Source organism: Lepisma saccharinum, chromosome 1 (assembly GCF_977018435.1).
Source record: "Lepisma saccharinum chromosome 1, izLepSacc3.1, whole genome shotgun sequence".
Taxonomy (NCBI): Eukaryota; Metazoa; Arthropoda; class Insecta; order Zygentoma; family Lepismatidae; genus Lepisma; species Lepisma saccharinum.
The window spans coordinates 186,501,219-186,645,397 of NC_139229.1; the positions used below are offsets into that span (position 1 = coordinate 186,501,219).

The 144,179-nt window shown below is 36.9% G+C and overlaps 3 protein-coding genes across 12 annotated transcripts; 1 reads left to right on the forward strand and 2 right to left on the reverse strand.

Moving 5' to 3' along the window:
- Window positions 1-3,613: 3,613 nt before the first annotated feature.
- Window positions 3,614-6,584, reverse strand: lobo (coiled-coil domain-containing protein lost boys). The gene has a single exon (XM_083126325.1). The coding sequence runs from the start codon at window positions 6,453-6,455 to the stop codon at window positions 3,690-3,692; it is 2,766 nt and encodes a 921-aa protein (XP_082982451.1). The 5' UTR covers window positions 6,456-6,584; the 3' UTR covers window positions 3,614-3,689.
- A 2,736-nt stretch (window positions 6,585-9,320) lies between these two features.
- Window positions 9,321-47,902, forward strand: Xpc (DNA repair protein complementing XP-C cells homolog). 3 transcript variants are annotated; one of them, XM_083144398.1, is made up of 8 exons: window positions 9,321-9,541; window positions 21,201-23,633; window positions 27,283-27,524; window positions 29,297-29,522; window positions 32,494-32,662; window positions 34,712-34,866; window positions 36,717-36,922; window positions 47,841-47,902. In XM_083144398.1, exons 2-7 carry the CDS (start codon window positions 21,210-21,212, stop codon window positions 36,918-36,920), a joined length of 3,420 nt encoding a protein of 1,139 aa, XP_083000524.1. In that variant the 5' UTR covers window positions 9,321-9,541; window positions 21,201-21,209; the 3' UTR covers window positions 36,921-36,922; window positions 47,841-47,902. The 3 variants fall into 3 exon arrangements, with proteins under 3 accessions (XP_083000524.1, XP_083000516.1, XP_083000533.1); XM_083144390.1 differs by lacking the exon at window positions 47,841-47,902 and having other exon boundaries at window positions 36,717-38,529; XM_083144407.1 differs by lacking the exons at window positions 34,712-34,866; window positions 36,717-36,922; window positions 47,841-47,902 and having other exon boundaries at window positions 32,501-32,643.
- Window positions 47,903-51,031: 3,129 nt separating this feature from the next.
- Window positions 51,032-101,590, reverse strand: Mlp60A (Muscle LIM protein at 60A). 8 transcript variants are annotated; one of them, XM_083144425.1, is made up of 13 exons: window positions 101,457-101,590; window positions 94,541-94,668; window positions 78,938-79,109; window positions 67,082-67,193; window positions 65,728-65,824; window positions 64,769-64,891; window positions 60,848-60,932; window positions 58,447-58,570; window positions 56,853-57,028; window positions 55,821-55,953; window positions 54,194-54,381; window positions 53,109-53,214; window positions 51,032-52,200 (listed from the first exon to the last, which is right to left on the reverse strand). In XM_083144425.1, the coding sequence occupies exons 2-13, from the start codon at window positions 94,653-94,655 to the stop codon at window positions 52,030-52,032; spliced, it is 1,602 nt and encodes a 533-aa protein (XP_083000551.1). In that variant the 5' UTR covers window positions 94,656-94,668; window positions 101,457-101,590; the 3' UTR covers window positions 51,032-52,029. The 8 variants fall into 8 exon arrangements, with proteins under 8 accessions (XP_083000551.1, XP_083000544.1, XP_083000568.1 ...); XM_083144418.1 differs by lacking the exon at window positions 60,848-60,932 and adding an exon at window positions 61,019-61,103; XM_083144442.1 differs by lacking the exons at window positions 64,769-64,891; window positions 65,728-65,824 and adding an exon at window positions 64,571-64,670.
- Between the last annotated feature and the right edge of the window lie 42,589 nt (window positions 101,591-144,179).

Consider the following 144,179-nt stretch of genomic DNA (forward strand, 5'->3'; position numbering starts at 1 on the left):
ATGGGAGAGGAAAGAGGAGTTTACAGGATTCTTGTTGGGAAACCTGATGGTAAGAGACCTGTAGAAAGGCCAAGACGAAGATGGAGGGACAACGTTGAGATGGACCTAAAGGAAATCGGTAGAGATGGAAAAGAGTATATAGATCTTGCTGTGTTGTTGCAGCCATGAACCTTCGGGTTTAAGAAGGCTAGAGAGAGAAAAAAGGATATGCATTATTAAAATATGTGCGAAACGATGGAAATGTACTTGTCTACTCAGTTTCATTCATGAAATGCTTTCATATTTATATTTGCTCGCAAAAAAAAAAACAGATGATCTAGTATAGAAGCTATCAGAATTGCTCATTTGGTGACGTAAGTGTAATTCCATGCATAGGGGTAACTCGATATTCGCCCCCCTTCATCCCCATCCCCACCACAACCACACAACTTTCAGGTATATTAAAATTTATACAAGTTTAGGGTAATTTTGTTAACCTTCTGGTACCTGAAGTTCATGTTCTACATTCCTTCTCCGAATACAGACACCAGTTGTTAAAGTATCCACATGTTTCTGCAAGCATGGTTGTACGATATTCACGATGCTAATCTAATCAACAACTTCTATGTTTTTATTTTGCTTATTTAACATCACTTTCGTATCTCTTCGGGTTAACCGTGAAGATGAGGGGGAATGATGATGAGATGAAGGGGGCAAATACAGGCAGTGATTCGAACCCAGAATATTTGTTGTGTGAACCTGAATCGACCGTTCAATGTGCTCGACCACCCATGTGTATACAAGCAATAAAGTACGCAACCGTAGGTAGTTTTTTTTACCATAGTCGAACCTCCCAGATGGTGTAACAGTAACGTCACCGCCTTGTAACTAAAAGGTTCCTGGTTCGATATTCTGTGGACGCACATAATAGGTAGGATCCCACTTTAGACTGCAGGTCTAGTTCCAATTAGCCTATCTGTGCAAAAAGTTAATTTAAAAGCAAAATTCGAACTCAGTTACCTTAGTCGTTATTGTTGAGATGCACTGTGTTGCTACCTATTAGTACTTATAGTACTTGTCTAGTACTTATAGGCATGTATAACTGCATGTACAAGCATAGTTATAATACTTCATACGTATGGATTAAATAGACACATCCTGCCACAGTAACAATATAAGATAAGCAATGGAAAATTGAGAAGTTAAATGCACTTTACTTGCTGCATGCTGTGCAAATAAAATTAAAATTCAATTAGTTAGATTGAAACTCTAGACAATACTACAATAGATGTCAAGTTGCTACTTAATACATGCTAAAATGCGTACGTTACCAAAAATGCTTGTAGGAGTCTTAACCTAAACATTCCTCACCATTGGAATAGTGGGTTAAACCGCTGTTACGCTGAACCACTCAATTTGGATTCCTAACTTAAAATTTATCAACTTCTAATATTAGTTGTGACACATACACAATCATAGTCAACTCCAATTATGTCTCCAAGACATTCAAATCCTTTCTTTTCCTTCTATGGGAGATTCATTGTGTATCTCCATTGCATGTTCTCGAACTACATGTGCTTATGTAGCAACCACTTTTGGCTAATTTGCGAAGATAGGTATGAGTGATGACATGATGAAATTGATGAATGGACACCAAATACATCCATGCCCAGACCGGGATTCGAACACGGGACTCCTGACGTCGTAGAGCGATGTGCTAACCACTCCGCCACGGGGGCGGCAGGATGCTCAGAAGACATCTGATGGATATCCATTAATATAAGTGTCCGGGAGAGACAAGAGGATATCCAAAAAGACGTCCGATAGACGTCTGAAAATACAGAATTTCAAGAAAAAACGCTGCAATAGAAATATTGTTGCGAATGTTGAGATAGAATGTCTCTTCATTCTACGGAAGGTTCAGAGCACTGAAACTTCCTTTCCGATCATCCCTTGCACTTCATTGAGGGCAATAAACAAGGGAAAGAGCATTCGATGTGCAGTTTTTGTTTAACGGTTTTACTTCCATCCACCCCCCTTCATACTTCTGCTCAGCACGAAACACGACTCTGGAGAAAATTAAAGGAATAGATTTAGCCCATCCTTCAGCCAGTACAAGACACCAATCTGTGTTCCACTCTCGTATTTATGAACACAGTTCGTTATGCTGCAAGTTTACATTCGCATCCAAATTATATTCTCCAAAGTGGTTCAGAGCCCGCCTCACCCCCCCCCCACCTCTTCCCAGTTTCCGTTCGTGTATGCGGCGCTTCACTCTCTCCACCTCCTCCCCCGCATACACCCAGTCCGACCGAAGCCTCGGTTCCAGGAGAATCCGTTTCGAACCAGGACTAAACTTGAGCGAGGATATTTACGATGTATTGGCCTTGTAAAATACCTGCAATAAACTTTTTATTATTCCGCCCGACTAGCCTCGGCACTTTGAATCGTACTTCCGTCTATTGATCTTCAATGGATTAAACCGTGAGGCTACGTCGATTACTCTCCACCCCCTCCAACCCTAACATTCCCAAAGCCACGCTCTTCCCAATTTCTTTCTGGCCATATCCAACCCCCCAACCCCCGCTTCCTCGCCCCTCCGACCGCCATAGTATGAGAAAGGGGCATTTCGAAGCGAGTAATTCGATTGCCTATATTATAAATTTTCCATAAATTAATGAAAGTGCACTGGTAACCTCATTACATACATCTAATGGGAGATGTTTTGCAACGGAGGGAAAGAGGGGGTGGGTGGGTGGGTTGGAGAGTGCGTTCCCCGCTTCGAGACTTATCTGTGGAGCCATTAACGAAATTGTACGGCTCCCGCAGAATCAATTTGTAATGCAGGACCCAGATCCCGGCCAGCACAGCCTCTATTACACTGATTACATCTCCCTCCCTCAAGAAATGACATGGAAAACTTTTCACAGATAGTTCGGCGTCCATTTCGACCGCTCCTCCCTCTCTCTCCCTCCTCCCCCTCTCCCTTTGCCGTGGTTTTCTTCCACTTATAAGAACCCAACGCGGTATAGGAAGCAATATATACCCATATCTTCCCTCTGTCTGGCCACAAGAGAACAAGAACGGCAAGGGAAAAGAGTATGGGATAGAGGCAATAAGGATGGGCTTGTTGTTGCCCTACGATACCAGTCATTGACATTGATGCATTGTACGTTCATTGCTACGAAACGACGTAGGCCGTAGACACTATGGAGCTCAAGCCATCAGTCCTCTCAATAATTTGTGAAAGGGCATACCACTAGATCGTGTACGAGTGAAGCTCAGGCAGAGGCAGTGGGGTCCACATTTCCTCTAAATTTAAGAAAAACATTCTCAACATATTTATTTTCATTAATTGATCCCTTCTTTTGTTTCTTCCATTTAATAGTTGTTACATTTCTACAAATTAGCTTCAGAACTCCATATAAAGTTTTCTGGAGTGATATATTGACCGCAGTACTGTTTACATAAATTATCTTGCTTGCAAACTTTGTCTGCAAGGTAGAGGAATGGAAAATACATGACGTCTTACATTCTCATGCTGAAAATTATTAAGTACTACACATGCTTGATGTTGATGTCTCTCTTACTGTAAATATTTTCTGTGAAATAAATCATATCTTAAGTTGTAATGACTTTTTATTTTACGTTTCAAATAATTGTGCTATTTTTAAACTCGTAAAACAATCTATTTTTACATTGCAGACACGCTACCATGTGATTTTGGACAAGCGCTTGTCATTTCGAAGGTAACTCTCCAACGCTAGATAGCGCTGAGGTGCCAGATCGCGATGACGATTGATTCTGATTTCCAGGGTGTGCAAGAAGAACGTGGTTCTGTTGCAATAATTGAAGTATTCCTCTTCGTCTTCTCTTGTCAGATTGTCCTGCTGTTCCTCGTACCACCTATGCTTCGCCTCCAGCGCGTTAGTCGTCTCCTCGAAGAGCACCTGCATCTGGTTTACTCTCTCCACAAGCCGCTGCTTGAATTCGAGTAGGCACATGTGCCGGATACGATTGGCCGTTTCTTGAGACAATTCCTCCGGGTTGCCCAGTCTTTCCATGTAAGGAGCCAGGTAGTCGACTTCCTTCTCGATGACGCGTTCGCTTTCCTCGCGAAGCGTCTTCTCCTTCTCCACCATGTCCTCTTTCGCGGATTCGTTCCGTAAGGGATCGAACGCAGATATGCTCAACATCGGCTGGGCGAGTTCCAAGGAGCGCTGCTTCAGGAAGAAACCCAGATCGTCTTCAGCGTCGCGGACGCTCTTGTGCGACTTGTCCTCTGCTTGCAGCAAGCTCTCGAAGAGACGGTAAACCTTGATTTGCTTCGGGGGAGCTTCGAAGGGATCGACTTGGTAGTATGACGTTAGCTCAGGATGAAACAAAGCATCTTCTCCTTCTTCACCTGACGTCAGTGGCTTTATGAATTCCCTTGTCGCGGCAGTCACTCGATTATCCTCGTAGTGATATTTCAATTTGATTTTGTCCTCTGAACCAGCGAAGTCGCGCTCCATAATATCCTCCTTCGCCGGCTTTTCAGGATTTCGACCAAACTTCTCCAATATCCTCATTATGAATCTTCTGTCTATTCCTGCAAATCTAGCTCTTCTGTCAAAATAAATATTCCGCTTTTCCAGAAAGTCGGGACGATTTTTGTAACTTTCGATCATTTCAAAGACGTGCATTTCTAGCATCTCCAAACCATCTAGGCGAGATTTGTAGTAAAACTGAAGTCGATGGTCGCCTTCGACCGTTATTGCAGTAACCTTGTGCCAGTACTCTCTCAGTGCATCTTCACGGCCGGGCCCAAATGTCTCTGTTATTGACTCATTTTTCAAATCTTGCACATTCGATATCATACGATCACTACGTTCTTGAAAATACTGGTATATTCTTTCTGGAACGGTGTACTCGTAATCAGCGAATTTGGTAATTCTCATTATAAGCCCGTCCCAATGCACGTACGGTCCAAATCGTTCCACTTTTACTTTCTTGTAATAGTCAGTCTTTCCTTGCGGTGGGTAGCGACATTCAAAGTCACTGAATTTAATAAGCAAATTGTCAACCCACGATTGAGGCATATCGAGATGCTTTTCTTGTCCTATGAGATCAATGTCTTCCTCCTGCTCGTTACTCTGTTTTCGGGTATGCCAGGGTTCTCCAACCAGCAGATGTTCCCAGCAGTTCGTGTCGCATAAGTCGAACTGCAAAGATCCACAGCCGTGTATGCAGTCTTGCAAACTAACCCAGTAGTTTTCACAGTTCCAAATGCTCTCCAGTCCAAGGTAGTTCAAGCTGTCTATCTCGTAGCGTACCCCTGTGACACTTTCTATGAAAAACGGCTCGGATACTTCTCGACTTCCAGGTAGGATGAGAACCCAGCTGTGAACACGATATCCATACAGTTCGTCCGGAGGAATTCTTTCCAGTTCTTCTATTCTTCGTCGCTCTTCCTCGTCACGTTGTCTTTGTTCCGCTCCTGCTTCCCACCTCGCCTTCTCCTCCATCCTCATGATGAATTTGCTTCGCAAGTCTTTGGGAGGCTTAACTTCATATTTCTTAGGTTCTGCTGCTACTTGCTCCCCCTCTTCCTTTACTTCTTCAAACTTGTGAGGACAAATAACCTTCCTTTGGTCGTTCAAACAAAATTCTCGTGTTGCATAACCAGACACCACATAAGCGTCGTATCCCGTCCCGATTAAGTAAGAACATAACAATATGCTGTACTCGAAGGAACTACCGTATCGAGTATCCAGAACCGTTCTCGATGATCTTATAGCACTCGGCAGTGTTATAGGATTCATAAGTGGCACATAATTCAAGTGATCTGCAATGAACTTCGCACAACCTTCCCAATCGTACATTTCTGGATACGAAAGGGCAGTTGGTCTGATTGTAGTGCACACCATCTTCTGCAATCCACACTCATTCTCTACCGCTAATATAAGCGGTCGTCTCTCTGGATACGTGAAGTGGAACTGTTTTCTGAAGTTCTCAGCGTGCCAAAGTAAGAGCTTCTCTTTCTTCGAGTTGGATCTGTAGGACTCTGGAAAATATATACGATGCTCGATATTTGGAATTGCATCTTCGGGCCAAACTAACTTGATTAAACTCAATATCTGAGATATTTCCCTAAGAGTGTCCCCAGTGATTGGCCTGTATTTTCTGCCATAAGGATAACGAATTGGATCTTCTTCCTCCTCTTCTTCCACTTCTTCTTCTTCTACCTCCTCTGCTTCTTCGAATTCTCCTGTAATATATTCACCATCCTCTACCTCCTTGTCAAATGTTGCCGTCTTTCCTTCAGCAATATCAGTTTTCCCATACTCCTTACCTTCATCTTCTATCTTCACACCTTCAGCTGTATATTGTGAGATATCATCGTCGTCATAAACACTAGCTGCTTCGGATTCTTCTCCAGGAGATGCCTGCAAAATTTCGCGCGGTTCTGAGTTCCCTTCGTCCAAGTCTCCCATTTTCTGTCAAATTATCTTCCAATTCCCTTGTGTGCGTTAAATTTAGTAAATATATTATGACACATGCATACCCTAACTGAAACTTAACTATGGCTTGCTTACTTCTTGTCATCTTACTAAAACTTGAAGTTTGACAGTCTTTTCTCTTTACGCTGCATATAGATATATTTGACTGATTCTGCCCATTGCTATTACTTTTTTCTTTTCAGAATTCTTGTCTTTCTGTGAAATACTATCAGTAGCGTATTTAATGAACACTGTTGGACTTGAAACACCCGAAATGTTCTTGAAATTTTAAAAAATGTTTCTTTAGTTGTCATCACTTGCTGATTTAAAATTTTTTGGTCCATAAAGAACTATCCATCACCACGTTGAGGATGAATAATGCTTAGATCCGATGAAGGGACATCCACAGATGGGTATCAAAGACGGGCTTTGGACCTGGAACGTTCGGTAGCGGAGAGCGCTCCCGTCTGCCACATGAAGCACAGCTGTCATGTGTACGGAGTCGAGCTATAGTCGTGCGCAGGCTAATTTATTCGGGGTGCCTTAAAGGGGAGTCTCAATTGTCTATCTGGATAATGTTAGCCTAATTGTCGTAAGTGCATATTCCTTTTTCACAGAAAGTATTTGGTATATGAAGACGCAATCTTAACATTATAGTCTCTGAGTATTCGTTATCGCTATCGCACAGTTTTTTTCTATCATTGTTGCGTTATTTATATTATTTATATAGTGAAAGTGAAATCAATATTCGTACATAATAATTAACCTTAATATGAGTCGAATCATCAATCAAAATCTGAAAATTGATATTTTTTTGTATATATTATAGCCATTGGAACTCCATTAAGGAAGTTTATGCAGTGCTTTTTTGTGATTTCCACTATATATATATATATATATATATATATATATATATATATATATATATATATATATATATATGTCACAATAAAGCTCCAATGGTGTTTTAGTATTACAATTTTAGTATTTTATTTAAACATATATTTAAGACTGCCCTTCAGAGATTTACTTCACATAAAAAGTGACAAAATTATCAAACATAGAACTATTACTGATTATATTGTAACATAACCGACAGTGCCTAAAATATATAAAATGGAATATAAATTTTCAGATTGTATTAGTATTATCCACTTGGGACTTCAGTGTGGCACTGTAAAAGAAAAAAATCGTCAAAACAATTATTTTCCCACTTTACTCGAAAATAACAACTTCTCATAATTACTATTAGCCGTTGTAAAACCACAATTTTATCAGTTTATAAATCGGTTTGCATCTCTTTTCTTATGGGTGCGGTTTTGACTGCTACTGCACAGTAGCCGCGATTGGGTGCCGAAACTATGTGGGGGGGGGGGGGGGCAAGGACAATTTACTTTCTCTTGGTAGACAAGGAAGAGGCCATAGTGCAGGGGCAAAAAAAAATGCCTCCCTAATCTTCGCCAGTGCTACTGCAATTTTATTGATTACGAAGAAATTAACTAAACAAATACATCTTGTGAGTTGAAGAAGTTGCATTACCATCGAGGCTGGGTCGATTTGTTGTTCATTGCGAGCGAATCGAGCAAGAAAATTTTCACATCCATTTCTTTGCAGGCTTTCAAGAATATTAATTTAATGGGGTGTCAATACTTTCTTAGGATCCCGAGATATTTAGTCTTTTCCAGCTTCTCTTTTGGCACATTCGGGGTCGAAAACGTGTGGGTACCATATCGCTAAATACAGTCTCCAAAATTTAATGTTAGAACTCTCTCCACTACAGAAATCCCTTGACAATCTAAGATTTAACACTTTATCAAGAGCTTCCTATCCCGCCCTTTAAATTTAATACTCAATCCTACCACCAATATTTCCGTGCCAATGTTAGACTTACTGTTGATATTGAAGAGTGGATATTGCCTCCTCCAAAAAAATAATTCTGTCTCCACACCAGATTTTCAGCAACTCTTAAGACAATAGTAATACACAAGAATTGGGGATACCCCTCTTAATTTAATGCTCAATCCCCCCCCAACTAAAATACCCGCCATAATCTAAGACCTAGAGTTGGATACTGTGCCTCCCAACGTTGAATTCAGAAACAACCAACCAGAATCCACGTGTCAATTAAGGCCTAATATGTAAGAGTTGGATATTTCTCCCCCGCCCCCCTTTCGATAATACCCTCAAACACTTTCTCTTCTTCATCTAATGGATTAAATATGGTGCATTTAAGGTGTAAAATTTTTACATATTTTTGTTTGGAAAAATATATAAATGTTAAATTTTATATTATTTAAAGGGAAAAAATCCCCCCTCAAATCTCGATGGCGCAGCCTGTGCCCTGTCAGCAGCCACAAACTGCTACTAATTGAAGCGAGTGTACAGCAGATTGGAAACGAATGCACATAATTTTTTTTAATTTTCAATGTGTGGGTAATTTATTCTGCAGATACATAGAGGTAACACAACTAACGAATAAAGTATGTGGGAGTGTAAATAACAAGAAATGTGATACAGAACGAAGTGGGATAGTTCAGGTACATATGAAATAATAAACCCCCTTCCCCTCCCTAGTTGCTTCGAACCTTCTTCAGCTTGAAAATTCTTAATTTTTCTTTCAGGGCATAACATTGCTTAATAACGGTGATAAAGTTTCCTCCACTAAATTTCTAAGTGAGAGTATTAGAGAGGGCAAACGCCCCCCCCCCCCCGCCGAGTTGCTGAAGAGTAGCGCACCGTAGAAGTGAAGTCATGCGGAAAAGTTGAGACGATATCTGTGCTAGCTAGTAACAGATGAGTAATACTTCCAAAGCCAACGTACATACCAACAGTTGCTCAACTGTTCCTTGGACTAGACCACCCACAAAAGTTTTAATTATGGCGGCTGAGTGTTTTTGCACAGCGTTCCGAAACAATATTAATACCAAGCTCCGATTTTCTTAAAAGAGATAATAGGGAGCATTGCAATTTTCTATCAAGAGTAACAAGAGTATCAAGTCTGCCAACGGAAATGCAACTGACAACGCTGGAGTCTCTGAAATAATTGTTCTGGAAATTACAGTGACAGCGTGAAATCTTTGGTATGTATTTCAAGGTTATGTTTTATTCTATAATTAGTCCAGAAAAGACGTTCTGGAATCGAATAACAAGTGCAGAGATGTGTACACTGCCTCTCTCTCCCTCGATTCTAATGAAAACTTGGGGGTCAGTGATTAAGTGTACCCCCTATTGAATATTAGGTAAAACTATCAGTAACAATATCGTATGAGGGAAACGGATTTCTTCAAATTTACAGGAGTAAGTACTTACGGAATTGAGTTTCTGTGTAATTTCGGAAGGCCGTAGAAGTGTTTTCTGACATTTTTCAATGTATTTGACCGCTAATTCATCTATTTTTTCTATAATAATATCCGTCCGATGCACGAAAGCTGTTGCTTGCATTTCCATCTATGTACTTGAACCGGATGTTGCGAGCATCTGATGACGTAATCCCCGGTAAGTGTTTCCAAACAGTTTTTTCACTATATTGCCCAACCTAAATCAACCTAACCTAACCTTACCATGATGGTGCATGAGGTTATCGTAAATGGTTTTTGGGGCTATTCATGGATGGTTATACAATCCAGAATGGTTTTCGGGGCTATGCAGGAATTTGGTAAAGGTACTACTTTACTATACCGGAGACACCTATCAATGATTTATTTCGCAATTTTTTACATTGCTAACGTACTATTCTGCATTGCGGAACATTTCTTTAGGTGAAATAATGAATTTCTAACGAAAATAATGTCTATTTCTTACATTAACGAGTACTTACTGTTGTTCCTTATTTCCCACAAACCATCCACGGGCAGCCCCCAAAACCATTAACGTTAGCCCAAAAATTCACGATAGCCCCACGAACCATCACGGGGACGAGGTTTGGTTAGGCCTGTTAGGTTAGGTTCCATTAGCACTCCTTTCGTTCAATTTAGCATATACTGATAATACGAGAGCGTATTGTGCTCTCGTGCAGAAAGCAAATGGCGGCAGCAGCAATAGCACGTCGGAGAGAGATTTTCGTAGAAAAACACATGCATTCGCATTAAAATGGATCAAAACTACATTCCCGAACATCAACAACGCTACAGAAAATGATTTGCGTAAGTACTTTCTCCTGTAAATTTGAAGAAATCCGTCTCCGGTATAGTAAAGTGTTACCTTGGTAAATATGCGATATCGCCCGAACAGATTTCTTCAAATTTACAGGAGAAACTACTTACTGAAGTCAGTTTCTGTAGCATTGTCAAAGTTCTTAGAGATATTTTCTTTCGCGGAAACTGAAAACTTCACCATAGAATGCTGCAGAACAAGAAATAATCACTTTTAATGTAAGGAACTTGCATTTTCTGTGAAGCGACATTATGCCGTTGTTTCTATTATGTACCTGCAGATGGCGCGAGCATCGAAAGTCATGTGGTCTCGCCAGTGTTTCCAAACGTGCCTTTTTTTACGATTTTTTTTTTCTTTTTTTTAACTATGCTTACCTAACCTTGCCGGAAATGAGACCTATTGTGAATGGTTTTTGGGGCTATCCATCAATGGTTCTAGGGGCAATCTGTCAATGGTTTGTGGGGCTATCGTGAATGGTTTTTGGGGCTATCCGTCAATGGTTTGTGGGGCTATGTGTCAATGGTTTGTGATGACATAATGAACACGAAAGTAAGTATTTTTCGGTTAAGAAGGTTGAAACCCTGCATACCCACTCCAAATCGACAAAACACAAGCACGACGCGCAATGATCCATGACGAGTGCACACCATATTGTCTGTTATCCAATTTGAACAAGGAAGACAAATGATGACTCGTAATATGAAAAGTTGACACTATTTTATGGAAAAAGGCATAACTTCACCTTAAAGAATTTTCCACAGTGCAGAATAGGTACGTATCAATGCTAAAATTAACAAAATAAACAAGTGAGAGGTGTTCAGGCGATATTGCATAATTACTGGGAATTTTTCTGTCGAGAAGGTTGAAACACTACTTTGCCGTTTGAAACACAACGCTAATCAAGATTTGCCCACCATTTTGCGTGTTCAGGAAGCGAGAAAAGAACGAACAATAATTACTCGAATTGTCAACAATAGATACTAATTTCGTTAAAAATCTTTCGCATTGCAGAATAAGTAAGTAAGAGTGTCAACAATTACAGAATAAACGAGTTACAGACAATTCCCGTTTGATAATTTGGTAAAATTTAAGTATCTCCGAGGCGTATTTCTTCAATTTTACAGGGGAAAGTACTTACCAAACTGACTTTCCATACACTTGAAAGGTCGTGGAAGTGTTTTTTCCCATCGCTTAATTTATATCACTGGTAAATCATGTATTTTAGAAGATTAATGTCTCTGATGCACGAAAGCTGTTACCTCTATGTCCTTCTACTACGTGAACCAAATGCGTGCGCGGTCAGTGTTTCCAGCCACGCCGTTTTTTTTTTTGTTTTTTTTTTTGCAAGAACATGACAATTTTAACCATGAGTGACTAACCTAAGTGAACCTAACCTTGCCATGCATGGTTCGTGGGGCTATTTATGAATGGTTGTGGGGGGGGGGGCTATCCATGCATGGTTCGTGGGGTTTTCGAACCAAAAAAAAATACAAAATCAGTAACACGAAAGTAGGTATTTTCCGATGAAGAAGGTTGCAACACTGCCTAACCACTGATCATCGACAACGCTAGTCAAGATTTCTCCGCCATATTGTGTGTAACGCAAGCAAAAACGAACCAACAAGAATTACTCGATATGTCGAAAATTGAGATTATTTGCGTGAAAAAAATGAAATGGCACCTTCAAGAATCCTTAGGAATGCAGAATACGTAAGTACCAATGTGAAAAAGAAGAAAATAAAGGAATTTCAGACTTTTTGGGGATATTTAACATTTAATGATAGTTTTACCAAATATTATTCACAGCTCAAGTTCTGATTGTTTAATTTCGAAATAATCATGGTACACATGCATCAGTAACTGTTCTCATTCTTTTATGATTTTTTTTTCAAATTCTCCTAGCAGGAGGACAAATTATCGTAGAATTTTGGCAATCATTGTCACATGAAATTTGAACGTTCCGTAAAGTAATGAGTACTTTTTGGATTTCGAAGAAACTTTATTTATGTTGAAAAAACAACTTAAAAATTACCTTTGCAAGCATGCGCACTTCCCATTGTAAGTATCGTATACTAGTGGGAATTATTGTAGAAGTAAATCGGAACGTTGGTAGATTACATTTAGGGATTTTATTTTAATGCTACGAGAACCAAACCTGGCCTGACTAACCTAACTACGAAAGCATATATTGAACAAAATCTTAAGTAATCTCTAAAACCCCGCAGTATGTGTTAACAGAAGTAAATCGAAATAGAACCATGTTAAAATTGCATTCGTAGCATGATAAAATGGCAATAAAACAATGGGAACTTGGACCCAGGCATCTTTACATGGTTCGATTTGGTAACACATACTTCAGTGTCTTAGTAATTACTTCATGCATCTTGTCTGAAGAACATTTTTTTCCTCCATGTACTCCTATACGATTCTTTGTCTGAGGGTATCCATTTGTTTACAGTTGTCTTGGAGGTACCTTCAACCCTCTGTACCCCCTCGAGATAGTGAAATATTTTGCATGGTTTGTGAAGATTATGTTGTTATTAATGCTTTGTTATTTTCAGCCCGCAGAAATGTTCTACTGTGGAATAAGGTATGTCTGTTACCTTATCGTGTTACTTGCCGTGAAGCAGAACAACCCAAAAGCTTCACACAAGTGAATATAGATAGCACCCAACACAACATTCCACAACAGCAGCTCTAATTTTACGTCGTTAGGTTTGGAGTTGATACCATTTTCCAACGTGTTCTTTCGCTATTTTATTGTACATACAAACTGTATTTACTAATAAAAAATACTCCGAGAGAGCAGGTTTTTACTTACGCATGCCATACTTTGAGATCAAATATTTCCGTTATTTGTCTTTTCCGCATGCTCAAACCAATTTTATATTAAACATCGAAACCTGTAGATAAAAAAATGTCAACATAATTCTCGAAGGGGTATATTGCGTGGGGTGCAAATTCTTCCAACACCTGATCACATAAGATCTGGTCTCAACCACAAATCCCACGTAAGCTACTTTTCAAATCATAATTGCTCCAGTAAATAATACTTAGTGAAGCTTTTAACTGTGCTATTCAGTTTCTACAAACTTCTAACTTACTTCCACAAATATTCTCAGTATTCTAAAGCACTTTATAATGCTCCTATAAAACCTCAAGAACTCATTAAACATTGAGAACCATTACCGTTGAAGAATCGGAAACTGCAAATAACCAAGATATTTGGTCCAACAGCACCTAACCTAACAAAATGCAAACAACCCTTACAAAAATACCAATAATAACAAAACAAACTACAAATGGTGTCAAATATTACACTCGTAATGAAAATCAAATTACTAGTGGCATCAATCCAAACAGTCCTAACCTAACAACAGCAAGAAAAATGTGAAAATACTAATGACAAAAAACCTAACAGTCACATCAAACACATGGCTTAAATATGTCTTCTGTCACATGAATTGCATAATACAAACACTAAAAATGTACAGGGCCTCCCCGATGGCATAGTGGTATCTTCATAGCCTTTTAATGAAGGGGTCCTGGGTTCAATACCTGGTGGAAGCACATTGCACAGTGGTTCAGATCACACTTTAAACTGTAGGTCCAGTCCCAATTAGCTTATATGTACATAAAGTGGATTTAAAACAACAATTCAAACAAACTAAGTACGTACAGAGTATCCTTTCTCCTGCAATATACTCAGGGCTGTCATTTGAAAAACTAATACTCAACACCTCATATTTTCAAATATCAGATAATTACAATATCCACAAATTGAGAAGAATACAAAGCCACCCACAAGAGTCCCTATCGCAACAGAGCATGATTGCAGTACAACAGTGCAGTATGGGACATAAAAGCATAGCCAAGGATCACATGATTCACACTACAATACATTGTATGCAGTAAATCTCCTGCCCAAACTTCACTGATGCCAAAGAAGCAACATTTTCCACCAGTCAACGCAAGAAACTACTGATAGCGCTATTTAATGTAAACCATGGACATAATGTAACCACATGCAACCTACTTTGCAATGTATTCCTCATGCTTTACAAAACCCGTAGCAAATAGCAATGCGTAATGAATAAATTCCTAGGTATAACACATGTCATGAGGTTGGCAACAACGTAATGCCATGATAAATAGTATACCACAGAAAACATAATCTTCATAAATAATTTTCCAATTTCAGATCCCTTTTTAGTTTTTTCGTCAGTTTTAGGGCAACCTTGCACTAGGCCAGAGGTTCTAAACTGATGGGCATTGGCATCTCGTATCAAACCCCTTTACATTTGTATTGAGCAAAATATATTTGTATAGAAACATTCAAGTGTAGCATGTATAATTAGACATCATGTCCGCTAAACGTAATCACACAGCAAGTTGTGATGTATTTTGACTTCCTAGTGCAGTGTCTCAATCTTTGTGAGGCTGTAGCATGGTAAATTCTATTTTTTTAAATGTCTGTGCCCGATCCCAAACATTAATCTTGTAAATGCCTTTCTATTTTTTTTTTTTAGCTTTGTACATTAATATGCCATTGAAATTAAATATTAATACATAAATTATAGCATAATCAGTAATGGTTCAATTATGCCTGTACTGCATTTTTCTGTATGCAAAAACATTAATAATACAAACTTATGATAATGAGCTTGAAGTGATCTCTAGTTAAAGTTCCGAAATATCATATACTTTCAGTTAATCTGACAGCAGACTTCTTCTAAGAGTACTTGCATTTACACTGGTAGATATAGGACGATATAACGAGTAGTAGTTCTTTATCGTAAGAAATTTAGGATTTTTTCAAATTTATGTATATGATATGATTCGTTAATAAAATCCACACCTATAACAATTGCATTAGATATTCAAGTATTTTTGTTATTATGTAATTTAAAAAATATATATAGTTGTCAGTGTTCAAACACATATATTGGAACTTACGTTGTGGTCATTCCATGTCAGTTCAACCAGACACATGATCTCAGATTTTGATGAAACTTGGCACATTTTGTCCTTCCATGGCACCTGGTGAGAAACGGCATAATTTTTTTTGTCTCTAACTTGTCTGGTGCATTTTTATAGCCCCTTAAGCTTTCAGTGATTCAACCGTTCTTCCATTCCCAGAGCCTACAAGTGTGGGCACTGGCTTGGAAAAATAATTACGGTGAGTCACATAATTATTCGGACAGATAAGATTTCTGAATATTTACTGACGTAGTCGTGATATAATACGATGATAAATGTTTAATATTTATTTAACAAACAAAACACAATATGAGCACACTGTTAATTATCTTCAATTATGTTTAATATAATATATTAGCAAAATATTTTCATTAAACAAAACAAACATTTTTTGTGGGTTAAACAAAATTATTCAGACACATGGAAGGAGAAACAGGAAAACATGCTTGAAAAGCAACGAACAGAAATGTCAGTATCTGGTAGGCATCCCTTTCATTTTTAGCACCTCGGATAAACGATTTGGCATACTTTCTACCAATTTTCTGGTGTACACTGGCGATATGTTGGCCCATTCATGTTGAAGTCTCTCCTTGAGGTCTGCCTTCGAGGTTATAGGTGTTTTCCTCACTTCTTTTTCCAACTTACACCAGAGGTGCTCAATGACGTTCAAGTCTGGAGACTGCGGTGGAGGATGGAGCACTTTTGGGCAGTTGTACAATAACCATTCTTGTACTATGCGGGAAGTGTGCTTCGGGTCATTATCTTGATAAAACATAAAGTTACAAAGAATGCCCATCATTTCAGCACTAGTCTTTAGATTTGACTTCAGAATGTCAAGGTAACGGTACCTGTCCATTGCCTGTTCGATGAAAGCCAATTTTCCAACGCCTTGGGCCGACATGCAGCCCCAAACCATTACGTGACCACCCCCGTGCTTCACTGTTGCTTGCAAATTTTTCCCTCGGAGCTCCTCATTTGGTTTACGCCACACTGTTGCCCTCCCATCTGACTCACAAATATTGAATTTACTCTCGTCAGTGAAAATTACCCGATTCCACCATGTCTGATCCTTTCCTAAGTGTTCCTTTGCGAACACCAGTCTTTGTGTCCTATTTGGCTTACTTACAACTGGCTACACGGCCATGATAGTTTGCCCTTCTGAAAACTCTTCATATAGTTTCAGGATGACTATGCTTTCCACACTCCCCAGCTACCTCTGCACACACCATTGGAGTACTCATCCTTGGGTTTTTAAAAATTTTCCTCACGATTACTGTCTCTTCTCTGGGGGAAAAAATTCTTGGTCTCCCTGTATGACCGTGGAACTCGATCCTGTCTTCATCTTTAAATCGCTTAATAATATCTGCAACTGTACTTTTTTTCATTTTCAACATTGAGGCAATTGCACGGTAAGTTTTACCCTTAGCATGGTGCCATATCACTAACTGACTCTTCGCCCCATTTCTACATAGAAAATGTTCTTATATCACAACTTTGTTAAACAAAACGCGATCGTAATTGCTATAGAAACCTACAGGAAACCAGAGTTAATATATATGAACAGAGTATACATACATCAATCAATCCGTAAATCAAAATTGTCACTGTATCGCAAACTTACGTTAACATTTGCTATGTGTCCGAATAATTTTGTGGCACTATTTTTGCAATGGTAGGGATTCATCCTTCGTTATATTGTTGCTGATGTTCGTTTTTTAACTTTTTATCATCCAATTTTGTGCTAAACATGACATTTTTTAAACGAAAATCAACTTCAACGCTGTACACAGATTTCACTCCCTTCCCACTCTTAAACGTTAGAAATTTACTGTGTGTCTGAATAATTATGTGACTCACTGTATATCTCCCTTATAAATTATTCAATCTTTTTGAAACTTCACAATAATGTTAACCAAACAATAAGGATTCCAGGGGAAAAGTGTTAACATATCACATTTGTATTTCAGTACACTAATAAATTAACAAAATATTATTATTTGATGTTTTGGACCAAAAACATGGTTTTGTAAAATTTGAATTATCATTGAAAGGGAAAGGTGCAACCTCAACAGAAGTATTTTTAAAATGAACTTATATATGATCTAACTTACCCAGAAATAAAATTGATGGCTTTTTCAAATTAACTCAAAAATATACACATCTAGCTTCAAAATATCATAGAAGCAAATTTTTAGACCATAAATTTTTAAATTATGTTTTCATGGATGTATGGAAGATGGGGCAAAAGGGGCCATGTTCCCTTCCCTGGAAAATGAATGTCAACCTAAAAGTATGTATTTCACACATATAATTTTATTTCAGTCACAGTTGTTTGTGTTTATTATTAAAAGGATATTGCAGGAACATGATAACTTCATATCGATGGAGTGTTTCTTTCAGGGGAACACTATTATGGGGGGATATGTCTCGTTTAACCCCCTCCCCCACCAAAAAAAATCTGCGGTGTCCATGAATGTTTCGTTCTTAATGATTATTTGAAAGTATGACAACTTACTTCTGAAAGCATATCCTTACAATTTTTATATTTAGTTTATTTACATTTATTAGGAAAAGGTACCTTTTTAATACATGGAATGAAATTAATGAGAAATTTACTTTGAATTGTAGTTGTAGATTTAATTGCTTTGGTGACTTTGATGCCAACAATATTTAGTCCTCTCTTTGCCATACACATTAATTTCTTTGCATATGAATATTCCAAAAATCTATCACCTGACAGTTTGTGAATATTATTGGATACATATTGTTTGCCATCAATTTTATTTCTGGGTAAGTTAAATCTTATATCTGAGTTCATTTTACTACTTGTGTTGGTATTGCACCTTTCCCTTTCAATGATAAATCAAATTTTAGTAAACCATGTTTTTGGTCCCAAAAAATCAAATAATAATACTTTTATTAATTTATTAGTGTACTAAAATAGTATAAATGTAATATGTTGACATATTTTTTTGCTTGAACCCCTATAGTTTGGTTAACATTGTTGTGAAGTTTCAAAAGAATTTAATAATTTATAAGGGAGACATAATTATTTTTCCAAGACATTGCAGCTCACACTTGAAGGCTCTTGGAATCGAAGAACGGATGAATCACTGAAATGAAACCAGACAAGTTAGAGACAAAAAAAAAACCCCTTTTTTATGGTTGAATTGACATGAAATGACCCATTGGCAAGTGAAAAAAAAGAAAGACAATCATGCATCCTTCAGATTCTGACTTCCACTAACACTCACCTACAGTTTCCACTTTATGAGGCAGCATGTACAAATTGTGCATACTACAGTATGTTTCAAAAGTCATGCAATCCAAACTTTGAAACTGTATATCATGAAAATCATGAGATATTTACACCGGCAGGTTTTATGCACTAAACTAATCCTGTAGGCTATCACTGGGTTCATAAATTTATGTTAGCATCTATCTAAATAAGAGCAGTTACATTATTTTCAAATACATTGTTCATTTGCTGAAAACATCTGAGAACTGATTTTCAACAATAAATACAAAGTCTTAAACAATTTGTGGGATCATTTGTTTGTGTTTGACTGGTTGTAAAACCGTTGCTTTGTGAGGTACAGCAGAAGCAGGGCATTTTTATTGGAAAACCTCTTGCACATGAGTGTAAGAATGAGTGGTAAAATACTCTTCAGCAATGACACGCACTGCTCCAATGAATACGCCATGCTGAATGAATTAAAAAAAAAAACAGGTACAGTAGCGGCGAAAGTGAGAGAAGAGAACAATGTAACCAGGGGCAGCCTAGGATTATCTCAAGAGTCCAATTTCTGCACAAAAAATTGATTTTTCACGTAAATGTATAGCCAATACTTAGACACATGTTGCATGCGACTGTTGGCAATATTTCTTCCTGCTAGTGTTGCCACATACGGAGATATGTCCCAAAAATGGCACTTTTCACTCAACCCATAAAATCGCCAGTCAAAAATTCATCAAATGTTTGCAAATGACCAATATTTGTCGCAAATGATAGACTGACATGGCATCAGTCATCAAATGTCTAATTATGACCCTTCGATAATTTCTTACATATTTTTCTCACTTAGAAGTTCATTTCTGGAAAAGATTGAATGCTACTTTCCATCAGTTATTAATTTATATAATTTTCTGTACGGAGTGAACTGATAATTTTAAGCATTGAAAAATATCGCAATGAATGAGGCTTTATAATGCAGAAACCTGGTGTAAATATATCTTACAGTTTTCATGATATACATTTCCAAAGTTTGGGTTGTGCGATGTTTGTAACACTGTATAAGATGTTGAGCATCACGGTATTCAAAACATCGCAAAATTATTTGAGAAAGCAGGAAATGGGGTGTTGGGGGACAAAGGGTAAGAAATTGTTACTAACTCAATGGAATGTTCACAATGTTGATAAAAAAATATTTAAAAAATTGCTAACTTACGCTGTACTGCAATTTGAACTTATAATCATCAACATTTCGTACATATTACAGCAAAAGATCACAGTCGCCAGGCTAAAATTTTGGATTTTTCGAGCCCTTGACAAGGCATTATATAACTCTCAAAGAATTCTAAGTGGAAATGACATGTGTAGTGTGCATATGATTTGCTCTTAAAATTTTTAATATTTGAATTTTCACTTGCAATGTCATCATGAACTGATCATTTACTGTCGGCATATATAGTACATCTCTGATTAGCGGGTCCAGTATGTTTGCCTGATAGGTATGTCTGCCCAACAACAACAATAAAACAAATCACCTCTGTTTTTATCTTTGGTCATCAAATAGCCATCTACAATTAACTTAGTGTGACCCCCTTTGGAAGTTACGAGCTTGCACACTTGAGCCATTTTACACTCACCTTTCTCCACCTGACTCATCCACCTAACACAACTATGTGGAATACAAAGAATGGGTGAAAAGAACAGCAGGTACTGCCATCTAGTGGTGAATAAAAAGAACTACATGTCGGGAAACTGCGTGGGTGTACTGAATGATCGGCTAACTGAGTTGTCGGGCAAACGACCTGATACGCTGATTAGCATGCTTTGATCCTCAGAGGACTCTTCCACTTGAGTATATTTTCAACCTAGTACACTGGTTTGTGGGAATGGGGGATACATCATTTTTCTTTTTTGTGGGACATGTACTACATTTTGAGCATTAGTTAATTTGCATGAAGAGAATGTGTCTTCAGTTGTAGAAATAGAAAATCACAGGAAATATTGGTACTTTGGAGAATTAGGCTTGAAAACAGATGTATTGTTATTGAATATGCCTGAATTGTTTGCACTGCAAATGTGCCAGTTTCACATCATTTCCTAGTATTTTATATTATTTACTGTGAATGATTGTATTCTACATTTTGGGACAGTGTGTCCTACTTTTTGTTTTTAAGGATCTGATAAGAGTAATTCTATGGCTTCTCCATACAATGCTACATGGTCCTGTAATCCCTCCTCAATCACTCACAACTTTTCCTATGTGAATATGAAAAGAAGAGTACATTTTAAAAGCTTTTACCAGACTAAATTCTCATCCTTGCAACTGTGGAGACTGTTTTTATTTTGAAACTTACATACATATACTTTTTTTCCAGGTAGAAATTATGAAGATAAAAAGAAGAGGAAAGCAAACTAATAAAGAAGAGAGCAGCATCCAAACTGAAAGTGCAAGTGAGGCAAAGAAACGTCGAGTAGAAGACACCGATGAAAAATCTGGAGATGCAAATGTATCTAAGATTAAGGAAGAACTTGAATCCAGTGACTTAGTTGAATCATTACCGAAGGTGGATTTGTCTGATGAAAGTTCAGATGAAGAAGGGGTGAAACGTGAAACTTCATTGAAGTCTGTGAAAAGTGAAAATTCTGTCATTTTTTCTGAAGGTGCATCATCATCTGATGAGGATGAGTCAGATTTTGAATTACCCAAAAAGTGTAGAAAATCAAGTAATGCTGTGAAGAAGCTTGGTGAGGGTTCCAGCACAGCTTTTGAGTTTTCTAAGATCGAAAGCAGTATATTTGCTGGTGTGACACGATTAAGTGATTCAGATGATACCGATGATGAAGAGGTGGATTCCAAGTCCAACATTGGCACAAATTCAAAGGAAGACATTACATTACCAGTGCAGCAAGATATTCATGATGTTAATAGTGTCAGTGAAAATGGGTTAGTGAAAGATGACCATGAAGTTAAGCATGAAGACACATGTGGGACACAAGGAAAACAAAAGAAGACCCCTGCCACGAAAAGAAAACATCCTGCAAGAGGAAGAAAACCCACCAAATCTGCCAGTTTGCCAAGTGGGAAAAGTAGTGGCAAACGTAAAAAACAACAAGCCAATACGAAGCAGGAAAGTTTCGATGATACTAGCCAGATGAATATTTCACAGCTGTTAGCTTTGGGAGAGAGTGTAGATGAAGAAGATGGAGGTTTGGGTGTGAGCAGGTTCAAATTATCATCTGCATCAGATGAAGAGACAGATTGGGAAGAAGTGGAAAGTTCAGAAGTGAAGGGAAAAGTTGCCAGTCTTCCAAAAGAAGGGATTCAGATAACTGTAGATATGCCAGACATTTTCAGGAAAAGGAAGAAAAAGGGTTTCGACTGGGAGGCTCATTTGAAACGAAGATTAAATAGAGTCAAGCGTGAAATTCAGATCTTGATGCACAAAGTCCATTTGCTATGTTGGATCGCTTATGGAAGATATGTTAATACAATTCTAAACTCTCAGGCTTTAATGGGGATGGCTTTGTCACTGATACCTTCACAGCATTGTTACCCGCCAACAGTCTTGGACTCCCATTATTTAGAACAGTTAGTTAAGTGGTTCCAGAAAACCATTCCTGTAAACGAGCAAAGTGTAAATGATAAATCTGTACCTTTACTTCCATTGTGTGACATTTTGGAAAAAGATTTTGGTGTGAAGAAAGCAACGTCAAGTGATAATTTGGTTTTTATGTTTGTAATACTCTTAAGGTCATTAGGTGTAAAGTCAAGATTGGTTATTTCTTTCCAACCCATTCCACTAAAACCTTCCAGTAGTGAAATTTGTTCGCTAAAGCCAACTACTAGTGCTTCCACTGCCCCAAATAAAGATGGGAAAGGTAGAAGTAAAGTTAAGAAAGCAGATGAACAGGAAGTAAATTCTCAAATATCCAGTGTTAAAGTACCTGCTACCTCAGGATCAAGTAGTACCAATTCAAAATCCTCAACGGAAAAGGCTATAAAAACTGAAGCCAGCCCATCAAAATTGCCCAAAACCAAGGATTGTAAACAGGTCAGGAAAAGTGAGAGTAAAAGTGTTGCTACTAAAACAGCGAAGACGAAAGTTACTGAAAAGAAAGATCAAATTAAGAACTCAATATCACCAGAAAAGAGACTGAAGGAAAAAGAGATGAATGCTAATAAAAGGTTAAGCAAAAATAGTGTAAAAGACAGGTTGGCTTCTGAAATTAGTAAAGACAAGACCAACACAGGACAGAAGAAAAATGCAACAGATGAATTACGAAGTAAGCAGGCAGTGTGTAAAAGTCGAGGAGAGAAAAAGTCTGAACAGGAGCAACAGAGAAAGTCTTCCCGGAATGTTAAGAAACTAAGCGCAAACTACAAGGACCATAGTGATTCTTCTGATGTGGATGAAAAGTTGTTGACAGGAAAGAAGTTTCAAGAGAAAACAAAAACTAAGGGTGCAATTTGTGTTGAAGACAATGATTTTGAACCTGAACGATTGCCTAAGCGGAGAAACAATAGCACCGGACCCATTCCTAAATCTAAAATGAAGAGTACATCGAAACATGGTAGCGATAGTGATTTTGAACCTGAGGTTTTGTCAATAAGAAAGAGCAAAAGTACTGTGTCTCCTTCTGACAGAAAAGTGCTGTCATCATCATCAGATGAAAGTGCAAAAGGGACTCAAAATAAAAAATCAAGATCAATTCAGGATACATGGGTTGAAGTCTTTTTGGAGAAAGGAGAGAAGTGGATGTGCGTTGATGTCGCTCAAGGAAAAGTAAACTGTGCAGGAGAGCTGTATGTAAGTAATATTATGCATTCATTGTTACCACTCAATCAGTTGTAAAATTTTCTGACTTTTTTTTTAATGATATGAGACATTTTAAAGGCCTAGGTATACTATAACATTAACTTAGGCCCAAGTTCAGATTTTTTAATTTTGAATTTATCATGGAGCACAGGCATTTCTTACGTTCTTAACACATACTTCAATGTCTTAATGATTATAAAATGCATGTTTTCTGGAGAATGATTTTCCCCTTCCACAAGCTCCTATATGATTTTTTGTTGTCATCATCCAATCTTGGATACAGATTGCTGCTGCCATTTACTTAACGTGTGTGGTGTGTGAAGCATTTTGTTGCTAAATACCTTCATTGTTAGGTCAGGTGGGTTTAGGGCTCGTGCCATTAATAAAATATATCTAAATCCTTTCATTGTTAAGTTAGATGGGTCAGTTTTTGGGCTCTTATCATTAAGAAACATCCCTAAATTCTTTAAATACCTGATCACGTAAAATGTGGTAACCCACTTTGTGCCTCGAAAGATTTCATGTCTTTCCAGGAACTTATATTTTACCTTTGTTATTGTTGCTATTGGTATATAAAGCATAAAATTGAAATTGAATTGAAAATACTTTGGCGTTGGTGTTAAGTTCAACCTTGAGCCACCTGTTTAAATAGAAACTGGATTCGCCTCATATCCTTTCCATAGACATCTAACTTTTTGTTGATGAACAATTTTCTGTCTTTTTGTACTTTTTCACCTTGCACAGATATTAGAGACCACTGTTGAGTGTTCAATTTGTGTGTGTTGGGTAAAAGAAAATTGCTATGCAATCTGAAGTTCTACTTACTATTTGCAAATAAAATAAAACAACTATGAAATCATGTAGTCAGTTCCATGTAATTATCAGATTCCATCCCTAACACAGAAGTGTGCATAAACAACAACAACAACAACAATGCTAAAAAAAATATAAAAATCATGAAACAACTCACACTTAGCTGCAGGCAATTATCAAAAACCACGAATAGGCCACCGAAATAAACAAAAGTAGAAACAATTCTTAACAACAATGGTGACGAAAGAAAGACAACAACTGATCGCCACCACTACAGGAAAGTAAATGCGGTTCTCTTTCAGGTCCAATGGATTGCCTGTTGAATACAAGAATAGCGATTTCACTTCAATACCAAACATTCCCAAAGTGACAACATTGTTTTAATAACATAATGTAATATAACATTTCATTATGTTGAAAATCAGTTTTGAAACACCCCTTCATGCCCTCCTGGTGCCGCCCCTAACTATAGGATACTTCCCTAAGAACAACAATTACAGACGCCAAGTCAGAACACGAAATTAATGCTTTGCTTTGTTTCTAATTCCTCCACACCAACAAGGCACATCAATAACCACTGTTACGAACACCTTAAATATGATTAACGCTAAAACTAGAGTAGTGTCTGCTAAATCAAATGTGGATCTAAAAATTGCAAAATGTAATGCAACAAATTGAGTTCTATCTCCAAGTAAAATTCATAACATGTATAATTATAGATTTTCTGCCATATTTTTTAAAAAAAATATGAAAGTCAAAAATCCTATGGCGATGTGAGTTTTCTTTGACATTTCGACAATTTATTTTACAAAATAAATGTCTAGGATATTTTCGACATCCAGTTGGAATAGGTGTGCATGGGGGAGGAAAAGGTGATAGGAAGGGATATATCATTTCTTAAGGAACAAATCGATAACAAAAAGTCTTGGCCCTTGAGGTGCATCTATCTTATATCTAAATATTCACTTAACTTTGGAAAGATTGTACGTTTGTTTTTCCAAAAGTAGGCAGAAAAGTAGATAGTACCTTTCTCACAAATTACTTCCCATTCCCCAACAGTTCTTACAAATCAGTCATATTTAGCAACTTATCTCTAAAGGTAGCAACTATGTCACTCGTCCTGCCAAACGAAAATGGGCTCAGCTGGTGTCTTATGAACAACATGACTATCCCCCCCACCACCTTGTTCGCTGCTGAGACTTCTTCAACCCTGTGCACATGTGTTAACTTGGTTAGGCCAGCTGTTGGACGGCTCGGACCGTTGCCTCACAAGGGTACGAATCAGGTGGTGATGCTGCGAGGAGGTTGGGGCAGTTTTCATCTTGACAGATTGTGAGGTTTAAATCTCATTGTCTGTAAACTATAAATGTATTAATTTAACAATACTTTGGTGAGGTATATGTTCTTCTGAAGGTAGTGACATGGCACGGTGGCTCTCCCCTTTGAGCCGCCTCTGATTTCCAGTATTCTAAAGCACTTCGTAGTACTCCCATAAAACTTGCAAAAATCATTAAACATTTGGCACCCTTATTTTAACTTGTACTGCATATGTTTTGTAGAATTATTGAGATGTAATGAAAAAACTACATTGGACTGGAGTTGTTGAAGATATTGCTGATAAATGTCAACTGTAACTGAATATTTATGTAGTTTCATAAAAAAGTATCAAAATTGTTTTTTTACATTTCATGTTCTTTGAAGAAATTTGCTGTGATAATAAAAACTTGTGGAACAAGTCAACATCAATCTGTGCCGAAATTCAATGATATTACAGATATAATATTCTTCATGCGAAAAGTTCATTTTTTCATTGATTGTTCTCTGCAATCTCCAGGCTTTCCATTCTTGCACTTTACACTTCATGTCAGTGTGACACACTTAATTTAATATCTATTAGTTGATATTTTCTTCTTTCCTGTACCCTTTCGCCATTGCATCTTTTAGCAGGCAGTTCATCCTAACCAGCCATTTTTTTTTCTCCTTTGCTTGTTTACTTCCAGCTTTTCTCCTGTTTTCACCAATTCTTTCCAACACAGTTTTGTTTCTTACTATGTCTGGCCATTTGACATACTCCATTCTTCACCATAGCTACATGTCTAAAGCTTCTAGCTGTTTCTCCACACTTGTTTGTAGCTTCCAGATTTCTGCACCAAAGAATGCAGCAATACACACAAAACACTTTATTTCCAGAGAATGAGCAAGAAGTAGACTTGAACAGTGATAATTTGAAAGGGTGGGGAGAGGAGAACCTGGGAGATCTAACTAATTGAATGGTAGCTTGCCTCTGTATTATGATTGTTTGTGGAGCTATTGTACTCAATACTTTTGGACTCAATTTACAGAAAGTAGTGAGTAACAGGTCAGAGATTAACCTCAAAGTGTTTGAATTTCAGTTCCCCACTCTCCCCTTTTTGTATATATATATAATTTATAAAATCTAAAGCAAATTGATATCCAAACAATCATGTATACTCTTTAATTTCAGCTAACTATCGAGTGGGGAAAAAGCTGTATTGCCATGACTCAAAAGAAGTTTTATTGCATATCAAGATGTTTGTAATCTTGTAGTTATAATCAGTTTTACATCTTGAAAACAGTTCCAAATAATTCGCTGCACCAACTTTAAAATTAGGATAAACTATTGCTTATTTTTGACAATAGATTTGGAAGATTTTGTTTTAAATTACGTGCATGGTCAAATTTATTTTCCAGTGATTTTTTAAAACAAATAATACAGTATCCATACCATTTTAAACAATAAATATATATATATATCCGTGAGAAAAGTGTAATTAACCCTAATCTGAACTTTATTGTTACATTACAGTCGAGATCAACTCATCCAGTAACGTACATAGTAGCTTTCAATCAAGACCTGACTCTTAAGGATGTAACTCGACGCTATGCTCCTCAGTGGCTCACGGTGACCAGGAAGCTGCGTGTTGATGCACAATGGTGGCTTCAAGCAATAGAACCATTCCGCAGTCCTCGAACAGTACAGGATCGGAAGGAGGAAGATGAATTGAATGATCAGCTACTGGCGAGACCCATGCCTACTTCAATATCCGAGTGAGTAGATTTCCTGCCAGAACATAGCCATTCCTTTGCACTTGATCTCGTAAAATTGTTTTAGTCATTCTTTAATATCCGAGTGAGTAGATTTCCTGCCAGATCATAGCCATTCCTTTGTGCTTGATCTCATAAAATTGTTTTAGTCATTCTTCAATATCCGAGTGAGTAGATTTCCTGCCAGAACATAGCCATTCCTTTGCACTTGATCTCGTAAAATTGTTTTAGTCATTCTTTAATATCCGAGTGAGTAGATTTCCTGCCAGAACATAGCCATTCCTTTGTGCTTGATCTCATAAAATTGTTTTAGTCATTCTTCAATATCCGAGTGAGTAGATTTCCTGCCAGAACATAGCCATTCCTTTGCACTTGATCTCGTAAAATTGTTTTAGTCATTCTTTAATATCCGAGTGAGTAGATTTCCTGCCAGATCATAGCCATTCCTTTGCACTTGATCTCGTAAAATTGTTTTAGTCATTCTTTAATATCCGAGTGAGTAGATTTCCTGCCAGAACATAGCCATTCCTTTGTGCTTGATCTCATAAAATTGTTTTAGTCATTCTTCAATATCCAAGTGAGTAAGTACATTTCCTGCCAGAACATAGCCATTCCTTTGTGCTTGATCTCATAAAATTAAAAACTTGAAATTATTTTCATTTGGGCATATTTACACATGTAATACCCAAATAAACAAAAATAGAAGTGTAGTTTTAACTTTTTGTGAAATTTACATGTTTGAATTTATCAGGTACCTATTTATTACTTGTCCTTGTTACAGAATAAGATCAAGTGCAATCTGTTTTTCCTTCAAAATTTTCTTTCGGTGTTCAGATTTGTTATTCTTTCAGTGTATACAGTGTGGAAGCCTGATTTTACATTCCCCAGTTTTACATTTTTTCCCACATTATACATTGAATCTTGTTAGCAAAATGTTATGAAATTTTCCTCGATTTTACATTTTCCCTCATTTTAAGTTGTTTAACCTTAGTCCCCTGAAAATCGTAAAATCGAGGTTCCACTGTATTGAAATATATTCACATTTCAGTATGTGATATGAAAAGGGAACAATGTTCGTAACCCAAGTTCGATACCCAGTGGAGACACATTGCACAGTGGTTCGGATCCTAGTTTAAACTGTAGGTCTAGTTCCAATTAGCCTATCTGTGCATAAAATGGAAGTTAAAACAACAATTTAAAAAACAAACATCTTTTGTAAGCTTTTATGCCAGAATTCATGGGGAAAATTAGTTGCATAATAAATACTGCTGAGCTAATACCACTTTGAATTAATTCTGATATTCGTATTGTGTCCTAACAATCCAATACTTGAATATTATAACAATTTGAAGTTGTACAGAAGTTTATCCATTGCAACTATATCACATCAATCCATAAGGGTTTGCTGAAAAAATATCCATATGTTTATGATGAGACAATCAGAATATTAAATAACTGTCAGTGTAATCACTAAATGTAATTTTGCCACACAATATTGACACTGAATAAAAATAGCACATTTTGATTAATTTACAGTGTATTTGAATTCAGCAAGTGTCGAACGTAATTTCTCAAACCCCTCAGAAGTATAGAGCATATTGGTATTGTATCAATAAATTTGTGTGTTTGCATTCGAGAATCATTTACCACTGAAACAAGATTTCTACTGTATGAAAATTCACAGAAAGTCTACATGCAAGTTCTATGACTGCTTTACTTGTTTTTATGATCCATAGATTGCATTGGAAAGTACGCAATGAAATTGTGTATTTCAGGTATAAAAATCATCCATTGTATGCTCTGAAGAGGCATCTTCTGAAGTTCGAAGCTATTTATCCACCAGATGCAGTGCCAATAGAATATGTAAGGAAAGAACCAGTGTATGCCCGTGCATGTGTGCAAAATTTGCATTCAAGAGAGACCTGGCTGAAAGAGGCCAAAGTGGTTAGGCTAGGAGAGAAGCCGTACAAAATTGTAAAAGCTCGACCGAAATATGACAGGGTAAGTGCTTTCAAGTTACAGTCTTTAACCAGACCTGAAAAATCTTAATTAGTTCGAAGAAATAATGTGTTAAATAGTGTCCCAGTAACACGTGACACCATTTAACTCATTTTATCATGGAAACTAAAGAAGATTTTACAGTTATGTTTCTTTTTTTTAATATTATTTAATATACATATGAAGGTATGACGTCTTTAAATATCAAAACAATTCACTTGGTGCTTTTCAGAACAAGAACATTTACTTTTTCTAGTTACCAAATAATATATATATTTTTTTAGTACCACCACCTTATAATGTGGTACTATGAGAACCAACTTTCCACGTGTGTCTGATGGGATAGGTCTGAATTTCAAAATTTCATGAAAATTATTAGTTTTTCAAATAAATTGATTTTTTCAGCCTTTTTGTTTCCAAAATATTGGGACAGGGGCCACATGACATCAATGGCGAATCTTTCATGCTGATTGCCTGCATATTTCAACTGATTAACATCCATAGAGCCAATGCAAGAACAAATTTCCCCAGAAAATTAATACAATGCTTTCTTTGTAGGAGCATAATTAATATTTCTCACCAAGAAGTATTGAACTAATTTTTCAGTGCTACCCACATGAGATTTTTCATTCACTTTGGTTTATTGTGGTGACAATATCAACCTATGAATAAGATATTTTGTGTGTAAAATATAAAACTACTGCTTCTTCTTCTTCTTCTTCTTCTTTTGTTAACTTTCATTATTTGGAGATAAAATGTTTAAATTTCACTACCACAGAGAGTTCTGTTATTCTACGACAATCAGTTAGTTCTCCTCGTACTTTTTTCCCCCCAGCAGTGCAAATGTGAAAATTGTCTGCTTGAAAACCTCCCCACCTGAGAGTCTAACCAGCATCAGAAGCAGCCCTCTCATAAAAGTTAAAGAACATTTTAGTTATGGAACTCTGTTCCTTTCAAATACTGTGTACGTAGGGGGACCCAGAAGAGACCGGAATTTTGTATAAAAAATTGTGTATTTATTTTTAGGTGTTACAAATTTAATCTTCTTCAAAGTACTGTTCATTTAATGCAAGCACCAATCTAATCATGTTTTCCATTCTTCAAAGCAGTCCTGAAACTCTTGCAAAGTGATGCCTTTTAATGCCTCCGTCATTTTTTCTTCCTCTTCTACACCCGCAAAACTTTTTCCTTTGAGGACTTTTTTATTCAAGGGAATAAAAAGAAGTCACATGGCTTGAGATCGGGTGGATAAGCTGGGTCATGCTGTTTTTGGTTAAAAATTGTCACACTCGAGGCTTTTTATGCTGGCACTCCCCACTTTGCCACAACTCGGGGCATTTTCATCTCGTTGTGTCAATCAAACATTGCAGAATTTCTAGGTAAAACGCCTGGTTAACAGTTTGACCATTATGAGCAAATTCTGGTTAAACAATACAGTTTACGTCAGCATCATATTGGCATGTCGCTCTAAGCATAGTTGGTCTGCAAGTGACAATTCACCATTCCTGAAGCGGGAAAACCACTCTTAAACTTGTATCTTCCCCAGAGCATCTTCCTTGTAAGCTGTTTCATGCATTACAATTGTTTCCCCAACAGAAAACAGAATTTCACAGCCATCCATTATTCAAACTTTTCATCCATCACAAAAATCGACAAGCAAGTGAGAGGCACTTCACAAAAAAAGTTTACCATGTGGCACCATGACTTCACCAGTCGGCAGACTGATGCAGAAGGGTCCATGCAAAATTGTCTGGCATCTAGCAGCGGAGACATGTACTACAACAGGCCTGTCTACCAGAAAATGATTCCGGTTTCTTTTGGGTCCGTTGATTAGTTTTGGGATGTCACAGTGTGTAAAATTGGGGTTCTACTGTAAATGCTGGTTGGAGAAAGAAAGAAAGGCTTTTTGTAAATAGATATGTAAGTTTAATAAAGAGTTCATGACTGGGGAGAACCGACCATATGTATTGATAGGTGACCGACCAGCTAGGAAATTGTAGCCAACTGAGCTTCATCAGGGTTTGTTTAAGAAGCAAGAAGTGAAACTAGGTAATTCTGGCTTTTTAAATATGTTGTTATTATTATTATTACTACATCATCATCAGTTACCTTCCGTAGATCTATAGTGGATATGGTGAAGGGGGTTCTTTCTGGCCAATCCATGAGAGTTAATGTAGAGAAAAATGCTCCTTTGCATGGAATGTGTAATAAGAAATTGTAAATCAGAGTGGACATCCATCCCATATCCAGTTGTTTTAAATTATACTTACAGGTAAGAAGGGTAGTTTAATAATCTTGTACCGTAGCCCAATTACCCGTAGACAGATGAGATAAGAATGGTAGAAATAACACCATCACATATGATGCAGTAAAAGTCTGTAAGGACTAAAATCTCCATGCAAATAATTTTAAAAAATCTGTAAAGTAGACACTTGAAGCACATAAGAACAACAGAGCCGTACAAATGATTATCCTTAGTTTCCAGGGTGTATCATGGAAGAAGGAGATTGACATTTGAGCTTCTTGTGAAAAGGTCACTGCTTAGAGACTATTAGATATTATTAGGAAGCTATCATAAACTTGCCGAAGACCATATTACTTTTGCTTTTTTCCTCAAAACTAGTAAACAATTTTCTACCATTAGAAGAACAAAAATGAAGCACAGTAAATTTGGAAAGTGAGAAAGTGCAGAAGGCATGTGTTTGTGCATTTAGTATTTAAATAGGCATTATTACAGATACTAATAAAGAAAACTAGATCAAATTTAAAACTTTCATGAATCATCATTTACGGTGAAGTGGAGGAAGTGGTTAATATCTGGCCTTTGAAAGTTGTGCTTGAATGTTTTCCAATATGTATTCATCAAACCATTTCAGACAAATGGAGTAATTGGAAAAAATGGAGAATATATTGTTCAGCAGTATATATCATTGTCAGGTGCTTGTCATTCTCTGAATTGATTTTAATTTCCCAGTCAACAGGAAAGGTGGTAACAGACCTACCATTGGAATTGTTTGGTTCATGGCAAATAGAAGATTATATTCCACCTCCTGCTGTTGACGGAAAGGTTCCACGGAATGAGTATGGCAATGTAGAGTTGTTTAAACCTTGTATGCTTCCTAAAGGAACTGTACATTTGCAGCGTAAGTATCACATCTACTTGTAAAAAACCAAGGACTTAGCTAATGATTATGAGATTTGGTGCAGCATTGTTACTTCAAGTAAAACATATTTTTTTGCTAATCCAGAATCATCAAAACCCCATGTTTTATATAGTGTGACAGTGTGAATGAATTAAGATGTTAACAGTACTTCCAATGTAGGAAGAACAAAACTAAGAAAACACTGCAATATTTATGTTTAAAATTTTTATTTTGGATTTTTAATAGTTTTCTTTCCATATTTAAGATGCCATTCAGAAGGTTGTTTCATTCGTATGGTAGTGGTAGTGAAATATGTCCCCATTTTAGTAGGCTGTAAAACCCCATTTTCACCAGTGAGCATGTTCTATGTGAGAGCCCTGTTCATGAACAATAGCACAACAAGGGAGCGTCCATTGTAGGAGACATCTATTGAGCACAGCCTGAGCAAGTTTTGCCCACTCGTCCTTGCACACTTTGCAGAGATCACCAAGCATAGTTGCGTGACGTTTTTTGATGTTCCGTTTCAGGAAGCCAAACACACAGAAGTCCATGGGTGCTTGACAGGTATGTCCTAAATGGGATAGCCTTCACACCTGTCTCCTGTTCCATACGGGACATGTAGACCACTGTTCTTTTCACAGTATGGCTGCTGGCTTTGTGGTGGTGGATGTGCATTTTGTCGATGTCATTGCCATACAAAGCAGGGGCATATTGGCAGTAGATGGGGTCTTAATACGTGCTCGATGTAGTAGGCTGCATTCACCTTCACATTCGATGACACACGGTGTTTAGGAAGTTTCCCATTTGCACAGAAACCTGCCGCTACCATAAACCCTTTCGGGGAAACTTTCTTTGCAGGAGGGGAGCCACTTTGCATGATCCTTCTCATTGATAGAGCGGTAGTAAATCGCACGTATCTGCTTGGATCCCATCAAATACACCCATGCTTATCTAAGCTGATAACATAATGCCATTTGTTGCCGGCCAGGTGGCCTTCATACAGCCATTTGCATGCCACCCACTTGTGTGCATTTCTGAGCCCCAAATCTGGCATATGATTCTGTTTACCGTTGACTGTTTTACATGTCTGGCTATGTCCCGTTGTGTGGGTGGATTCTCCTTGGTGACACACTGGCGTACTTTAGCAACGACATCCTGACTGCATTGTGGAGCCGGTCGTCTCTTTTGCCGCTTTTCGCCTGGCAATGCATGGGTTGAAGGTGGGTTTGCATTGCGATGGATTGCTGCATGGATTCCCTTATCAGACACTGCAAAACCTTTCATCTGGCACTACTTTTTAATTCGGTTATAGCTGTAGCCTATGTTAGAAAGGGGTACGACGTAGCCCTCCCAAAAGGGGTGGAGTTTCGGAGGCATGTTGATCACACATGACTCACTTTCCCTCGTTTGTTCGATTAACTGTCTGGCCTTTGGATGCTATGTGGATCACGACGCTGCCGCAAATACAGCACCTCTGGTGGCAATTCGACAATGTTACCATAAGGATGAAACAACCTTCTGTATACATAAAATCTACACTTTGAAAATTTGTTATTTTTGTACATTTTCAGCAGTGAAAGTTGTACATAAATCAAAGTTCTCTTGTACTATTATGCCATACTGTGAGACTAATAATCCCAACTGAAATTTTGAAGGTTCTAGTTTGATTATTTTGGTTTGATTTGATTGATTGATTTGGTGTTTTAAGTCCACTTTATGCACAGTAAGGCTAATCGGGACTGGACCTACAGTTTAAAGTGGGATCCGAACCACTATGTGCCTCCACCGGGTATTGAACCCGGTTGATTATTTTGGAAATGTTAGTGCTTGTCAAGAATGATCTGAAATTTAGGTTTGATGTTTTCCTTATATTCAGTTATTCTTATGAAATGTTTGCAGATTCTTTTGGTGTTTTTAATGTAAGCATGTTCTGTTTAATTATCAGGGCAAGGCCCATCTTACAATTTTATCATGGGCCTTAGATTTCTTACATAATCACTCAGCACAGTATATACATATGAATGAAAAATTACAAGATTGTTTAATCAGTTCCAGGGCTAAATAGGGTAGCCAGAAAATTGGGAATTGACTGTGCCTCAGCCATGGTTGGCTTTGATTATCACAGTGGAGGGTGCCATGCTGTGTTTGATGGATACATCGTTTGTGAAGAGTTCCAGGATGCATTAATGGATGCTTGGAATCAGGTATGTTCAGAGATTGTGAATGGCAGTGTGCTCAGTCTCCATTTACTTTGATAGATGAATAAGTCTTTTTGTCTTTCATTTGAAATTTATGGCAATCATTGTGGCAATTCTAAAGGAGTTTCAGATGTCCTTTTATTAAGGTGATATGCAGAAATGAAAGGTACCTGTTAGTTGCATAGGAGCACTTTCCTTTTTTTGCAAAACAGTCAGTGTTCAGAGTGAAAAATTGAGAGGCAAGGTATGTGTGTAAAATCAGTCTTGACAAATAAAAGCAAGCATAAGAGTATTTTCAGCTTATACATTGGTTTCATTCAATGTTTGGATAACACATGCTATCTAGAGCTTGAAAGTCTTCAGTCTTCCTCACTGTGCAATTAACTTAAGAGAAGGAGAAACATTATTAAATTGATGAATAAAACAAGACTTTCATAACTGGAAAATGAGAGACGCTTTAGTAGATAAATACCGAGAAATAAGTACTCACTTTTTCCGCAAAGCTGTTTTTTTTTGTTTTTTTGTAGTTCTATTAATTTCAGTGGCCACTGCCACCATCCTCGTTGGAACTTGTTGCACTGTTGCTTGGCATGCTTCTATTAATATAATATTATATTAATAGAACTACAAATAAAACAGTTCCACGGAGAAAGTGAGTAATATTTTCTCGGTATTTATAAAACAAGACATTTGAAGAATTTTTATCTGAGGTTTTTACATTTTCCTGCACTATTAATTCAATCTTGAAAAATGTTTTGAAATTTTCCTCAATTTTACATTTTCTTGCATTTATTTATTTATTTATTTTTCAGTTTGTTTCCCCCTCAAAAATGTGAAATTGAGGTGCTACTGCAAATAGAATACAGGGTGTTATAATTAAGACATTAAAAAAGGGAATAATCATTCATTTTAAACCTATTACAATTTACTAGTAATATGCTTCTTCCAGATAATAAAGATAATATTGTTGAAACCTTTGAAAGTGTAATACAATGCTCCAGTTTTTATTTTCAATAGTACACTGCAGCATGAACTTCACTGGTGGCAGACAATACAACACACTTGGGATTTGATTCAGCATAGGCTACCATTACATATTAGCATCTGCTAATTCAAAAATTTTGTAAATATTCAGATTTCCTTGAACAAAATAAAATACTATTCACTTATGTAGGCAAAAATGTGAAAAAACATTTTCCACCACTAAATTTCATTCTAATTTAAATTACAAATGTATGTGTTTTCACATGTAATAATGTGACTGATGATTGACAAACAACAAGATCAACAGCTTACCAAGTGCAATACATTTAAAATTTTAACCATTAGCTGCTTAAGTCCACATTATGAAAGTGTAGCAAAATATATTTTTAGAAATTTTAGTTTAAACTAAGATCTTCCAATGCAATAAACCTGTTTAAATTATGTTTTCTTTTTAAATATAATGCTAGAAAACATACAATTTTAAGACATTCAAAGCCATTCAGAAAATCACAACTGTTCACACAAAAAACTATGAAATGAAACTTCATTATTTCTTTATGAAGTAAATTGAAACTAGCTCAAACTAGTAAGGCATAATTCAATGTATAAGAGAACTAAAATTTGTATTTTTTTGTTTATTGAAGATTGATATTCTGCCACTTTTGGCTAATCATGACTGTCATAATGAATGGTTATTAGATGAAATTGAAAGAATGCCCATGCTACGGATGGAATTTGAACCTGGAAAATTTTGTGGTAAGATCGAAAGTCAACCAGAGGCCATAGAATGTTCTTATCACTTTTATCTTTTAACCCCCCCTCCTCCTCCCTTTAAATATACATATTCATAAAATATTGTATTTTTTTTCCAGGAACAAGATGAACATGAAAAACGTGAAAAAGATAAAATTGAGAAAAGAGTTTATGATAACTGGAGAAAATTAATCAAAGGGGTCTTGATAAGAGAAAGGTTGAAGAAAAAGTACTCATTTGGTGATGTTGAAAGACCAAATAACAAAGAGAAACGAAAAATGACAACAAGGAAGAAGAAAGTCATTGAGAGTGATTCAGAATAAATGTTAGTACTGATAATGAATGAATGTATTGTAACTGAATGGATGAATTTCTGTGGATTGAAATGGTTTTCTGTCTTTTGCACACATAATATCTGTAAAAGATGTGGCATGTACTCTTCACTGGGAAGAAAGGTACTTTTGTTGTATATAGCATGAAATCCCAACTTTTGGCTACATGTTTCCTCTCCAATTTGTCTATTAAATATGAGATGGCAGTACATAAAATATGGTGTATAGATATGATGAAATGAAATCCGTAATTTACAGACCTTAAAAACTTTAATATTAGTACAATTCACAATTTGTGCAAAAGAACTAAAGCCACTTCAAGTCATATTCTCTCTTAGTATTTTTATAGTATATATTGAGAAAAACCTTTTGTAGTGTACTTTTTTTTACCAGTCACGTTTTTTATTTTTCTATCCTTGTTAAGTTGTACTAATTTCTGTAGATAAATATACAGTTTTATAGGAAAATATGCTTCCAAGTATTTCACAGATATACCTGTATAATTCATAAACTGCTGGACAGTTTATTGATAGATTTTTTTTCTTATTTGAACCATCTGTTACATTTGAGGTAATACAATTTAATGAATTAAAAAAATATCAAAATTTTAAATGAAAAGCAATATTTGAATTAGCTGGAACCCATGGCTTCATCTTTCCATATCCTTGGAGTGCAGTGTACGCTGTTCTGTGTAGAAGTCATATTTTTACATAAATGCCTGTTTCCAGTTCATGAAAATACATATACTTTCAAGGCACAAGTTAATTTCAATGTATTGGGATCATTTTGATGATACAAAATTCCATTATGCAACACCCTTTTGAGATCTTGTCAAAAAATCTTTAAGGAGTTCAAATCGCAGTTTTTAGCTGGCTCTCTAATACTAGAACCCACTACTTATTTTCAAATAGTACTCCAATTGTCCTCGGCACTTTTCCCGATGTGGATTGAACTCCAGATCATTTGCACCAAAGACATTTACGTAAATTTCAAGATATTGGGACACCAAAAGCCAGTTTGCATTCTTCTGTACCCTGTAGGATACAACAGCCAAAAGCAGTAAATCACTGATACTGTCTGATGACAGTACCACTTATATCAGCTAATACCTTATTGGTGTTAGCTAGATACCATGTTGGTATCGGTTCAACCTTACCCCCATAATGTATAGGTAATAGCAAACCAAGAATTCAAAGGTTTCTTTTCACTGCAGAGGCTTAACATCCTCTGAGCATCTGAAAACACTAAATTTCAATGTAGATGATTACTAATAAATAGATAAACTGAAGTTAGTTCATGATACATGTTTATGAATAAGAGGTGCTAGTTGTGAAACCAGATAGTTTGATAGTTCTAGCACAGAATCCAGTGTTCCTGATTGAAACTAATAGTCATAATTCTCCTCATACTTTTCATTCAGTTTTCAATCACTCTTGCTTTATATTTCATGTACATGAGTACTTGTTCTACAGTTCAAAGTTTTTTTCTGTCATTATATAGTCAATATTATTCAAAGTTCATCCACCTTGTATTTGATTACAATATGGGTATTTTGTATCACCTAAAAAAGGTTAATGTTGCATGGATGCATTCTTTTAGTTTCCATTTGTTCATAAACAGTCTATTATCAGAGATGTTTATAAATATAAATATTGTAAATAAATGTTTATTAAAGAAAGGATTATAAATGATGAATTAGGATGCTCGGTTTTGATTTAACATCGCATGAGAAATTGAATTAATATGCTCTTGTTTCTTATACATGTATGCTTCTTATGTTGGGCAAATTCATGTATCACCTTACATGGGCACCTTCAAGGATGGTGGGTATTGATGAGGTTAAAAAGCATCATTTAACCATCAACAGACAACTGGTATAGCATACCTGTCATACCTCCTCCACGTGACAGTAATTACCATGTGCTTTCTTCCAAACTACAGACAGTATTTCAGTTAGGGATGTGCCGAAGCCGATTACAGATGTATGAAAATCGTCCGAAATTGACACATCGGCATCGGTATCTGAATCGGCAAAAAACCGATATTTAAACCGGTACAGATTATACTAGAGTTTTTACCTTCTAATAAGTTTTATATTCTAGTTTTGTAAGATTTATTGAAAATTTGGTTATGATTCGTCATTATTGTAGAGTTTTTGTAATAAAATTATTGCAAACTCATTCAGAGGATCAACCTAACTATAAATCGGAAATAAAACAGTACATTGCTGAACAAGGATCTGCTGTTGTATTGGAAATTCAAAAATGAATATTCAGACCTGAAGCAAGTCCTGAGAAAATACTTGGGCATACCTGCTGCATCAGTATTCAGTGATTGAGTGTTCAGTGTTGCTGAACAGATTTGTGATAAGAGAAGTAGTAGGTTACTTCCTGAAGTGCTTCCAAATCTCGTGTTTCTGAAGTTGAATCTGGCAGAACAGGAATTCATTTTGCATTTCAAAGAACTGCTTGTGTACTAATGTTTAATCTCTTGAGAATCAATGTTCTTCTTAAAGGTTCACATAACATTTTGTAGATGCAAATGTACATACGCATCTCTTGAGAATATATATGTATATACATATGATATGCAATAGAAATGTACATAGCAAATTTATTTTTGTCATGCTGAAAATAACATCCCATTTCTGTTTAATAATCTTGTGTATCGGAATCGGTTAAATATCGGTATCGGTTCCAAAAATTATCGGCGAGTACATCGGCATTGGTAAATTTTCAGCTTCGTCACATCCCTAATTTCAGTTCTGTTATTTTTGTTCATTTGTATAAATATGAAGGCATTAAACTTGAATCAACACAATATATCCATTGTTACTATGAGGTAAATTCAATAAATAGGTCACAAACTGAAGTGGGACAGCTAAAAATAGTAGTGAGTAGTTGTGTGTGGCAGCACAATCCAGCTTGATAATTTTCTTTTAGCAGTCGCTAGATAGCAGATGCACACATGAGCAACACAGTTTAAAAATGGCACCCATGCTCGAGGAGTATACATTAGAAGAACAGTGTGCTGGTATGCATTTGTGTGTGTGTGTTCCAAAAGGACTTCCTGCAAATGATATTCATGAGGAAATGTTTCCTGTTTATGGTGAGAAGTGTTTGGCACATAAGCGATACACAACTGAGTCGATAAATTCTCGCAAGGATGGTCAAATGTTGACGAAGACCAACCTGGTCATCCTGGCTACAGAACCAGTGGCTTATTCTGAAAATTCGACCTTTTTTACTGCAACAATTTTTATTGCATATATTTATTATATATTAATTAGATGTAATAGAAATAAAACACCAATGCAGGCATGTTAGTAAAACAAAAAGAAGTCCAACAACTTTACATTTCCTGGCAATGTGTATTTATATATATGAAAAAGTAAGTTGGTTTACTGCCAGTAAACTAGATAACATAGGAGAATATGCCACTGGACAGAACCAACAGTGCAGCAGGAGGAGGAGATGTAGTGAGTAGTTGTGTGTGGCAGCACAATACAGCTTGATAGCTGACACACGAGTGATGATAGATAGTATAGCACGAGTGACGATAGATAGTATAGCAATTGCAATAGGATGGTCTCATGATTTAGCTTACGGTGTATTTTACCTGTTTGGGCCACTAAAAATGTTTCATGGATGATGAAGATGTTGAATGTGAGGTACGACTGTGGCTGGGACAGCAGTCCAAAAACTTCTATGCAGCAGGTTTTGGGAAACTGATAAAGTGATGAGTAAGTGTATCAATTTGGTGGAGATTATGTTGAAAAATATAAACTGTTTTCAAGTCAGTATCTCACTTTGTTTAAAATAAATGTTTGTGACCTACTTACTAACTTACAGTCGTATTATTAACAAAGACAAGTGTGAAAAAATATCATTCCCCTAACACCATTATAGGATAGAATTTATAAATGGGCTATTACTCTTTAACCATCACTTCTTTATTATATATTTTACATTTATATGTAATAATGAAGACAGAAGAATTTGTTCATGTATGACAATTTCCCAAATTTCCCCAAAATTACAGTTTTCTAAAATTTTACACATTTTGTGTTCTTTATTTTTCAAAATCGAGGGACATGCATTACATATTCTCAAAGAATGGTCTTTTGTTGTGCTTCCATGCAAATTTGGTTCATCCAGCAACCATAGGGCCGACGCTAGAACTAATTTTCTGGATTATTTTCCCCCATAAGTTGGCAACACTACTTTTTTTTATACATTCTTGTTATTTTTTCCTAAAAAGTATCAGCCTATTTTCAATGCAACTTCGCATGGTTGTAGAAATGTACCACTGCTACATACTAACTACATTTTCCATTCACTTTGGTCTATTGTGGTGACTGAATACCAATTATTGTGTTTCGATTTTCTTCTTTTAACTTTCATAACTGGGAGGTAGAATGTATAAATTTCACCTCTGCTAAAAGCCTTGTCACCCCCCCCCCCAAAAAAAAGTAATTCTGAAGGTACTTTTTTGTGTACATTGTGACAAGTTTGAAAAGTGCACGCTTGAAAAGTTCCATCCGGAGATGCTTCACACATGGGAGAGAGAGGGTCTCATCCGCTAAAGATTTATCTGGTCTGCTTCGTGATCATGCAGTGTCCATCTCTAATACGTATTCTATGTGATCAAAAGTATCCGGACAACGCAAAATGTGTGTTTATCATAGAGGGCGACACAGTACTGCCATCTACCACATGGAACACATGGTCAGCATCTCAGTAGTTTGCAGACAGCGTGAGACATCAGGCACTCACAGACTTTCAACGTGGTCAGGTTGTTGGGTGCCACTTGTGTAAGAAGTCTATGAGCGAATTTCCACCCTCCTAAACATCCCTAGGTCCACTGTTTCCGATGTTATAGTGAAGTGGAAACGTGAAGGGACGTGTACAACCCAAAAGCATGCAGGCCGACTTCCCATGTTGACCTCCAGAGACCATCGAGTGTTGAAGAGGGTCATACAGCATAATCGTCAATCATCCATCGCCACCATCACACATGATTTCCAAACTGCATCAGGATCTACTCCAAGCACCATGACTGTTTGGTGTGAGATGCGGCAACTTGGACGAGGTGCTGCCCATAAGCCAAACATCAAACAGGCAAATACGAAATGTCACCTTGCGTTGTGCAAGAAGCGTCGAAACTGGACCATAGAACAGTGGAAAACCGTTGTGTGGAGTGATGAATCATGGTACACAATGTGGCAATCGGATGGTAGGGTAGGGTGGGGTGTGGTGAATGACATCTACCAGCCTGTATAGTGCCGACAGTAAAATTCGCAGGTGGCAAGGTTACAGCGTGGTCATTTTTCTCATGGAGGGAGGCTTTACGTGGCAATGTCACAGCACAAGCTTACATTGAAATTTGAATCGCTTTCATGCTGCCTATCTTCGAACACTAGTTCGGGGATGACCATTGTATCTTTCAAGACGACCGAGCACCCGTCCATGCTGCAGGGCTTGTGGGGGAATGGTTTTATGACAACAACGTCCCACTAATGGACTGTCCAGTGCAGAGTCCCGACTTGAATCCTGTAGAACATCTCTGGGATGTTTTGGAACACTGACTGGACCACACCGACCCACATTGATACCTCTTCTCATTTCGGTGCTCCGCGAGGAATGGGCTACCATTCCCCAGGAAACCTTCTGCCACCTGATTGAAAGTATGCCTCGAGAGTGAAGGCTGTAATCAAGGTTAAGGGTGGGCCAACACCGTATTGACTGCCAGTGTTCCCAATGGAGAGTTGCCCAAACTTGTACTTCATTTTCAGGTGAGTGTCCGCATTCTTCTGATCGCATAGAGTATCTTATATAGCATACGTCACTGCTGCAATTTGTTTGTAAGTATTATGTTAGGCTAATTGGCTCATTCATAATGTTGAAAGCTGAGAGAGAAAGTAGAAGGAAATAACTGTAACCTTCAGTAAATGAACTGATATGCATTTGTTTGAAATGGCCCTCATATAGGCCACTGTTTGGTACCACTTATTGGCATGTTTGTGAGTTATCTGTGGCACATTCCACAAGCATGTGATGCATTCTATAAAGATACACTACTTCACACCAGACAGTGGTTCCCTTGATTTATATATGCACACAAATTTCCATAGTACTGAATTCAAATGTAATATCCAGACTGTTCAGTGATTGCAATACTATATTGTACTTCTTTGTGGGAGAGGTTTCTTTATCCCGTAGTGGTAACTCCATCGCTTCGTAATCAACAGGTCCCGGGTTCTCTACCTGGTGGAGGCACATAGTGGTTCGAAGTGGTGTGCGGTGCTAAATCAGTCCGGGGAACAGTTGACCTGCACCCCCCCCCCCCCCCCCATCTCTCAGATGGCAGAGTTTTTTCATGATTTGTAGAAATTGTGACAAAGCCCAAACTGTTCCAAACTCCCTTCTCAGGAACAAACAAGGACAACAATAATTTGTCCCTGGAAGAGTATCCAGTTAATCATTTCACAGAGTTGTAGTAACTTGTTTGAAAATGCCTTGTGAATGATTTCGTTTTAGTTTGTAATCCAGTTAGTATAGGTATTGGTTTGCTGTCTTTTCTGTAAAGTTCAATGAACTAAAAGCTTTCATCTTCAGCTGGTCGATCATACAATATTCGCAACCCTACGCTCGCAACATTCGCTTTCTTGTCCTGCCGCTGTGTGCATCTTGGGTTGGGGCTGGTGGAACAGGTGGACGCGAGCTGTTCCCTCAGAAGCTATTTCACAGCGTTTAGCCAAGGCATTTAGCAGACGCTTAGGCTGTTAGATTTTTCCAGTTCGTTATGAATGACATGCAATTTTGCAATGAAATTAAGAAACTATGGACTTACTACACTCAAAACTATTACTACGATGCAATTAAACTTAGCAAATATATAAAGCAAATTATATAGCAAATATTCGAAGGAAAAGGAATTTGCTATGTCTCTCGCAGGGAACAGCTAGAGAGTTCAGCTTCCATGGTGAGGATCGTTTACCTCTGTGTGTGGTCGGAAATACTCGGCATTATCGGCCGAGTATTACAGCAGGCACGGTTGGCTCTATAGCGCACAGGATCAGTGTACCCCCAGCAATATTGGCTGTAGAAGGTGGAACGACGAGGGAAGGTGAAGTAAACAAACTCCCAGTCATGGTGAAACTTTTTCTTCGGTGTTACTTTTGGAAATGTTGAATTCGGGAGAAAGAAGTGTTCTTATTATGTTAATATAGATAATTTAAATAGCTTCAATGGGCGATAAGTAGGAGGGAACAGCCTGTTCCCTCTGTTCCATGGAGGGACCGCCACTGATGGTTCAGATCCTACTTTAAACTGTAGGTCCAGTATCAATTACCCTATCCGTACATAAAATGGACTTACAAAATTAAATTTCTTTGTATGAATAATAATGGTAGATTGTATTGTATGTATTTCATTTGTTGTGTACTTTTTGCTTTCTCAATGTAAGGATGTTACACCCATTCAGATTGTATGTGTGAGCAAGGTACAGCCGGCAGCCGACGAGAAGATCGCTGAATGAAGGGAGATGGGGCACAGAGGGAAAGGGAGGGTCAGGTTCATTTGCAGAATTTAGGGGTGGTTGGGGGTGGTCGGGGAGATGGAAGTCTTGTTTTCTTCTTGGCGGGTCATTGTCAAGCTGACGAGAAGAGTTCTGGCGAAAGAGCACCTCCCCCACGCGAAAGAGTGGAGTCGCCTGGCAGTACATCACACCTCTTCTGCCAGCGCTCTTCTCGTCGGCTGCCAGCTGTACATGTGTGTGTGTGTGGGGGGGGGTTTATTAATGTCATTAAGGAAATAAAAAGAATACCACAGAGGTACCAAAGCTGATTTATAATTGAAGGGCTCTGGTGTAAAACATGGTAAGTGACATTTTGCTAATTTTTGAGTTACAAAGTAAAATGTGCCATCCTTCAATTTCAGAGTGAAATTACCATGTCATACAATTTGCATTGGACTCATTGAAGCCTTGTGAAATTGGTAAACACAACACAAAAACAGTTTCTCTGTATTATAGCTTCTAATAACCATTTTTCTTAATGAATTCAGAAATGACCAAAATGTCCCTTACCATGTTTTACACCCAAGTCCTTCAATTCATTTTTAATTACTATGGTAATATGGACAATTGCAAAATGTAATGGCTGTAATGGACTTTAGGAAAGTTCTTCCCAATTATGCTAATACAATGCAATTATACTTCAGTGTAAAAAATTGTTACAGTTCAGCAACAGAAAATCGAATTTACTGCATAGAAAGTTAGGTGCTATGGTTATAATTTTAGTGTAAATTTGGTCATTTATGTGTGAGGTTACAGCAGGCACGGTTGGCTCTATAGCGCACAGGATCAGTGAACCCCCAGCAATGTACGGCATTTACCTCGAGAATGAACAATAAACAATATCTTTGCCTTTTGACAATTTTTCACTAAAATTTCTACAGAATAAGTCCTTTATTTGTGTCCTTAACACAACATGATGAGTAGAAATGAATGAAAGCTGGAATTAGATACGATAAATTAAAATAAAAGAGATACATTACTAAAATTCCTCGTGCATGCATTCAGACTTTTTCCTTAAAGGTGGAAAGACTTTGGGCATGTAAAAGTAAAAGAATGGTGGGATCTTAGACAAGGACGGAAGATGTGACTAAGCCTGTCGGTGTCAATGTCTCAAGTTAGTTTCTTTGTTAATTTTTTTGTGCTTGGATAGTTGTTGGAAAGTATTTACAAAGATTGTATTGATGCTGTGAGTGAAGCGAAGGAAGTGCTATGTTATGTCATTTGATACAGTGTAGCCTAGTGTAGGTGTTGCTGTCTGTGCAGTAAGAAATGACCACTAGAATGCTTCCAATTAACGTAAACAAACTTTCTCGTCCGTTGAAAGAAAATTATAGATAAATCATGTGCTGGTCGACCAACTCCAAATTTGAAGAAAGAAAAAAAAATGCTTTCGCGTTCCAGTGAAAGGGTCTCAGATTTGATTTTTAGTATGCACATGACATTGGTTCTCATTTTCCTTTAATAACTGTAGGACCATTGTGATTAGTCGTTTTTTAATTGCAGGCATGGACGTCCGGAACAAGATAAGGTGCCACACCCGCCTGGATAATTAATCTCAACCTAAAACTATTTATTACACACACATAATTTCATTTCAGTCACAGTAATTATAAAGGCGTTGCAGGGACTGAAGGAGTGTTTTTGTGAGAGAACAACACTATTACAGTGAAAAATGTGCCTCGTTTTCCCCCTGGAAAAAAATGATCTTTCTTCCTATCCCTGGAACAAATTCTGATAACGTCCATGATTTTCCAATAAAGCCCCCCAATTTCTTTCATAGAGGCACAATTTATTGTAGTTAGATTCAGCAGCCCTAAATTTATTCGCACACCTCTACTTTGAAACCTTTCTCACAGGTGAAAAAATTATGTACCAATCTTTTAAGCCCCCCCCCCCCCCATTCCTTTTGTTTGGCGAAGTAAGTCTATTTTCAGAAACTGAATATGTGTCATATGACTTCGGTGAATTCCCAGAAAAATAATACACAAGCCACGCCTGGGTTACAGATTGATGAACTACATTTTGAGCCAACTGCACCCACTGCACATACCTCCATGATTTTCCAATAGAGCCCCAAATTTCTTTTACAATTTTCCAATAGAGTCACAATTTATTGTAGTTAGTTTCAGCAGCCCTAAATTTATTCGCACACCTTAACTATGAAACCTCATTCTTACAGATGAAAAGATTATGTACCATCCTTTTGTTTAGCGAAGAAAGTCTTTGCAGAAACTGAACATGTGTCACATGAATTCGGTGAACCCCCAGAAAAATAATGCACAAGCCGCACTTGGGTTACAGATTGATGAACTACAGTTTGAGCCAACTGCACTCGCTGCACATTATATATGGTGTGCATAAGATGTTCGTTGTAGTGATGAGAACACTAATTCACTAGATTTCGTCTTCAATCATGATCAATCTGAAGTCTCTTTAACCCTGTTTGGAATCATGGTGGTTTAGTCAGTAAGGCATCTGAAGACCACATTTGATTTCCAGGGTGGATAATCAAAGGTTGGAATTTTTCCGGCCTTGTCCCTGCATAAAGCAATTCTGGGATTCACCAGCCTCAAATAAATGGGATCCTGGGCCAACCATAGGGGCTAATGGCAACCAGAGCATGGTTCTGATCACATCATCTCCAAAATGTCCAAGATTGAGAATGTGTGCCTTTATGAGGTATAGTGCAATATGCACAGGAAACTTTACCTTCCATATAAACCCTGATGCTCTACAAAGCATGTATAATTTTATAATTATTATTTCATGAGAAAGTATTTTCTTTTGTTGTACCAATTCTTCTTATTGTTAGGGTTGAACAGTTACTAATACAAACTAATCTATAAGTATTTTATTACAACTAATACCATATTAGTAAACCAGAGGTGGGATTTAAAATATTTGCAAAATCATGTACAGGATAATTGAAAATTGTTGGTTTGTGTTTTGCACCATACTGAAAAAATAAATGTCAAGTTTCAGAGATTTAACACAAGCTGATACCACTGATATTTCGGAAATACTAATGAATCATTAACAGTATCGACTGAGCCCTGGTGTTTAACTCATTGAAGTTTTGCTCATCATTACTAGAAATGTTCTTCTGATATCAATACTTCATACAATTCATATGCTATCTTAATTTGAGAATTTCAAGTGAATATACTCTGTTGTGCTGAAACGGTGTTTGTATAAATAGCACACTGCCCTCTTCTTACATAACTGTTTTTATACCAACAAGGAATACTTTGTTACATTTGCTGTGCCTTGTTCCTATCCAATTTTGAAAAGGTTTTTTGCACCTAATTGACACAGTTTCTCCTTACCTTATAGATCCCTTTCACCTCACATGCCCTGTCCATGGAGTGGTATAGCAAAGAAAGTGTTAAGTCAGAAAACATGAAATTGGAAATCTTACACAATACTTGGTGAGTAAGCTATTTCTTTATCAAGACATTCCATTTTAATTTTGTATAATAATGTTTTTTTTTATTATTAAGTTTTACAAATGTCTATTGTAGGTAATATTTTATAGTAATATATAGTATTGTAATAATATGTAATATGTAGTATTGGGGCCTCCCCGATGGTGCAGTGGTAGCGTCGTCGCCTTGTAATCAAGGGGTCCCAGGTTTAATATCTAGGGGAGGCACATAGTGGTTCAGATCACACTTTAATCTGTAGGTCCAGACCCGATTAGCCTTACTGTGCATAAAGTGGACTTAAAGCACCAAGTCAATCAATCAATCAATATGTAGTATTGTAATTGCAAGTCCCTCCACAACTCTCCTTTTCTGTACTTTGCAACTCGCAGCTTCGGGAATTTGTTATATACCTGAATTCATATTTAGGTATCACATAATTTGTATATTTGCTACATTATATAACGACAGTTTAAATGGCCTATACAACTGACTAAATAAACACAAATCTTTTCATGTGCAGAGATGCATGACACAGAAACCTGGGTTCATAGTTTAAAATGCAGACAAGGTATTGATGTTTGTAATAATCTTTCATCATTGGTCTATAATTATTATTGAGCCACATTAGTGACTGAACACATGCTTGGTTGACACAATCTCACCACCAAACTTTCTGGGTTTATGAAGTGTAATACATGTGCAACTTTTTATAAACGCATATGGAGACCTTTGCATTTTACTTGACATTTGTATACAATGTGGGGATGTATCTTTCTCTACGTTTTTCAGGTATTGGATTTGGACTTCTTGCACTTGCTAAGGTCATGCGTGTCCTAGAGCAGTGTTTCTCAACCACTGTGGCCTGACCTCAGTTATACTGGGTTGCAAGTTCGATAGATCTAGTTTAAACCTAATTTTAAATTTGTCAACAAGCCTAGACATAAAAAAACTATTACTCTATGGTTATACCATAATTTATTTATTAATATTTAATTTCAAGGGTACGTATTAATTTGGGAGCCGTGGTGATCTAGTCAGTAGGGCATCTGACTGTCATGTATGTGGGAGACTCGGGTTCGATATCTGAGGTGGGTGATCTAAGGTCGTAATTTTTCTAGCCTTCTCCCTGCTTAAAGTGGCTCGGTGGCTCACCCAGCCTCAGTTTAATGGGTACCTGGTGGCAACCCAAGAGGGTAAAGGTGGCTGGAGCATGGTTCTGATCACATCACTTCCAAAATGGCCGAGACCAATAGAAAATGTTGTGCCCTAACCTCACATCCCCCTATATATGCATCATGGCATGGTGCAAAGTGAATGGGGAACCTCCCCTCCTTCTTTTTTACATATTAATTACTGTATTAAGGTTTAAAAAATAAATATTTATTAGTAAAATTGTTTGGGATGGAGGCCACGGTCTCAAGAAGGTTGAGAATCACTGCCCTAGAGGAAAACTGATAAAAGTTTGTGAAAATTGCTGTTGGACAGGAATTTCAACATGGGAACCTGATATTCTATGCCAATCCTCATGTCAACTGAGGTAACAAGATAAACTCCTGACTTCACTGCTATTAGATTTCTACTCGTATGTGTACGCAGTTGCGGCTGGTGGTCTGAGTCTATGGGTGTGCATCTTGCATGCAGAAGAAGTGTTGTTACTCCCACCAAATTATTCTGCTAATCATATTGGCTATCCAAGATATGGCGCACCTTTCCCTGATAATGAGACGAAAGCAGAATTATATTTCATGAAAATTTACAAAAATAATGTTTATTACAAATTTCGAAATACCCCAATGATTTATGTAATCGATCACAAGATATGTGTTGTTTGGCCTTTTCCTGGCCTGTAGAAAATTCAGTATTCGACGACAAAATCACTCACTACACTAGGCCGAAAAACTGCTGTGGTTTGTAAGGGATAATAATATTGCCAGTATTTTGTGTAATTACCATGTTTTAATAATGCATATTATCTTTCTTCAATGTAAATATGTTTAATGCCACATAAACATTTCATTGTACACTTATGTTAATTACCATTTTTAATGTACTTATTCAATTTAGTCATTGTCATGATGAACTTCGAAACCCTAATCAAATGCAACTAATTCTTGCCTAAACCTTTACAAAAGTGATGTCAAATCTGTAACATAATAGTACAAGTTACAGATTCTCGTATGCACTGAATAACAAATTGGATTGACTGTTCTGTGACAAAAATACAAAATTAAATTCTGATTATTTAAAATTTTCGTTGAACTTCCAAATACAAGTCCGAGCATCTAAATGACACCAATTCCTACGACATTGTGAATGTTATTAATTCAAACTGCTGACATTTTTTTAAAAACTATTTTACCAGCACCTGTATCAACGTATTCCACTCATCGCATCTGGCCTTGCATCGTTGAATACGCTCATCATTACACGTCATGCTCTTTCCCACCCTTCCCTCATTTGGATTTCGATGCTATGCTCAGAACTGCATGAGGTGAGAGAGATCGAAATTTCCCTTGCTGAAAAAAAAATCCTTCAATTTGCAATGATGCGTGGTTTGTTCTCGACTCCGTCACATGGCAAGGAGTAGAAAGATTGCAACACTACATGACAAAGAGGAAAATCAGCACATGCACGTGGGTACTATGTCTCAATTCTTGGTGCGAAGTGAGTCCGAGAGCCCACTGATCCAAGCCATAAGAGCCTTTCTGCTTTTTCTACTCGCCATCGAAAACAGTGCCACTTTGGTTTGCATCTGTGTGCACTTCCCAATTTTGTTCTTGCACATTCGACGCATGTTACTCAGATAAAATAGCTGATGTAAGGAGTAAATGGTAGGTGATGTGGCCCGGGAACATTTGATGTTTTGAAGAAATGGCCTTCAATAAATAAATATAATAAAAAAATAATTACATTGCACATTTATTTGGATGTGTGAATGCGTGAATAGACAGCAGCCACTACTGTGTGTACATACATATTGGTGAATGATGTAAATAAAGCTTTTATAAGTTTTCAATTAGGACTTTATGATTTTATTACATTTTATTCATCATCTCGTGTATGGAACAATTGACGTATGAATAATTATGAAATGAAACATTTCTTAGGCTGTTTTTGTAGTTTTTATTTATTTTACGACAAAATTACATACTAAATGAAAAATAAAGTAATAATAATAATGATAATGATAACAAATGCACAAAGCAACAACATCTGCCAGCATGAGTATTTTCAAGCTTACACACACAACAAAAAAATCACATGACGTGAAGCACAAGAGTATGATAGTCTCAGGCTGGAGCACAGCCTGGTCGTTCGAATCGCAAGTAAACGAGCGAGTGTCAGTTCGTACATTAAAACAATGAACACCATGGCTTGTTTTTTTGTTTGTTTGTTCCCTTTGTCATGCTCTGGTTTCACGTTTGGCAGTTGGGAAGGATCCTAGTTTCCAGGGATCCTGAGAAATACACTTTGGATAACAACTAACAATAACAATTGCCATTTGCCTTAATCTTTTCACTTTTCGTTCATCCATTTCATTCCAAAATGCATTCCACTCCAAGCAAAGCAAATCCGTGAGTATCATATAAATAAATTGACACATTTAGTTCCCCTAACAATATATATAACAGCATCTTTAAAATATATAGCTATGAAAATGTTTTGCATGCTACAAGATCAATGAATGTTAGTTATTAAAATCCACAATGTTAAAAAGGTGAAGTCTACTAGTATATATATATAAATATAAACTTTGCATTTCATTATTGGTGTCTTATATGACTAAATGACTTGTGTATGTCTCCATAGCATAATAATAATTATCTTACATTTTGAGCTAAATTATTTTTTTTTAAAATATTTACATTAAATGTTATCATAGTTACAAAAGCTGCAATTATTTGTTCATATATTTTCGTTGGCTTTTCGTTCATTCAAAATAAAAATCGCAAGCCGTTTTTTCGTACTCCACTCCCACTGCTGCTAACCAGTCTCCTGATTTGTCGACTGACAATGTGAGCACCTTTCATTTGTCAAACTTGAATTAAGAGATATGCATTGGAAATGCAGCAGGGGGAACAGATGCGAAGGAGGGTTCAGGCCATGGTAAGGGTGCCAGCACCCATTCCATACCCAACCCCACGAGGCCCAAACTTCTTTCCATAGCAACTCTTGCAGTAGATCTCACCATCCGGAGCATCATTCAAGTTGGTGGAATCCAAAGAGCGGTGGCATTCAGCACAACTGAAGCAGCGACGATGCCAAATCTGAAATTTAAAAATAATATATGTGTCAAAACATAATCACTGCTTATACAAAAATATAATAATCCCCTGTAACTTCTTGTAAAAAAAAACTGATTCATTCACCTACCGATTTTGGTAGCTCACTACTGCCATTCACAGATTGTTTTTTTCTTCAAAGAATGGAAGGGAATTGTTTGGTTCAGAGAGTAACATTTATTTTTATCTCCACTCAAACATGATGAAATGAAAATTATGGGCAGTTTATTTGTGTGGTTGAAAGATAGTCTCTACACAGATGCATGTTACTACCATGGATGCAGTGAGAATTTGATGCCTTAGGTCACTGTCAATTTACATTTATGCCCCAGGAGCAGAGGTAAAGGAAAGGCACGAAGAAGTATTATTGACTATATTATCTACTCTAATTCCTCTTACAATTCAGAGAATCAGTTTATTGGTGGTGGGGGCTAGTACCATTGTTTAGATTCCACATTATACTGCAAATCCAGTCTCAACTAGCATACAAATGTGCATAAAAAGGACTTCAAATAAAGAAATATATTAATTTTTTTTGTGAACATTTGTGTGAAGAAATTACCACAATTGGCCTCCCTGGCAGAGTATCAACATAACACTACAAAACCAAGACTTCCACATTCAAACCCTAGTCAGGCATGTATGTATCATTGTGTTTGTCGTATCGTCCATTTCATCAGTTGACCATTCCTTCTCCTTATTGCAAATAATGAAAGAAGCAGAAAAGCTATGCAACATAACCAATATATAGTATCTATATTACCTACATAGTATTCACTAAGATAATTTGTGTGTTTAATTCATAAAATTTGTTTTATTTTTCAACCAATGAACACAACTTAAAAGAATAGTATCATTGATTGTGGACTTTAAAAAAAAAAGTATTTTCTTACCTTGCCTTTGCTGATCATCTGTTCTGCAGCATATACAGCAAATCCACATCTTAGGCAGCCTTGCCCTCTGGGTAACCTGGCTCCTGTTGTTGGCTTCATATCAGGACTAAAATGATATATAGCATAGTCAGATTTGTCATACTGGCATCTCAAATATCACAGCATGAAACTATCATTAATATTTGCTCAAGAACCTGTATCATGGCAGTTGCACTAACTTGGTTTATATTGAGTCTTGTTGCAATAAATATACAATTTTAAAAACATAAATACTTATGAAAATCATTCCGTATGAATCAACGTAACAGAAAGTCAGTGGTAGAAATATTATAACTTTGTAACTTAGTGTATTTTTAATAGAATACAGTTTAGATAAGATACATGTGAGCTGAAATTGAAGAATGCCCTGTTGCAGAAGAATTCTAAGTTTCTTTTTCAAAAGCAATATTTATTCATTCAGATATATACAAAACATATATAAAAATTATTTTTTTAGAATTTTGTGTGTTATATTGAGACTGTCAGCCAATGATGAATGGTGACAGTGTGTCACCAAGTTGATAGATCATTAAAATGTTTTGCAGTCAGTACTGGTTTCTACAGACAAATTAAATCACATGTACTATAAATGATGATAATTAAGAAACTATTTAATGCATTACATCATGAAGTTCAAAAACTATTTGAAGATCAATTTTGTGAGTTAAAGTTCCAGGTTCCCTTCAGTTAACTAAATAACTTATGGTCTTCATGAAAAATCTTTGATATTGTTGATGAATCAATTATGTCATTTATTTTACAACAAACTCTTGAATGAGCAAATAATACAAAATTTGAGAAAGCAGAATTAACATTACATAAACATTATGTAGTCATGTGTACCATTTTAAAATTCTCCACCAGAGTTTCACAAAGATACAATTGCAGTATAAATGAAATATCTGAAACTTTATGTTTACTCAAGTACAGTGAGAACCGTCTACGGTGTGAAGAAATAAATGTGTGTATGCTGTATTGAACAGGTAGATTTTCATCATTCTTCAACATGCAGGTTTCAGGTATGATCCTTTTCTTCACATACTTACTATGTAATAGTGGATTCTCCATCTACTGATACCAAAGTAGGTGTATGACCATAACCAAATCCTTTTGGACCAAATTTCTTTCCATAGCAAGCCTTGCAGTACACTTCCCTATCAGGACCATCACATGCTAATACGGAATCCAATGGTCTGTGGCAATTATGGCAGTTGAAACACTTCTTGTGCCACATCTGAAAATTAAATATGAATGCAAAATTTAGAGGGGTGTTATGTCCAGCTAAAGCGTTAACACATATAGATTTTGTTTATTTATAATTCACCTAAAAATATTCAGGAGGGAATATGCTGAAAATTGCTAGTGGTGTTTCTCTTTTGTAGGTGCAATATTGATTGTTTCACAGGTACTATAAGTAGAAGAATCTAAGTTATTAGATAATTACATGCAAGATTTACAATTCACTTTGCACCAAAGCCCATTCTTTAACCTTTTCTGGATGAGCAACCGCCATAACCCATTGTGTAGAAAGTGTCCAATGTAAAATTATATTGTGAATGAAGAATGGACTATAATCACACTATGTCTCTTGTGCACATGTGTTGTAACCACCTCTTTCAAGTTCCAACTGCTAGATGTTGGGATTTCTTCATTGCTGTTTTTTGCTTCTACTAGTGTCGAATTACTTCGCACATTTTGTTATACACTTGTGAACAATTTATATTTATATTGTGAAATTCCACTTCTGATTTTGCAGTAGTGATGATTTCGATCGTAATAGGAAGTTGTTAGGTTATTTTTATTAATATTTTATTCTGAAATCTACATGTCCTCTTTCCACAGATGTATATAATATGTTACATTTTGCATAAATTTCCTCATATTTATGATTTTTTTCTGTAACATGTTTTTTAAACTAAAAAGAAATATTACGTTTCATAAAAGTTACGGAAAACATAATTTGAATAGCTAAAATAAAATTAAATAATAACACACTTAACAACATATTTTCTTTGATTTCTAGGGGGGGGGGGGACCCTCATCTCGGACAAACTGTATTTTCATGCCCATCCAGAAAGGTTTAATAAGTATGTAAATACATTCCACTATGAAATATAGCTCTTGAATAATTTCTGCCAATAAATAAAGAAAAGAAGACAGGCATTCAACATTTACTTTGCCCTGTGATTGTTTATCATTTTATACAGATAAGCAGGTTGAAATGGCCATAATACAGTATGGAATGCATAATCGAGCAAGTAACATTGGGAACAGACAATTAGTAAATACGTGGGTTGGAAATTTGATAGTGGCTGTATATATGCCATGACACAGAACCTGTGCTTCTCACTTATACCACATGTTAGTTTGATAACTAAGCTACCTCCCAGTAAATGGACTCTTCCTTCTAACACTAGGCGCATGTGCAGTGACGAGAGGAATAGAGTATCGTTGGAGTTGGCAGTCTAAAGTTGTGTAGTCGGAACCCCACTAATATGAAAGTTCTGGTGATTCTCGACATACCTCCAGGACAGACCATCAATGCACAGTATTACTCTTCATTTTGGAACATAACCTTCAGCATGCATTGCAAAAGAAGAGGGGACACTTTCTTCTGAATCCTCCCATCAAGATAAAAAATTCTTGCATTAATACCTAAATATTAAAACTTACTGTTCCCTTGGCAAGTTGTTGTTCAGCAGCAAAGACCATTCCACCACAGCGGGGGCAACCCTGCCCTGCAGGTGCCTTAATGGCTGTTGTGTCTGGATTATAAAATGGCCGCAGTGTTGATATTTCCTCCTCTCTGAGAAATAAAAATAAAAAGAGTAGTTGGAGTATTACCTCCTATCATATTGATGTTTCTTTATTTGCATCATGTATATCTCTATTCTATTATCAGGTTGATATCCGGTGGAGGCACATTGCTCAACAGTGGTTCAGATCCCACTTTGAACTGTAGGTCCATTCCTGATTAGCCTATCTGCACATAAAACAACAATTCAAAATAATAATAATAATAATGATGATGATCCTGAGATCATGCGAGTGAATGAAAGAACCTAGACTTCTCAGACACCACAGAGCCAGCCTTGTTTGCATTGTGAAGCCACCTCTGTGACTAAGCATATTTAGTGGTTGACTCATGATCTTGCCACAAGAAATTCTGGGTTTGAATCCTGGCCTTTGCATGGCCATTCCTTTGTGAGCATCCTTCCATCAGTTTTTTCTAATTATTGATCCTCATCATTGCAATTAATATACAAAGGCAGAAGAGTGCCATAAAATAAGGAAAATACAAAATTGTATGTATTGAAACATTTATGAATATGATATGAAGAACTAGTATGTAACTCATTATCTTTTCCTGATGCAGAGTTGTTATTGGGAGAGATTCCATAATTATGCACATGTTTTCTCACATGCATTCTTTTAACTATTAAAAAAAGGTTGTGTACAAGTATTGTGTTTTTTTTCTGTCTGTGTGTTGAACTACATAGACAGAAACAAGATTAAAATGCATAACTTGTGAAAATGGAGTTAATTGGTTTGAAAAAAGGTTTAACATATACTTTTTTCTTGTCTTTCTGGTCAAAATTCATCAACATACCAGATGTATTTAGTATCACAGTATTCCTGTGAAAGGTACAAATGTAAAATAGTACTTTATAAGTGTATCATAAAAGTGTAACAAATGATACTCACGTTAGGCCATCAGTTTGCAAAAAGCCAGCACCAGATGCAAAGCCATAACCTCTTGGTCCAAACTTTTTTCCATAGCATGTCTTACAGTACACATCACGGTCAGGGCCATCACATGCTAGAATTGAATCCAGTTGTTTATGGCAGTCACGACACTTGAAACACTTTCGATGCCACATCTGAAAGAATTCAATGTTTGAGTTAGAAAGTGTTGAAAGCTCATTTTCAACTTAACACTAAGGCATACATTGTTGTTAGACTGTCACCACAATTGACTTGCAGAAAGAGATCTATTCCATTTATTTAATTCACATCCACACACATATATTATATTTTGCATAAAAGATTTATCAATTACCAATGCATTTCTGGATTTATGTGACTTAATTGTTACAAGTTTTCACATGGTATATGCTGGCACCAGTCATCCCCATCCTCATAGGAATTTTCAGTTAACTGTATTTTTTTATTACCTACTGTATTTACTTGAATATAATGTGCATTCCAATTTTCAAAACCTTGAAACCAAAAATACAGAAGGTTGTTGGGATATATGCAAACAACTTTGAAGGTGTACTGACCTCATGAAATGATATGCTTCCACTACCGATTGTGCTCTATTGGACCACCTAGATGGTGCAGTGGTAGCGTCGTCGCCTTGTAATCAAGGGGTCCCGGGTTCAATACCTGGTGGAGACACATAGTGGTTCAGATTCCACTTTAAACTGTAGGTCCAGTCCCGATTAGCCTTTCTATGCACAAAGTGGACTTAAAACATCAACTCAACTCAACTCTATTGGACCACCAGCATTGTGGACTATTGCCTTACATCAGAGTTTCCACTGTAGCAAACTTTGTTGGCATGTAAAGGGTGTTTTTTTTAAGAGTGATAGAACTTTCGATAGGGATAGCTGTCATTTGATTTGTTTTGATGACATGTTGTTTTGTCATTTCATATCAGTGAGCATTGGCAAATGATCATGGAAAGACTGACGCCGCAACAACGTTTACAAATTGTGGAAATATATTTCCAAAATCAATGTTCTGTTCGCGAAATGTGTAGAGCACTTCGGAAATATTGGTGCTGTCAGTGAATTGGCCTCCAAAATCATGTGACCTAACAGCACTGGATTATTTTCTTTGTGGATATGTAAAGTCTCTTGTTTATGCTGATAAACCAGCAACAATTGACGCTATTGAAGCCAATATTAACGACATACGTCCCCAATTACTTGAAAAAGTGGTTCAAAATTGGACTGATCGAATCTGGTTCATCACAGCTAGTAGTGGTGGACATATGCCGGAAATTATTTTCAAAAAGTAAATGTCAGAAAGTTATCTTTCAAATAAAAACACAATTGGCTTCAAACTTAATTTTTTATGTGCTTTATTTCAATTCAAAGTTCTATCACTCTAAGAAAAAATGCTATATTTGGAAAAGTGGAGAGGTTCATAGGGTTAGTAGTAAAAGATCTAGCAATCTTGTGATTTATCATGCAATTTCAATATGTTTGCATTAAACTTCACAGTGTATAATTACTTTGATAAAAGTTACAATTGACACTCAATTCTGAAGTTAAGAACTTGTGGTACTCACTCTAGCCTTTGCAAGCACTTGCTCTGCTGCGTACACTGCACCTCCGCATCTTGGACAACCTTGGCCTTCAGGGGCTTGGATGGCTGCTGTGTCAATCACGGTGGTTTTTGGTGCTGTGACATCACTGTGTGAATAATCAAAACAGTTATGACTTCAGCGCTTGAGTTAAATGACTTAGTTAAATTAGTTTCTTTTTTATTTCATCGTATTATAGGAGGGGAGGGGTCAAATTAATCTGTACACTATCAGTATTGTCCAACATAGTCATAACTTTACTGATCTAATATTCCTATAGCTTCAACCATTTTGTTGTTATTGTTATGAATACAAATGTGTATTTTATGTAACTTCATTTTCAAAGTAAATGTCAAGGCAAAACTTATAATAGTCACCTGGTTATGTATGTACATTAACTAAGGAGTGAATAAACCATTCAGGTTCGCCATAAAACATTTGCAATTTAAATCGGTACTGGTAAATTTTATCTCACTACTTTATCAGTTTCAGCAAAAAATTAATATCGGCCGATCACCACTTCAAGTTGATACTGTGGCATGAAAGGGTCCCAAGAAATATCACATAGTTTACCATCGAAGCCATTTCTGCCACAATATAGTTTTTTACAGGATAAATAACATCAAGAAAGATAAGCTAATTAATCTGACAAGAATGGCTGAGAGTTTTTAACATGGATTCAGCTTTGAGACTTATCCAGCATCCAATTAATGTGATTCTGAAGGAAAGAAGGGGAGAGTGCCAAGAGACTAGTGCTTAAAGTAGCACTATCATCACCTACAGTCAAGCTCTATAATTTGTGAATCCTTAACTAAATAATATAATAATATAAAAGCCGAGATGGAGTTGTTCGAGCCACAGAAATCCTTACCTACCCCACAGAATTTCTAATATTTTATCTTATTACCAGTAATCCATACATAATTTTCTTTATTGTATTTCCACTCAATAATTTGCTTTCTCCTAGATTTTACACTTTTTATCTTTCTTATAAAACTTTACTATATCTGTAACTCGGTAAGAAAGCATTTCCAGTCCTATTTTGTTTAACAGCATTTTTCAGTGTCTTCATTTGCAAAATCTGCCTCCAATATACCATAATTTGCTTTGCACTATATTATCTGAATTATCTAATATCATGAACACTTTTACAAATTATTTAATCCTTTATTACTAAACCAAATAATATTGCACTTAGCAATTACATATATACAGACATAAATTCAATTTAAACATTTATTATTCATTCACTTTTGAAAATAATCATTGTTGCTTCAAAGTATGTGAAAGCACAAATTCACTGGTTGTAAGGGTAACACAGAGAAACACAGCAGTCTACAACAATGACAAAATAGATCTTTTACAATCATTGTCATTCCCAATGACAAGACACATGTGAGGAAAACTTCCAAATACTCATGCTTGATAAAAAAAGGAAATATCTGATTGGGAGAGGCTACTACAATTTGAAAATTCAATGTGAAAATCATGCAGAATATTTTTCTTTGTAGGACTGTGTTGTTCAGAAAAATATGATCTGTGACTTGGTTGTTTCCTTTGTCTTGTCTTCTAGAATTTTGTGCTAGAATAATTAACTGGTTCATAAATTACACCTTAGTACCTTAGCTATATGTTTTATTAATTTCGTTTGAAATATATATTCCACAAATTTAATTCCAGGAGGAAAAATAATGTCCTTAAATACACTTTGTTTACAATGTGTTCTATTATTTATTGACACATGTCAGTGACTAGAAAGAAATATATATTGGGAAATTGTGATGCAGCATTAAATGACTTATAGTTCATTCAGTAGATCGTTAGTACAGAATGTTTGTAATAATTGCAGTATCCAATTTGTTCCATGTTCCAAGGTGTAAAAATTACATATTAAAGGTCATCATCGGTGCTCTGGATGCTTGCTAGTACCTTAACCCTCCCATTCCCTCCAATCTTTGGGTGATTTTTTGTTATAGTTCAACATTTTATATCATGATTAGGGCAATATGACTACAGATGTAATATGTGCAATGCCTGCCCTGCATTCCTCACAATTTGTTGCTGTGTATGTGTAGACAGTGCAGCACCTAAAGGAATTTGAAAAGTATTCTACCTCACTAATCCACAGAAAAGATAGAGGAATTCAGGTTGAGAACATTTCTTAATCTATTTACACTTTTTCATGCTATGATGGTTCAATCTCGTCAAGATTACATGAAAAAAGTAACACTGTGGACAATTTTCAAACACTACTGGTTCTACAGGGTTGATCATCTGTTGCAGGAGGGAGTGAACAGCACAGCAGATGAAGGAAGTTTCATGCTCCACACCGAACATTTGAATCCTATATATGTGTGATGCTACACATGTGCAAAAAAGTACATACTTTTGTGGCACGTAGTCTGATGTTAAGCCACCTGACCCACCTCCAAAGCCATACCCCTTGGGCCCAAATTTTTTCGCGTAGCACGCTGAGGACAGAGAAGAGAAATTTTTAAGCACAGGGTATTAATAATTACAAGTAAATGATCCATATTTGCTGGAATTAAAAACTTACCCATTGGCAATAGAATCGCACTGGAGAGCCCCAGCACCTTGTCCATAACCGTATCCCTTAGGACCGAACTTCTTCCCATAACAGACTATGAGAACAAGATGAGATTACCAGTGTATCTGAATAAAGTGAATCACAAAAGCATATAACCCAGAACACACAAGTTTCCTTTGAATTGGAAAATATTTGGGTTTGTATGAATGAAGTAACTAGCATTTTTTATGTCTCCTGTCTACATTAAATCTGAAAGGGGTTGCAAACACTGATATTTGGTAATTTATCAATCTAGCTGAGGAATTCCAAATTTTGTATTATTTACACACTCATGGCTTAGAAGTTAGCATTATGTATGCCCTGAAAACAGGATTTGTTTTATAAGTTTTCAGTGCAACCATGAAAGCAAATAAATATCATCATTACTGTACACATTCAACAACATTACTGTCTTACTTATGCTGTCTTTTGACATAATGTTTATAATTCATGCAAACAGTTTTGTGGTGTTTGCATGAGGTTTGAACAAATTATGTCTGTCTGAATGATGTACCTAATGAACCAACAGTTTAAAATTATATTGCTTGTCGTACACTTTTTAAAAAAAGCTGTCTGCCTAAATTGTATATTTGACATAATGCCTGTCATGTTTCCAATATAATGATGAAATGAGAAGTCTTTCCTACCAAAGGTAAGTTAAAATAATTGCAATAAAATTATGCTTAACATAAAAAGTTAGCATTATTTCTCTTGTAGTTTACGGTTATTACAAGCATAAGAACACAGTTTTTCGTTGTGACGTTTCAGGAGAACACACGCTCCCTTCATCAGACATTTATTTTTAGTTTGACTAAAGATACAGTTATAACAATGGTTAACAATTTTTTATACAAAAAGAATCCCTTATACAACGGATGTTGTCAATGTTACATTGTTGTAATATAACAACTTAACTGTGAAAACAAGCAGTCTGTTTTATTTTTATTTCAGCTAAAACAAATTTTGATCACATTATAAATTTGTTTATCTGAAATAAAAATAAAACAGACTGCTTGTTTTCACAGTTAAGTTGTTATATTACAACAATGTAACATTGACAACATCCGTTGTATAAGGGATTCTTTTTGTATAAAAATTGTTAACCATTGTTATAACTGTATCTTTAGTCAAACTAAAAATAAATGTCTGATGAAGGGAGCGTGTGTTCTCCTGAAACGTCACAACGAAAAACTGTGTTCTTATGCTTGTAATAACCGTAAACTATAAGAGAAATAATTCTACAATGCAAGCAATGCATACATACAAGAAAAACAATAAAGGGTTAGTAAATAAAGAAACCAACTGTATTGTAAAAGCTAAGATATATATATATATATTAGAAATATACTGCCATTAGGAATATAAAAGGAAATAAAATTACACATGAAGCTTTAATTAGTAATTCAAATATCACACTTAAGTATATCCAATGTGGTTGACTTGCACATATAATAGAAAATAAGTCAATTGCAAACAGGAACAGCAGATGTTTAGAAATAAATGAATTCCCTAATATCCACAAGATATGCTGACAGTAAAAAGACAGACGGAGTAGTAAAATTAACAGTAGTAGTATTTTTTGTGCCAGACGCAGGATGGTATTTGAAGGGGGATGAAAGAGAACTCTCCCTCCCATCTGGTTGTTGAGTTTTGGTACTTGTGGGGGACTATATAAAATACTTCAATGCTCAAAGAGAAATTACTGGAACCCCCCCTACTGGAACATTTCAAATACCACACTGGTTAGGGGCTAGTTTTACTCTGAGTCAATGAGTGCAATGCATGGTTCATTGCTGACATAACACTTTGTGTTATCATCACAAAGTTCTAAATAGAAGAACGCGAGGGAGAACATTATGTTTCTTCCTGTCTTCTTTAAAATATAAAAGCAGTAAGATTTTGCATCATTGAAAAAGAATGTGTTTGATTTACCTGTCAACATTGCTTTTTTTTTTCATTTGTGTAACTGGCTGTAAATAGAGATTGGCATGTTTGTATCTGTGTGCTCAAACCATAACAAAACTATGTTTATCAGTGAAGGCCCAAATTTTCAGTTTTGACCCAGCATCTCGAGGATAACTAGAACTCTGATTGCAAAGCATCTGTCAGGATTTCCATCTGATTGAAAATCATCTGCCAGGATTTCCATCGGATTGAATAGCATCTGTCAGGATTTCCATCCAATTGAAAAGCATCTGTCAGGAATTCCATCTGATTGAAAAAGCATCTGGCAGGATTTCCATTCCACAGAGGAGATTTGACAATGTCACATGTGTTTGTAAGTGCAGGATTAAGACCTGAAGAGCAACCATGCAAAGTATAAAACAGAATTGAAACCACAGTCAAGGCTGTTCCATTGCCCTCTTCTTTGTTTTTATGGATTTATATGTGCATCTGTATGTGTTCTGTCATGCTACTGAGATTCCACATGCAGAAACAAATTCAAGTGCATAATAGAACACAGAAAACATGTAATGATTCAAACCAAATTTTCACCACACAGCAAATATTCATGCAAGTTTAAAGAAAACAAAAGGTAAGGCAACACACTTAACCCCCACAATTTGTACATAGACTTGTTTCACTGTGTCAATTTTACTATGTGTTTTCCATGTTTTGATTTGCATTTTTTCAGACAATATTATATATAGTACATATATATGAAAAGGATGAAAATCAAGTAATATGTAATGTTAGTATAAAATAGACTGAAAAAGCTTGCACCACTTAAAGTTTGAAATATAGAGTCCTCCATTGATTATTTTTACATCATCTTTGTGCAGTTTATGAATATGAATTTTGGAAAGAACTAAGTGCTTTCTTCTCCATACATAGAAATGTAGGAAGTTTTCCTTCATTCTATATGATTGAATTACAAAGAATAAATTAGAAGATTGTGTTCACAGAAAATTCTTCTGTATACAGTAGGCCTTCTGTTCTCATACAATGTACGTTGCTGCTCTTCAGCTTTCTAAGAAAAGTTGTAGCTTCACATTTAACATTGTTTGTATTATCAATACCAACTGTTTTTCATAACACGAGTGTAGTGTATTTCTTTCTGCATCTTGAAATGTGTGCCAGCAACGTTGCTTCCATTTTTAATGTGATGATTTTAATTATCAGTGACCTTAACAAGATATTCTGAGCCTGTGCCTGTATATGAAAATGTAGTCTTGTGTTGTATACAATCATTTTTCACAAAAGCAAAACGTATTTTGTAAACACACCATGAGGCTGATATCTTGAAAGCTATTTTGAATGTACACAGTATATAGCACCGATGATGTTAGCATTAGGATCTACAGTTATACGAGTAGGTTTTATTTTATCCTAAAAGCGGCATTTTATTTCACTTTTATCATAAGAAGGGGTGATGCTGATTATTATGTTATCCAGTACAAGTAAACGCTGTTAATTCTTTTGAAAAGCCATTTATGTCAATGTTTACATGGAATTAGTGCATTGTATGCATTATTTTCTTTCGTTCAGCCTCCCTGCATTATGTGTTTTTAACTTTCATACCTTTGCAGTAGATTTCCTTCTTATCAGATCCTTCACATGTGTTCATTGAATCCAGCCGTTTCGCACATTCGTTACACTTGTAGCACTCCCTGTGCCATGCCTTAAAATAGTCAAAGGGGGGAAGAGGTTAGTCCAAGACTCAAAAACAAAACAAAAGACGGGAAGAAAAAGGGTGATGTGACACAATAGAGGGGTCACCTCTCTGTAGACCCCGGTTTTTGGCCCAGCTCTGTTCCCTCACCCAGCTTCTGTCCCGACCGGAGGGTAGTCCACGTTCCCGGAAAGCCTGAAGGATTACCGGGAGCCATAGAAAGGAATCCCCTGGTACAGCACATAAAAACAAAACAACGAGTTCAGTGCATTGTATTTTCTATAGTCAACATGCATTTAAAAGAGAAAGAAAGACACCCTGTCCTTCCAGTACCATGGAGTCTCTAGTGACATCAATGTGAAATGAAGTAAACATATTTCTGAATAGAGATGAGGGGGAAAGTCTACAATGTTTGTACATTTTATCTGTTACATCTACATTTGTGTAGTTTCAGAGGATTGATTGAAGAATGATCTAAGTGTAAATAGGTGAGAAATTGAACTTTCATAATTTAATACTCACTAAGAATAAAATTTTACAGCTAAAATAACAATAAACAATATTAATCAATTATATTGCAATCAGTAACATAGAGGTACTTTTGAGGTTGTTATTGTGTGTAGTAAAAAGTGGAAGAACTTCTATATCATGTGAATGTATGTGTGTGTGTGTGTGTGATGGTAAAAAAGTAAGAACTTAAAATTTTGCCACTGTTATATGTAACACAAAAATCACAGTTCACATACACGAAGACATTAGCAGATGAAAATTTTCAGAAATATAATAACCTTATTTCATAATGAGTATCACTAGTGATCACATTGGCAAGGAAAGAAAAAATATGGTATTATAAGGGTTAAAATAAGTAATTTGCAAAGTAATTTTAAGTCAAACAAATCAATAAGTAATGAAGTTTTTGATGCTGTTAAAGAAGTTTGAAATTTTCAAAAAAATAGAAAAAAATTGAAATAAAAAGGTAAGAAATAGCAAAGAGAGAGAGAGAAGTAACGAGCTATTGTATCACATCAACATGGGACAATCATATAACACATTTATTTTTCCATACCTTTACAATATATTTCTCTATCTGGTCCATCACAGTGAGTTGTGGAGTCCAAGGTCCGGCTACACTGGTTACACCGGAAGCAGCCCTTGTGCCAGCCCTATGAGGAACAAGGAGTGAATTCCACACAATGCAACCAAGGACTCCTTCATGGACTGGACATGGTTACACAGGTAAGAATATTCAATATTTATTTGTATTTTGTCTTCACACATTTTCTTTTATTATGTGCCCTTATGAACAATTGATATTTATTTATTAGGTTAACATGCTAAAGTTCCTTCTTTCCATCACACTGTACATTGAGTAAAGTTATTATAATATGTGACATGCATTTAAGTCAGTTTCAAAGTTTGTCATATGTGGATAGAATTCAGTGTAGGAATCTATCAGCATACCACTTTGAATTCGTTACTACGTAATATATGATGAATAGTGAATATTTATCGGGATATTTTCTTTTGCTGTTTACTGGTGATTGCATCCATTTGTTTACATAACAAGCTGTGTGCATACACTTTGTATGTAATCCATGTCAAAACTACACAACTTTTTTGTTGGCTTTATATATTACATTGTTAGGCCTTATTTACAAAAATTACAATTGTTCATTCAAAGAAAAGGTGAAATCATTATTCCTGAATACTAGGGATGGGGCAAATTAATTGGTTATCTATCTGTATTGGCCAATATAGGCATATCATTGTATCGGTAAAATTACCGATCCGATATATCCATAAATATCTTATAATTTAGTGCAAAATTCTGCCATTTTGTTATAATTTTTATGGATATTCTCCATGCCCTACGTTTTAAAAAAGTAAATTGATTGATTGATTTGCTTTATTTTACTTCGCTTCTTGTGCCACTTTTGGCTAATTTGCAAAGATAGGGATGGGTGATGATATGATGAAATTGATGAATGGACACTCACAAACATCCATGCCCAGGCCAGGATTCGAACCCAAGACCCCTGGCATCGTAGCACAATTTGCTAACCATTCCACTACGGGGGCCAGCTAAAAAAGTAAATGTCTTAAAAAAGCAACTTCTTTTGCACTACAGTCACCTCGAAACATGCTTTTATTAAGGTCAGTGATCCATTCAGGTTTTTCAAGGGCCATTTGGAATTTTATATCAGAGTAGAATATTGGTTATTGGTATTGGTAAATTTTATATCGGAACTTTATCGGTATCAGCCAAAATATCATACTGGGCCATCCCTACTGAATACTTTATTTTTACTAACGTTTGAGAAAAAGAGACTGTGAAAATAGTTTTGACAATTACCAATGTTCTTCTGCATTAGGGAAATTCGCAATAACTGCTGCTTGCTGTAGGTGGAATGAGAACTTACCCTGCCTCTGGCCAGCATCTGCTCTGCAGCATATACATAGCCCCCGCATCGTGGGCAGCCCTCACCTTCTGGTGCTTTCGCAATTGCTCTTGGCTCCATTGCAGAATTTGGACTGAAAAAAAATTGGTATAATTGATAATTTCTATTTTACACATCAGATCAGTATGTTGTAAATAGTATTAATTCCACTCTTAAAAGCAACCAAGAAGAAAAAATGCTGCAACCACTCATGTTAATACAATTCTTTTTAAAAGCTACAAATAGCTTAAAATTTAAAAGATGACTTTTTTCATGATTGGGAAAAGAGAGACGCGGTAGTATATAAATACGGAGAAACTAGTACTCACTTTTATCCGCGAAGCTGTTTTTTCTTCTTTTTCGATTAATTTCAGTGGCCACTGCCACCATCCTCGTTGGAACTTGCTGCGCTGTTGCTTGGCGTGCGTCTTTTGTTCGTAGTTCTCTGGCTGCCGTTAGGTGCGCTGTGCGTCTTGGTACGTCGTCTGCTATTTCCGGGCGATAACTGCTGCAGTAGTGGAATCCAAGTATGGTGCGCTTGCCCGCTATCGATGTTTAGTTCGTGCGGGAAGTGCATTATGGCGTGCGTTTCCTTGATTTTGGTGTCTATGAGCGTGTGGGCAGTGTGTTTGACTCGAACCTTTTGAATTTTATGGCTATTGTATTTGATATGTCTAGCAAGACCAGTAGTGGGTTGGGCTTTTTTCGCATCTGCTAGGTGCTGTTGGATTCTTTCATTGACAGATCTGATGGACCTGCCGATGTAATGATGCTGAGTGTGAGTGCAAGGCTCATTACATCGGCAGGTCCATCAGATCTGTCAATGAAAGAATCCAACAGCACCTAGCAGATGCGAAAAAAGCCCAACCCACTACTGGTCTTGCTAGACATATCAAATACAATAGCCATAAAATTCAAAAGGTTCGAGTCAAACACACTGCCCACACGCTCATAGACACCAAAATCAAGGAAACGCACGCCATAATGCACTTCCCGCACGAACTAAACATCGATAGCGGGCAAGCGCACCATACTTGGATTCCACTACTGCAGCAGTTATCGCCCGGAAATAGCAGACGACGTACCAAGACGCACAGCGCACCTAACGGCAGCCAGAGAACTACGAACAAAAGACGCACGCCAAGCAACAGCGCAGCAAGTTCCAACGAGGATGGTGGCAGTGGCCACTGAAATTAATCGAAAAAGAAGAAAAAACAGCTTCGCGGATAAAAGTGAGTACTAGTTTCTCCGTATTTATGACTTTTTTAGTAAGATGTTTTCAATGGCCAGCTCTTACTGCAATACAAAGTAATATTTATTTTGGAATTATATATTTAAATAAATGTTACATGAGTCATTAATAATACAATGGCTTTGAAAAGTATATAAAGGAATTAGTTATTTAAGTGCTCCAATTTTTTTCCTATAATTAACATTATATTCAATTTTTAGCTATTATTTTTGTCAGGATGAATCAAATGTAATTTATAGCTGTGCCAGAGTTTTATCATAAACATTCCAAAAATCAAACAATTATTATATATTTTTCACAGCCACTGCTATTAGGTGTTAATACTTGGCTTGAAATATTAGAAAAGCTAAGTATTATTTGCTGGATCAGCAGAGCTTGTAGTAATCAGCCAACGAATGAAGTCTGGGTTAACAGCACTCTACATTAGTTTACCTAAATAGAAAGAAAAATGCTGAAATTAAGATAAAAATAAATAATAACTTCATTATGCTCAATGTTATAAACTAGTAACATAATCAGAAGCTGTAGCCAATCCATCTGAAAGAAAACAATTGCAATTTAAGTTCCAAAGTAATGGGAGAAGGTAAAGTTGCTTCAATGTCAATCTATAAAATGGAGTGAACCATTTTTTTCCCTAGATACAACGTAAGGTGTGAACAAATATACTTGGACTTAAACTAACAAATGCTAGCCTCCTCCTCATCCTGTCAGATGTATTTTTGTGTGTAAATTGAGGGCACTTTCCTTATCCCATCACTTTTCTTATGGGGAGTGCATGCGCACAAGCTTTAGGTTACTAAATACATTGTTAATAGGTAAATCCATAGTGTAAATAAATTTATGGCTGAAGCAGACAAATGTTAGCTAACTGGACTGCCTGTCATGCAGAGCAAGAGGAAAAAAGTCTCACCATGTGTCTCTGTATCCATGTCATTGCCTCTTGACTTTATGCGTTCCTCTCAGGTTTTCTTATTGTAGGGAGGTAGGTGTATTATATCTACTCTATATCCTATTCAAGTGGCTATTTAGCTGGAGGTTATTTTATTTGTGTGTGTTATTGCTATGTCAAACACAAACCCAACATGTGATAGTAACAATATATTTTTTTCCTCTCGTTACTAATGAAAGTAAACATTTTATATGACATATTTGTACCTCGGTGTGTAAATTCATCAAGATTATAAAGAATACATCAATCTTTTGTATATATTTTGGGAGGCTTTCAACAACTTGTTCTTTATAGTCTTTCCATACATATTTTCTGTCACTTACTGTTAAATATATTTGCAAAATTAGAAATATTGTGAATGTGATCAGTCCTATTTCAAGAGAGAGAGAGAGAGAGAGAGACAGAAGGTACCTTGAAAATGACTGATGAAGATATTTTTTTTCAGGATATTGACCACTTGATTTCTAGTCATCTTTCAACGTTTTCAAGAGCTAACATCAGCTCTGAAAATCTTGGAAAGGTATCCAGAATTCTCGATATCCTGATAAAATCTCTTCAAGACTGATTGTAAGTCAATGCAATACAAACAAAATCACTGCACAATGTAGTTTATTCCCTCATCCCTTCCCCAAATGCCTTAACAGTGGTGGTAACTACACTGAGAAGCAGTTTATGGTGTGTGGATTCTGACCTTACTAAATTTCTTATAAACATATGTCCTTTTTTAAAACAGCCTACTGGAATGTACTTTCCGAATACCCCACACAAAAGTGGAGATTTATATTTCTTTAAATGTATAACTGACACACCAACATTTTACATGCATCTTTATAAGACTCATCTTGATGTGTCATTGTTATAGAAATATCCTTAACATTTCACAAAGTTCAGCTTCGTATCGTAACATTAGGAATAAAACTTGAATTGGTCAACCATCATAAAATATATTACTTTATAATTTGACTCTTGTTTGTAACTTTTGCAATAGCAAAGCGGCAAAGTTGAACTTTTAACATTTCTGAAGAGCTGACTTCAACAGTGACCAACCAAAGTGAATCTGTTATTAATTTATAGGTGTTTTTACACAATATGTAGTTTTGACATAGCAATGACAAATCTTGTGGCTGCTTTTATCGTGTGTGTGTATTTCAATTTATGTTGAATCACATTGTTTCCTGCATGTTAATATGTTAAGTATAACTTACAACTAAAAAGCCACTGAACTTTGGAGTGTAGCAGAAGTTAGCTCAAACCTTTTGTTGTCCTTTAATCAAAATATTTATTCATTCCATGAAATTTACAGAATGATACAAATTATTATAGTATATATATATATGTATATAATTTTCTTTTCTTAAAGTTTGCAAAAATCAATATTGACATATAATTTAAACTCCTTCTACCAATTAACATTGGGTTGATTAAGGTTGTATCAGTTATAAAAATAATGTCTACCAAATGCATTTAAAAATGCAATGACAATAATGATTTCTAAATGCACAAATGACAAACCAGTGTCTTATAATGATTACATGACATCAAAGCTAAGGTGAGGTTACAAAGTAGGAAGATAATATTTGTACCATTTTCCCAAATTAGGTCAACATGTTAGTATGAATAAATGTACAATCAAGCATTCCAGCACCAAACACTCTATCTTCTGCCTAATTGTTTATACTTTGTACTTTTAATTGGTAAAAGTACTTGGCAGATTTTATAAAGTTGGGAATGTATGAAAAGCTTTTACATACACAAGATATTACACTGATGGTTTCCATTGTGGAATGCCTGCTTATACATAATCCATTCGAAAATACAGTACTGAGGATGAGCTTCGGGCACGAGATTTGGTCATAAACCTACCCAACTAGTGCACAGACATTAATGTGGATTTGTAGGATGGATCTAAGGTTTGGCAGACAAGGCTGATGTAAAATGGTAAAAAGTGAGAGGATAATATTGGAAGTGCCCTCTACATAATGACCAATTAAAAATAAATTACAATGTAGTAGAGGAGGAAGCAACTTTTTTTCTTTCTTTTTTGCGGCCCACACGAGAGACATCTGGTGACTATGCTGGTTTCAGGTCTGACAAATCAGGATCGGGCCGCTTCGTTGTTCATTTAGCCATAGTTGGGGTCCGTGGGCTTATTGCTGTTGTAAAAAGAGAGAGGCAGAAATACTGTCATGCAACATCTGCCAATTTTACATTTTAAGATTTTTTTATTTTACATGTGTATGTACTGTACATTTGAATGCAAATGTGTATGCATTGGATTATACTAATGAAACATTGCAGGGGGAGGGGTTGTGTCATGTAGCTGTGATTTTAATTAACTTGCTATGTGACTTGTAGGCAAGAGTAAAATTTTATGTTCTGGGGATGGAGGGAGGGTGAAGAGCAGGGAGAATTAAAAACAGAAACCCTGGAAATTACATTTTTATTCACTGTCTGTTGTCATAAAGAGAATCTTTTTTCTTATTTCAAATGGTGAAGTTCATGTCATCAGACGCCTTGAAGTTGAAAGAAGAAATCAGTATTGGAATTGAAAGAAGAAATTAAGACAATGTGTAACGTTCATTGTAATGATTTGTCCTTTCAACTTCTTGGTCTGATGATATGAACAAGACTTTTGTTAAATGTAACAACTTGTAATAAGAAAGAATCTGTTTAAAATATTGAATTGTGAATAAAATGTAAAATATAATATTTTAAAATCAAAGTTTATACAAATTATTTTTAAAACAGTGGAAAATCATGTGTAATACATTAGTAAAAAAAATATTTTGCAAAAACTATCAAAAATAAACCCTTTACTTATGATAGAAGAAAATTTTGATCCGAACTCTTACTTGGTGTACAATGGAAAAGACAATAATGTCTGTCAAGAGACTGCAAATTTAGGATTTACAGTGCAAAATACTTAGCTGTAATCATAATAACTTTTCCTTTTAGTTACCATCACAAGTGTTTTTTTTTTGTTTGTTTGGTTGTTGTTGTTTTTGTTTTTTTTACATAGGAGGCCATTATTAAACCAATTTAAAATTTACTGAGTAGATAATGGGTAAGTATAATGGTTTATATCGGGCATGAGAAATGTTACAGATAGATCAACTAGACTGCACTTCATCATACACTTAAGATCCTACATCAGTTGCGCGATTATAATAATGATAATAAAGAAGATCAATGCATAGCTATACATCACAAATTGACTTAAATTTTCTAGATATATTCAAAGATATGCAAATAGATTATGGATTTTTTCCCCCTAAAACATGTACCAAATGTGAGGTACTCTGATTGGTTGATTTGCTTTGTTTGACTTTGCCTTTTGTGCCAATTCTGGCTAATTTGCAAAGATGAGGATGAGTGATGATGATATGTTGAAATTGATGAATGGACACTCACAAACATCCATGCTAAAACCGGGTTTCGAACCCGGGACTGCTGGCATCGTAGTGTGATGTGCTAACCACTCTGCCACGGGGGTTGGCCTGAGGTACTCTGTACCATCTCAAGGAACATTGATACAGCTTGAAAAGTTATCTGTGCAACATTGATTGACCGGAAGAAGAAAGTCCTGAGTTTAAAGCCTAACCATAAAAAATATATATACTGTAATTACAGTCCTGGAATTTTCTACTTTACCTTAAGGTATAATTATATTGAGCACATTTTTCATCTAGAAGTTTTACTAATAAAATGCCTTAAAACTGTACAAATCCTATAAAATACAATTACAACATGCTCTTCTATGTATATATATGGTAGAATTATTGCTGACTAAATATATAAAATCTAAGGTGTAAGTACTCAAGGCCTGAAGTTATATGCAAACTGCAATGACGGTTAGAAACTGTGCTACTATGAAAGGCAAGATAATACAAGCAATAGTTATGCACAATAGGCCAAAGGGGAACCAATCCCTTTTCTCACTGAGCTACTTCAGCATAACAGTAAACAACACATGGTAATAATCTATGTGGAATTTCAGTGCTTCTTTTTTCAATCCTACTTAACAAAGTTTTGGAGTAAACTAAACTGAATTGTAATATGCACAAAAAATGACACATTAACAAAATTTCCAACTTCTACATCTACCACTATTTTTTATAGAATGTCTGATAAGCAATGCAAGCAAGCAGTTTTATGGAGCTGTGTTGATGACTCAAAAAATGTTTTATAAATTCATACGTATGTAATAGTTTATGTACGAATAATGTATAACACATAATGGAAAATGTCAGATCAGAATTTTAATTTTAATATTTGGCTTAAAGGTAAGTGTACTCAACAGATATGATCTGCAGAGTTTTTTAAAATAATTGTGTAACTACAAAATCAGCATATGTTTTGTTCTCCACCATGCCTGCAATTAATAATAACAAACCTACATTAAGATATTATCTTTGGGTTTCCTACACTGCTTTTAGTACTGAGAATAAATCCATGGAAAACCTAGCATTAGAGCCCTGTCTTTCACTCGCACAACATGCATTGAGAAGAATGGTGTGTATTTTTATCTCTCTTCCCTGTTTCCAGATGAGAAATTTAGATGTTCGGGGTGAACAGGGGACAAAATACTGTGCCAAGCGTTATTTTTCTCTCAGCATGAAATATTCCTCAACTAAAACCTCCCTGCCGAAAATTCAGTCTATTGTTGCCAGTAGATGAATAGGTGTTTTGAAACATTACTATGTTCATACTATTTTCTGTACTTTTCAGTAGATCAGTTTGTATTTTCAAACATTCTGATATTTTCAGTAGCCTAATTGTACAGTTACTGTTTTGCCAGTGAGTTCCTAATTCACTAGAACTAACATGGCAGAACTTAAATTATTTCCGGAGTTAGTATGTAAATGTATTAAACATTGACACCAGCATTAGATTCAGAACAACTTTTTCATTGCTAACCATTACAGTTGCATGTTAATTCTACAAGTAATACAATATGTTTCCTAGTTAACAATAATAGAGTTGAAAACTGTACATTTCATATACTGAAAACAGTAGAAATTTCCAACAGGGCTATTTAGTTTGATTTCAGATGTATGTTTTCCCATATCCTTTTACTATATGAAATCAGTGTCATATTCATGATTTCATTTTGGGAGAGGATTTGAGGGTCGGGGATAAGATTTTGTATAATGTGCGTTCTGCTCAAAATTATTGAGATTTTTGTTTCCACATGTAGAGTATATTCGGTTTACTTCTGCACATATTTATATTTTTCTTTCTTCTCAATACTGACTGAATCAACTGTAAGGAAAAAGATGTGAATAAATGTGCCAGAAATGTTACATAATATGCATGTAACATGGGAATTAGGGAAAATTTTTATAAGTGAAGTGTAAAGTGAACTAAAGCTTAATCAGTGTGTAGAGAAAACATTTTTTTTAACTATGAGGAAAAAGTTCCTGTAGCAGATGTCAAGAAATAGTTTGGAATAAACTTCAGATTAAATTTCAAATGTGTGTATATAATTAAAGAGAGAGGGTGAGAAAAAGTGTGTTTATATGTAGAGATTTAATTCTTTCGAATTTTTTATGACTGTTGTGGACTAAATGTAGAAGCACAATATAAAGATAAGAATATGAAGTAAAATATATATAAGTGAGCTATGTCCAACCTAAGTTACATTTAACACGTTAACTGCCATGTCAGTCATAATGACCGAAACTGGTGCATACCAATCACGCCATGTTGGTCATTTTGACTGAAAAATGTGGCTTGACTTGCTTGACTTTGTTGTTCCTAGAGTGCCATATGTCAGGAATATAACATTATAATTTTTTGTCTGTTTTATTTTTTACAGGAAAAAAAGCATTTTTTTTTTAATTTCGCGAAATAAGGTCCAATAATTCCTTGGCGCAGGAAGCAAAATTGGTGAAATCACCCTGGCAGTTAATGAGTTAAAGACCATATTTCATGGTTTAGATGCTTTGTACTTGTATACATTTACTTAATTTTTGTTAAAGTGAATATATGTTGAAGAATCATATATTTTTAATATTTGAATCTTATTCATTATCTTTTGATTCATTTCCAAGTAATCTTATACATACGATCTACACATTGAAATAACAACAAGAAGGAAATTGAAATGTACACTGCAATATGAACCAAAACAATTGTTTGGATCATTAATTTTTTTTAAATAGATAAGTCTTCAAAATTTAGGAAAATGTTTTGGAGCAATCCTCTAGAAAATGTAAATTATAATTACACAGTAAAGATCATGTAAACAATTGTTTACTAATATTTAAGCTTCTTTGATTTGATGAACATTTTTCATTAATAAATTTTTTTTGTTAATCTTACCCAAAGAAACCTTTCCATAATTTAGTGGACCAATTACGAATTATTATATAATGGTTAACTGTAATATATATGGGAAATTCATCTAGATGTAATATCTAGCCTGATGAGGCAATAAAACAATGCTAGAGAACAGTGCATACTTTTCACTCAAGGATTCTTTTAAATTATCTAGGACAAATTATAACTTATATACAGGGTGAGTCACCTAAAATTAGCACCAGAAATATTTCATGAACAACAATAAATATTGAAAAACTGATTTGACAGATATAAAGGTATGAGAGTGGCTCATAAAATTAGCGGACACAATACGTTCAACTACATAAGGAAGTACGATTTTCTACACAAACTTAGTTTTTTTAAATGGAAACCCCATTTTATTTTTAGCTCATTTGAAAGTACGGAAAAATCCATTAAGAATGGCGTTCATTGCATTGTAATACGTCACGTAGTTCTCAAGAAATTGTAACGTGAAGTTGACGCTTGAAACAAACATTCTCACAAGTTGAGTCGTGTGTCGTAACATACACATCCCCCTTTTGACGCCATTCGTGTATCGTAACAAACATGTTACTCTTCTGCAATCTCTGCGTTGTGCTAAGAAAAGTTGTTACGTTCGAACAACTGCAGGTTACAATAAAATGTGTAGTTTGTACAAAAGTAAGCTTTGACAAATTATCTAAATGGATTTGATACATCTTTCTGAGTTAACAATTATTTGTACATTAAAAGGTATACATTTTAAATATTCCACCATCAGTTACATACATAAAGATTAGTACATTAACATCTTTCTAATTTTTAATTGGTATCCATTCATTTACGTGATAATTTTTAGTACACCGGAACAATCAACTCTTCTCGTTTGGTCATGACAAATCTTTAAGTTTTCAACTTTTAAACTTTGCATCTTATACTCGTACATTTTTCTCTCCTTCTTTCTAATTGATTTATCAATTTTATCAAATAAAGCAAGGGCGTAACAAAGTACACGGATTAACCATACGTTTTTTTCAACCTCTGAAAAGGCCGAGATGATACTTATCTATGGCGAGTGTAGGAAAAATGCAGCACAAGCGTGCGGGCTATATGCACGACGGTATTTGCACTTGGCTCTGCCGACAGGCATAGTGAGGATGCACCTTCACGCTCAACTGCACATTACAATTATTTGAGAACTACTTTACATATTACAATGCAACAAATGCCATTCCTAATGAATTTTTCCGTACTTTCAAATGAACTAATAAAAAAATGGTGTTTCCATTTTTAAAAAAACTAAGTTTGTGTTAAAAATCATACTTCCTTACGTAGTTGAACATATTATGTCCGCTAATTTTATGAGCCCTTCTCATACTTCTATATCTGCAAAAGCAGTTTTTCAATATTTATTGTTGTTCACGAAATATTTCCGGTGGTAATTTTAGGTGACTCACCCTGTATATTTAAAGTGAATATTATTGCTTCTGTGTATATACGAAGAAACACTTAACATCAAACTTCCCAGAATCTTTTGTACTATGAATGATACTAATGTCAAAATTTGCCAACTTTTTGGTTAAGTTTCCAAACTGAAACCTTTACCATTGTCATTACAAAATAATCTGTAATCTGGTAAATTAATTATGATCACCTAATGTTTTTGTACTTCAGTTGTTTATATATAACTTCATTAAGGAATCATAACATAGGTTAGATAACAACATACAAATTATTAAAGGTTACAAGGATAATGAGGACTAGGAATATTATAACAAGTCACACTGAATAGGAAGATGAAGATAAGGAAAGCCCTCAACTATTTCTTAACAAGTGACTACATATTGCTTACCTTTATGTATCATAACAAGATGAATTAACCAATCCATTTGCCTTTAAAATGATCAAGACTTATGATAACAATAGAAGAGGAAAAGTTCTTGATTTCCTCGTTATGTTGAGTGGCAATCTAATGTAAGATGATGTAAAATACTTTTCCATTTATGTGTATGTTTAATATTCCATTGGCATACAAAATTTTCACATGTAAGTGCCATTGAGTTTACTAATTATTACATGAAAGTAAGTCCAAGATTCTTACTGTATTGAATTACTTTTGAAAACATATTCGTGAATTTCATTGAAATGCCTTGTTTAAAATTGGCATTAGAATTAAAATGGCCAGTTCTCATCAAAGAACAGTTTCCAGTTTAAAAGAATCAATAATTTGTTCTGATGCAGATTAAACAATATAAATGGTAATTTTGTAAAAGTTATTTACATGTGAGAATCGATGTTAGACATTGAACATTTTTCCTTTTTTTATTGCATTCTCAGCAAGACAAAAGAAGGAAATATTAGGTCAGTATATCCACGATGGAAGGTCAGTTACAGATATGTACGTACTCCAGTCAAGTTGATTGACCATCCACACAGATGGATGGGTGATAAAGTCAGAAATACAAAGGGGGAGGGATGATAGTGTGCATATCAACAGTAACATTTACATTCTGTTTTGAGTAACTGAATGAAGAGTCATATTTCATTAAATCATTTTAATCTGTAAAGTAGGAAAAATGATGAGCATAAAATACAGTTAGAGCCTTGCTCGTCTGCTTCTGTGTTCTCAACTGTGAATGTAGAATTACAAGATTGTTGCCAACCAAAATACTTCTTACATCAGAAAACAGTGGGGCATATACATGAAAATATATGATATTCATATCCACTTACATTAGAAATAAGCCACTCAGCATCATTACACTATTACGCACCCAACCAGACATTGCAAAACAACACTTCACAATTTCTGAGGATATAATATGCTCATCATCTGAAGCTAATATATTGGAAATTCTATCGCATAACTGTTATTTATGTGATTTACTGCTAATAAATTATCTATAATGAATAAAAATAAACATGATACAAAAGATGCAATAATATAAAAAACAATCCTCAGAATAGTTTGACAATTTATACAGGTGTATTAGGAACCTTCAACAAGTAAGTGTCTTCAGGTTTCTAAGCTCTTAAATAATTATATAACATAACTATTATATTTTCTTCTTTCTTTAGTTCACATATGTGCCCCAGGACTCTAGGAGTTTCATGCTTTGACATTTATTATGGGAATAAAATCTTATTTACTTCTGGTTACTAATGATAAATTTTCCAGATGGATAACGTGAGCTTTGAAAGCCTGTATTCTGTGTAATCTAATAATTTCTACTTGTTTTCTAAGTTGCTAAGTGAAATTCTCAGTCTTCACATGTTGAGCATTTTAATCCTCCTCCATCAAAATGAAAGTAAAACATGTGGGAGTAATACTTACGAGGCAGATTCCTCATTGCCCAGATGTTCACCCTTGTCCATGCTCAAACAGCCAGCTCCACCACCGAACCCATAACCCTTGGGTCCATATTTACGAGCATGGCAAACTTTGCAGAAAAGTTCGCCTTCATGTTCGGCACAGTTCGTTGAATCGAGACTCTTGTTACACAGCCCTGCAGAATAAAATTAATGGAAATTATGCATTAAAACAAGAACATTTATACATTAAAACAAGAACATCATATAGGACACTTTGTTGTATGGACCGCAAGTGACAAATAATTTGTATATAAAATAGTTCATACAGTCCTAACATATAAAAGTTTCCATACCACTGTTTTGTGAGTTCATCCATGACTTCCTGAACTGAAATGTGTCCCTTCACTTGAATTGCTTGCACTGATCATGGATATAGATTGAACAGGCACGGTGGGCCCTATAGTGCACAGGATCAGTGAACCCCCAGTAATGTACAGCATTTACCTTGAGAATGAACAGTAAGCAATTCTTTACCTTTTGACACTTTTTTCACTAAAATTTCTACACAATAAGTCATGTATTTGCGTCCGTAACATGACAAATTATTTTGCGGAGAAAGAGAAACCGCAAGTCGGCTGCCCTGGTGCAGTTCCTCAGTTGAACCCCCCACAGGACAGCTCCTGCCATAGTGAAGGTTCGGGCAGCAGGCAGAAGCTCGGATTGGCTATATGGGCAAAATACATTGAAGAGGATATTGCTGAAGCTATATCTCAAAGAAACGGACATGTGCAGTTCGTGTTTTCACAGCAGATAGCACCGTTCTCGCTGCGATTGCAGTGTTGCCTTGTGAGGTTCAAGTTTGAAGAACATTCATTACATATTCAATCTTCTCTGTTGAATAGTTTTTGTGCTGAACGTCTTGGCATAAATGCAAAATTGTGGCAAAGAAGGATGAGTAGAAATGAATGAAAGCTGGAATTAGATACGATTAATTAAAATAAAAGAGATACATTACTAAAATAACTCGTGCATGCATTCAGAATTTTTCCTTAAAGATGGAAACACTTCGGGTATGCGAAAGTAAAAGAATGGTGCGATCTTAGACAAGAAAGGAAGACATGACTAACCCTGTCGGTGTCAATGTCTCAAGTTTGTTTCTTTGTTAGTTTTTGAAGTGCTTGGATAGTTGTTGGAAAGTATTGACAAAGATTGTATTGATACTGTGAGTGAAGTGAAGGATGGGCTATGTTATGTCATTTGATACAGTTTAGCCTAATGTAATTGTTCCTGTCTGCGCAGGTAAGAAATGACCACTAAAATGCGTCCAATTAACATAAACAAACTTTCTCGTCCGTTGAAAGAAAATTAGAAATAAAGCGTGTGCCGGTCGACCAACTCCAAATTTGAAGAAAGAAAAAAAAAGCTGTCGTGTTTCAATGAAAGGGTCTCAGGTTTGATTTCTAGTACGCACATGCCATTGGTTACCATTTCCCTTTAATAACTGTAGGACCATTGTGATTAGTCATTTTTTATTTGCAGGCATGTACGTCGGGAAGGGGATAAGGTGCCACACTCGCCTGGATAATTAATGTCAACCTAAAACTATTTATTACACACATATAATTTCATTTCAATCACAATATGATTAATTATTATAAAGGTGTTGCAGGGACCGAAGGAGTGTTTTTTTGAGAGAACAACACCATCACAGGGACAAATGTGCCTCGTTTGTGCCCCCTGGAATAAAAAATGATCTTGCTTCCCATCCCAGGAACATCCTGAGAACATCCATGATTTTTCAATAAAGCCCCCAATTTCTTTCATAGAGGCACAATTTATTGTAGTTAGTTTCAGCAGCCCTAAATTTATTCGCACACCTCTACTATGAAACCTCATTCTCACAGGTGAAAAAATTATGTGCCAATCTTTTAAGCCTTTTGCTTGGCGAAGAAAGTCTATTTACAGAAACTGAATATGTGTCATATGTTTTCAGTGAACCCCCAGAAAAATAATGCACAAGCCACGCCTGAGATCCGTAAACTAAATTTGTACTATGAAATCAATGTTAGAATTGCACCACCAGCTATTCTACAATTGAATGCCGGAAACAGTTCGCAAAAAGTTATGTGTTAGCTAATAAGCGCTGGATTCTACACTTAGGTCAATGAAGAATCTAAATAGACTGTACGATATATAATACCTGAGAAAATGGAAAGATGTTTATAGTAATAGAGTGTGTTTTGTTTTTAATATGGAGTTTGTCATAAATGTTTAGTGGCACTTTGTGTTGAGGAATAATGCATGATTATGTGGTCCATGTCTATTGAAGTTAACTTGACATCTTAAGTATAATCTGCGTGTGTTTGGATACATAACAGAAGCATTAACATGGCAAATGGCAAAGTAGGAAATGTGAGTTTTGTCTATGATTAATTGGATTTAATCATAGCTGGAGGAAAGGTGTTATACGTGCCAGGATTTGACAGATATGATTCAGATGAAGGAACCGTTAACATGACATTATTTCACACAATGTTACAGGAAGTAAACAGTGAACTTGGATGTTCTTAATTGGTTGCATGTATTAAGTAAATGTGACAAGTGTATAAAATCCAATGGTATACAAGGAATCATTGACATTCAAAAACAAATAGTTTCACTGTATATTTGATGATGATTTTAGCATGCCTATGAAGGACTTTCGATTAAATCTGACACAACTCCAATATTTAAGAGACTTATAATGTGCACTATAATATGCAAATGCTATACTGATTTTGACTTCATCCAGAATTTAGTGTTGGTGTTCGTTCTTGGCTAATTTTGAATATGAAATTGTGTATAAGAAAAATTTGAAGTAGTAAATTTGTTGTCAGTGTTGCTGTTGCAAGGAGAAACAGCTGATGTCAATGTTATTGAGTTTGTAAATGTGATTAAGCTTACAGATTGTCTTTAAAAGATCTCCAAAACTACTCAAGGGCAAGATGAGATGCTGAAACAGGTCAATAAAGTGCCTTATGTAGGTTTGCTGGAATCTAAGATTAAGGACTCTAAAATACACACAAAGGAGTTCAAAGCATTGGAAAGACGACCAAATTATGAACGTTGGTGTGAAGATTATATATTATTAACTATGGAATTCTAGAGTTATTATATCAAAATGCAATGGGGCGGCAGGTATTAACAAAGTTCACAAGAACCACAGTGACATGGTCAAAGTGAAGGTGTGAAAGATATTTGTGACATGGAGTAGACAGATACATTGAAGATTATGTTAAATCATGTGACATATTTAATGCTATGAAACCTGAAACTAAAAACAAAGAATACATACAACAGTCGGAATGAAATAACAGAGCCTTGGTAGAGAGCACACATAGATTTTTTGCATTTTCAAGAAAAAGTGTTGCTTCTTGTATTAGGTTAATCAAAAAGTAAATGCAATGTTTTTCTTTTCTTTTGGCTGTACAGCTTTCTGCGCTCACAAGCCGATAGATAGTATTGTTGTCTTCGCCTGTGGCAGGTTACAGCGTCATCACTTCAATTCGCTCTGCAGTGTTGCCAAGTAAACATGGCTGCGCCACTGTCCGTGTGCATCACAGAAGAACAGCATTCTGTAATCCGTTTTTTGTGGTCTGAAGGTGTACCAGGAGCTGAAATCCATAGAAGACTTTCAGCACAATACGCCATGTTTTACTGCTGCGAAGTGTTTACCAGTGGATTGAAAAGTTCAAAACCGGTCGAACAAGTGTGAAGGACGAGGAAAGAGCAGGTCGTCCAGCCACATCCACTACTGATGACATTGAGCAAGTCCGTGAGCTGGTTCTGAATAACTGACGAGTGACTGTTGATGAAGTGGCAAACCATATGCACGTTAGTCATGGTTCTGCATATGAAATTATCCATAACAGGCTCAACTTTCATAAAGTCTGTGCGCCAGAGCATGGAATGGAAACACCCTGAATCTCCAGTGAAAAAAAAAGTCAAGCGTCAACATTCTGCAGGAAAAGTGATGCTCACACTTTTTTGGGACTTAGAAGGGGTAATTATGAAACATTATATGGAAAAGGGGACAACAATAAACAGTGAACGATACAGTGATATGCTTTCGAACAAGTTGAAGCCTGGAATTCGAAGCAAATGATGAGGTCGATTGTCGGAAGGCATTCTTTTGTTGCATGACAATGCACGTTCCCATACCGCCGCCAACACCGCTCAAACTCTTCAGAATTTGGGCTTCGAGGTGTTAGAGCATCCTGCATACAGTCTTGATCTTGCCCCATCGGATAACCATCTGTTCGGTCCACTTAAAGATGCTTTAAGAGGCCGTCGATTCAACACAGATCAACAGGTGAAGGAAGCGGTGCATACGTGGCTTGCTGCTCAACCGAAAACCTTTTTTTCTCGGGGTATCGGAAAGCTTGTGGAACGTTGGACCAAGTGTATTGAAGTGCAGGGGGACTATGTTGGAAAATGATATCATTGTAAGTTTTCTATTATTGCTGTGAAAAATAAAAAAAATGATTGCATTTACTTTTTGACTGACCTAATAGTTGGTGATGGACGGGATGTGAGTTGTATTATCATCTATATCATCAAAGATGTAAGGCTTTATGTTGAGACTAATTTCAAATTATATAATCAGGCTTATACCTTAGTCATGAATATTGGTCAATCTCAAGAAAATTTGTAAAGATCTAGGGATTGTTTTAATGCATTCATCCTGCTAGTAATGGACAAGCTGAGAGCAAGCACATAGTCAGGGGGAGGGATCAGAGGGCTGAAGCCCCCCAAATCCTACAACAGATATCTAATTTAAATAGTGTATAGTGGTAATAAATTTTACTTCCTTAGCAGGATTAAACATCTTGTATAATACATAAGTTGTAATATACTGAGAAATTCATCTCCTAGGCTTCAACCCCCCCCATTTTTGTATTTAGATGGCAGCTGATGATAAGAAATGAGCACCCTCTAAAATAAAATTCTGGGTACGGGCCTAGCTGAGAGGCATGTTCGAAATAGTAAGGCTGTTCTGAAATGCAAATTATACGAAACAAGAAGAGACGAGAAGCATTTTGATGTGAATTACAGTTTGCTAGATGTACTGCATAGTATCTGAATGGCTCCAAATACCATTAATTTGAAATCACCTGCTTAACTGATGCTTGCATTTGAGCCGAGACTGATAGATTATATAGATCAGTTGCAGGATGTTCATGACTAAAACGAACATGAGTCAGTGGATGTGTCAAAGTGTGGGCGAAACTTGACAACTGATATTCTACGGGAGAGCAGGGACATAGATTTGGAATATTGAAGTTGGTAAAGATGTTAAGTTGGTGTATGAAAACCAAATATAGTGGAGGAATATGAAATGAAGTGAGAGATGGTAATAAAACAGGCAATAAGAATAATGATGAATTTTCAGAAAATCATGAAGAGAGATATGAACAATAATTGTGTGCTTAAGGAAGACAAGAGAGGAGACAATCAGAGGTAGTGAAAGAAACTGTAAATATGGATAGATTTCAAGCCACAGATTCAAGCATGTTAAGGAGAGGTCGCGGGCAGAGAAAAGCATCGGACAGATTAGATTTGAGTGTTTGTGGCAGTACAACCCAGCTTGATAAGAGGACAATAGATATTTGCAAGATTTTATTTTGGAAGGAGCTATTACATATCTGTGTTCTGTCAGGAGGTGGTGGAATACACAATAAAATATTTCACAATCCATGGCAAAATAGCCCATGAGGTCCAGGTCACCTAAAATATTTCATAATACCCCCATTTTTAGCCTTTGTTTTGAAAGTTGTGCAAAGACAAAATTGGCAATTGGGAGTCATTTTAAGGGAAGTTTGCATTTACCACTTAGGTTTTCCTGAGTTCTTGCGGCTGAAAATTTTGGGAGGGGCTGTAGCTCCTCCTGCTTATGCCAGTGATATTTCCTGAGCGTACAAAACCCAATATCAAAATGGTGCCCAGGTTTGAGGAGTGTATAACTGAAGAGGAACAAGCTAAGGCTGCCCATAGGATTTTTTTCCTCAGGAAGAGGCAGGATAATTTGCATTGGCATCTAATCCTCCCACCCACTGAATTTATCCATGTTGATCCATACATCATTCCTCAAGGGGAGGCAATCACCTCACCTCTCCCCCCCCCCCAAGATTTCAAATCTTAGCCTTCATAAGACTTATATTTTACCTTTTATTATCATTATTATTATTATTGTTGTTTTACAAAAATAACATTAAAATTGAATTGAAAATGACATGGTGGTGTTGCCTAGTCCAGACTTGAGTCAACTATTTAAATAGAAACTGGATTTAACAACTTGCTTCCTTTCCATAAACATATATTACTTTGTTGATGAATAGTTTTTTATTTTTCTGTACTTCTTCACAATGCACAGATATCAGAAACCACTTCATCTGCTGTATTTCATGGCACCCCTCATACATTTTTACATGCTACAATTTCACTATTTGAATTCTATGAAGTATTCACCGGGGCGGGGGTTTAAGACCTTTCCTATAACAGCACATTTAGATTTTCATCATCGTGGAGGATAAGGGAAAAATTCTCTGAAGTTTTTCTTATGTTTTCCCAATGCAAATAATCCTAGACATTTTTGTTTGTTCTACCTCTTACGTTACTTCATAGCTACAGCTTGATGAAAAGCAATTTTAAGTCTAACCAATGATATATCCTTCATTTCCTTTAATGTCATCATATGTGGCAAGATAGAGAATGAAGTACTGACAAGCAATAAAGGATTCTTATCCCACTTAAATTAATAGTTACTTCATTGTTTTGTGAGAAAATTGTTTTGTCCAATTCTCCCTTCATCACAACCTTCTGTGAAATTAACTGATGTTAGCCAATTAGATGAACCTTGATATACACAGAGCTGGAATGTGAAAATAAAGGCTTGCTGCCAAGTCTTTCTTCACAACACGAGTGAATGGATATACCACAGTGAATGAAGTTACATCAATGAAATTCTCAAAGTCCGTGTGGTTTGCATCACCAAAGCTGTAGTTGCATAAGTCTCTCTAATAATAGGCTGGAACAAGGTCCTGGAGATCTACTTCATGGTGAAACAAACCAAAATAACATAAATATGCAACACACAAACTGTTTGTTTCTGTGGTTTTTTTTGTTCGTTTGTGAGCCTTTTTTTACTTAGTGACCTCAAGTTGTCAACTGTGCCTCTTCCTGCTATTCTAACAGCAGAGCAAGACAGGAAAAGATATCTTTGGGTTAGGAGTTCAGTTTTACTCTTCTTTGGTTTCTTGAGTTTTTATTGCTTGGCATAGCACTATAATTCAGCTTTACATTATAAATATAAACAACAGGTTGTATTTTTTCTTGGTGCTTCAAAAATTACAAAGTACTGCAGTCGGGCTGAAGTGTTAACGAGTGTGCAATCACAGCGCAGGATGGTTATTTTGACAAAATCCTGCTTCCCTACTGGCTGCTTTGTGGAGGGGGATTTTAATGTTGTCGGCTCTTGCAAAAGCAGTGGGCCTAATTCGCTGTCTGACCGCGAGTTCCTTCGCAGGTAGATGTGGCAACACAGGGTCATGGCCATAAAGGCAGTCTCCGTGCCAGTTCCTGGCCCGGTGCACTTATAATTCTTTTCTCACAAATGATGCATGTGCTTAATGCATCAGATGCATCCTCTGCAATTTAAAAAATGCAGTGTATATTGTTTTATTTCCCCCATACCACACCAAAATTCTTCCCTAATCTTTGGTTGTAATACTGGATGCCATCAGTAGTGGCTTCTGCCTATTCGCACAGTCACACATGCACACCCAAATAAATCTATATTGCAATTGATTTTTTGTATATTTATTCATTGAACATCACCGCCTTCAAAACATCAGATGTCCCCATGCCACTTCACCTTCCATTTACTTCCATGCTTCACCACGAAGTGCCTAGAGAAAGTAGATAGGCTCTTCTGGTTTGGGTCAGTGGCCTTTCCAAGGACTCCCTTCACACTCAAGATTTGTGATTATCTACTCCCATTCTGGTGCGGGCATCCCTTTTCCATCATGTAATGTTGAAAGCCTATGCCATTTGAGAGTCGAGGGCAATCCACAAATCATTAAATTTTCAGAAATTTTCTCTTAGAAAATGGAAATTTCGACGGCATCTTCCCAATCTCACTCTGTTCTGACTTTTTGTGATGATTCATAAATAGTTTAAAATTCATTTTTATTAATTCAGAAATTTGATTTTATGTAATCTTTATGCATAGCAGAAAGTGTTATTTAATTCATTTTCAACATAAGAAAAAAAGGAACACCTTAGGGTCTAAACCCTCCAAAGCCTTAGTTTTCAGAGAAACATCGAAAGAGATTCAGAACGATGTATTCCAATGCATGCTTTTAGTTACTGGTGTATGCAGAAGAAAGCTGATGGGGCTATAGCCCCCTAGAAAGTTTGAGAAAATTAAAACTTTCAAATGAAAGCAATAAAGAAATTATCCCTGAACACCATTTTTGAATTTGAACAACTTTTATAAGGAAGGTTAAGAATGGCAATTACGAAATATTTTGTGTATCCCACCCCCTACCTAGAACGCAGTTATGTGATGTCCACTTCTACAATTCCAGCTCCCTCCGGAAAAAGAATACTGGGTATGCTAGTGTTTGTAGTATATCACCATTCACGAAGAAATTAAAATGTAACTCATGAAATCAGACCACATTATCTGATCAAAAGTATCCACAAACTTATCTCTAACTCGTAAACTGACATCTAGTCGCCATGACCTGACCAACAGGTATAAAATGAGCAGGGAGCTATGCGTTGCTTAGTGAGAAGTAAGAGCCGAATGGATAAGTCAGGAGTTCAGTGACTGAACGTGGTCTAGTTATCGGTTGCTACATGAGCAGAAAATCGACGTGATTGTAAAGTGGAAACGTAACGGCAAAACCACAACAATCGAAAAGGTCACGTCTAATGACATAAAGGGACAGCCATGCTTTGAAGAAAGTGATTCGCGAAAATTGCCAGTCATCATGTGAAAACATCACCCAGGATTTCCGCAGTGCTACTGATTATCCAGCTAGCGCCATGACTACGTTGAGAATTGAAATAAATTGAGTTCTATGGTTGAGCAACCGCCCACAAGCCAAACGTTACTGCTGTAAATTATAAGCGTCGCCTGCGGTGGTGTAAAAGAATGTCGCCACTTGACTGTGAACGACTGGAGACGTGCTGTTTGGAGTTACGAGTCGTGCTTTACCACGTGGCAGTCTAGTGAGAGGGTTTGGGTGTGGTGAATGCCTGGAGGACGGTACCTGCCTATCTACGATAGACGAACTATTCTGTGATGACAATTGCCTGTATCAACACGACAACGCTCCCTGTCATAAAGCAGTGTCTGTAAGGGAATAGTTTCCATGCAATAACATTACAGAAATAAGGTGGGTGACCATGTTATGGCCATGTTCCTGATATTGCCACCCCCCTATTGTGAGCTAGCTAAGAAAAAATCCGCTAGATGGCATCAGCATCCAGTGAGGGGGCCTCCTAATGTGTCATGTGATCATTTCCCATCCAGCCAGGTTGAGCAATATGGCGTCAGTTGCAGGTTTTGTGTTTTTTCGTGTGACCTTTTCCTGTTTTTCTTTGGTAAGTCCCCTTTGTCTTATGCACATTTTGCAAAGACTGTTTTCAAGAAAACCATGGTACTCTATTAAGTTTATAATGCTCTTTCGATTGGTGTTGTCGTTGATGGCGTATCTCTTACGAGTTGTTCATAAATCACACGATTTTCGTGAAAGCTGACCTGCTCCTGATATGGCCATCCAGGTGTTTAAAAATAAAATAAGCTTATGTTAACATAGGAACAAAAACTAACTTGAGATTTGTAACCAGTAATTTGTTTTAACAATCTCATTTTTGGCTTGTACTCTTCTCTTGAATGATTTCACATTTTCGTGTTTCGAAATAAGTAAATTGTAACGTCAGTTTTGTAAACAACTTCATTTTTAATGGAAAATCCTGTTTTGAATCCACTTTTGGATTACAAAAAGGATTATTTAGTATCATGTTTATTCCTTTTACACCAGATTTATTTAATTTTAGCAGAACTGCACTATGAAAGTGAAACAAATCACGATTTGTAGAACATGGAACAAGGGTGACCATATCATGTGCACATGTTCCTGATATGGCCACTACGTAGACTTTTGGAATTTCGTTTTTTTTTTACCAGTAAAACTATTTTCATGGGGAATGTATTTTTTTATGAAAGTCCATTAGCCTGAGAACGATTTTTTAAAAAATGATTTTTTTCCAAAATGGCGGCTAGAAAAATTCCCAAACCTTAACATGGCCATATCAGGGGCAACCCAAGACTATTAGAAGGAAGAGGCTGGGGACAGACACGTCCATTTCCGCGACCGGCCAGGGTGTGACGTCATGGGCGGACATAATCCAGCTGAGCTTTTACCCCATACAGAAAGAAACGTGTTGACTGTTTTGAAAGGCTGATCTGTTTTGTTCTTTGTGCTTTAAAAGGCTATTTTTCCCCTCGTATTTCTTACTTGTGTGGCTGTGAAATGTTGGAGTTTATTGGAAATGAGGAAAATTAATGCAAACCACCTGCTCCCATTTCAGGAAGGTATAGTAATATCAGTAACGTCATTATTTGGCCATATAAAAGATGTGTACGGTGTGCGATACATACTGACAAGCAGACTTAATCAAGACTGTCTGGAAAATTTGTTTTCCCAAATACGTTCCATAGGCAGGCAGTATGACCATCCAACTGTGCTCGATGTAAAATACAGAATGAGAAAATTGCTGCTAAGTGCCAGTGTTCAGGCAAACCGAGACCCCAATGTTTCAGTTACAGATGACGACATCTTCATTTTATCTGAGCTTTCCAGTGAGTTACTTCAAAATACACACCACCTGAGCAATGTGGACGACTGTGAATTAATCCAGTAACATTCTGAAGAATTTCAAATAGTCTGTCATTCTGCAGACGTTCAAGGTGTCAATGATAAGCGTTTGGCAAACGATTTAAACATGCCAGAGGAAGGTTTGCGTTACATAGCAGTGTATAATATAGCGTTCAAAGAGCATAGAAATCACCAAGAATTAACAGCGAACGCAGAAGCAGAGAGTTCGTCTGAGGAGACACATAACTGGCTGTCTTTCTTATCTAGAGGAGGACTTTCACATCCCACCGATTCATTTTTTACCGACATACAGAAAATGAATCTCCACTTTCTTCAATTCCATGGCTTTAAAAAATTTTGCTAAAGGTCGAAAGTTGATTGAAGTCCACTTTATGCACAGAAAGGCTAATCGGGAGTGTACCTACAGTTTAAGGTGGGATCCGAGCCACTGTGCCATGTGCCTCCACCGGGTATCGAACCCGGGACCCCTTGATTACAAGGCGACGACGCTACCACTGCGCCATCGGGAAGGCCCCTCGAAAGTTGTTAAATGTGTTTGTGACATAATACACACAACTTTCACACATTCCTTCAAGTGTTGTTCAAAGATTCATAAGACTCGGAACTAATCCGAATGAGGAAAGTTAACGAAGAAGTGAATATTAATAGCAGAAGCAAAGTCAACAAATTGAAAAAGTTGAAGTGAAACAGCTCCTCCCTCACCTCTAAAACAGATGACTTCATAAGTATAACAATAGGTAAGTCCGCATCATTTATTATTATTATTATTTTACGCATTCAACATATTTATATATTTTTATTTCTGCCCTAATAGAACTCATTACTAGGTGTATTAACACAAATTTTACATGAAACCTAATGTTTCACAGACAAATGTGACGACATAAAAACTACCGATAAAATATGTGCGTTAATGGCTGTGTAATCCAACTGTAAGGACATACGTTATGTCGGATCCTAAGTAAATCTGTGTATTCACTCTCAATTAGCTTCTGGGCATAAAGGATCACGTGATCAGGTATGGCTCCAGCCTTCTCCTCTACTAGTCTTGGGGGCAACCACCTAAATTGGCCGGCCCAGAGCCCTGACTTCAACCCATCGAAGACCTTTGGAATGCATTAGACCCAGACTCCAACAACACACATCGCGACCTCTCTGGCTACAGCTCTTCAGGAATAATGGACTGCCATTTCTCAAGAGACGTTCCGACACCTGATTGAAAGTTTTCCTCCCAGCTAAGGGTCGTGAAGAGTCCCCCTCCCCTATCCCCGCTTGAAGAAGTATGTTCATAACAGTCCCTTTTCTACGAAGGGAGGGGATCGTAAACTTGTGACGTCACTGTGGAAGGAAGGTTTCCCTCTGCCTGACAAATTCATTTGTAAATAGCATCGAGGTGCCAATAGTTAACATCATAATATTTGATTCATTATATCATTTATTTATTTGTGGGGCATAGTTTGGACACAGGCACATATTTCGGAAATGGTCCCTGCACGTTAATCAATTGTATCACATGTAATAATATTATGTTTTTACTATTAAAATATCAACTAATATTAGTATATTACATGATATAGAATAGCCGACTCTGTGGCAGAGTGCTTTAAGTGGTCGACCTTCGATCTCGCCACCGAAGTTCCCGGGTTCAAATCCCGGCCTGGGCATGTGAGTTCGTAAGTGTCCCTCACATCAGTTTCATCTAATTATCACTCATCGTCGCGATTAGCCAAAATTGGCAGAAAAGCGGCGTAAAATAAAGATATAGAAAGAAATAGAAATCGGCAATACTTGTAGTAGAAAGAAATAGAAATCGACAATACTTGTAATAGTTATGGATTATACGCTTCTGGAGGAAGCGTAACAAACTTTTCTCCTGAGCCTGTGTGTGGGGCCAGTGCTCACCCACCATCGTGAGGAAATTCGGGAACTATGAATAAGTAGCGTAACCCGGTCACGGAAACTTCAACAACGGTTGCGGGTTGGTCGTTCTCACCACACGTCACCCTGTAACAGGTTGGATGATCTCCCATCTCAGCAGGTGTGAGTGAGGTAGTCGGTAGGTAGGCCGTGGCCCTTACAGCCTGTTGCGCCATGGGTTATTTTGTTAGGGGGAAGGGGATGAGCCCCGGACCCTAAATTCGTCATTGCATACGTGGTGCTGATCACATCACCCCCACCTTCGGCCGTGATCAAGAAAGTGTGGGGCCCTAACCCCACAGCCCCATACGCCTTCATGGCGTGGTGCATAGCACAGGGGAGCACTTTACTTTTATATAAAAACACTAATAACAATTGTATACATATAGGTCTGTATACTAATTGAAAATGTTCTTCCCTACTCCTGCCTCCAATGCTCTTCCACATAAAACTGCTGGCACAGGAAGGCAAACGTTTCCACCTTAGCTATCTGCTACCAAGGTCCTTCGACCGCTATCCTCCCACGGTCATGAGGGATCCACTCCTAATCTTACGTCCACGTTTGTATCCGCATCACGCTTGTGCACCCAACGGCAAAAATAGTAGCCGAAATGTCCATAACCATTTTAATTCAATCTGTTTTCCACAATGTGATGATCATGAATGAAATATAAACATCAATAAGCAGAGAACGATATTAGCTTCACAACAACAGAATTTCACATTTTTAAAGAACACTGGAAGTAGAATAATATAAAGAATGAAATTATTGATGTACAAATTGCCTAGTATTATATTTGCCGCCGCCTGTACCATGATCAACCTAGTGTGGACGGAACTGCGTATAGTATCAGCATATCACTTTTTGATACGTGATACGGATAAGGGAATGATGGGGTGGGAGTCGATCTTTCGCTAAAACATCAAAGAAATAATACGTGCAACGGATACGAGTTTTAGCCCTCATTGTTCTTCTATCTTTACTTTCCATCAGCCGAGTGGAATAGATCACGTGGTTTTTGAAGAGTACCGCGATGTCATTGGAAACACGCAGATTTCGCAGCAGAAGCAATACGAGAATTATTATTTGTTAATGCCCTCTTTATGCACAGAGACTAGTTGAGATGGGATATAAAGGGTGATCCATAAAGAACGCCGGATTTGAAGTTGCTATAAATGAAATTTATTTTTGGAAAAAAAGCACAAAACACATACCATTCTCTTCAGGAGATATTAAGGTTTAAACATGGAAAACAATATCAGGCATATGACCCCCCCCCCCCTACTAGCCCTACACGCAATCACTTGGTCCATGAAATTCACCATGAGCCGATCACACATTTCCCCATCAAGTGTGTTGAGGACACGTCGAATTTCTTGCTTAAGTTGCAACAAATTTCAGGGTTTGTTCTGGTAAACTTGTGACTTGGTGTACCCCCACAAGAAAAAGTCACATGGTGTCAAGTCACAAGGTCAAGGTGGGAAGGTTTGGTCTCCTCGCAACGAGATTATTCTGTCCGGGAATTTCTCACAAATTTCTCGCTGTTTCTTACTGTACCTTTCCATGGCGTTAGCAACACACACAAACAGTAGAACAACTGAAACGCTTCTCAACACAAAACCTCAATAATAACTGATAACAACAATCGCACCAACAATGCTGCCAACCAAACAAAAAAAATATGGCGTCCTTTTCAAATCCGGCGTTCTTTATGGATCACCCTTTATTATTTTATTTAGGTGATCCGACAGGTTGTTGTATCAGTGTAACGTATCATTATCTGACACGAATACAAGTGTGCACACGGCTTAGGATGGCTCTTTAGCAACCATCTCATTTACAAACACGCGAGCAACGCAAGGGTTTATCCAACTCGATTTTGTTTCATACCCTGAGCGACGTTCGGCACTTAGGGACACGAAAGTAAACGATACCAGCAGAAGCAGTTGAGTCGATCGCTGATTCGTGGGGTTTCAGACGCCAGTCCAGAAGTTGTTGGCAGCGGACAAGTGATTTTCGATAGGGACTCAAACCTGACAAGATATATTACCTTTTAATATGACACTGCCCAAGACTGTTTTCATGTTCACGTCTACCAATCTTTAGCTCTTAATATCTCTGGATCATATTGTCGGAGCGTTTAATATTTGATCATAGTGCATTTTCCACCATATAGAACAATTTGTAATCTGAAGCAATGTACCGTCTGATTTATTCAAGTATGAATTGGTGAACCAACTTTTGAAATGGTTCTTGCATGGACTAATTTTCTCGCTTTTGGTTCATTTAATTGATTAAGTTTATTTAACGACGCATTTCTGTCACTTTTAGCAAATCGCGACCTTGCGGATAAATTGTGATAAGATAGCATGAATGAAGGGACAATCGCAAACATATATGGACAACACAATGCAAGCCTCGCATAGGATTATACTGACTGCGAGTCTCGACACCAGAACCTCGTTAGCCTGCAAAAATGCAACCCAGGGTGTACTACGTTGAAAAGAGATTTACAATGGAGTGCCTTCAGCACTTTTGATGATATATGTCCCAGGTATTCAGTGTTAACCAGCATTGGGAGGTACTTGAAAAGAAAAATGGTAGCTGGCTGCAGTCTAGAAAACCAGGTAACGTCTGGAATGGGACCAGTGTACAACCATGTATCGCAAAACAAAAGGGATGCCTGGCACTCAGTTGTCAAAAGTCTGTTGCACTACAGACTTTGGTTTAGAATCATAAAAGTTCACAAAGTACTTACCGCATTTGAAGCACGTTTTGTGCCATTTGTATCCTCCGGCCACTCTTTCCTCTGCGGCATAGACAGATTTGCTGCACTTGGGGCACTTTGGATGTTCGACTGGCTTGAAAGGCATCGTGGACGATTATCTGAAATAACAAGAAAAGTATCGTTTATTTACTGTGTGAAACATCGCCGTTGTTATGAAATGAAAAATCAGAAAATTATACATGTAGATACGTAAGATTGTTTGTTGTTGTTTTTTTAACAATGTCTATGAAAGGTAAGTTAACATTCTCGCGTTTTGGGCTGTCCATGGATAAACAGAAATAATCAAACGATAAACCAATTGAGGTTTAGTAGGAACGCTTTCAGTTACATCTTCCAACATACGAGAAACTTGCGCGTGCGTGACTCAACAGCACTACTGATCGTACAGTGGGATCGATAAGTATTACCGTGCAAAATCGTCCATCGTCATGTTCGTGCACTTTATTTTACCCAATAAGATCTTCAAGAATTAAAAGAAAATTAAAAACAAGCTGTTGACAACTTCTGCACGAGCATACATAAAAATACATCGCTTAAAGACATATAGGATATAAGAGAAAATATAATGAAAACAGTCATGGACAATTTTCACGGCAATACTCATGGATCCCACTGTACAAGTGGACTATTGAAATGTGGTCTATCGACTGAGCTTCACTACTAGGCAATATAAGGAGTAGTTTTCTCATTATAAGTAGTTATTTTTGTATACCTTTAGCCCGGCCCCCTGTACATAGCGTACGTAACCAATGAGCAATTCCCCTACTACCCCATCATTGCAAATGAGAAGAATGTTCAGACCTCTTGAAACTGCACCCCCTACGACGACAATTTCTGTAACCGGTCGTGGCTAGATTCACGTGTGTAACGTTGGTTCGTAAAGAATTATCAAAGATCTGTTTTGGGGAATGATGCAACCCGAGCAACGCAAACCACATAATACATAAACAGAAAGAAAAAATTGTTAAAGAGATCAATATTGGGTTCAAATCTCGCGTTTGAAGAGTGATAAGGGAAAGTAGTACACTTTCTCTTCCCTCAAAATATTGCTTGATTCTATCTTGCAATATAGTCTTACAGCCCGCTAATACAACGTAAACAGTATACATTATCGTTTAGTATTCTTATTATTAATAATAATAACCCGCAGCGCAAAAGTTGGTACAGCATCTGTCTACCATGCGAACGACCCGAGTTTGAATCCCGGGGCAACTGATCGGGACCACGAATTTTGCAGTCATTTCCCTGTTTTTGCGCGGCAGTGACTAACCTCAATTCAGAATTTGACAGTTCTTTGCAATAGTTGTCCATGATGATATATTGTTTCATAAGAAAAGAGTACAGTAAATGAATGCATATTGAACAACAGGAATCGTATGATTATTTGTAAAGCCAACACTGCCTCTGTGAACGCGACTGAAACAATGCTGCCCGTCGGTCCCTTATACAATGCGAAAATGGTCCACTGTAGAAGAAAAAAACAGTGAAGACGGTGACCGTTTTCTGTGAATGGTTGCGCAACCACAGTATTTGCAGATTTTTAGATGTTTTACACATTTAGGAAGAAAAAGAAACTACAAGGGTCAAATTCAGAATAAATGTTCGTAAAAAATTGATTAGAAACGACAGGCAAATTGCTCAGGTTTTGGAAAGTCATTATTTTTGTTTTAAAACATTGAGGCTTCACAGATATTTTGTCAACGGTTTGTAGACAATAGGCATAAATTTGAAGCGGAAACGACTTTCGATATACTCGAATTCCAAAGAAGCTACCAAGCACCATTTTTTAGCCTTCGCAGAATAGTATTGGTTTACATCAAGATAAATAAACAATCTTTCTTTCTAAGATGTTTATATTTTTTTCTGTTTTCCATAGAAAAAATAAACAAGGCTGGATTATTCATAACACCTTGTTTCCATGATTATGAAAAACTAAATATGCTGACCAAGGCAGTAATTTATTTTATTAAAAACATAAACTAAAACGTAACGTTTCAACCTTCTAGCAAGGTCTTCATCAGACTCTGTATCAAGTACAATAGTACTTGTACTTGATACAGAGTCTGATGAAAACCTTGCTAGAAGGTTGAAACGTTACTTTTTATTTTATGTTTTTAATAAAATAAATTACTGCCTTGGTCAGCATATTTAGTTTTTCATGGATTATTCAGTATATCAAGACTACGTCAGGTAACATCGTGATTGTTTAAACTAATGTTCCTTAAAGTGAAAGCCTCATACGTACATGGGCACCACTCAAAACTTTTAAAATGGCTCAAAAATGTAAGAATATATACAATAAACTAAAAATTAGATAAAGCTTATGCAACTGAGGAAGTTTGAGATACATGATTGATATTATGTTCAAGTAGGCCTAGTAGTGTATTCGAACGTTAAAACATAATAGCTTACTTTGATAGAATCAGACAAGTGAAGTAAAAATAATTTGAATTCTCTGTAGATCGAAAGGAATGGAAAACTTGTCAACCATTCAAATCAATGGACAAGAATTGTTGCAAATTCGGTTCTTGTTGTTTTACAAAGTGGTGTTGTTTTGCATTGAGGTAGCCTTTATTATTACTGGTTTTCCGTTGTCCCTTTGATTGATTTGTTGATTTGAGTCCACTTTATGCACAGAAAGGCTAATCTAGACTGGACCTACAGTTTAAAGTAGGATCCGAACCACTGTGCCATGTGCCTCCACCGGCTATCGAACCCGGGAACCATTGATTACAAGGCGACATTTTCGTGTATATTTACATATACTCTGTATAAATGAATTCACAGTTTTTCTGTTTTTTTTTAACTTTCATATGTGTGAACTTATAGAAGTAAATAACTACATTTAGCCTTTGTAGTAAATAACTACATTTAGCCTTTGTAGTAAATAACTACATTTAGCCTTTGTTGTATAAAAGATCACTATGAAAATCGATGGAACATTTCGTATTGAATACTCCAGCCATGCTATTAAACATAATGTACCAATGTTCAATTTTTTTCATAAATTTAAATGCGTGTTCTCCAACATGTAATTAGCTTTAATGGCGTACATCTTTTAGTCTATCTTTGAAAATGTGAGACCTTGTCGAATCTAAACGTTAATCCGAAGTTCCTCGTGTACGCTGGTTCTTTGTTTGCTGTTGCTGAGCGAGGATTATTTTTGGCCTTTCGGAAAACCCAGAAATCATAAAATCCAAGCACTTTCCCTCTCAGAAGTGAAAGTCGCTACCTAATTTTACGTGATAAACCATTCATCTTCATTATATGAGGACACAAAGTATTCCAGCAAGTTGCCTTCCCCCGTCGAGCGAATGTTTCCGTCGACCTCGTACTCCAAGATTCGAATATTAATGCCCGAGATGCTTTTGATTGGCTCCTTATAAGGGTCGTCACGATGGGTTTAGAGTGAGTCAGATGGGTTTGGCTGCAGCGGGAGCTAGCTCGCTGGAGCAAACTCATAACACGTACCGGCTGGAGCTAAATTTACCCACAATGCTTCATTTCTCCGCCTCCTCGCCCACTCTTTGACAGCGGCTCCCCAAGACAAGTGGCTAGGTTCCCCTTCTTCAGGAATAGAGTGTTCCGCCCAATGCAGGCTCCCAAATTTGGTCACCAGGTATAGTTACAAAGTGAGTGGGTGGTTGGGTTGCTCAGGTAGATAATAAATTATTTCCATAAAGCGTCGTGCCTTTGAGATGGAACTTTATGGATTGCCATAATCATTAAAATAAATATTGATTGCTCAAGATTGTACGGAAGTCTACCAATGTATTGTCTGAGTGTAGATCGGCTACGATTGACAAGAGTCTACCAAATCACTTTCTTAAAGATTGGTTGGCAACAATAGTACGGAAGTCTGCCTATAACAATCATGATGTTTATGCATTCCAACAGCTACAAGCGTTTCAGATCATTTTACACTAATAATTTAATTATTAAATTACAAAACGACGCATTGTGCCCCATGGATATTATAAATACATAAAAGCATATCAACAATTACTTCTGGCAAATATTATTTATTTTTTAGACAGTATTTAAACTGAGCCTAACAGTTAAACTATTATGTAATGAGGTTAGTCGCACAGCTAATAGTATATGCAGCAATCCGATTATTTTAAAGTTGCCAAAGGGTACTTTATATTCCAATATTTTCACAAACTGAGCTTTCTTGCAGATTTTCAAGTGTGTGCTCGGAGAATGTAAATAATTGCAGTCAACTAAACTAAGTTACAGATTACCACTCGCACGTCATAACGTGCTTGTGCATGTAACGTCCTAACTAACGTCCTTTCATATGCTTTAAAAATTCTGTGCGAATTCTATGGAAATATAAAATTAGGATTATTAGGAACCTAGAGGTGAAGACAATTCCATTGCAATATTACAGTAGAAGTAGCAGAATAATTGATGATTTTCACTTGTGTTCGCATTTTTCGTATTTTTCGTCGATTCCCAAAGAAACACATTGCCCAGGCCGAATTTCGAACCCAGAACATTTCGTTGTGAGATCACGAGTTGAGCATTCGACTAATTTTTGTATTGTGAAGTAACAGTTTTGCTGACAAAATTTCCTTATTTGTTTATAATTTATTAACCTAGTTTTTACTATTACCAACTTGTCTTAATATGTTAACATAATTTCATAATATTATTTGAATTATCACCTTATCATGTTTCAAAATGTCGAGATATTTTTCACTAATTCCTAAATCTGTTTTCTGCCATTGCAAAATTTTGATTTTGATTGATTGATTGATTGATTTGGTGTTTGAAGTCCACTTTATGCACAGTAAGGCTAATCGGGACTGGACCTACAGTTTAAAGTGGGATCCGAACCACTATGTGCCTCCACCGGGTATCGAACCCGGGACCGCTTGATTACAAGGCGACGACGCTGTATTTCATTTCAGTTTTCAGTGTTATCGTTTTTTTCGATCTTCTATACTTTGAGTGTTCGTTTTTGCCTTATTTCGATGCTTCAGTTTCCCTTCTTTTATTGGTATTTCTAGTTTTATTTTATAATTATATTTCAGTTCTACATTATAATATTTTGGTGCATTAACATTTCTGATACACAAAAATACACGAAACGAAGAATTAAGTTTTTTTTTATAATAGTTTCAGTTAATAAGTCAATAATAGCAAATAGTGCCACGTGAATATATATTTTTTTAAATCTAGAATTCCCCATTATTTTTGTGGGTGTGTCAATGTAAAAGTTGAATTTCAGACATCGCTACTCAAGTCCGCGACCAAAACGCGATACGAATTTCGTGAGTCTACCACTCACCTTTTTCGACCATTGTTTTATGATTATCTGTTCACATATGCAAATGAACGTGCGCATTACGTTGGAATCGTGGCTTTGTGTATATATATATGGCTAAAATTGGCTTGATATTGATGTAACATATTTTATGCCGAGAAGACCGGGGAAATTACGAGTAACTCAAATATTATTGCCCTGAAAATTGTTCCACTATCCTTCACATATCAACAAAAAGAGAACCCCAATGTGTTTATACCCTGCACTGAATGATCCGACAACTCTGCCCTCCAATATCTTTTTCGTGATCAACTTTCGACACTGGTGACATTTATGGATGTTAAAAAAAAATATTTGTGTGTTGACATCAATAGTCATTTCGAGTACATAAGCATCAGGTTCGCTCGTTGACATGGACAAAAGTGTTCACTGGTGGAGCCTTATAAAATCCCTAGGCAATTTAAAATAACAGATTAGAAACGATAATGTCAAGAGAGTTCACTATCATTAGAACCATAGGCACTTTGTAATATTTCATTGCAGAAGAATTAGTTTTTGCTTTTCCTACTAATTCTACGTAGATAAATATATTTTTTTCAGGTATAGAATATTTAATCACTGAATTAATGCTGGAGTTACTATTTTGGGGGAGGAGTAGTTCCCTTGCCACAGACATGTTAACTTATGACAGTGTCAGAAATGGCCGAAGCATTAGATTAGAAGGTTTCTGTTGCGATCCCGTATTTTTTTAAAAAGAACTTCTCATTGTTGAGAAATAGTGTATAATATCTACACTGAACTTGTAGAACGGTAGGCTATATTCATGCATTTAAAATAAACCTTTCACACAATATTGAAATGGATGTGAAGTATCCACTTATACGACGATATCAAGAAACCATGTAGACAAATTTCACTAAACGCAGCAGATCATGGGAAACGCTATATCATTCGAATATTATGTTTTGGCAATCCGAACCCGTATTTGCACCATTGCTTGACTGTAGAATTTCGGTCATACTTACAGAACTATCCGTCATAGAACCTTTCCATGAACTTTGATCATGTTTTCATAGTCAAGGAATGTAATTACAAGAGTGGAAGTCATGTATGGTGCTCACAGGAGTGCGCGTTCTTGTTTCTCAATGACTATGACAGAGTTGTTCAAAGTGATCTTCAATCTTGAGACTTTTATGTTTTTTATCTCAGTCACTCCAGGCTAATTCTTGGATTGTATCCGTTTACATTGCGTCGACACGTTCTTCAATTCAATCTTCTGCATTCTTTATCCTTCCATAGCTTCCGTCGTGGTTAACCAAGCTGTACATATAAACGACGTTAAATCGCTAACAGAAACATTAAACGGCCTACACCTATGAAGAATTCTGCACAGAAACGATTACTGCAACGGAACAAACTGTTGAGACACTATCTTCTTCCATATCCAGCGAGATGCATTACAGCTATCGTGTACCTCGAAGACCAAATCCACTTACAGACGAGATAACGATGTGTCCATTGGCTGAAATATACACCTGCTTATCCTTTTCACTAAGATTTTAAAGTAATCCTTCGAGCGTTGAATCAGCTGTCCACTCGAGCACCATGTCTTACCTGGAGGGCTGCGGCGACAGAGAGAATCTAGGGAAGAGGCCGGAACAAGCACAAGGAGACACTGCTTGCCGTCACTACTGTAATTCGAATGGCTGCAAGAGTCATCTACTCAGGTCTAGTCTTTTGGTCCGGCGCGCACTTTGCACACGGCACCAAAGTATAGGAATAGATCCCCCTGATACAAACTTCTATTTGGAGAACGCACAGTGTTGCCTTCCCACGAACCGGCATGAATGTTGTTTCCAACCTTACCAGATTACCTTACCAATTTGTTACCAGATCTAGTGGCAAAATTAGTCAAGTGGTAATATTCTTACAGTTTGTTTATAAGTAAAATATGCCTTAAACTAATTTTATTTAGCAAATTCTGAAAATCAACTGATCTGATATCCTTCAAATAAGTTCCATTGCTCAAACTTGTTGTGCAGATAATTTCTTGTAAAACTTTTGAAAAGATAGAGTCCAGCATTTCAGTGGTTTTGATCCCACTTAAAACTGTATGTCCAGTCCCAATTAACCTATATGTGTACATAAAGTGAACCTAAACCAATAAATCAAACTTTTGAATGAGAACTCCATCTTAACAATCTTATTTTCATCTCCTCTCTACCAATATATTTTTTTATATTACGGATTTGATCTATGGGCAGATAGAAGCAGTTCTGCTCAGTCGCAGGTGTTTTTCTATTAGCTCTAATTAATTCAACAGACAAAGAATTCTGTTTAACTGGTTTACGACCCACAGTAAGAGCATGTCTATCCTGGAAACAGCGTCAACATAGAGTGAAGTAATCTAACTGCTTCATATCACACTATGGCAAGGTTTATCTTGTTCATTATGTGTCTTCTTCCATTCTGAACAGTTTGCCAAGTGATTATTTTGTTGCACATGAGATTTACTGTTTCTGACATTCTATATTCATGTAGCAACACTACAAGTATAAGATAGCAGTTTAAGGCTTTACTCGGGTGAACTAAACTACAGCCCTTTGAGGGTCAAGGCCTGCCCAGTGACTTTTCGGTGAGTGGCCCCTGGTCAGCGCACAGAGTCCTATCTCAGTGTCTTTAGATCGAACTCAGCCACTACTTCTTTCAAATAGCTTCGCGGTTGTTCTCACGATATTAGTTCAACGTCGACATTTGTGGAGCAGCCACAGGGAATCGATCTCTGGTCTCCCAGCACCCAAGACAAGACAAGAGCACTTACCATTCAGCTAGGCGGGACCGTTCTTTCTTGCTTTCCATAAGTAGCTAGGATAACATTAGTTTCATTATAAATGTTGATACTTCTAATAATTGAGGACTAAAAGTGGTAAACGTTGTAAGTGCCAAAAGCGAAAGTGTTGGGAAATCGCATCGTTCCGCACATCTGCTCGTAAGAACGTTCACACTAGTGACCTGTTTACACGCCCTTTGAACTACTTAGAGGGCTACCAGCCACTTTTCACGTTTACAACATTATAAAGCATGGCACATTGCACAGTTTAACATGGAAAACGGTGTTTGAATTATTGTGGTACTTACAGCGTTTACCAATTTTAGTCTTCAATTGTAGTCCCGATAAGCCTATCTGTGCATGAAATGTACTTTAAATAAAACTCAAACACTAATAATGGCGGGAGCACCTTTCTCGAACTATGTCCTTATGAACGCACACTTTTATTTTATCTTAATTGCGATGTAGAGATCACTAGTGAAAAATGACTCTCAGTAAACGAAATGATAATTTCATGGTCTTAATTGGCAGACGATTTCGAACAAACATTTCGTTTCGCGTCACGTTACGCTAAACATTACAATACATAGGTAGGCTCAGCTTTATTAAGAACGGACGCACAGAGGAGAAATTCGCATGCAGCGCTTTCTTCTTTCCCGATACGTGTTCGATTCCACATGAACAACTAAATTAAAATGCACAGAGAGAAATATTTGTTCAGAATAACTAGGTGATAGTTATCAAAGATTTGTTTAAATAGGGGAGAAACAGTTGACAGTGATGTTAGTTTTAAGTTCACCTCATGTTCAGATAGGCTAGTTCGGGACTGTATCTATAGTTCAGATGCGGTTCGAACCAACGTGCAGCTGCTTCAGCTGCTCGCCATCGGAAGTTGTAGGTTCGAGTCCTGGCATGGGCATTCCTTAGTAGTATCCCTTTATTAATTGTATCTAATCATGATTTATCCTTAGCCTAAAATAACAGAAAAGCGACGGAAAGCAAGGCACTTAAAGGGAACCACTGCACAATGTGCATCCACACCAGTTACAACAACACTAGGAAAAGTGCGGCGGAAGAAGGCGGTAATGTTTCCTGGCAGTCATATTGAATATACCACTACATATCATACGAATGTGAATATTGACCTCAAAGAGCATTTATTTATCGAGATTATCTTACTTGTTGGGGGGCGAATGGGTCTACCGGGAGGTGTTAACTTGCCTCCCATCCACCCTGATGTCGTCACTGTTTCACGAGGAGTCGTACAGAAAATTGCTTCATTACAATGTGACAGCGTTAGCCACTACACGATGGAGAAGCTGAAACAAATTATTGTTCACAAGCATCAGTTTGATTCATAAATCTGACCCAATCGGTCCCATCTGTTTAGAATTACCAAATGATTTAGTTTAAATTACCATATAAGTAAAGGTAAATTCGAAGTAATCATTTTTTTCTGTGTGTGTCATAAGATACAATCATCCTGAATGTTTGCCAGCCAGCCATCCTCCCACAACAATGAATCTGGTGCCAACGATTTCGGCGCAAGACAGATTCTGGAAGTTGGAAACACTGGCCAGAATACATTAGGCGCCAGAAAAGGCAGTTCCCCGCCTTTGCGAAAAGATTTTTTGCGGAAGTTTTCGAGTCGTCTTGTTTAGTCACAATTCTGGATTGTGTGGTTACGTCACCGTCTGGGATGTCTCGTACCTGAAGATAACCGAAGAGGCTGTCGAGTTGGACTCGCGATTGAGCGTTTCCGTCGTGTCATCACGCTGCTGGGGAGATTTGGGCCGGGGGGCGGGGGTTACGACTGTGACCGATGGCTTAGCAACGCTTGCAAGTTTTTCTGTAATGCTCAATTCCTTTCATGCCACTGCTATGAGTTCACAGAGAACAGCAACGTCTTGAGATACAAATTTATGACTTCCATCCCATATTTGTGCGTTGTATCAACACAGTGAGTAAGTGTTCTGCATTCGCTCAACCTCTTCTGACATGTGCGTTGCGTATGACGTTGCATTTTCCTGGAGATTAGCCTTTATGATGTTTATAGATGTTTATCTGTAACACTTCTTGTGTTTATATTAGTGTTGGCAGATACATTTATTTGGGTGGGCACAAGAGCGGACGAAATATCATGTCTACTTGTAACTTTAGGGGGAGTTTTCATTTACCATTCTGCTTTTTCCTCGACCAGAAAGGAAAACGTTTTTAAAAAGGGGGAAAGGGGAATGTGGGCTGAAAAGGGAAAAAAAGGAAATCAAAAGCATGTAATCTTGTTGGTGGAAGATAATTACAGTGACTGTATTTTTTCCGGAACAGAACATTCAACAATTGTCTATTTGGTCCAGCTTAGAGGAAAGAAATAACAAGCGCCTTCTATTTTTAGTGGAGTGCAAAAATAAACTATAGTCCTTTTTCATTTCCTTTTTTTAGCACTCGTAATTTGTCCTTTTTAGAGTAAAATTTTTCCTTTTAAAATCCGGTCTCTAATCATGACCAATTGTACCCAGCCTAACTCCTTTACTTTTTATAGGGGGTTTTCAGGGACTTTAGAATCACTCTCTAGGTCCTTATAGGCTGTATGACATATGACTTTGTCAACAACAGATCAGGAATTACACACACACACACACACACAAATTATATACGGCGTGTGTGTGTGTAAAGGTAGGTAGGTAGAAGGGCTTTTGGTAATATTTTGCGGGTGCCCAATATTTGTAGATCCGGCACTGGTTTTCCCATATTTGGTACTAGCGCAATTCTGCCCAGCCGCCTATTTTTATGGCCGTGTATTTAGTTGTGAAAATCGTGCAAAAGTTCTCTGGCTGCTACACGTCTTGTAAAAAAGCATTTCGGTCCTCCCTCCCTTCAGTCTCCAACACTGCTACCGGTTATTAATACCTGGTAAGAACACACCACACCTCCTACTTCATATTTCATGTTTTATTTTCTTTCCAAGACCATGGTAGAGCCTCTCATTCTACAGTATTTTAGTGGATGCTTATCAGGGCAGTGATTGAACATAGTGGATATGGGGTAAATTCTGCTCACGTCTTGTGTAAGCAGTGCACCCTCAATACGTTTTTACTTTCTCAAAAATGCTCAGGGTATTGGAGTAGTAATTGCGGTATATATTTTGTAAGGAAGCAGTACGTTTCTTAAATTGGTAACGTTTCAATACTTCTAGGGTACTTTTGACAAGTCACGTAAAAAGACTGACATTTGCTTCATTATCGGATATATTTGTATATTTTTCTGATTTTACAAGAAACGCGATCCTTCCGATACACATACACATTCGCTTCTTAACATACGTTAAGAGTTAATTTTATTGGTTAACAGCAGTTCTCGAAGTGAGAATGCCTGGCTGGGAAGATGCTTGGTTGAGTTTTGGGATGGGTGGAGGATGCTTGTGTTGGAAATAATGATATGATCACAATACATTTCTGTCGCATACTCTATCCATGTTGCATGTTAGGATTTTGCCGTGGAAGCGCGCCAAGATCACATCCTTTTTATTACTAGTGGGGTCGGAACCTTCCGGCGGAGAACGTGCCCTTTGGGAGGCGGATACTACATTAATTCCCGAACTTAAAACGCCCCAGACCCCAAGTTTTTAAGCCCTAGTTTGTCTGAAGCGTTTTAGGTTCGGGAATTAATGTAGTATCCGCCCCCTCCCCCCCAAAGGCTGATAAAATTTCACCCTCAGTGAATGATCAACTTGTGTTTATTTTTGCTTTCCAATAATACTTCTTTACGTGGTGGACCACCGCAAATCTGGATCAAAACCAAGTTCCTTCCGTACTGTAACAAAGAGATTAGTTCTCTTTTGTCCGTGTCGTGTAGTGTCAAGAGTACGAGCTGTGCATTCCTCTTTTGTTTGTCACCATGTGCGCAGTGTCGAGTGGTCAGTCGTCGGGTGCGTAAGTCGTGAGAGAGGAAGGGCATGTTCTCTATACTATACGTGCGTGTGTGTAGTACTAATTATATCCCATCCTAGAGGAGCCAAACATCATTGGACGGGAATGTACTTCGGAAAAGTAGTTTTGTAGCTACCTGGGAGCGTGGAGCAAGGACCGGGTTATAAAAAGAGGCCAAGGGCCACCTCTTGGCATGTGCCAATAACGATCACGTCTTTTGCTCCGGCATGACTAAGAATTTTGGTTTAAATTAGACAACTTCTGGCTCGGAAAGCCGCTTTTGAAAAAGATTGACTGAGTTATTATATAGCTACAGTTGCCCACTCGACTCTTTATTTCAAGGATACGCCAGTGCCACCCATTTCCTCGTAATGGAAACTTCATTGCTAGCTAACGAGCTTCTTACGAAATGAAAAAATCTGAAACAACGTTGTTGACAGCTTTTTCAAGCTGAGACCTTCTTTCTATTTCACCCTTCTTTTTGGGCAAGGGTATTAATGTTTAGTCCTCAAATATCACCAGATGTCATCTTTTTTTATTACAAACACGTGCCATTTAAAAGGTTTCTATCATGATTAAGACGTTAATGCTATTGCCTTAAGCCAGGGCTTTCGGTTTGACTTCCGGTAGTGGCACATTTCATTCCTTTGGAACCCATTTTGAAGTGTAGGTCGAGCCGGCTCGGTGGCGCGTAAAGTTTTCCACTTTCGAACTCACCTCGTCGACTTTAGAACGCTCCAAACCAGTGGCATGATGATTTTGACTGATCAAGTAATCGCTGTACAAATACGTTTGGGCATATTTAGTAGATTCTTGTCGAATTAAAGTATTTCCAGAAAACTTTGGTAAAACTTTAGCTCCATCTTGCGATTTATTCTTAAGTGCAGTATTCACTTCTTTCACAAGCCTTGATAACCAGAATCTATATATTTAATGCTATTCATTGGCAAAGGTTTTTAAAAGTTTCAATTACTGTGTAGTGTGTAACAGCTCTTCTGCCTCCGCTATTTGTTATAGTCATTTTAATTCGATCTCTCGAACTTCTTTTTATATTTGCTGACATAATCCCACTTTGCAGGACAAAGGAAAATACTCCTTAGCCCAGCGCTTTTAAAACGATGCCTTTAGGAATGCGTTTTGATAGTCACGGTTAGCTTATAGAACTTCTTAGGCAAAAATGTTACTCTCTGTAATCATATTTGCTACTTTGTTTATGTACATAGAGTATACTCGTCATGCTTTTTAAAATTGGCGCCTTTAAAATGCTTCTTATGTATTTTGTATATGCGCCCGCATTCTTCCTAGCTCTTTTTGAAGTCCAACTTCGACAGCATTTTTATGATGATCGTGATTCGTAAATTGAATAGGGTTTGGGCTTCATTTCTCATTTTCCTTGGGTATTTCATAGGAGGTAATGAAGTGCCCACTGGAAGCTGTCGTGTTTATGCAGGCTAATATGCACTCCTATTATACATAATTATACTTGAAACGTACAACAAGCCCGACCCTGTGGCCGAGTGGTTAGCACATCGCGCTGCGACGCCAAGGGTCCCGGGTTCGAATCCCGGTCGGGCTTGGTTGTTTGTGAATGTTCATTCATCAATTTCATCATTTCATCACTCATCCCCATCTTCGCAAATTAGCCAAGAGGCACAAAACGCGAAGTAAAATAAACTAAATCAAATAAAAAACAAAATTGAAACGTACAACGATCCCTATTTAATAGACGATAGTGACTTCAATGTCAAACACTGCAACTTCCAGCGTCCATCTTGGATTCATCCATCTATCAAAACAAACAAACAAAAGCAGAACTGTATTTAACACTTAACAGAATCGCGGCCTGGGCATGGATGTTATTTATGAATGTTCCCTTAGCAATTTCATGTAATGATCCATCCATCTCCCACCATCTAAAAGTGGGGGGGGGGCATGGTGCAACAGCCCATTGAGGGCCTCGCTCCCACCTGATTCTACTCACTTACTCGCCCGAGGTGGGAGGGAGATCATCCAACCAGTTACGGGGTGACGTGTGGTCAGCACGACGAACCTCCCAGTCGTTGTTGTAGGTTTCCATGACCGGCTTACGCTACTCATTCGTAGCTCCCCAATTTCCTGACGATGGTGGGTGGCCGCCGGTCCCATACACAGGCCGAAACCTCAGGAGATAAGTTGCTTCCTCCAGGAGACTCGAACCTGCGCGCGTCCCATAACCGGAGCCCAAAGCAAGACGCCTTAGACCGCATGGCCACGATGCGGGACAAAAGTGGGAGAAAAGTGACGCTAAATAACAAAAATACAAATAAAAATAAAGTGTAGGTCGAGTTTTGATTTCGAGGATTTACGTATTCTTCCAAATCTGCTCGTCAAATCTCTGAGCTCAGGGAAATTGGAAGCCTCAGTGAAATGGTTAATTTGGGTTAGTGAATAACCCACTGAATTTTACTGTCCGTTCGAGATCATCTTTTCCCCATGATAGTCTCCTAAGGAGGCTCTAGATCTAACCAATTGTTTCGAAGTGCGTAACCAATATTTAAACCAAAATTTGATTTTTATAAAAACCGTTCGAAAATTCTTCCGTTAACAGACAAACAAAATGTACCAAAACCACAATATTCCACGAAGTAGACCCACTGAAACCCACATTTTAATAGCAAAGAGTATTGTTTTGTAGCTTCTAAGGCAACGCTGTGGCAGAGGTCGTGAATTAGAATTCATCTACAGGGTGCTCGAAATTAGGCAAACAGTCAATGAGCAGTAATGCAATAAACATGAACGCTTTCATTGACTTGTTCAACATAATGGTGAAACGGTTTCAGAAGTGCCAAGTTTTAATCTCCCGTATTAGACAACTTTTCTGAGGAACAGCATATTCCAAGTTGTGCCTGTTTACATAAAACACGAATTGCTGTGGAACGACAGGAAGGCCTGACCTTCACTAATGACCTTCAAATCTCGCAGATGTCAATGGGAACGTAATGTTTGTTTGCTGGACAACAGCCACATTCTACCGTTCACTGTTTGACCGCCTTGTTGCTTAGCTATCAAGCGTTTGCCAAGTTTCGGCTTTCCACGTATTGACTAATAGTCTACACTCTAGAGTAGCTGAGCATAGTTCCTGTAAGGAGCATAGTACTAATAAATCTTACCTCAATTAAATTTCACGAAACCAGAATACATACGTATAAAGTTCCGAATTACATAATGACACTATCCAAAAAAATTATCCATATTTCATATTGCAGCGATAGATGATCCAATTTTAGTTCATGGTAGGTATGTAATAGGTTTATGTAAATATAATCCAGTAGTTTTACCGCACTTTGTTAAGAATATGCATTTTTTTTTAAGATTAACATATTTCGAAGATAATTTGAAGTATGCGCAGAGTCAGATATAGACCTAAGTCCAGGCCCGAGGCGCACGTATAGTGCAGGGCATAAAGTATCATTATTATTACGAGGTTCGTCTCCTTTTTTATATTGCCCCTAGTTCCCATTGACAAATTAGAGTGAAAGTTTCATCTTTCGCGAACAACTAGAGGTTTAGAATGTAATGGATTTTGTCTATATGCAAGTATCAGTTTAAAACTATAACACAAGTTATATTTTTTTTAATCGTAAATGTTAACGAAAAATGAGATTAAATATTTCAATTCAATGGATGGATATTTCGAAGACTACCTAAATGTACTAATTGACACAATGAGAATAATCCCCAACAATCCCGGATCACTCATGCCGTAGTCCAACGTCTGAACCACGCCATTTGTTAGGGAAGCTTTATTATAATTTGCTGTTGATTATAGTATGCACAGTGGTTACCAGATCGCTGCTAGGGAAAAGTAGGACACAATGCCCCAAAATGAAGAACACAAAACTTTCACAATACATAATACACATTTTCAGAACATGTTAGAAAGTAATTTAAAAATTAGAATTTTCAGATTTAAAAAAAAATGAATCTTTAAATGTAAAATTTTCAAAATTGTATTTAATTCTGCACAATACACTTCTTAGTACTATTTTTAACTGATAGTTCTCAGAGAAGACAATTTTTATTAAAGTTTTAGGTTTAGTGAAAATATACGTATATATGAGACACTGAACAGTCAAACTCTGTGAAATTATACGAACCCCAGTACCAAACTTTCTACAGACTTTTCGGAAAAAAATATTTCTCTCATGACTTCGTTATGTTGCTGGTAATAAAAGTAGTCTCTCATTATGACCTGGAATGGTAAAGAAATATTCAGCAATCACCATAACTTGAAATGGTTCCAGAAGTTTCATCTAGGGTAGTTTTTAATTCAATAGCTTTGTTCTCTATACCCCCTCCCTTAAGAATAGGAAACATCTCGTTCCATCAGTATAAACCCCAAGGCAAGAAATTCCACAGTGACATCATCAGAATGTGGCCCCAAAACTTTGTTCATTAATTGCTTCCGTTTTTGTTCTACCAGAAACTTTTATGTTATTTCTGGGCAATGGCTGAATCAAAATAAATTTCACTATTGAGTTTGGGAGCACAGTCCATAGACTTGTAACTTGCATAATTTCAACTGAAACACGTATTTTCCTAATTAATTTTATGTGACGCTCAAAATGTAGGACATTTATGATATTTTTCAAATTCCTCCCGGACGCCGGACATAAGGCTAAAATGTAGGATATGTCCGGGAAAACCGGACGTCTGGTAACCCTATTATTGAAAGAGATAAGAGCTTCAGGACGTCAAGTGGTTGAGGAAGCTCCTATTCATGACGGAAATCGTGTGAACAATCCAAAGCAATTTGCTCTGCACATCTTGTGGCGACATCGCATTCGCGCAGATGTTCAGTCTCCTTTCCCTCACCTCATTAATTATTCTTTGGCACGAAACCAGCAAGTTTCAACAGCAGCTCGATTCGGACCCATCACTTGTAACGAGGCGACATGTAACTTTCGTCGCCTTGATAATCGTTGCCTTCCGAACAATTATATTCGGCCCGTGTGGAATGGGCTGAGAGGAGGGGACCTTGTGGTTCTGTTCCCAAGAGACGTTGCATTATATTGCTCAATAAACTTAATTTTCTTTGTCACTATAAAACCAGTATCAGAAATCTTGTACCATTATCAGAAAATAGTACAGCCCAGGGAGAAGTTAATTGACATAATAGAACGATTTACTGTAACCCTCACCCACTGTAAGTTTTACGAAGCCATATGGGTCTTGGTATTGTTTCCATCTGTACCGTTTCCGAATAATCATACGACAGATCTGTTTATTTATGCATTCTGTGTGTGTCACTAGTTTTTTAGTGCTCTATTTATTTTGCCATTTAAACTATTGTGGTGCCCGAGATTTAAAAAAAAATGCATGTATCCTGCTAGCTCACACAGGCATTTGACATTATGTGAAGCTATCAGCGGTACAATTAACTACGGTTCATATATAATGAGGTTTTCAAATTGATGGGAAATTAATGTTTTTTTTAAAGAAAAAAAGTAGTGTAAGAGATCTAGGCACTTCCCACAGAAGTACAGAAGACCTTCCAGTATTAGAAATCGTTGTTTACCATTTTCATGGTCCTTCTGATGGCTATTAAAACCACCGTTGCCGAATGCACCCAAAGAGGTTTACCAATAGGAATACACGTTCCATCATGCCACGCTCTATACCTTTAATTTCGACCTGCATATTTCCCGTACTCCTTTCTTCGAAAAATTTCTAAGAGTGGAATCTACAGGTTGGCTCAGAATTTACTCAGGAATTTCCCATGTGAATAACTTCCGTTACTGAACTAATATTTTGGTCATTTTCCAGATACTCATGTGGGAATTCACCTTGGTTAAGGATATCACCGAACGAGGAATAAAAGTCGTCCAACTTTAGTATGAATGTTACCATTTCATAGTGTAATGCGCATATTGCAGACATTTCCAAGTATATTCATCTCTATAGTGAGACGGTTTCAGCAATAGGAATCCATAACAAACCTGCCACATCCCGGTAACACCCTCTGCAAAGGGATGGCGATTTTCCATCCTGGAAATGTTTGCTATCCGCGCGTTACACTATGGAACGGTGACATTCATAATAAAGTTCGACTACTTTCGTTCGTTGATCTGTGATTTTCTTGGCCTTAGTGTATTTCCCTACTCTGGTCTACTAGTATCTGAAAAATGAACAAAATATTATTTTAGTACCGAAAGGTATTTACAAATAACACCAAAATCCTCTCCGATAACATCGTCGCCTTGTAATCAAGGGATCCCGGGTCGATATCTGGAGAAGGCATGTCTGTGCATAAAGTGGACTTGAACAGGAACTCAAACAAGTGAAATCCTTTGAAAGAGTCCTTTCACCAATCAGTTCCCAGATAATCTTTTAACTTATTTCTCTCCTTGATAGTTTTTTCCATCAATGATTGAGTTGGTGTTTTAAGTTCACTTTATGCACAGTAAGGCTAATCGGGACTGGACCTACAGTTTAAAGTGGAATCCAAACCACTATGTGCCTCCACAGACTCCTTGATAGTCTTTTATGAGCCCAACATGACAGAGTTTTAGAAACAAGGCTTAGTAGATTTGTCTTTCCTGTCCGTTCTTCATTTGGGGATTACACTGTGTGCTTCTGTTAATGTGGGAAAACATCAACAGAGGAAATAGGATTTTTTTTCTTTGGCACCTGAACGTGTTGATTCTTGAGTTGATCGACTCTTCATGGATCGACGTCTAGACGCAGAGAAGGTGACACCTGCACTGAACATTGACCCTTTAATTCTAGCAACAATCGTGATTGCCAATACCTCCGGAACACGTGGGGGGCCACGGGCCAAGAATGTCAGAAAAACGCCCATTAGCGACAACAAAACAAAGACACAGACTATTGAGGAAAGCTCGTCTGCCAAGCTGGGGGCAATCTGTCTGCGTGTTAAGTTCACAAAAACATGTCTGGTCGTGATCATTTTTCTTGTAGGGATGAAAGTGCTGCATTAGGAGAGGAATGTTTAGTATTTCTTAGAGAGGAAACCGCTGACTGCGTGAAAGGATGGACAAAGGACTTGGGCTCTTAAACAATACGAACATGTTGGTTTGAGAAGTGTGAGTCAAGGGAGCACTTTTAGCCAGCCCCAAAGTCTAAGGTGGTAGAAAGTCCATCCCCTTTTCACATAAATGAGTCTGACTTAGCTTGAAAATACAAGTACCTACAGTCTATAGATAAAGATTAATGTAAACTTTATGTTTAATGAATTCAAACGGGTTCGTACTTCTACTCGTAGATAATGGTGGCCATAGAAGATATTTGATCAGGAATCCTTATGGATATGTCCACGGTACCCATACAACCACTGCCGTCCGCAGGATTTTTCTTTGGAGGGGCCTGGAATTGTGGTGGTGGATATTACATATCTGCGTTCTAAAGGGGATACACTATAAAATATTTCATAATTACCATATTTAACGTACGTCTTAAATATTATTCAAAGACAAAAATTGTAATTGGGGGTCATTTTAAATCTGATTTCAGTTACCACTTTGGTTTTTTCCGAGTTCTTTACTGCTTTCGTTTGAAATTTTTAATTTCCTCAAAATTTCGGAAGGGGCTTTAGCCCCCCTCTGCGTACGCCAGTGCATGTGACCATCGAAAATAGTGTGCCAATTATACCATAAAACTGAATACAATATATCTTGAATAAATTACATATTCAGACAAATATATACAGCCAAAAATGTGTCCATTCACACAAATATGTTGAAGTAGATAAACTGGGAGCTCTTTGGTTCATCAAAATACACAAAAATGTATGAAAGGGTACTATTATCACCTTCTGTTCCGTGTAATGCGCTACAATGTATCAATTGAGACAATCAGACTCGATCGTTTCAAAGAAACCAAAATTACATGTTCAATTGTGTCGAACGATGCACAAAAAAGTGCATCAACCTTAATTTGATGCATTTCGAGTTCTGCCTGCAATCACATAGCAAATTATATGGTAATATTGAAAAATTATTTGTCACAAGAATAACGTGGACATTCCCTTATCTTATGTTTCTCATATTAAAATATTAGAACATTGCGTAGTCACTATTAACTTAAATAATAAAATATCACATCGGAGAGCCTGAAATTGAAAGCAGGGCAACTAATTCACTTCTAAGAGCACAGGCAACTAAATGGGAATTGAACACAGAACCTCCCGCACGTGAAACTGATACTCTACCAGCTGGATATAGAGCTACTTGACAGTAGGACAATATTTTTGCCTAGGCGCGCATGGAAAACTTCAAAACTTTGAAGCGCTTTATCTCGGAAATGGCTGGCTAGTGCGCGCTAGTACCTTGACATATCAATGCCTAAAGGGTAACCTACAATTACACAAAGTGCCGTCCCAAACTCAATTTACAAAGCCGCGCCCTCTCCTTGTACCTTGAAAATATTTTAAATTGATAGAGAAACACAGTGTGTATGCAGGCTTTATTTTCTCTAAATAATGTACTAATTTAGTAGATATTCTCCGTGGGGCTAATCACGCAAAAAGAGGATTATAATGGGATAACGCAGGAAACAGGTGATGTCAAGTGAACAAACTTTCTAAACAAAGCAAAAAGTGTTTTTCTTTCATCTACGTTTATACTGCTAGTATATTGGGGGGATTGAATTGCCCGTTTATAGTGTTTTTCTTGTTATTATACGCATGTTGTTTTCCTGCCTCTCAAGATTAATCGCGAAGATGATGATGGATGGTGAATCTATCAAACAACACGACGAGACCCCTGTGCCTTCCGCTCCGTAGCACGTTATGCTAACTACACTACCCCACAGAGGCTGGTGGCTTTTTACAGTTACTATGCAGTGTGTCTCGTGTTAGCGGTGATAATCAGAAGATACCGTTTGGATAATTTTCAGAATTCAGACACATTCCATTAAATGAGTTGGAACATTTCAGTGTGCAGCAACTGCGAAATGTCTTCTGTCTAATTGCAGCTGCAGATTGGAAATCAAACCAGCTTCGGTCGAATTGATTTGTTTTCTTTGGCACACCACGCACGTGTTATATAAACTAGCATCGTATGGTTTAATGCGAACATAGGGCGGAGATGGAAGCGAAATATCAGAGCGGGTAAAAATGGCAGAACTATCAGCGGAAGAAGAGAAGTTGAAACAAAATACGTTGGAGCTGCATTTACTACGTAACCGCTATATGCTATAATCAGTACATTGGCACAACACCCAGTTTATTAGTTACAGATTTCTAACGAATTGCTAGTGAGGATGATCTATATCATAATTAATTAGCATTTGAATCAGAATTCCATATGCAAAATTTCATCTTTGTTACATTTATAGTTCCCTAAATAGCCGAACCGATATAAATATTTTTTTACTAAAATTTTCATCTTATCGGCATTTACTCAAGATGTATGTATGATACTTTTATCCGTTACGAAAAGCTCCTTATAATAGCAATTGTCGTTCGATACCCGGTGGAGGCACATAGTGATTTGGATCCCACTTTAAACTGTAGGTCCAGTCCCGATTAGCCTTAATTTGCATAATGTGGACTTAAAACACCAACTCAATCAATAAATCAATAGCAATTGTCGACAATTTTTGACTCCCATTGACAGACAGACGGACTGATCGAACGAGATAACAAATATCCCACTATACCAGCACCTGATTTTTTTCAGCTCATGAAATTATAGTTTTGTATCTGCAGTAGTTTCCAAGCAATCATCAGATATCGAATGGATCGATTTATCCCATGAATTCACAAATGGAAGGATCAAACGGGAAATTTTTTCAGAAATAATTTGATGCTTTATGTATCTTTTGGTACCAAATTACATGTTTGTTTGCTTTATTTAGTTCTGAGATATCGAAAGTTAAATAGATATCGATTGTTCACTTTCGATTGTTTATCTGTCATATATAATCAAAAAGTTGAATCTTGATACTTTCATGCGTAGTACCAGACAAAATAAGAAGTTGTTTGTGTGTGTGTTGATTGATTGATTCATTTGGTTTACTTCACATTTCTGCCACTTTTGGCTAATCGCGAAGATGGCGATGAGTGATGATATAATGAAATTGAGGAAGGAACACTCACAAAGAATACCCGTGCCCACCCCTGGCGTCATAGCACGCTGTGCTAACTGCTCCGCTACGGAGGTCGGTGTTTATGTGTGTGCGTGCATATATGTAAGAGTAGGCGCACACACACACACGTCTAGTTTTGATTCGAAGACTTTCCGATAAAACAATACAATGATAATACAATTGATAACCCTTCACTGGTTAAGTCGGAAAAAGGTAAAAGTGGCCTCCGTGCGTGGCAAGATACTATGAGGGCACGTAAGGGGATGTGTTAGTAGGGCGCCACATATTCTCGATGTAGGCAGTAGGGGGCGTCATGTAATCAGCATCATGCTTCGGCCGCCTTTACCTTCTCCCACCATGGTTTTCCCAGGTACCCCAGAGAAATTGTCGGAGAAATTCTCACCTCAGACAAGCGAGCAGGGGTCTTCTGCTTAGCAATTTGGACGGACTGGGTCACCATGGTTCCTGACTCAGACTCTTGTACGATTTGATGAAAGAATACTTACGTATCCAGAAAAGAAATCTTACGTGGAGAATCTGAAAGAGCGCTAATTATAATTGTTCGTAGAGAATCCGAGGATGCATACGTTGTTCTCGGAGATACGTAAACACAGGACAAAACTGTGCATAGGTTCACTAAGCAAAGTAACAACAGCATGATGTGGGTGCGACACACAAACAGATTGAACTTCTAGCTTGCTTGCCTAACCTTTTCCGAGAGACCTGGTCGTTTGTTGCCATGTCTATTTTGTTTCTGTATGCAATTTGTAAATTTTAGAGTGTCACTATTAAAACTGTTATTGTCAACGATCAAAAATCAGGTTGAGACTTTATCTTCTTGTATGGCGAAGAAATTCGCCGATATGCATTGGATATGCAGCAGCAACAGATTATATACACATAAATTTGAAATAACAGCGAGCATATTATGAAATAGTACATCTATTTTATGCATATAAAATACCGGCGGAAGAAATATACACATCCCCTAATGTATATAATACAGTAGAATTTTGAGCTACAGGTCTAATTATATAAATTACGCCATTACTGTTTTGGGCTACAATTTGCTTAACAATTTTCTTCATTGATTTTCCAATATTTTGTGATTATTATCATTTACAGTATACGAACCGGTGTAATAATACTAAGACTATTCTGCTAATTACAAAAAGTTTAATTTAGGTTCAAATCTACTTTTTTTGCAACCTCATTGTAATAAATTTCGGACAGCCTAGAAACCTGAAAAGTCTGCCCAGTTAAACCCACATGCTAATACGACATCGTTGCCTCCTGTATGTAGCTATATTACTCTACGATATAATTTATTTTTGTCGCAATTGTGTAATAATGTTACCATGCTGTCTTATAAGTTTCCTTGGATTTGTTATTGTAGACCACAGGTCTGATAGTGGAATGCAAAAAACATCTTTGTAAGCTTAGGTACTACTTCAAGTAATGAGTAACAGTGATAAATTACATCGTTTGATGCACGAGCTTATGATTCAGTCTGGTAACAGAGGGGCAAAAAGTGCGGGTTTCACTGCTACTGCGACCAGATCATTTCAGCTTTCCTCGCGTTGCCAGTTGTTTATTCAAGTTCCATGTTGCTGACTCAGTTGGCTCTTTTCTCCTCGAAAAAAAGAAAGAAAGATTTCCAGCCAGTCTAATTTTGTAGGGGCCGCTAAATTTGGTGCTGACCGAGCGATAGCGGGAAGAGTCGAACGTTCCCGAGGTGAGGACGGCTCTCGGATATTAAGTTACCAGGAATGACCTTCAGTGGTCCGAAATCTCGACGCCTCCTCCGTCCCTTTCTCTGTTGCAGTTTTTTTCCTCGTTGGTCACCGTCTTTCTCAGCCCCCTTTCCCCTCGACCGGAACATTTCTCATGCAACTTAGATGATGCGGACGATATAATTTAATAGCCGGAGCTTGGTCCCGTGAATTCCTAGGTATGCATTGCCGCATTCGCCAGTTTGCGGTCCCAAGTAAGGCTCGCGGAGCAAACGCTTTGCTGGCAAGAGATCCGGGTGACATAATTCGTACGAGTCGCGCAGCCTACACACATTAAACAACGAGTATTAATTAGCACAAAAAATGATAAAATTTATAATTTGAAACAAATGTGGATCCTCATTACCTGATAAAAAAAAACTAGAGCGAGTCAAATTAATACCTTAATTGTCTGAGAAAATGCATAGAACGGACTGTATCCGGCTCAAATTTATGTAACGTACCTGCTGTTATTTACAGAATTTCCACAATGCTGCTACAGTGATAAGTTCGCTTCAAAATGGCATTTTGTCATATTAAAAATAGAGGCTCCATTTCACACTTGCACAGAAGGTCTCTGGCGTCTCCGACGGCATGGTGGTGTCGTTGTCGCATTGTAATCACAGGGTCTCGGCTTCGATACCCGTCAAAGGCAGGTAGTGGTTCGTATTCACTTTTGAAACTAAGTCCAGCCCCAATTAACCTATCTGCCTTAAGAAAACAAACTCAAACCAGTGTGTCAGGCCCTATGAAAGCCTAAAACCTATAGAAATTCTTTGGCAAATTAAAATTCAGTATCCTTGTGTATGGCTACCACATCAGCAAGCATACTAATGGAGGAGAGAGTTGGATAATAGCGTCACTTCGCTGGTGGATGGGTAGAAATACTTTCGCAGTGGCGCATAAGTAACTGTACGCGCATTCCAATATGTATCGAGTCTTTCCATTGATGCAAGGTTGCTTATTTAGGCTGTTCCAGATCATTTTTCAGTTGAGGACACTTCTTACATGACATGGATCTCCGCGATAGCATAGTGGCTAATGCTGTCATCTAGAAATCAAGGGCCCATTACACATTAAAAAAACAAATTACGTAATTCACTTCTAGTTTGTAATATCGCATATTAAAATAGCAAGCAAGATGCTGAGGTTATTGCAAGAAATATCTTCGGGCGAATTAGAAGTGCAATTTTATTGTACAAAGGCGGTACCAGGAAAATTTTAATAAAAAAATGTTCAAGTTGCACTTAATTCTTTTATCTGGTACTTTAAAATAAACTTTATAGGAAATGCGTTTTAATACGTTTTGTTTCAGTAATATTAGCGTGGCGCGCTGTTACAAATTCTCCCTATATTTATAACTATATATATCACATAATTTATTTTTAAAGTTATGTGTACTTGTAATTTATTTATTTTGTATATTTATATATTGCACATCGTTTATATTTATCATATTAATAACTGTATTATCTCTACTAATACTCCATATAAATTACATTAAATTTCCTTCATCTAATTAAAATTAGTCCTACTGTACCATTGTTGGATATATTAAAGCTGTTGTTTAATTAAAGGAACCGCTTATTTTAGTAGTAGTAGCATAATCTATTGTAGCAGCCAAAGTAATAATATTTTACTTTTTATGTAAAATATTACTTGTATGGCACACATTTCCCAGTTTTATAGTACTAATGAGCAAAAGCTTAAAAAACATCCCCTATGCGCCGATCGTGCCCGTCTGATTGTCTGTCTGATCGCCCGTGTCACCTATAAATATATCAGAACGTTAAAGACAAGAGCGTTAAAGACAAAATTCGGTGGACATGACACATCACGTAGCACATCATCTCTGTGTGCTAAATTATATTGTAAAATCCACACAACTACACGCTCGGAGATACCAGGCACTAATGTTTCGAAGACATCAGATCCCGTTGCAGTATCACTGACAGGCAACTCCACACAGGTAAAAATATCACAATGGAACGGCATGCCAGAAACCGGGCTCGAGTCCTGCTCAATCCTACATTTGTGTGTGTTTAAATGTCCACCTGTGTGTGCCAAAATGTAAGTTAATGTCATGCAGCTCCGTTTCAACTTGTCGGATAGACGAGGAAAAATATTTATTCTATGGTACTTTGTAGTACGTGTCGTCATAATGCTACTTCTCATGATATTTCTACACGAAATGAGATGCTAAGTAAATCTAAAGTGTGGATTTAAAATTGACGAATTTGAAGTCCACGTAGTGTTTTGCAAAGCGTGAAATGTGTCATGACGCCTACATTATATTAGAGGTGGCGCACCTTTTATGCAACATTCTTATTACTTGTGTGTTTAAAGTGCAAGGATGTTTTCATCACAACACAGTGAAAATGAGCTGTTTTCGTACTTGTAATCCTACACCGTGTGCAGGAAAGAAATGGGAAACATCGCTGTTTAAATATTGCGATATGAAAGTAAGTGGATAAAAATAGTTAATTATCCGTACTTTATTAGTAGTACTACTACTATTTCAAAGATATTTCAGGGGAATTGAACTCCTGAAATGCTTCCTCTCGGAACGACCGCGTGACAAATACAATCCTTTTTTTGCTAACAAGCTGAATGCTTGTTTTGTTGAATAACTTTAAAGTGGATTTTTTCTGTCTCAGTAGACCGATGTTTACCTTCATGGGTCGGCTATAAACAAGACCCTCTTTTAAGACATTACACGTCACTTTTTTGTTTAGGTTCTCATTCTGAATATTTTCTTAACGTTGTTCAAAAAACCTTCTATGTTGCCTCTTCTCAATAATGTGGAACGCAGTGATAGAAATGAACATATAAAAGAAAGAGATAAATAAAGAAATAAAATGGTCTTTTTTTCTAAAGTTGTCTTGGAGTATGTGCAGTGTTCATTAAGCTTGAGATCCTGACAACAGCTGTAGCGTCTGGTTTTAGTTCTTTATTCAACCGGAGATGGCAATCTAGTGGAATTTCCGGCGGCTGGCACCTGTTACCTTCAAGAACCCCTTATGTCTGACGATTCAACCCTCCTTCCGGTTTCTGTTTCCAGTACCTTGTGCTGTGGTGTGTCTGTCTAGCAGGGTTATATTGTCTTATGAAAACATATCATATCAGTGGATTATGTGGTGTGGTGATGCGTATAAGCATTTTCGCATCATGTGTGGAAGACTAGAATACAAAGATGAGAATGTGTTTTTTCTTCATTCTTTTGTGTCTTCTACCGACATTTGGGAGGAGACTGTGGCTCCGTCCCTATTAGTGACTAATACATACACACTCCGGTGTCTGTGTGTGAGGGGGGTGTATGTGTGTGTGTGTGTGTGTGTGTGTGTGTGTGTCTGTGTCTGTGTGTGTGCGTGCTTTGTATATAAATACATCCCATACAGAATATCAGGCCAACAAGAACAATTTTGCCAGTTGGTGCCTCGTTTTCGAGCCATCGAAACCATAATTTTTAATCCTATATGTATGCAACCACTTAGCACATATTCATGGTTGCCACTGACTTATTTTTCTGTTGGAAAGCGACAAAACTTTTAATGTGCTACGGACAAACTCGTATGGAGACTTTCTGTTGCCATAGGCTGAAATATCCGTTGTACCCATCAACCTTTTCATAATTCTACAATTACAAATAAATAATACGAGGCAATAAATCGTAATAATAAATTTCATAACTGGGTATGTAAAAATAACATACCTTTAGGGGAAATTTTACCAATGCTCAAAATTTAAATATTTCCACACTCAAAAATTAATCTGCACATTTGGAAATGGCAGATTCGGCCTTTTTAAGCGTAACTGAATCCACAATGTTACAAATGAAAGAAGAGAAATAAATATACTTGTTCGTAAATATTTAATTGGGGAACATACATACGAAAGAAATCCTACGCCTATAAACGAGTGCGATTTAATAAGTTAACAATTCCTACAAATAAAATGATCTTATTATTATTTATCTTAATAGTGTTACATTTAAACGATATAATATTTTATTTAGAACAATATTAATACAAATAATTGATGTAAAATGAAGTTGATAAATTACATAATTATGTATGTAATTTTGGTGTCTAATTTTGACACTTCTATATTTGCGTTTTCCTGGAATCCATGCGCCTTCTCAAATATGACACTGGCTGAGAGTGACAGAATTGGCTTTGGTTTCTTATTGACAGCCTTTATTGTCGAGGACATATGGAATGATCACCAGAATATTGAAGACATCTGTCATTAAACACCAAATGGAAAAGTGGAGTCTTTTCATCTTTCCATCCAGAAATCCTTTTGTTTATTATTCTTTCCCTTTCTCGTGTCTAGAGCGTAAATGTTATGACATGGAATAATTGCCTACTCGAATATTTTCTTCGGCTTCAGTTTATATTCTGACACTTTTTTTCACGTTATTTTTCATCGCGAAATCGTAAAGAAGCGTTCCTGAATTTTAATGGTCTACTTGTGAAAGGTTCCTCCCATCTTTCTATTTGATGGGTGACCACTTCATACACCTGCCCTTCTAACAACGATATTTGTTTAAGCTATAAACTTTGAGCGGCGATTTTATTAGTTCTTGGAAATTGAAGATGTTCTCAAAAAGTAAGTAAATCAACTCGTTCGTTGCGGCCGCGTAATGTTTTTGTTTTTTTCAATAGTTTTTTTTGGAATAGAATAGACAGTCGTGCATGAACTGTAAATCTGAACAATAATATTTGGGCGGTGAGCAGGAATTGCTGTTTTTAAACACAAAATAAAAAAACCCTTTTCAAATATCTCTTTTGATGAAGTCATATCTACATGTTCCAATTTGTCAATGAAAAAGATAGTGGTTAACACTATTCCCTTGCAAGTAAGTTGATTTGATTCTCTGTGGGCGCACATTTCAGAGAATCGAATTTCACTTTGTGGCCAATGTCTCAAACTCATTGGTCTAACTAAATGTAAAAGATAACTTGCTTCAGACTTCTTCGAAAGTCTGAATATGTCACTGGAACTTTCTACTCATTAACTTCGAATGATATACTTGTTAGACGTGTTTACGTGTATAGTTAAAGTAGCCTAATTGTTGGGTATTAGGTCCCCCGGTTCAATTCATGATTGGAGACCCAGCACTGTAAGAGCAATTGTGAAGCTACGTATTCTCCATCCACCAAAAGAACGATGTTAATGTAAACCGCCCACATGACTTCTGAGAAATAGTTCCTTTCCTATGTGTTAGTTGCGGTGTATTTTTGTCCATGAATATATTGGTCGTAACTGTACGCCTACGCACGGCTCCAATACAGCTGCTAGTTAAATATCACATCCGCGCAAGATTCCTGCACAGCTGCTATTCGAACAACCAATATAATTTCTCAGAAGCCACGAGAATGTGTTGACATTGACTTCGTTCTTACAGCGGACAGAAAATAGTGAGGTTGCTCTAGGAATCTAGCGAAGGGACGCGACGTACTGGAGTACATCGAACAAAGAAACCCGTCTACCAAGCCTCGACAGGCCAGGGGACATTTTCCATGTTAGAACAACGTACAGAATGTATAACATCAAAATCTACTTCTACTGCGAAGAGAACATCCACAGCTTAATCGTTAAATTGTTTCAGTGTTAGCAAATCCTCCTTGTTCCAACGTAGTTTCCCATACTGTGCATTATAAGAGGAAGACGATGCTCTTTTTCAGGCAGGCTTGTTGCATTATTTTATGAAATGCTTGACGCGTAATAATTCATGCTCTCAATTTGCACACACATTTATACGCTTCCAGACTAAATAACGACACATTTTTGCATTCATATTTGGAGAAGAAAATTCTTCCTATTGGACTGATTTGTACATACAGGAAAATTTGCCTTTTTTAAGCTTGCAGATATTGAATGCGTCAATATTCATCACAATTGAGGCATTAAATTTTGTCATCTTCAATTATGTAGTAGCACGACAACCCACATAATTACTTCGCAAATGTCATTATTCTATTTAAATGCCGTACAGATTGTTTTGTTCATGTACAGTCACCGACAATAGAAATGCGACACGTAGATTCGGAAGTACTCGCTTCTCTGCAGGGCGTTATGTGTGCTGCCTAACTCTACGGCGATAAGTGGTTTTAAACAGCAAATTTTCTCAAACGCCATTATCCGAACGTCGGTCAACCGAACGACCGCTTAACCGAACTGTGTACTCGCTCACTTTCAGATATCTGTAATGAAAAAAGTACGTGACTTAGCTGCTCGTAAGCGTGTAGGCTTGCTTAGACAGACCAAAATAAAGGATTTTTTTAAACGTTAATTTTGTGTACTGTGGGTATTGTTCATGCAAAATACGTATGTAATATGTACATATTTTTGTTTAATAAACTGTACCACATACTATATATTCCTACTAAAGTTGCCTTTGTACGTTACTTTGTAATACATACTTAAAGAGATTCCTGTTTTATGAATAAATTTACTGTACAGTACTTCTTTTTGGCAAATAAACATGTACAGTTCGATTATCCGAACAAACCAGTTTTCCGAACACCCATGTCCCCCAATTACTTCGGATAATCGACGCTCTACTGTATTTCGGATCTAGGTGTCTCATTTTTATTGCCGATGACTGTACATGTTTGGTTTGCGTTAAATCAACATTCCATCTTCATGTTGAGAGGGTGGCAGCTTTATTGCAAAAAAACTGAGAAGTAAATATTTTGAAATAACTCTCTTCTAGTGTTTCAAATTATCTTGCGTGTTTCATATTACCTTTATAGTAAAATAATCGAAAAACTGGCATACACTTTTTTATAAATAAGTCGAACTGTATTAACTTCGAGTAAGATACACATGAAAAGGTAAAGTGCATTGTCCATTGTCCTCGAGGTTAATCGCAAGTACTCTTTGATTAGAGGCTGAGTAATACTGCTTGCTACCTTCACAACCCCCTTTCCCCCCAATATTTCTTTACGGCATGTTGCAATATGGAATTTGCTTTACCTTTTTACCTTTTATTGTGCAAGTACACTGGGTAATACGTACAAATGCAGGATTGAACGAAACTTCTTTTTTCTATGAGTTAAGCACCTAAAAAATTAATATCATGATCGACTAGACAGTTTTTTTCAATATTGTGAGATATATATCATCTAGATGATGTCTTGCAGATTGTGAGAAAATATACCTCTTTTGTGTTGACTTTGTCATCCTTTCCCACAGAAGACAATGGAAGTCAGATCGAACACCAAACAGACGCATCAAAGCCCATATGAGAAGGATTTCTTCATCAGGAGAATGATTTCAGTCGAGACTGCGAGGTTCTCTCAGCTCACCTACAGCTATTTGCGTCCTCACACACTCACCCTGTGTCCCACAAAAATAGCAGCACGCGTTGACTCATCTTTCGTTTCTGGAGCATGTGTGAGCGTGTGCGAGAGAGTGTGTGTGCTTTTTGGCAAAGCCGAGACAAACGCCGGAAGAGAATTGCATTGCGTTCCGATACCTAAGGTTCGTGACACACCCACGTGCATTTCAATCACCCCAAACATGGCACCTTCGGAATGCTGTATAGTGTAAACCAATCAGCGAAAAGAAAATTTTAAACGTTCTTCCGTGGCGTTTGAAAAATAAATTGAAGTGCCTTTACGTTTGTCGCTGTGTTCGTTCACCGGTGTGTCAAATCACGGAACGTGTAAAATTTTTGCTTTTTGAAGAGTTAATGAAAATGATAGGTTCAACCCGGGATCAAACCTGAGCCCTTGGCATTCTGTGCTAGTGTTATAGCCACGAATTGCCAAGTCAAGATCTGGCGTCACTTCATATTTGGCACGGAATGCTAAAATCTCAAGTTCTATCCCTGGTTGATCATCAAAATTTCACTATTTTTTCTGGCACTTTCGCAACCATGAGCATGAACGCTAATTAAATTAAATTGAGGAGGAGCCACTCACAGGTAACCCCCGTGCACCTATCAGCACTCAAACTAGGAACATACGACGATAGTTGACCACTCAACACAATCAGTCATCGAGGTGACAAAAATGTAGTTTTGAAACGGTGAGCAGTGCTCTACAGTGAACCTATCCTGATACACAGGCAACCCACATATCACCTAAATTTTGTGGGTTGCATAGATGCGGGCATCGAAAATTAGGAAATGTCTGTCTATAGTCCATACCAGCTAACTGTAGACCAGGCGAACGAGAACAAGTCTCTGCGCAAGTAGTGACGCGAGACGGCTCCACCAATGAACAGTGAGAGAAACGGGATTGTGTAATCGGCGAAGGGAGTTTTCCCCATTTCCTCCAGCGTTGCAAACTTTTGAAAAGGATAATACCGAACGCACATGGCAAACGGGCCGTATTTTTGTCTCCAGCTCCGTACGATTGGTTTAAGAATTTCTTAGGGGAATATTAGGGATAAAACTGCAACAGCAAATTTTCACAAGCCGTGCATTTAGCGTACGGACTAAGGTCTGGACCGTACGTCCGTACATGTATGGTCAGGACCGTAATGTTGGCAACGCTGCGCTTTCACCACCCGATGTTCCTCTTCCTCCTCTGCCGATATGCGCGGCCCTGCAGTTAGCTGGTATGGACTGTATTTCTACGTACAGCATTATAGTGGAACCACACGAAAAAGAACCTGCGCAGGCTAGTGACTCCTATACATCGTACTCCCACGTGAAGGGGGATGGTAGAGTGGAGCATGCTTCCTTATGGGCCGGGTTGAACGGATGAAGGAGAAGGTGCGCGAAGGACCTTAGCCGAAGGTTCTTTCGTTTGTGGTCGCTCTTTAGTAAAGAAAGCGACAGAGTTCTGGCAGGTCAGACGAGATACGTGTGGCTCAAGTTACCACTTATCATACCAAGGGCATACATACTACGCGTCGTGAAAAAAAAAAGTTCCTAAAATGTCAATGGGAAGGAAGCAAGACGGATACAGTTTCTATTTAAATAGTGGACTCAAGTCTGTCTTGTCTGAACTTGACAACAACGCCAAGGTATTTTCAATCCGATTTCAGTGTTATGATTTGTAAAATAATAATAATAATAAAATGTAGAACATGAGTGTATATGACTGAATGACAAAATTTGAAATCTTATCGTACCCCCAGTGCTCGAAGTGGAAGAGGATGTTTGTACGGAATAACATGGAGAAAATCCACTGGGTGCAGAATGCGTGCACAAATTATCCTAGTGGGGGATCTTTATGAGAATTTTTCTTTTTAACTGGAGGACAGTATCCTCCACGTTTCCCCCACTTTGAGCACTGCTATCTCCCTGAAAAATAATCCTGCGGGCACCCTTTATTCTCAGCATATATAGTTGTCACGTCCATCTCCTCTGGTAGAGAACGGTTCCCAAGAAGGAGTTTCATTGTATTTCCGAAAACAATCGTCTTTGATATCCTTTACTAGTCCCTGGTTTGGTAAAACATTCCCCACGTGGGTCCCACTCTGACAGTACGGTTGAAAATTGCGAGTCACCTATATCAATGCTTGAATCTAAAGCAATTTGAACAATTTGTTCTTGTTCGTTGCGATAGAAACAAATAACGATTGGGTTAGATGAAATGAAGAAACCCTTATTCCTTCTTTGTGAAACAATGAAGATTTTTCACAGTATTGTAAGAGCTAACTGAGTGTGTTGTACTGGTACACTTTAGAAACTATAGATGGTAACACTGCCAGTCACCACAAGGACTCATATTTAACGTGTAAATGGAAAATTTGACCTGTCACGCTGTTTTGTCAGGACTGTAATAATGATTCGCATTCTGAATGGAACTTAAATAAGTGTTCAGCTATTAAAGTAACTTATATACGTTACAGCCATTACTGTAATGCGAATTACGTTTTCACGCAATTCGCACGTATTCTGCTAGCACTTTGTCCAATTCTAAATCAAAAAACGTAAAGAAAACTCAAAGCATGCCTGCCAGTTCTTCAACTTCTAAGGGCTTGAACCCAACAAAAGTCGCCATGTATAGAGCAACAAAATAAACAACATTATTTGCACGCCACAGCAAGACGCCATGAAAGTGTAACGATCGACGACGATGGTTTTACGACACCACACACCCTCTTGTCGTGGAACCGTAAATGTCGTGCAAGTGCAATGGTCCATACTTCATTGTGCCGGACTATTTGTTGTCACAGCTTTGGTTGTTGAACCGAGCGTATGGGGATAAATGCTGCGTAGAGTAAAATGCAACTTTCGTGTTTCGAAAAAACGTAAATCAGCGATGAAATAACAATACATGATAAGACGAGGTTAACATTTGTAATGAAGTAATTTTTTCACATGAAATTGGATATAGTCGTTTTGGTGACCGAGAGCGTTAAGTGGTCGATTCACGGTCTTCAACGAAGTTCCCTGGTTCATGTCCCGGCCTGAGCACGGGTGTTTCTTTACGAGTTTCCGTTCATCGATTTAATATATTCATCATCTATTATCGTTGCCAAGATTAGCCAAAAATAACAGAAAATCGACGAAAAATAAGAGAATATACGAACACTGATATGAAAATGATTGTTGAGTTTTGCACAAGAACACACCGCTCAAACTTATTTTTCTGGATCAAAATCAATTTGTAAGTCCCTTGCCTAATACAAAAAGGTTGGGAAAGCTTATTTTAAGTCTACTGTGTGTTCAAATAGGCTAAGAGAGACTGCACATACAGTTTACAATGGTCCGTTTTACAACAAAAACGAAGTAAGTAAATGTTTTTCAACAAAACATTTATTTTCTGAATTTACACACACTTCTCTATTTTTCTACATAATTTCCTTGCGGGTTTAAACATTTATCGTAACGAACTACGAGGTTTTGGGTACCCTCCTCATACAACTCTGCTGCATGTGATGATAGCCAGTTACTCACGCTCGTTTTCACTTCTTCATCAGTGTCTAAACACTTGCCGCCCAGGAAGGTCTTCAGATGGCGGAAGAGGTGGTAGTCGCTAGGCGCAAGGTCTGGACTGTATGGCGGATGATCGAATACCTCCCAGCCAAACGATTGGATCAGATCTTGAGTTTGAGCCGCACCATGTGGCCTTGCATTGTCATGAAACAGTACGACACCGGCTTACAGCATTCCACGCAGTTTCTTCTGGATTGCTCGACGAAGTTTTCTTAGGGTCTCACAGTAGGAAGCTGAGTTAATTGTAGTTCCTTGCGGCAAAAAATCCACTAACAAGACACCCTGTCTGTCCCAAAACAAAGTTGCCATGATCTTGAGCTTTGAAAGTGTCTGTTTTGCTTTTACTTTGACCGTAGATGATGTGTTGACCATCCACCATACAGTCAAGACCTTGCGCCTAGTGACTACCACCTCTTCCGCCATTTGAAGACCTTCCTGGGCGGCAAGCGTTTAGACACTGATGAAGAAGTGAAAACGACCGTGAATAACTGGCTATCATCACAGGCGGCAGAGTTCTATGAGGAGGGTATCCAAAAACTCGTAGTTCGTTACGATAAATGTTTAAACCCGCAAGGAAATTATGTAGAAAAATAGAGAAGTGTGTGTAAATTCAGAAAATAAATGTTTTTTTGAAAAAAACATTTACTTACTTCATTTTTATTGTAAAACAGACCTTACTTAAAAAATAACCGTCGTACCTTCACCGGAAAGCGAACCCGTAATCAATATATCCTGTATTTGACTCCAGTAGTTAAACAGTGATTCAGATTCACTTTAACTTAGTTCCAATTAGCTTATATGAACACAATGTGTACTTGAAACAGACTTTGCCAATCTTTTTAATATAATGTATTAGCGTTAATCGTTGAAGAGGCCCTTGAAAGAATGAAAGCAGAAAATAGAAGTAACATTACTAGGAGGTAATTACTGATAGTTTGAATGAACGAAATCTCCTAGTGTTTGAGCGTCATTAAGCAGATAACCCACCCGAAATCACAATTTCATCTTATTATTTAATGCAAGGTTACAGTGCATAGCTTCTCTTCAAATGAGCTTGTCATTTTTTTACAAGAACAATTACTACGATATTTTGAATAGTATGATTAAATGCGTCAGACAACATGCTTTATATTGAAAGAAAATTGATTTTTTAAAAAAATATTCCGCTGTTATTTCCTTCCTTCTTTATTGAGTTATGCAAGGCAAGCTGAACAGAGATGGAAACAAGAAATGCATTCTAGTGCATCGTCGCTTTCGTGATATTCTGTTATCACGTGTGATAACTAAACCTCGGATTTTAGGTTTTTAACCTATTTTTTTCCTTTACAGGTATGTAAGAAATAATAGGTTATGTCAGCGTTTCGTTAAAAAACGCAACAACTGATTAAGTTTTATAGTGCCTAAAAAACCTATTTTGATTGTTAGAACCTATTTTAGGATTATGCACCTAAATCAAGCTTTTTTTAGGTTTTTATATATTTTTAAAGATTTTACAGGATTTTTATGTCACACAGAGGCATTTGCTTTGTTTGCTCACGAAAAAATTCAATGACGAACGTGTTAGAAACGTACCCTCTGTCGATTTCCCTTCCTCCAAGTCCATGGTGATTTTTCAAAGCTCTAAACCAGGGGTTCTCAACGTAGGCGGCGCGCTCCCTGGGGAAGCGTTGGATAATTTCAGGGGAGGCGTGCTGAGCAATGGAAAATATGTACATGAATTACCCCACCCCCCAAAAAAGTTGTGACAAACACAAACCCCTTGTGTAGGTCTCAGAAAAGAAACTTCTGCAAATAGTTCTCTCTGTCACCGCTAGATGTGACTGCATTCACACACACGTCTTATTTACACTGCCCTATACCTAAATACTTTGCCCCGATATCGCTAGATCCCTCTGCATCTCTTTTGGAAGCAGACGAGCAGTGTTCCTAGAGAAAACTTTTACCGTGGCTAGGGTAATTTTACTACCGATTGGTGGCTACACTGCACAGAACAGACGATTGAGGTTTGTTATTGTGTTCCGAGTGAGTGTCGTCCGTAGTAGTGCTAAACATGGTTAAATCATGGCCCTCTTGTCACGTGCCAGTTTCGATGACACAATGAGAGTTGTAAGGAAAAATGGTTTCTCGGAATCGATGAGAGATAGCAGCACGCTATATAAAGAGGAGCAAAGGAAATTATAAAAACTTAGAGCGGAGAAGAAGGATTATATATATTTTAGTAAATTGAGAAATATATAAAAGAAGAGTTCAAATACTATAAAAGAAATAAATAGAATGTTGTATATAGTAAATTAAAATAATTAAGAATATGACCGCATATGAAACGTTTAGGAAAGTTATTAAGTAAGTGAACGGATTCAGAAATCCAATCTCCTTTTGATTCTCTGACGAGGAGAACGTCGCCATGTTTTGGTTGTTTGTCCCCGGTGGCGCTGTTGTCAAATTAGACGCCCCGAAGCACTTTACGGTTGCGCTCCTTTTTAGTCGCACTGGACCATTGGCAGCGCTTGTTATTAGCGATCCTGGTTATTTCCCTTGGTTGTTGTTTTAGGAGGAGGCACTATTGTCAGATTAGACGCTCCTAAAAATCCTCTATAGCTTTGGTTCAATTCTCTACAAGGAATGCAGCATAATGATTTGTCTATATTATTGAAAAGAAATATGGTAAAGAGAAATATTTGCGATAAATGAGAGAAATAAGACTTTCTCCAGTGGCAAAGAAGAATAGAAGAAATAAGAATTTGCTGTGGAAAGAATACCTTACCTTACCTTAGTCGCGTCCTCTTCTACCTGCCGGTGTCGAGGGGTTACAGAGAGCTCTCCAGACGTTTCTGTCCAACGCCTTTTCCTGTGCCTCTTTCCATCTTATGCTTCGTTTCTCCAAAATCTCTTTGACACTCATATTCCATGTCTTTCTTGGTCTTCCTTTTGGTCTTGTTCTTTGTGGACGTGCTTCCCATATCTGCTTTGGCAGTCTCGTCTCACTCATTCTGCTCAAATGACCGAACCATCTGAGTTGATTACGTTCAACTGTTTCTTGTAGTGGATGAGCATTTAAGGATTGCCGAATGGTTTGATTCCTTATCCGATCTTTCCTGGTTTTCCCACTTATTCTTCGAAGGTACCTCATTTTCATTGTTTGTACACTTTGCAGGTGTTTTCCAGTCATTGTCCAATTTTCACTACTATATGTAAGTGTTGGTATATAAATTGTTTTATATACAGTGAATTTTGTTTGGGTAGATATTTCTTTTTTGCCTATAAATCCTCGGTTTATCATTTGATATAGCTTTCCTGTCTTCATGATTCTATCTCTTATTTCTTCCTCTTCTTTTCCTTGACTGTTTATAATTACTCCAAGATACTTGAAATTTGTCACTTGTTCTAAAGTTTTGTTATTCAGTTTTATCTTATGGTTTGTCTTTTCTCTGCTAATTATCATTGTTTTAGTTTTCTCTATATTTATTTCCATATTCTTTTTCTTTAATTCTTCATTAAGAATATTTAGGTTATATTGTAAACTAGCCTGTGTATTAGCTATTAGTATAATATCATCAGCGTATATGAGCTCTGTTAGTTTAATTGATTTCATATTCCAGTATCCTACATGGAATTGTTTCATTTTTATATGGCATTCCTTTATTACTTCATCTAATAAGATTATAAATAGATATGGTGATAGTATATCTCCCTGTTTAACTCCTGTTGTTAAATAGAATAGAATAAATAGAATAATTTATCGAGAATATAAGAATATCTCGGCGGAATATAGAAGACAATAAGAATTGCTGCTGAAATAAGAAATAAGAATTGATATGAATAGAGGAAATAAGAAACAACGATGAATAAAAGGGGACGACTAAATTTTTGTAAATAGAAGAAAGAGATTGTCATAAAAGGTAGATGAAAGAAGAAGAAGCCTTCCTATTACCATAGAAGCTTTTGATGATAAAAGAAGAAGAAGCCTTTTCGATAATCCAAGAAGAAGAAGCCAATAAAAGAAGAAGAAGAAGCCAATAAAAGAAGAAGAAGAAGCCAATAAAAGAAGAAGAAGCCTTTTGAAGTCAAAGAAGAAGAAGCCTTTTCGATTATACATATATATATATATATTTTCTATATATTTTGTATTGTTATCAGAATATAGATCCGCATTTTACTATATCCTCTTGGCTATAAAACGCTTTTTTATTTGGAATTCTCGAATAAAGAACCTATCCCCCTGAGATTAAGATATCTGTAGCCGTGGTAAATAACATTATAAGTACGTACCCCCAAGGGGCGTAGCATTAGTGGCGACCAACGTTGCGGCTAGCAGAATTGTGAATAAGAAAGCAAAGAGAGAGAAAGCCAAAATGGAGGAAGAAAATAAAATTGAAGGCGAGAACAGAGAAACTATAATGGAGGAAATGGAAGACAAAAAGGAAATATTAAACTGCTGCGGAAGAGAGGGAAATAATGAAGAAACCATCCTATGCACCTCATGCAAAGAAATGAAACATTGGCTATGCGAGAAGATAAGAAGAGAAAAGTACATAGGAATAAGTGAAAGAGGAGATTATGTATGCAAAAGTTGCAAGGAAGAAAGGATAAATGAAAAAGAAGATAAAAAAAGGGAAAAAGAAGAAGAGAAAATGAAAGAAAAACCAAAGAAGACAGAAGAGGTGAACATGATAGAAATGTTCCAGAAGTTATCGATGCAGATAGAAGAAAGTAAGAAAAAGATGGAAGAGAAGATAGAAGAGAATAGCAGAAGATTAGAAAGAATTTTTGAAGAGAAGTTTGATGAGAATAATAGAAGAGTAGAAGAAAAGATAGATGAAAATAGTAGAAAGTTAGAAGAGAAGCTGGAAGAAAGGTTCGAGGAAAGCAGCAAGAAATTGGAAGCCGTGAGGTCCGAAACCCATGAGATGTTCTTGAGATTGAATGAAACGTGTGAAGGAAATAGAAAGTCGCTGGAAAGCAAGATAGAAGAAACAACGTTGTTAATCGAGAGTACAAGTTTAGATATAAATAGAAGAATAGAAGAGGAGGTTTCGAATCTCAGAGAGGAAAACAAACAAAGAAACGAAAATTTGGAGAGAAAGCTGGTTGAAAGTAAATCTCAAATATAATTAACCGTTTCAAGAATAGAAGAAAACGAAACCAAAATAGAAATAGCTGTTTCAAGAGCAGAAGAAAATGACAGCAAGACAGAAGTAGATGTTTCCAGAATAGAAGAAAACGAAGACAAGATAGAAGATGCGAAGGTCCTTATAGAAGATAGAAATTGGAAGATGAAAAAGGAAAGTTCCAATGACGAGCATGACAGTAAGATAGAAGAAGAAGCTATAAAGTTAAGAGAAGAAACAACTCAGGAACTTAAAAAGGTCAAAGAAGAGGCAAGAACAGAAGAAAATGACAGCAAGACAGAAGTAGATGTTTCCAGAATAAAAGAAAACGAAGACAAGATAGAAGATGCGAAGGTCCTTATAGAAGATAGAAATTGGAAGATGAAAAAGGAAAGTTCCAATGACGAGCATGACAGCAAGATAGAAGAAGTAGCTCTAAAGTTACGAAAAGAAAACACTCAGGAACTTAAAGAGGTCAAAGAAGAGGAAGATAAGAAAATAGAAGAAGAAAAAGAAAGAAGAATAGAAAGGGAGGAAAAATTTAGTTTCCAATACAGTAATGAAGAAATCCATGTCGAAATGAAGATGAAAGAAGAAAGTTCCAGTGACGAGTCTCTGACGGAGGAAGAAAAGAAGTATAAGCCTAACCGAAGATGTAAGCAAAGAAGGAAGAAAGGTAAAATGAAATTTAGATATATTCACGTAAAGACATGGAAGAAGAAGAAGATAAAGAAATTAAAAATAGAAAAGAACCTGAAAAAATTTAATAATATGCTCAAAAGGGTCGACATAGATCAAATGGATTATGATGCTACTTCGCCAAAGAGAAGAAAGAAAAAGACGAGACGTAAAACACAAGGAGAGCATGCATTTGATGAAGATGTAGAACAGAAGAAGTCTTGGCAGAAACCAGATTGGAATAAGAGAGAAATGAAAGTAATTTCCTTACTGGAAGAAAGTTGGAAGAGGAGGAAGAAGGAACTTGAGAAGAATAGAAAAGAAAATAGAAGAAAGAGAAGAAAAGAGGAAGAGAAAAAGAAAACAAGATAGTGACAAGCGACGGGTATCTGAATGAATCGGAAGAAACAAATAAAACTGACTAGTGCAAAGTAAGGAGATGTTTTGATTTACAGACTGGCAAGCGTTTGTAGAATTATTAAAGTTGTACGCGTATGAAAGGTTCTAGTTCACCAGAAGAAAAATTCTTGGAATTATTAGTTTGGGCAAATATTAATGATCTATTTGAAAGAAGAAAATTTTAGTTCTTTAATGTTAGTTCCTGTAAAAAGATGTATATATGTGATAGTCATCGTTGGAGGAAAATCTAATCTGCAAGTGATATCTTAAGAAAGAATAATGAGTGCTAATTTATGTCACCACTCCATTGAACAATGAGACCTATAGTGAAAGATCAAACCTGTAAAAGGAAAGAAGCCAAAGAAAGTAATATGGAAAATGGAAATCAACTTTTCAATTGTACGAACAGAAGAACGAAGAAGATAGAACAGTTAGGCACAGAAGGAAGTTAATTACGAAGAAAACTCTCAGGAAAAGGAGAAGAAAATATGAAAGAAGATCGAATAGTATCAGTAAAATATATTCTTTGTAAGCTTAGACGATTAAAAGTCATCGTGTATTTAGAAAAGTGTAAAAGATATGGGTTGTAATCCCAGAAGATAATGAAAATCGGTTGTATTCCGAGAAATGGGTTGTAATCCCACCAGTTAAAGAAGAATCGGTTGTATTCCAAGAATGGGTTGTAATCCCAGAAAATAAATATATCTAGATACATGCTGATATGAAATTAAGGCTGATGTGAAGAATTATTGTAGCTGATGGAAACACTTAGATGGTCAACTTAGAGAAGAGAGAGAGTTCTTTGAAACGGAAAAATCTGAGCTAACTGATAATCTGTAGAGAGATTGTTGAAAGAAGAAAAGGGTGAAATGAAAATTACTTTTTTGGCAGGACATCGTCAGGCAAAGACTATATTGGAGAAATTAGACGAGTAGACTTGCAGGAGATGAACTATTGAAGAATTATATTTTGTATTTAAAAATAACTTGAGAGCTCATGAATATTTCCGGAACGTGGTGATAAGATATCTAGAAACGAAAATAGAAAGAAGAGAGAAATAGAGAGATGAGAAAAAATGCTGCATGCCAGGAGATATAATTACACAGAGAAAGTGAAAAGGAATGTAAGCAGTAGAAATGAGAGCCAATGAGAAGAGTCCAATAAGATGTAGTGAAAGTGGAAAAATTTATCTATTTCCAAAACATTTCTTCCAATAGAGAAATTTTTCATCCTCAAGGAGGGGGATATTGTGTCACGTGCCAGTTTCGATGACACAATGAGAGTTGCAAGGAGGAATGGTTTCTCGGAATCGTGAGAGATGGCAGCACGCTATATAAAGAGGAGCAAAGGAAATTATAAAAACTTAGAGCGAGAAGAAGGATTATATATATTATAGTAAATTGAGAAATATATAAAAGAAGAGTTCAAATACTATAAAAGAAATAAATAGAATGTTGTATATAGTAAATTAAAATAATTAAGAATATGACCGCATATGAAACGTTTACGAAAGTTATTAAGTAAGCGAACGGATTCAGAAATCCAATCTCCTTTTGATTCTCTGGCGAGGAGAACGTCGCCATGTTTTGGTTGTTTGTCCCCGGTGGCGCTGTTGTCAAATTAGACGCCCCGAAGCACTTTACGGTTGCGCTCCTTTTTAGTCGCACTGGACCATTGGCAGCGCTTGTTATTAGCGATCCTGGTTATTTCCCTTGGTTGTTGTTTTAGGAGGAGGCGCTATTGTCAGATTAGACGCTCCTAAAAATCCTCTATAGCTTTGGTTCAATTCTCTACAAGGAATGCAGCATAATGATTTGTCTATATTATTGAAAAGAGATATGGTAAAGAGAAATATTTGCGATAAATGAGAGAAATAAGACTTTCTCCAGTGGCAAAGAAGAATAGAATAAATAAGAATTTGCTGTGGAAAGAATAAATAGAATAATTTATCGAGAATATAAGAATATCTCGGCGGAATATAGAAGACAATAAGAATTGCTGCTGAAATAAGAAATAAGAATTGATATGAATAGAGGAAATAAGAAACAACGATGAATAAAAGGGGACGACTAAATTTTTGTAAATAGAAGAAAGAGATTGTCATAAAAGGTAGATGAAAGAAGAAGAAGCCTTCCTATTACCATAGAAGCTTTTGATGATAAAAGAAGAAGAAGCCTTTTCGATAATCCAAGAAGAAGAAGCCAATAAAAGAAGAAGAAGCCTTTTGAAGTCAAAGAAGAAGAAGCCTTTTCGATTATACATATATATATATATTTTCTATATATTTTGTATTGTTATCAGAATATAGATCCGCATTTTACTATATCCTCTTGGCTATAAAACGCTTTTTTATTTGGAATTCTCGAATAAAGAACCTATCCCCCTGAGATTAAGATATCTGTAGCCGTGGTAAATAACATTATAAGTACGTACCCCCAAGGGGCGTAGCACTCTCATTAATTGTGTTCTTAAGAAATAAAACCAAATGATGTAGCTTGAAATTTTAACTGCAGTGAGGGCAGAATCCTTTGTAATGTAGGCCTATTAAGCACTTTTTTTAATTAATGAAAATGTTCTATCAACAATACAAGTATTAGTATTTTTAATATCTGTAATAATAAAAGCATTATAAAATATTCTTTGAGTTAGATTTATTAACCCTAGCAGCACAGTAGAACTTTTGTACATCAATATTTCATTACGCCTAGAGGGAGGGGGCGTGGACTAATTTGTGGACGCAAAGGGGGGCGCAGGCCCAAAAAGGTTGAGAACCCCTGCTCTAAACAAAGCAAAATGTCTGATGCCACTGTTACCTGTACACTTCGCAACATCTTATTTGACCGTCCTGAAAAAATTCAAAGTCCGAAATTCGTAAATTTGGCAGCATAGCGCTTCAGAGCTAACTAAGAGTAGCCAACTTTGCAACATTTCTTCTTCCTGAATGAAAACGCTCGTGATTTTCTTTCATTCTTTCACATTCCATAAAGTAAAGATACCCTAAAGCAGTAATAAAATATATGAGTAGACAAAAATTGTTAAGTGGAAATACGAATGTTGAAAATATTTCAAGATTCTTCGTTCTGAATTTGAAAATATGGAAATTTATGTGCATTGTGAAACACTGAACAGGTTCTCATCCACCTGGAAAGAATTGCGGTCACATTTGAATGCAAGAAGGCAAATTTATGATGATTTTATGCGAAATGTTTAGTAAAGATACCTTGCACAACACCACACGATTCTGCAAAGTGTGTCTTTTCCTTGGTTCTTCGCGAAAAATGGTTCGAAACTCCGGCCCAATGTTGCTTCAACTGAGATTAACGTGCTTTACTGAACTTTCTGTTAGCAATCTCCTGGAGTAGTTGGTTAGATGACAGCACTTTGGTTTTTTTTTACTGTTTTCGTCAAGATCGAAACATCGTAGGTTCAAATCCCACCCTTTCCTTATTATTTTTTTCCTTTTTATTTACCGAGTACGAAGTGTTCTATTAACGTAATATAATATTATATGATATTACTGTAAATATTTATGCGATGCATGCTCAGTGGCGGCGATTGGGTTTCAAAACTGATGGGACAAGGTGGGGGAGGGGGGCAAGGACAGATTCTTTCCCTTGGTAGATAATGTTTAGCATAATGCGGGGTCATCTGCCCCTCCACACTCCATAATCATCGCCTCTGTGCATGCCTCAAGTAATGCTTCTACTTTTCTTTATCAATCTTTCAGTGATTGGCAGGATTTTAGGAAATACTTTTCCTTTCATTCAGCTGTTATAAGTTAACACATATTAAGAACTTACATGTCAACTTTCTCCATCCGGAAATGCTGGACATAAATCGCATAAATATCAACGGGAATATCCAAGAAACGTAGATAAGCATTCTCGTCCAAAGCCGTTTACTTCCCGAAAAAGATTTTGCAAAGAAGTAAGTTTGAACCCATGACCTTCCATTCCATAAGCAAAGGATCCCCCTACACCACACGGTTCACGTTATTTTATGCACTCGGTTCGGATCCCATTTTAAACTGTAGGGCCAGTCCCGATTAGCCTTACTATGCATAAAGTTGACTTAAAACACCAAATCAACCGATTCATCTCCTTTCAGAGTGGGCCTTCTATGATACTGTAGTCGGCCAGCATCCGAAAATACAGTTCTGCTTCGCGTACACCAGAGTGTAATTGCATTTAATATTGTGACTAATTTTACTTTAAAACTACAGATTAAAGCGATAATAGGGTCCAGAAAAATAACCTCAAAGTAGATCTTCACACAAAGTATTTTAATCCATTGCCAAACATTTCAGTTAAGAATAATATTATGCTTTTCCATTGACCGTATTTTCAATTCATAGTGAATTTGCTAAAAGGACCGTGTCAAGACATCTAAATATGTAAGTTTTACTAGTAAATGCATTTAAAATGCACGAAACAACAGGGGAGGAGAAAAATAAACCTCAAAAATAAGTTAAAATGCAACAAAACTGTTAAAAATACTGATAAATAAACTAAAAGCCAAAAAAGGCCGAAAAATGCAAAAACAAAATGTAAAATAGAAAGTGTTTTCCGGCTCTAACTGAAGGGAAACGGACATGATATCAGGTTTAGCACTGTTTTTAAGGGTCAGAAAAAAAGTTGATTTTTCATCAACTTCCGGACACTAATTAGTAATTATGACCATTGAAAAAGTTGGAGGTAGCTTACTTAAAATTCTCTTGCTGAGGGATCGTATCGTCCCATATCTCCACTTTATAATACAGAAAAAAATCAAGTTCATATTTCGAAAATGACTTGGAGTTTTCCACCACGAAAATATTTTTTTCATAGTTTGAAGTTCGTTAGTATTATCTTTCAAGGTTTCCATTGTTTTAATTTCAAACATATTTTATATTTCATACGTTGAATATCCATTTCCTCTCTCTTTTCATACAGTCTTCGGAAAAAAGCTGAAGTTTCTTGTCAAACGGGGTCTGGTTCAAATGACTCCTTTTCGCTCTCTCGTTCCTACTTTAAACAAACAACATACTTCGTAACTAAACGATTGCTTGTTCAAAACACGGAATTTTTACACAATTTACAAAATATGACAAAACTCCAATAGATATGTTCATCATTTTTCCCTTTCAGCGATTCTCGATTTTATCTGAATTCGTTTTCTCATGAGGAAATTATAGATATGACATTATGTGTGAATTGGTTTCTTCAAACTGGTAGCAAATTTTAACATGAGCTATCTGGAGAAGAGGTCCTCCTCCGTAGTCGAGCGGGTTAAGGCGTTCACTCGTCTTGAGATCGTTCGCTGCGGGACGGCGTAGGTTCGAATCCGTCTCTGGTCGGAATTTATTCGGCCTACGTATAGGGCCGGTGGCAACCCACCATCGTGAGGAAATTGGGAAGCTCCGAGTGAGTGAGCGTAACCCGATCGAGAAGACCTGCAACGGCTGGGGGCTCGTCGGGCTGATCACCCGTCACCCCAACACTGGTCTGAGACCTCCACGCTATAACAGGTGACGGAGGAACAGTGTGGGAGGGAGACCAGCAGTCGGTAGGTAAGCCAAGGCCCTCCTCCTACAGGTGCTGTAGAGCTGTGGGTTATGTTATCTGGAGAAGAGGTAGCGTGCTTGATATTCACGACGGAGGTCGTAGGTTTGATTCTCCACCTAGGCAGGATTCTTTCAGGAGTTTATCGTTGGATGTAAAGTTTATCCACCGTGCTAAGAATTAACATTGGTCTCTGTATTTCACGAGAGGAAAGGAAATAGTAAGAGAAAGTTATTTCGGTGATAGGAGGAAGTCACATGCCACGTGGAATGCGCAGAATCAAGTTACATAGAGCTAAGTCTGTCATGGTGGTTTCGAATATTGCAAAGTTAGTACGGAAAGTTTGTTATATCTGATACTCCTACTTTCTGTTCAAAGAAGACAAACATTTTAGATACAAACCAGTGAGGAATTAACGATCATTATGAGGTTTTGAATTTTTTGTTTGTCACTCTCTATAGAAATATTTATTAGTAGTTTCTTATCGAATCAGCCTTCGTCGTAATAACCATTTACTTATGTTAATTGGCGATTTACTATTATTTTTAGACGCATGGTGAGATGGTGGTGAGGGTATTGAAAACAGTCATTACGAAGGAACGGACATAAAATCACCAATCTTAGCAATTTGAACTCATTATACGCTCTCCTTCGTTACAGTACTGCACTACATCACTACATAACATAACTGTATATCTTTTTTTAGTATATCGAAATCAAATAATCAATATTTTAGGTGTCAGTGAAGAACAAACAATACATAACTTAAATAACATTACATTTTGCATCCTGAATACATATATGTGATTTGTGAATTAATCATGATGTGTGTGTTAACACAACATATGAACAATAAGTAAAAAGAAAAGTTTTAACTTTAAATCCTGGAAATCTCCAACTTCTAAGGGGAAATATGCGCAGAAGGGACGTCCCTCAAGTGTGCATCGGATTCATTTTTTAAATATTCTAATATCAACGGTATCTGTTCAGCAAACAAAAAAAAAAAGAAAAAAAGAAAGAGGAGACTGTGGGATTTGAACCGGCGACCTTTCACGCTTGACGAAAAATAAAGATAGCAGCGCCTAACCAACTGCTCTACGTTAACTTAATGATGTCATACCCTTAAAAACATGTTGACGTTTATGAACTCCCACCTTCCTGTCTTTCAAGCACATTTACTCGACAAGTCGTGTAAAATATATGTTTTTGAGAACTGTTCGATATTATGCAAGGTATTGTAAATAAAATGTCGCATAAACTCCTCACAAATTTGCTTCTATCTGCACAAACTTGATAGCAATTTCCTACAGGAATACTCTATTCAGTGTTTCAAACCCCCAAAATTTCAAGTCGAGCAAGCAGAATCGTAAATATCCCTCAAGGTTCTTTTTCCAATTTATTATTTCTGTTTGATTGTGTATTATAATAGCAGTTTATAGTTTCTAAGTTCATGGAAAGTGTTAAATTGAAAACCTCTCACCCCAGCGTTTTTCGTCTAGTGGAAGGACCTACTCAAAGTTGGCTACTCTCACCTGGAGCCGAAGTGCAATGTTGCTAAGTTTACGATTTCGGGACTTAGAATTCTTTCGGGGCGGTCAAATAAGATGTTGCGAAGTGTACAACTCAAAGTGCAATCTTCTGATCTGCTTACTTTCGCGTCACCTCAGTGCTTTGTAGCATTCACGCCTTGCAAACTAACATTTCAGCTTTGAAGTTTTCACCACTGACTATGTTTTTGTTGAAAGATTATTTTCAGCATATTAGATGATCCTCGCAGACAAAATTGCGGAGTTTGACTGTGGATAACATGAAAAAAGATTATTGCGTAACTGTAAAGCGAAGTGCGGATTTTAATAGCAAATTTCCAATGGTAAGTTCTGCAATCGCCGTAGGGTTAGGCAACACACATAACGTTATGCAAGATATTTCAGGATATAAATGTCTCATTTTCATTGCTGGTGACTATACCTAAATCGGAATTTTGAAGTTTTTTTTAGCTTTTTTGAACCTACTTCAGGATTTTTGGAGCCTAACTTTAAATTTTTAGGACCTATTTTAGAATTTTTAGAACCTATTTTAGGGTTTTTCGGACCTATTTTAGGATTTTTAGAGCCTATTTAGGAACCTAAAAGCACACTTTTTAGAACCTAAAAATCCGAGGTCTAGTGATAAAGATGATTATTTTATAAAAATCGAATTTCAAGAATACCTTCATGAATTAACCGTTTTTATCATCATCTGTGATTTTAGAACTTAAATTTTTACTTGAGCCCAATGGATCAATCGGGCTAATACACTCGAATACACAAGACTCTCCTATATTAACCATTGTGACCAATTGACATGTAAACATTCTGTTCGTTACGTAAAAATATTCTTGCCTTCGAGCTCTTTTCATAATATGTAATTTAGGCCTCCCCGATAACGCAGTGGTAGCATCGTCGCCTTGTAATCAAGGGGTTCCGGGTTCGATACCCGGTGGAGGCACATGGTGGTTCGGATCTTACTTTAAACTGTAGGTCCAGTCCCGATTAGTATAAAGTGGACTTAAAACGCCAACTCAATCAATAAATGAATCTTAATATGTGATTTGAACTTTTTTCTTATTGCTAGACTCATTCGGAGACCTGTAGGAAGGCCAAGACGAAGATGGAGGGACAACGTTGAGATGGACCTAAGGGAAATCGGTAGAGATGGAAAAGAGTATATAGAACTTGCTCAAGATAGGGAAAGATGGAAGGCCTGTGTTGCTGCAGCCATGAACCTTCGGGTTTAAGAAGGCTAGGGAGTTAGTTAGTTAGTTAGCTAGACTCATTCGAAATGTGGTTGTATTTTTTAAAAATTAAAAATAACATGTATGAAATGTTCAAACAGGTGCTTCCAACGGGATGTCAAGCTTGGTATGATGATGCGGTACAGAATGGTTGAAAAACTCTTAGGTTGGAAACATACTGCTATCTACTTCTTTATTCAATTTTTCAAATGATTATTACAGAATATTGTGAAATTCTAATACATCTGATCATAATTTAATACACTTATGTTTTACAATTTGTGTTTAGTATTAAAGATTTGAATAAATTGTTGAG

What these genes read in the sequence shown, in the direction of transcription:
- Xpc (XM_083144398.1), top strand. Translation starts at nt 21,210, where the DNA reads ATGAAGATAAAAAGAAGAGGAAAGCAAACTAATAAAGAAGAGAGCAGC. An exon ending in ACTGTGCAGGAGAGCTGTAT is followed by an intron (nt 23,634 to 27,282) that starts GTAAGTAATATT and finishes GTTACATTACAG; the next exon opens with TCGAGATCAACTCATCCAGT. An exon ending in TAATGGATGCTTGGAATCAG is followed by an intron (nt 34,867 to 36,716) that starts GTATGTTCAGAG and finishes TTTTTTTTCCAG; the next exon opens with GAACAAGATGAACATGAAAA.
- lobo (XM_083126325.1), bottom strand. Translation starts at nt 6,455, where the DNA reads ATGGGAGACTTGGACGAAGGGAACTCAGAACCGCGCGAAATTTTGCAG.
- Mlp60A (XM_083144425.1), bottom strand. Translation starts at nt 94,655, where the DNA reads ATGCCTTTCAAGCCAGTCGAACATCCAAAGTGCCCCAAGTGCAGCAAA. An exon ending in CAAAACGTGCTTCAAATGCG is followed by an intron (nt 79,110 to 94,540) that starts GTAAGTACTTTG and finishes TTTATTCTGCAG; the next exon opens with GGCTGTGTAACAAGAGTCTC. An exon ending in GGCAATGAGGAATCTGCCTC is followed by an intron (nt 67,194 to 78,937) that starts GTAAGTATTACT and finishes ATTTTTTTTCAG; the next exon opens with TCCAAATTCTGCAATGGAGC.